Source organism: Trachurus trachurus (genome assembly GCF_905171665.1).
Source record: "Trachurus trachurus genome assembly, chromosome: 11".
Lineage (NCBI taxonomy): Eukaryota > Metazoa > Chordata > Actinopteri > Carangiformes > Carangidae > Trachurus > Trachurus trachurus.
The window spans coordinates 11,693,857-11,838,035 of NC_139904.1; the positions used below are offsets into that span (position 1 = coordinate 11,693,857).

General features: G+C 43.0%; 1 protein-coding gene across 1 annotated transcript; it reads right to left on the bottom strand.

Moving 5' to 3' along the window:
• Nucleotides 1-1,508: 1,508 nt before the first annotated feature.
• Nucleotides 1,509-76,438, bottom strand: gabbr1b (gamma-aminobutyric acid (GABA) B receptor, 1b; the record flags this gene model as incomplete). Its single annotated transcript, XM_083982672.1, has 18 exons — nucleotides 76,277-76,438; nucleotides 67,723-67,857; nucleotides 64,425-64,595; nucleotides 63,221-63,322; nucleotides 60,887-60,952; nucleotides 59,997-60,188; nucleotides 46,121-46,366; nucleotides 45,968-46,031; nucleotides 37,056-37,133; nucleotides 24,520-24,670; nucleotides 22,475-22,607; nucleotides 20,043-20,159; nucleotides 17,526-17,633; nucleotides 15,755-15,848; nucleotides 13,924-14,051; nucleotides 4,241-4,369; nucleotides 3,613-3,756; nucleotides 1,509-1,796 (listed from the first exon to the last, which is right to left on the bottom strand). The coding sequence occupies exons 1-18, from the start codon at nucleotides 76,400-76,402 to the stop codon at nucleotides 1,509-1,511; spliced, it is 2,472 nt and encodes an 823-aa protein (XP_083838798.1). The 5' UTR covers nucleotides 76,403-76,438.
• Between the last annotated feature and the right edge of the window lie 67,741 nt (nucleotides 76,439-144,179).

Below are 144,179 nucleotides of genomic sequence, written 5' to 3' on the forward strand. Positions count from 1 at the left end.
GCATGAAGGTTAAATTTAAAGTTTTGTACAGATGGAAATTTAACAAACAGGAATGACATTAACATGTGAAGGTGGTTTTTTTTTTTTTTGGTTTCTAACCAAATATAATTCACAGTCTCACAATGACAGCAGCAGCTTCACTTCCCTCTTTAACCCCTGAATCCCTCTCATGAACACACTCAGTCTCTTTGAACAGAGACCTGTGATTATGTAACAAACAACCACCGGCAAACACTTAACAAGAGGAACTGCAGGTGAAAAAAAAGCAAATGTGGCTTAACTAATTTATCTGTTTTTGCAAGTTTGTTCAGACCAACTGATCAAACGTTACTTAAAGGGCAAATGAAACAGGCACGTGCCAATCGACCACAATTAAGTTTATATTTGCCACATTATTATTATTATTATCATTTTTTTTAACTCAACCACGTTAACTTTAACGCATCAAGTCAACAGCATTTTTCATTCTATGGCACCAGTTAACATTAAATCACCTCCTATTACCACAACATACAGTACAGTATAGATGAGAGGCGACACTTGACCAGCTCACCTGGAGCACATACTCTGTCACACACCTTTGTCCATGCTTATTATTATTATTATTTTTTAATCTTACTTAGGTTTCTGTAATGATTCGATAGGATATACATTGAAATGATTGTGGAGCTCCTCTCTCTCATCGTGTAAATGCTCGACACCAAGAGACGCTGGCTCACACGTACAATGAAAGACTTCCTGTTGCTTTGATGATGCTCCCAGATGCAGCAATATATAGGTTCAGTCTGATGTTTGTGCAGCTTTTTTGTGCAGGTTTGTATGTTTTCATTCTCAAGGCCTTTTAATAAACCATTGTGTTTGGAATGAACTATAAATTAAACCTGTTAGAAAGAAAAAATCATATTTTCAGTGTGATACTGCACAATAATCCTCAGGCTACTTATCTATACCCCACAGGTGATCAACAACACTGCTCCTATGGATCATCAATAGGTCACGTTTTGACACTTAGCCTCAGTGCACATCCTTACACTTATCTTCATCTTCAGCCACTGGCATGGACGTAAAATTAATGTTCACTTGATTTGAAAATAAATCGAATAAACGTTGCCAGCATTACGTTTAATATCAGAGAGGCTGCTGAGGCTGCAGCCCACTGAGCCAGGGGTCAAACTCTGAGACGTTTTCTTCTTCCTCTCGAACTGAACTCTGGATGGCACGTGATGAACCACTGGCAGATGACATCATAATAAACGAGATGTATGTACAGTACAGCAGTAAAAACAAGGTTGATCACATCTAACGGAGGAACAGAGGTGGAGGCGTAAATCGTCACTGGTCGTCTTCCGGCCTCTGCTGATCAGTGGAATGAGTTTTGATTTATTTATCGTTCAAAAAGGGGGTTTGAACACGTTTCATTTCCTCGACTTGCGTGGCAATAATCCTCATTACTGCCTCCCCTCCTTTCCCCCCCACAACTGTTCACCACCACCACCACCACCACCACTTCACTTGTAGAGCAGCTGTAGCCGGCTGGTGTGGCAGTTATTTCGGCTCAGCTTGCTGTCCGGCTGGTAGAGGCTGGACGAGTTGGCGAAGGACGCCGGGACGGGGAGGGGGTCGGAGGTGGGGGCGGGGTATCCCGGGGGAGGGGCCAGGGACCTGGGGTCGCTGTGGGTGATGGTGAGGGGCGGCGGGCTGTGGTTCTGGTTGGTGACGGTGGAGGCTCTCCTCCTCGACCGCAGCGCCTGGCGCTCCGACAGCTGGTTCCTCAGCTCCGACACCCGCTCCTCTTTCTGTGGAGGCAGACGAGTGTTTCTTACATGTGCTGTCACTTTACATCAATGTTTTCTCACAGTTATCAAGTGAAGCAGCAGTTCCCAACATTCGACCGAGGCTAAATAACACCTGAGCGCTTTTTATTCTAATTTTTGTATTTGTATTTGTATTTTAAATTAAAAAGTGGAACAACAACAACAAAAAACATACAAAGTATATAGTAGATAAAGCAAATGTGCAGGAGAAACAAAAAAAAAACCCTAAGGGCTTGTCAAGTGGTCCTCCTAAAGATAAACTTTCAATATACATTTAATTTACAGTAATGTGAAGAAAAACATAAAACAATTAGAAAAGAGAGAGAGAGAGAGAGAGAAAAGCTATATTGTGTGGTGATGTAAAGAAAATATGTGGATTATGTGTTGCTCAACTGGGCCAATAGAAAGTGAATTATTTGTTTCTTAAATGAATTTATGCTTGTGCAGTTTCTAAGGTGGATTGGTAATGAATTCCAAAAGTGCGGACCTCTAAATCTAATTGAGAACTGAGAGAAAGTAGACTTGAAAAAAGTGGGATGAAGATTATTTGCTGTCCTAGTGTTGAAATTATGAATCTGGGAATTGAACTGAAATACAGTTTGGAAACAGATTGGAAGTAACTTGTGAATATATTGATAAACAAAAATGGTACTGATCATTTGGGATATTTAGCTTTTTTTATTTGACAGGGGGAGATCATTTCACCTCCACGCTCTGACTGTCTTTTCTTTTAAATCTTCCTGCGTCTACCGAGCATCCACCTTGATTCTCTCTGGTTTTTAGTCATAGATGTGACCTAGATAATGAGGACATGATGAAAAAACATCCGTCTTTCACTGATCACAATGACAGGCCTTAATGTTAGAAAGAAAATGACATTTTTCATTGTTTTCAAAGATAATTTCATTTTTTTTGTTTTGGTTCATTTTGGTCTGATTGGTTCCACTTCTCCAGTGAAACTGATTTAGTTTCATTTATTCAGACTCAGAGATATTTGTCTCTCTGATCACAAAATAAATCCAGTCCACAGTGGGGCCACATGCTTGTTTTCTTCAGGCCCAATTAGTGGCCAAAATCTGGCCCATGTCCAGCTTGACTGTCAGATGTGAAAGAAAATATGTCCGTCAGAATTACAGTCGGATTTAGTGTTTGGACCAGACTCAGACCGAGTATCATTTTGCTACCTGTGGATTTCCTCCTTCACACAAAATGAAAAATGAAAATAAGTAAAGAGAGTCCAATGTGCATGACTCAGTGTCAAATATTTTTCTTGACTATGAAAATAAAAAAAGGAAACAAAAATCTTCAAATCAGAGCTTCTTTCGCCTGACTAGAAACTGTTTGCTGCCCATGCTGTCATGGAGATGCCTCAGCTGTTGTTAAGGAATGAATATGTATCTGTATTTCTGCTGAGCAAGAGTGTGAGATTAGATGAAAGCTGTTTTGTCAAATTTGTAAAAAAGCAGAGAAAAGAAAAAAAAAGATTAGACCAGTGGTTCCCAACCTTTTTTGGCTCGTGTCCCCATTTTTACATCACAAATTTCTGGTGACCCCGCGATCACGGCCGTCAATCAAGATGCGCCAGCTCAGATATTTTTATATGCTTCATTTTATTTGAACTCGATTTATATTTGAGAAAGTGAAAGTATAGAATACAATTGTTTAAGATTGTGTAAGTAATTTTTTCTTTCAATTACTAGACATTTCAGGCGACCCCATTTGAATTCCCGGCGACCACACATGGGGTCCCGACCCCAACGTTGAGAAACACTGGATTAGACATTAAGACGTGTCTGACCTCCTGGATGATCTTCTGCAGCTCCTTGTTCTCTCTCTCCAGCTGTCTGGACTTCTCCTCATCGTTGTTGTTGGTGGAGGAGCCCGTCTTCATGGTCTCCTGGGCGTCCGACTGCCACTCGCCCCGTGTGATCAGCCGCCGCATCTATAGACCACACACAGTGACACACACACACACGTTGTCTTAAGCACATTAAATACCCAACCTGACTCAATAAAGTTAATACATTGTTGCAATCATGTGATGCAGCAGAAGGTAAAAAAGATGGATGATGGAGAAAGAAGAGAAGAAGCACAGTAACTAATGAGATGTGAGGCTGAACAGTATAGCTACAGTTTTGTGGAGCGCTTTCCTGTTTGCACAAAACACTGACCAATCAAACCGGTCTCCAGAGCCGTGGATCAATACACGCAGACAGAGGCCGGTGCCGACAGAGACCTGAGCAGGTACCGATGCTGACACAGCACAGCGGGACCAATTTACAGGTCATTATTTGATATATATCAGACCAGCCCACCGATGAAAGGCAATTCATTACGTCTGACACTTAAAGTGCTGCTGTAATCTGCAGGGAGGGTTGAGATGATGAGAGCCGGACAGCCATCTCTTCTAGGTTTTTTTTTTTTACCTTGGGGACGAACAGAACCACCAGCGTGATGTAGACGGAGAAGACGATGGCCAGGGAGGCGAAGGCGAAGGAGGCGTCCTGCTGGGAGGACAGGATCATGGTGACGGGGGCTGTGATCATACACAGCACCTGAGGAGGACAGGTGACACAAACAGTCATGGTTAGTACAGAGGAAGATCTGGTTCATTTTAGTTTGTTTCACACGTTTCAGTCATGTACTGTACTATGTTTATACTTCCTCTAGTCTATAAGTTCATCCATCCATCCATTGTCACCCTGAATAGGTCGCCTGTCAATCACAGGGTCGTCATGTAGAGACAAACAACCTAACACACTCACATTCACACCTTTGGATGATGTAAGTCTCCGATCACACAGCCACACCCACACAGGCGCATTAAAATCCTAAACCCAGGAATCGAAGAGAGGCAACACGTCCACGTCTATCTATGTTGTTGAGAATTAATCAGATACCATATAATGAGACATTACAGTTACAAGTTACTCCATAAAGTTTAAGATTTTCCTTAAAGGGATAGTTCAACATTTTGGCAAATTGGCCCATTGCCATAATCCCTATAGTTTTAGGAGTAGGTTTGTTACCTTTAATTGACGGTGCAAGCTATTTTCAGAACGGCGGAGCAGAGCCGCGAGCTGCTCAGAGCTACGCTACGGAGGCTAATGGGATTTCTTGGTTTCCCTCATCAAACTCATCAAATACACAATCCAACAACTCCAAAACGCTCTGGTGGACAAGTTGTGACCTGCACATTCACCACGCTATGAGATAATAACAGAACGTTACGAGACGGAGTTGTTTTCGAGGTAAATGCAGAGACTGCTTGCCGAAAAATTCTGCTGTTTTGCATGATCTGAGTTCATGGTGATGAATGAATGAGAGCTGGAGAAGCCACAGGTCGTCTCTAACGGAAGGAACTGAATGAGCTCTACGGTTTTACGCCACATGATCTTTCAGGTCAGTGGGTTACACACAGTCTGGTCAGTGACGTGCAGGGTCTCTGGTGATGGTGGTGGTGGTGAGTGGGGTTCCCGTCAGAACAACAGGAGGATGAGATAATAGATACCGGTACTTTTAATTATATCTGCTTCCTGCAAACATCTGAGTAAGTATTGCACCTATGTAGACAACTTGAGTTAGTCATCATCATCATCATCATCATCATCATTATCGGTTGGCAACTGTCTCAGTAATCAAAGTGACTGTTCCTTCTTGACCACAATTTGACTTTGGTGACTGTTACCATGGAGACAATGACAGAAAAACGATGACAGAATATCCTGTAGAGACGGTCTAGGGACACAATAATCAATCAGACCGTATGTGCCAATAACCTTGAGCTGGACCATGCTGCCCTCTAGTGGCTCTGTCTATGCATGTGTCTATATCATTCTGTATCACAAGCGTATGATATTATAAAAAAAGAAGTTACATTTTTTATGCTTTCAATAGCATTTCCTTTTTCTTTTTCTTTGTTTTCTAGTTCATTATTATGATTTTTTGTAGTAGTTAAGGAGATTTGACTTTAAGTCAATGAACCACTAGCAAAATCAAATCATCAACATCTGAACTGTGCAGCTGCAGCACTGTGGCTCATCACTGCACTTAATTACTGTTTAAAATATGTATACTGTACAATATCATAAGAAATGTTTGTGTTTATTTTCTGCTGTTAACTGTATAAGAAGCAGCAGCTGTTTGACTGAAGTATCTTCATATCGCTACAGACAGTAACGTCTGTGGACTCCTGCTGAGGTTTCTAATCTTTTGTTCTATTGATAGACGAACAACAGACACAGCTCTCTGTTGAATGTGATATAGATCCACACGCTTCATATACACACTGCTCAACAATCAACACATCGCAACCATTAGCTAATAAACTGCCAACTGAGTGTGTATTGTATCTATCAGGCTGGATTTACCTGGTTGCTTTCAATGCAGCTGCTGTACCAACACACACCTGTAGCTTCAAGATATTCTTTGATTTAATATCTATCCTACATTATTATTGTTACCTCTGATCTTCCTGCTTTTAAAAATAACATTTACTTTCTTCTTGTATCTGACAATGTCCCTTCACTTAACTGTCACTGCAGTGAGCATTTCTTTTCAGTCCGACTTGGATTCCTATACAGTAGTTGAATTTTAATATTCCACTTCCTCTTCCTCCCTGTTTATTCTCGTCTTTATTGGAATTGGAGGTTGAGCACAGTTGAGAGAGAGAGAGAGAGAAGTGTCGGTCAGACATGACAAAGAAGAAGAGAGTGAGATGATACAGGGAGGAGATGAGTCAGACGGAGAGAGAGCGAGGGTGGAGGAGCGAGAGACGCAGCAACTGAGCCCGACATCAGATGAAATGAGAGAGAGAGAGAGAGAGAGAGAGAGAGAGAGAGAGAGAGAGAGAGAGAGAGAGAGAGGTGGAGGTGAAGCTGGAAATCGATGGATATTGCTCAACAGTCAGTCATCGCTGTGCAGAAGCTGAAAAATCCCATCCATCCCTCCCTTCGGCCGGCTTTTCTCCGCTGTGTCATTACTTACACACGGCGACGCACAAACACTAGTCCTGCCCTGCGCTCACACACAACTCGTCTGATTCATTTCAGCCACCTCACTGGAACAAATTGCATTTTTGTGCAGCGGGGTCTCATGGGGGGCTGGGCCGCTGTCATTCACCTGCAGACAGACCGTGTCCACGCCAGTGTTAAAATAAAGACAAAAAAACAAAATACTGTAAGATGGAACTTTTGGAAAATCAAGATGATTAACATTTTTAAAGGGATAGTTCACCCAAAATTGAAATTGCACTCATTATCTACTCACCCTCATGTCGACTAAGGGCTGGGAGAAGTTTCAGAGTCCTCCGTGGCTTCTCTGAGTTACAGGGGGTCTCGGCGTAGCAGTGCATGTCCATATGACGGTTGCAAATGGATACCAACTGTCTTCGTAACAAAAAGACACACCAAAAAACATCCAAAAAGAGGAGCTTCCGCTACAAACAAGCTTGAAATATAGACTTATTTAATTTTTTTCGGAACAATTTCGCATTTCGGGGCTTCAATACAAGACGGACATTACATACGAGCAGCATGGAGGTATTTGGATGTTTTTTGGTGTGTCTTTTTGTTACGAAGACAGTTGGTATCCATTTGCAACCGTTATATGGACATGCACTGCTACGCCGAGACTCTGAAACATCTCCCAGCCCTTAGTCGACATGAGGGTGAGTAGATAATGAGTGCAATTTCAATTTTGGGTGAACTGTCCCTTTAATCAATGAATTAAAAAAAGAGAGGATGAATTAGTCGCTTTTGCCCCGCTGCGCTGGGAAGAGTCCTGTTCCAGGAGGAGACGGATTAATGGACTGAATTCATCTACGACCCAATGAGCAGCGACCAAACAGCTGAGACCGTCTATGGAAAAAACGTGGTGGAGGACATAAAGCACAGCTAATGTAGCCATCAGGTGGAGGTAACATTAACGTCACCCTCCAGTCGGCTGCTGTCAGGAGCCAACACGCTCCAGGATTAATGTGGGTCCATCTGAAACCGTCCTCTAGAGTCCTCCACGCCGGGACCGATGCTATCTGATGACTGTCTCCTCCCAAACTAAAGCCCAGACACTCAACAGTCAACAAGTGAGCGACTGCGGCTGCATGACTTATTGTGCTTCCCCCCCCCCCGCAGGAAATAAATAAATATTAAACAACCAACAGAGAAGAAAACTGTGATTTACCCTTTTAGCTTTCTCCAGACTACAGTGACAGAGACAATACTGAACCACACAGGTTTGTAGCTAAGCTAAGAACAATAGGGAACACTGTATTATACAGTGGCATGCAGAGGTTTGGGCACCCCTGTCAAAAAGAACTCCAAAAAGGCATGAAGTTACACATGAAACACTATTTTGCAATATTTTCAGCAATATCCTTTTTTGTTTTCTACAATTTTAGAGTTGAAAATGGAAACAAAGCTGCACCCTGCCAAAGGATTGGAAACCCCGGAGACTGGAGCTCTCAGATTTTGACCAAGGTATCAGATAAAGATATTTACTATTTAGCTACTAGGTACTAACTATGCAGGGGGGGCAGACCTTTGCTGCTGGCCCTTTTCCTTTTCTGTCATTTTGAAAATGTAAAAGATGAAAATGAAAAAAATATAAATATATTGTTTAAAATGTAAAGGGGATATGTCATCTGTTACTTTATGTCTTTTGGAGATCATTTCATCTTCCACTTGCTTAACTGTGCACAAACCTTTGCATGCCACTGTATTCCAAAGCACAAATAAATCCAGTGTAACTTAGTGTTTTTAAATCTTTGTGACTATGTGTCTATATAGACTACTAGAGAGCTACTTTATTCAGTGTTTCTACTGGTTTTAATCCCCTAATCTGTTATGGTTAGGAGGATGCCTCTGTGGAGAATTTAGCTGTAGAAAAAAAAAAAAAAACTGCCGAACGTCTGCTTCATAAGTTATCAGAGAAACAATCAGAACAAAGATCAACAGCAATCTCAGCTCCCAGCTCTACGCTGACTTCTCTGTCCTCCGTCTGAATCCAAACCAGGAGAAGCTGACGGGAAATGGTGATGAAGACAACAACTCCCATGATCCCACATTATTGCATGACTTCACCCAGGGCCGTCGTTTGTTATTGTTTTGATGGATAGCCCCTTAAAGGAAGTAGAAGAGTCAGAGTAATCATTGAAAATAAAACTGCTCTGAGAAAATATGGTTTAGCCTCTCTGTTGTTACAAGGTTGGATGTAAGTGCTGCCAAGAGTTTTCTAAGATTTTCTATAAGGAGTTGGAAAAGGTTAAGAACCACTGGATTAAAGAGACTTTGCTTTTATCTCTATGACCCATCATGTGGTTCCACTCCATCAAACACCAAGTCAAGCTTCATGTGAATCGGCCATAACTTAGATCAGGTCAGTAAAGCCTAAAGACCTGATGATAACTGCACTGAAACGTGTGACAAGGTGGAAATTTAAGTCCTGAATGTTTCTGTTGCTTCATAGCTGCAGGTTTTGACGACGTCCAAGCACAGAGATACATGTCTTTTACCTCTGATTATATACCACCATGCTGATATTTAGGGTTTTTTATTAATCCAGCATGTGAATTCAGTTTCCTTATGTCCACTTTTGGACAGTGCATAGTGTTTTTATTGGTACTACATTCTCCTCTTGTTCCTGAAATTATTATGGACCATTTCCTGTTCCAAAATGTGCACAAACAGCTGTTTTTTTTTTAATCTATAAAATGTAGATCCCAGAAATAGATTGTGGAGCTAAGCAACATTTTGCAGACAGCAGCTCTGGGATCAAACTAATTTGTTTTAAAGACAGAGGGTAATCTGACAGACCAAAACAGAAAGAAGAGAGGAAACGCAGCAACAGACACATACATACACCCCCCCCCCCCTCCCCTCCTTCCCCCTTGTACCAATTTGCATTTCACCCACTCAGTTTAGGCTTAAATTGGGTTCAGCGCATAAAGGATAATCCTCTGAGATGAATTAAAATACGACAACAAGAACAAAAAATCACAAAATCAGCCGTACTGGAGATGGTGTTGATTAAAATGCCACTTTGAGTGTGTGTGTGACTGGCATTTGAAACCAGCAGCAGATGCCTCACTCGTCTTTTAAATTATCATGCAGAGCAGAATACAATTTGTCGAGTGAAATTTGGTTGCAGTGAAAGAACTTCTTGTTCTTGAATGCGCATTAAAAAGCTGACTTCTTCTTCATGTGGCTGTGTGACAGAGCCACCGGGCCCAGCCAATTATAGACAGACAGAGCAGCGGCGTCTTTAAAGAACACTTGAAGGGAGGATGTCAGAGTTATTCACACCAGGCAGAAGAAAATCCTGCAGAAACCATGCTCACAGTCACACCTCATAATATCACCTCAACAGCTGATGTTATGGATTCAATGTGATGCTATGTGACTCTATATGATACCATGCAATGCTACAGTATGTGACTCTACTGTATGTGATGCTATGTGACTCTATGTAATACCATGCAATGCTACAGTATGTGATGCTACAGTATGTGACTCTACGTGATGCTATGTGACTCTATGTAATACCATGCAATGCTACAGTATGTGACTCTACTGTATGTATGTGATGCTACTGTATGTGACTCTATGTGATACCATGCGATGATACAGTATGTGACTCTACTGTATGTGATGCTATGTGACTCAATATATGATGCTATGTATGTGATCCTATGTGATAGGGATGTCACGATTACTTGTTTTCACAATCAATCGCGGTATTAAACGCCACAATTAATTAATCGTAAAGATTCCTAAATACCGTCACTTCCCCAAAAAAAATTATGTCTGAACCATATCGGCAGATGTGCGCCAAAATAAAGGTAAATGCTCAGATACTGGTCCACTTAACTAACGTAACATTGAATTGGTAGGAATTTAAATGTTAACGTGTCATTTGTATTTAAAAAAACAAAAAAAAATGATTAAAATAAATGTAAACATTTGGTATAGATGACAATTTATGACCTGAATATTTCAAATGCTTCCCCTAGGGGGTTAATAATTGGTCATATATTATTAGATACTTGAAATATTTTGTGTAAAAGTAATGTAATTATATTTTGACTATATTTGATTTTACACATTCATAGTGTTGTGAAATTAATTAATGCATAACAATCGTGATAATCGTAACACCGTGATTATTTCTCTGACAATAATTGTACCAAGAAAATTTATAATCGTGACATCCCTACTATGTGATACTACGTGATTGCATGCGAGTCTATATCATATAGAGTATTATTGTCATATTATGACATTCTGTATAATGCTATGGGACTCTATGTACAGTAACTCTATGATATGGATGTGATGCTGTGTGGCTCTATGTGATGCTACTGTATGTGACTCTGTGATGTTACGTGACTCTATTAGACTCTATGTGATGCTACGTGATTGCATGTGACTCTATATCATATAGTCATAATTAATGCAATTGCATTAATGTCATATTATGACATTCTGTGTGATGCTATGGGACTCTATTGGACTCTATGTGACTATGTAATGTTATGTGACTCTATGTGATGCTGCATGATACTATGTGATGCTATGGGACTCTACAGTATGTGATGCTATGCGATTCTATACTGAGCTTTGTAATGCGGTTGGTGCTGTATGTGCACTAAAACAATGCAGTGTTAGTGTCAGCTATATGACGGTGCAGCAGCATAAGAAGAAGAACAGCGTGTGTGTGTGTGTGTTAACATGGCACACAGATGTGGAACATGCGTCTCTGAGGAGCTCTGACATGTGACTTCATTGCTGCTGATGATGAGGACACATCACAGCCCTGTCACTTCAGGTCTCTGTGGCTCCTGCAGAGCCTCATGCAGAATGTGAGAAAGTGTCGGCGTCGTCATTAAGGCCACACACAAACGCAGACACACACACACACACACACACGCTGGGCTGCAGAGCCCACCGGCTGGCTCCGCCCTCATTTAAGACCAGGGATTGGGCTGGAGGTGAGTCTCGCTGCCGAGGACGGCGGCTCTTCCCCAGCGGAGCGTGAAACAAAGGAGGAGAGGTCAAAGAAGAAGTCGACACGCCTGCTGAGAGAGGCTGTGCTGCTGAAGGATTGGAAGTGAAAGACCAAGTCTGCAGACTAACACAGAGCCTGCAGAGAGGCACGGTACTGACAAACACATTAGTCTGGCTGCCAACAGCTACAGCCACAAACACACACACTAATCAGCCTTTTCATATGGAGCCTATATATAGACAAGCTCACCAGTCACAGAGTCACAGCCACAGGGACATTTTGCTTTTCAGATTTATTCCTCAGATTACCCTACAACGGTGCATTCAATGTCCTGTGGCACTGGTGAATGAACGCTGTTGTACCAGTCACCTTGCAGGAAGCTGAGGTGTAAAAACATGTTTAAAGCTCCCTGCCTCTACAACGATCCCCACAGCAGAGGAAACTCAAACCCACATCCCCAGAACGATGTCAAATTTATATGAAATGTTTTATCAGCAAACGCAGCCCTGCTCACACGTCAGAATAATCACGAGTGAAACGCTGTGGTTTCTTAAAGGACAAGTCCACTAATTTACACAATAAAGCGTGATCAGACAGCATGGGTCTGATGAGAGGATGATTTTGGACAGACTTCTGTTCTGGCTGAAAATAACACATTGAAAAATGGTTTGAAAGGTCCCAAAGATCAACACTTTAAATAAAACACAGGTGTACGAAAGTGTAAAAATTGGAGCACTGCTGCTTTTCTTTTTTTTTTAAATAGCTATACATGCACAGACAGAGAAAAGACCTGTTGATGTCATAGTGACATCATACCAGCAACATTACAGTACATAAACCACCAAGGTTATTACCATTAACGAAAATGAATGAAATAACCAAAACTAAAACTGAAAAGTGAAATAAAAAAAAGATAATTAAAAGAAAAAACGATAACTAACTGAAACTGTATTGTGTGTGTTAACAAAGGTATCTAGAACGTACTGAAGTTTAAGATAAAATTCCCCTTGTTTTCATCTTTGTCAATTTTTTTATGAGCCTTTTGGATGGTTGGTTATTTAACAGTAACTGAATACATTTTTTAAAATGGTATCTTTTGTTGAGCTTTTTATTACACAATACTAACTCTGGGTTATTTGTCAGGTGCAGGATTCAAAAAGATCAAAGTAAGAAAAAACTAAAACTGATAAAAACTAATCTAAAAGTAAGCGTTTAGAAAAAAGTAAAACTAACCAAAACCAGCAAACCTGCTCTAAAAACTAATTAAAACTAACTGAATTAGAGGGGAAAAAGTCAAAACACAATAAAATTCAACTATAATGAAAAATCCAAAACTATTATAACCTTGCCTTACACCACATTTAGTTTTAGTGTTTTGTTTAAATTTGAATAGGACTCTGACATGAAACTAAAATCACTGTCTCGTGGTTGTTTCCGCCACCAACCAGTCAAGTTACATTAAATAGTCGCAGTCTGCAGAGCATTGTGAGGTCACATCGAATTTGACCTTTTGGATATAAGTTGTCAGCCATTTCATTCAATCCTTTTAGATGTTTGTTTAAAATTGTGTCATATTTGCGAGTTGCCAAAAACGTGTATTGTGAGGTAACCGTGACCTCTGACCCTTGAATCCAGATGGAAATTTGTGCCTGATTGGACTGAGGTCCTTTAAGGTGTTACGGTCCTTTACGGTGTTGTGGTTATGAGAAAGAAATGGATGGACAACTGTAAAAATGTAACGCCTCTGGCTCTGCTGCTGGCATGGAGGCATGAAAGTATGGATATGAATATGAATATACAGTATTCTCACTACTGTAGTAGCATGGTCTTGTGGAGATAGAGGCATTTTAGTGACATTTTCTGTCAGATATAAATCAGAAATCAATATATAATGAAAAAGAAATAGCCTGCAGGTTTCCCTCTCTCTCCCTCTTTACCAGTGCACTTACTGCTTTTACAGTATTATTGGCACAGTGTGTGTACAAAGGTTAGGCACCCTGTGACCTCTCCTTCAGCTTTCAGTGGGATGTTATGATGGTTCATAGGTACGGAGAAGTGTGCACACACACACAAACACACTCACACACAAGGTATTAAGTGGACTTACAGCCACGTTGTAGATGGCCATGCCCACAGCCCGGTGGTCGTTGATCTTCTCCGTGGAGATGGACTTGGTCTCGTAGGCCAGGAAGATGCCGAGCAGCAGCAGTAAGCCTTTATAACCGTACACCACGCCTGCAGATGTGGACAAGATGGAAGCTGTGAGGAAGATGGAAGAAGCGCTGCTCCACCGACTCGGTGCACTCACAGTTCACACTGCTTTCACAAACACTCTTGTGTGGAGCTATGTGACTCCTGCACTGTTACTCTTCCTATAGACAACAGGAAATTCACACAGTAAATCAATCAGGGCTGTTGTTGTTATGCAACAGGTGGAGGACGAGGGATAAAGGTATGCAAAAAGGTTCAGTTTATTTTCAGTACAGTGAACTAAACATTGCATTTCTTTTAACATGATGAATTTATCTTGTAAACATGAAGCTGTAATTGTATCATTACAAAAACTAAGTCATCAAGACTTATCAAGTAAATGAAAAATAAATAATTTCATTATAAAATAGCATGTAAATGCAGCACAGTGCATGGTTAAAGATAGATTACATTTACATAGATCACAGCATCAATGTATCCATTCATACAAACTCAGTTTCTATTTTTGGTGGTCAAAGTGATTTAATCCTTGTAGAAATGAATGCTAACATTTTCTAACTTTATAGTTTATTGTCTCTTTAGATCAGAAATAAATGAAATCCTGTAGTGGAAAGTAATTAGTTTGATTTTGTTGTTGGTTTGGTTTTAACTGTCTTCTACTGCATTTATTATATACAGTAGGTGCGGTGGATATGTGAGGATATCTGTCTTTTCATCTGTATTTCATTTATTACAGGAAGAAAATGTGATTATTACTTGCTGATTGCAGGGAGAGAGAGAGAGAGAAAGAGAGAGAGAGAGCTGGGTGAGTCAGATTGACTTACAACGAGAGAGAGAGAGCGACTCTGTATCTCAACATAAACGTCTTTACCTCCTCTCTCTTATCTCGATTCTCCCGGTCTCAGAAGAAAAAGAAAAACATTTGCAGAGATGAAATTAGACACTGACTCTATGTGTGTGTGTGTGTGTGTGTGTGTGTGTGTGTGTGTGTGTGTGTGTGTGTGTGTGTGTGTGTGTGTGTGTGTGTGTGGTATAGACTAACTGATACACACGTTTTACACAAACGTGTTACTATAGCAACACAGAAAGCTGGGGGAAAATCAAGCCCTGGAGAAAAGCAGTTAAAACCAAATCCCTTATTTGTTGGTTGTGTGTTTATTCACATTTCACGCACGCACAAACACACACACACACACACACACACACACACACACACACACACACACACACACACACACACACACACACACACACACACACACACACACACACACACACACACACACACACACACACACACACAGCAATTGTAGAGACTTTAAAATAAAACAATAGACCAAGAAACACGCTGGGAGGAATTCAAAAGGGTAAAATAATATTCCTCCTGTGTCATACTCAACAAGTTTTTGGTCTACGTGCCTCATCTCTCATCCGTCTGTGCGGCCCACCCACAACACTGCACCTCACCATCACATCCCATAATGACAGGGAACAATCTGTCTCCCTTATATTTTCACTGTGGTTGTTTCCATCATTTGGTTATGAGGCTGCATCGCCGGGGGCTCAACCATTAGGCTATTAGTTACAATATTAGCTCATAATATTACATATTAGTTATGTCCTGTACACAGGTGGGAGGAAAGATGCAGACAGAGAGACAGAGACAGAGGATGGAGAGAAACACTACTGCTGCTGCTGCTGCTGCTGCTGCTGCTGCACTCACTCACCCAGCCAGGTGTTCATCTTCTCTGAGCTGCAGTGCTCCAGTAAAGGCTGAATCAGAACGTCCAGGTCTCCTTTAGGGGCTTCTCTGGTGAATTTCTGCACACAAGTGAAAAACAGCAATGAAGAACATAATCAGATCAAATTTAAAGGTCCATACTTTAAGTTTTAGTTTTATTTTTTATTTTCACGGTGTCATACACCAAAGAGGTGCCCAGCCCAGCCAGAGATCTGATTAAAAAAGAGTGGATTTCAGGTAAAAAACACTAAGAAAAACCAAATTCTGCAACATAGGGTGGTGGGCTCAGGTGGGCGGGGTTTGGGTCATGGTCAAGAGAGGTGACATCACAAAGTTACAAATTCCTGAACGCTGGTTTTAACGCAGGATGTGTGCGTTTCTCTGTGAGAACACTGAATCTAAACCTGCGTCAAATCTTACTTCATAAAATATGACCATTTAAAGAAAATATATTATTCATAAAAGTCTAATTTATTACACATCTGTAGAATGAGATTTTAAATTTTGAATATTCACGTATGATTTAAAAAAATTACAACAACAAAAAACTGTAAACTACTCAGTTTTTAATTTTGGTGTTTGAATGAAAACCATTCATTTAAACAAATTAACTGCTAAATTAGACTAATCAGTTAACTGACAGAAAATGTATTCCTTCAACTCTCTCATGAGTTGTTTATTAAGCAAAAATGCAAAGTACTTACTGACTCCCATACATGACTTCTACTTCTTAAAATACATTTTCGGAGCGGTGTTGAGCTCAGTTGGTAGAGCCGCCGCCCTATGTGTTGAGGCTACAGTCCTCACTGCAGGCGGCCCCAGTTAGAATCCCATATTGAGTGGCCCTTTTCTGTATATCATTCCCCCCTTTCTGCCTCCCCATTTCCTGTCTCTCTCTCTCGACTGTGCTATCCAATTAAAGCAGAAGTGAGTGGTCCGGTCATTTTCGCTAATGCTGCGTTCCAGGCAGGCTTTTGAAATTGTAAATTACAGCTTCAAGTCACGACTTACGACTTTGTAGCGTTCCAGGCAACCCACTCGTATTTTTCCGACCTGTTTTACCGGTGAAAGTCACTATAACGGCCACTCGTAACTTCCGACCGGTGAACTCGTACCAGATCGAACTGGTACCACTTCACGGTCGGAAAAATACGAGTTTCCTTGAACGCACCATAACAGTCCTCGTCCCTACGTCACCACATTCACGGCGTCCCTTGGCTGCACACACAGCCCTGCATGCCGTTCTCTCTCCTCATTGGATAAAAACTGTAGGATACGATAAATGTTTTCTCCTCGGCTCAGAGCAGAGCAGAGTGACTGACAGACCCGTGTTTCAGACCAAACACTCTATGTAAGTGATTGCTGTCGGAAGATATAACTATTTAAGACTTATATTAACACAAATATATCACTCACTTCTGCTTTAAAGGCGAAAAAGCCCCAAAAAATATACTTAAAAAAAAAAAGTATTTGACATTTGATTCAAATTAAATTACCCAATGGATCTTTCCAGTACAGAGGTAAAGATAAAACTCCAAAGTAATTCACCACTGGTTAAAGTGGCACATTCTCCACCAATTTCACTGCCACTGAAAAAATGTAAATCCAAATTTCATCCATTCACTTGATCAGCAGCCCTGAGCTTTCATACTTGTCTTGACTTCTGCTTGTTCAGTTTCTTCACAGCTCACCTGAAGTCGTTCAGACCCCACAACAAAGTAGTAAGGTGCATCCGTATAAATGGAGGATCATCATACCTCCACTGTGATGTGCAGTGGATCCACAATCTGCCAGATCATGAGTGACAGGACGTCGATGCCGAGCAGAACGCCGACAGTCGCGTAAAGTTTCCATGGTTCCAGGTGCTGCTGGGAAACAAGGGGGCGGGGGGTTAGAGAGGAGGCGGTGGTCACTAACAGCAACACGGAGAGAGAGGGGAGATCAGGAAAAGGCACAAATCCTCTCCTCTTTCTGATTTTTGTGTGAGGGAGGGATTTATGAAGCCATAAATAGACTTGCCTAAGCTGGACGAGAAAACAATGATCCATCACTAACTGAGGCCAATCCAATCTGCCCTCAGAGCACCGGGCCATGACAAGAGGAGAGACAAAGAGACCATACTGATGAGAGCGCACAGTAAATAACGCTCTTCCTTTATGTATTCAGCCTCAGAGACAGACACATTTTGCAGGAACGGCTCCAACACTATAAAGTGCTTATTGATTTTGTTGCATTATTCCACTAGATCAAAGCTTCGGGGCTTTTCAGCTGGAGCGAGTGCGAAAAACGGATATACAGAAACAGCGGCTGGGATCTGATCCGTCTCCACCACCAAACAATGATGTGCGATGTTCATCCACACAATCACAGCTGCAGCTATAGCACTTATCCTTATCCATCGGCTCAAATACTAATCATCGCACTCTTTTGACAGCGAACTTGGCAGCAGTTAACCAGCGCGCATCGGGAAATATCATCTGCGCGCGTCGACTTTCTATTGACTTTAAATAGGTTCTTTCTGTCCTACTTACTTCTACAGACTCCTCTCTATTCTCCAGGCGTGCTTGCCCTTATTATGAAGCGCTGCATCGGCCGGGGGCTTCACGGTGGAAATAACAACTGAGCATCTCCAAGAAATCCAATGCTAATGCTTAGTTACAGTCCAAGAAGCAGCATGTCCTCGATCTAACAGCGGTTAGACTGAAAAGTTTAGATGAGCAGCTGTGCATTGCTCTTCAAACCTCTCAGTTCTCATCTCTGATGCCATTTTCTCGTAGAACCTGTGCTTACGTGGTCTCAACCCTCAGCCTGACCTCACTGCCACATCTATTTTAAGATGGGGTTATATTTACCAGCAGGAGTCTGACTGCAGCAGTCCCTCTGTGGATGTATTGTGCTTTAATTGGGGCCTGAGCACCGATCCACATTGTTTTTGTGCCTGAAGATGCTAAAAAAAAAATCTCGGAATGAAATTTTACACATGCATCAGGCCTGTCATGACACACGGGTGTGGCACAGAGGCTCGATGGTGCGAACCAGAAAATGTCAAAACCCTCTTGTGGCCCTAAACCAAACAGGAAGTCGGCCACTTAAACGATCTCCAACCGGACAATCAATCACATCGACATCATATTTACTCGATCTCACAGAGGACAGTTCATTTCAACATCTTTTTTGTCATGAAAAATAAACTCCCTCTCACTCCATTGGGAGTGTGCATCGTCCAAACTGCTCCTTACATCATGTTTGATAAGATCCTGGCCTGAACTCATTTATCTACTTGTATCATGCTGTATGCTCTTCAGGCACATTCCTGGAACAAGTTACTGTACCATCACACATCAGAAACTGTGACAACTACTTACTCTTTAAAAAAAAAATCTCAAGCATTGGTTAAAAACAAATCAGGCATATACTCATATACTATACGCCTAAATACTGTTTCTTAATCTGATGCCAGTTCCCGTACCGAGGCTTTTGGTCCATTGATCTTTTTCATTTTTAACTGTGGGTTAAAATGTTTTATTATAGTATTGTTTGTTTTGATATTGTCTGACTATGTCTTGTTTTTGCAATTGTCTATTGTATGATTTGTCTTACTGCGTCTACGGATGAAATTTAGCTTTTGTGCTAAGTCCGGTGCATTTACATTGATATTTAATGCAGCAACTTAGATTAATGTGCATTGTCCCAATTCAATAAATAAATGAAACAAATGAAAAAATGTCAAGGCCATAGCGCCAGCCACTGAAAACAGCATCATCTTCATTTGATTTACATCACATACAGTAGCTGGTTTCCTCTTGATATACAGGAACATAATGCATGTTGGCTGGGTAATCTATACATGTATACACATGTATGCTGTTTTACCTACTGTCACCGGCTGTAATAGAGATGTCACTGATAGATGTTACGATCATAAATACTCAGGAGCAGGCCGCACAAGACGTGGACTGAGGCTCTTCTACCACTGGGACCAAATTGGAGGAGTTCATTGGCCAGGCAGCAGGACAAATCGTTGCTGCACCGAGCTCGAAGCTAAAAGGTGGGCCAACCATCCCACTGAGGGGAGCAGGGTGGAGAATATATATGTACAGAGATAACACTCGACTGGGGGCTACATCATCTCCCGCAGTGGAGGCTGCCCTTGAAGGGAACGATGATTGTAAGGCCTAACCACCATCCGCTCTTCCCCCCTGTGGCTCGGCAGTGAACTTAATCGTCCACCCCCCCCCCAGTGCAGTACGTAAATCTACTGTTTCGGGTCGTACCTTCCTCTTATCCTTCTTCTCGTCCTTCTTGGTGAAGACGGTGTGGACCCACCAGATCTTGGTGAACATGCTGCCGTACGCGAGGCTGAAACCGAGACCCAGCAGCCACAGGCGAAACTATAGCGGAGAGGGAAAAAAAGAAATGAAAGATTTGGTAATTAAACGGAGTAATATATCAAAGAGATTAATCAGAGCAGCTCCTCAGTCATTAAGCATCAGCCTCGTATAATAGCCTTTTAAACATGACCTTCAAATTCCTCCTCTGAGGCGTCTGTCTGTCTCTCACCCTGTCCCAGCGCAGTTACACGACTGTCCTCCACCGAACTGAGCAGGACAGGTAAGAGCCACAACTACTGAATACACCTGAGGGTTAAATCAAATATCTTCTTTATGCACAACTAAACTACTCATATATAACATAAATATAGTTGAATTTGAAACATTTTAATGTGGGAAAGTTATAGATTCTGACTTATAGAGACACCAAAACAGTGATTTGTTTAAGGTGGAACTCCTGCTCTGTCTGTCTGGATGTGACAGTCGCCATTATCCAACATCTGTGAGCTTCACTCTCTTCTCTATCAAAGTTATCGAAGTTGCTTAATCGATAAGAAGTCATATTTGGGATTTTAAAGGGATAGTTCAACATTTTTGCAAATTTGCCCATTGCCATAATCCCTACAGTCATAGCAGTGGGTTTGTTACCTTTATTTTTCGGTGCAAGCTATTTTTAGAACGGCGGAGCAGAGCCGCGAGCTGCTCAGAGCTACGCTACGGAGGCTAATTGGATTTCTTGGTTTCCCTCATCAAACTCATCAAATACACAATCCAACAACTCCAAAACACTCTGGTGGACAAGTTGTGACCTGCACATTCACCACGCTATGAGATAATAACAGAACGTTATGACGTTTGCATGAATTTACCTCGTAAACAACTCTGTCTCGTTCTGTTATTATTTCATAGCGTGGTGAATGTGCAGGTCACAACTTCTGGTGGACACCAGAGCGTTTTGGAGTTGTTGGATTGTGTATTTGATGAGTTTGATGAGGGAAACCAAGAAATCCCATTAGCCTCCGTAGCGTAGCTCTGAGCAGGTCACGGCTCTGCTCCGCCGTTCTAAAAACAGCTTGCACCAACAAATAAAGGTAACTAACCTTCTCCTAAAACTATAGGGATTATGGCAATGGGCCAATTTGCCAAAATGTTGAACTATCCCTTTAAGAACTAAAAACCATCTCAGTGTATTTTTAACTCAATGAGCCAATCAGAACCCTCCTCCGTCTTACAGTTTGTATCAGTTGTGACATGTGAGTTAGCTGACAGGCTGTCAACACCTCTAAACACTATAGCCCCCCCACCCCACCCCACCAATGGTATGTGGCATGATCGTCAGCATGTCTATGGATCACTGAGAAGCGTCTTCGTCGCCACGGTATCAACATCACCTACTGAGCTCACACGTCCGCGGATCCATCTCCATGACAACTGAGAGAACTCCATCTGCTAATCAAGACTGTGTGCGATATGATCAAAAGCTGCAGTGGGTCTTGAATTGAGATTGTTTCATAAGACTGTTGCTAATCTCTGATGTGCAGCTGTCATCGTTTGAACCGTCAGTCAAACTGACAGCGAGGAGCATCAGTATGCGCGGCGTGCTTCACCGCTGCCAGGGAACGGCACTGAAATCCAGTATTAAACGGGCCCCGGGGCGCTACATTTTTAAAGACCGTAAGTGTCGATAAGATCCAAAGTTATCGGTTCTGCTCTCTCTTCTGGAGAAATTATGAAAATACATTTATAATTTATTATTATCTATCTCAACATCTCAATTTCTGATGAAGCTGTTCGTCTATCTCGTCATTTTCACCCAGTTTAAATGACAGACCTCTCTCTTCCTCCCTGTCTCACTCTTATTGTGTGTTTGAGGGACAATAGCAGCTACGCAGGACAACAATAACAACTGTTTTCGGCCGCCACGCCACATAATATCTGATAAGGTGTTTAAATTTACTATGATTTTTTTAAAACTCATAAAATACGGAGAGATAAGAAAACTGTCAAAGTACAGGATCTGTAAGAGCACCAATTCAAGCACTGGAAAGTACCGGTGAAATCTTATACTGTACACCTGTCCATATGACTACAGGGACCAGAGATTCAGTTTTGCAGTGTGAGAATAATGCAGTGTTTTTCAACCTTTTTTTTTTTTAGTAATTATTATTCTTTTTAAAATGATGATTAAAAACACCACACACAATCTTAAACAACTGTATTCTAAACTTTCACTTTCTCGAATTTAAATTGAGTTCAAATAAAATGCAGCATATAAAAATATCGGAGCTGGCACATCTTGATTGACGGGCTCGCCAGAGATTTGTGATGTCAAAATGGGGTCCCGAGCCTAAAGGATGCGTCGGGACTGGACCTACCTGACAGACCACGGGGAACTGTCTCCTGTGGACATGGAGGCCGTCGATGCCCAGAGGGAAGACGGCAGCCAGCGCCATCATGCAGCCCACTGCCGTCATGTTGTTCAGGTAGGGCTGAGAGTTCTGGATGTACCTGGAGCAAAAAGCACAAACACACACAGACACACACAGACAGCGGCTGTTACAGTATATCTCATTGGAGGCGGTTTGTCACGTGCTTTCACTGCAACTGAAGACAACTGACACTTGAACTGAGGTCACCTGAACAATCACGAACCCTACATCTGCTCTCTGTGGTTAGACATCCACTGACACTGTTGTAAACTGTTGAACTGAACCAAACAAAAAAAATAAAACAAAATCTAAACCTCAGGGTCACAATGGACAAGTGTGTGACAACAAATGCACCCGCTCACACTATCTCTGCACAGTATTTGTGTCTGTCACAGCCTCTATCTCCCAGTGCACACACAAAGCCCCTCGCTGTCATCTCCCTGCTGTCATATGCAGTCGTCGCCCGGACCGGAGTATGAGCTGCCTGTCAGGAATCCAGACTACGGTCAGTCTGGATCTGGATCAGGCTGTCTGCCTCACACGCCTGTCAGGAGTCACCATCAGCATCCACACAGAGCTCCGTACGAACCCCACAGAGTAGATTAAAAACATCTCCACAGAGTAGATCCTGATGGATGACGGATCATACTGGTCCTTCATAACTTTTTACTTTCTCCCGGGGTCTGTGCGGGACCGACTCACTGCTGGAGCCACACTCTAGTGGTCATTAAAGGAACTACAGTTTTTAGCATTGGAGTGTTGGCTTCATTTTTTTGAGAGATGTCTGTCTGTAGACTCCAGGAAAGGCACTCGGGTCTTTGCTCTGTTCAGCAGCGTCGATACGGAGCCAGAAGCTCCTGCTGGGTTTAGAGCAGGGGGGTCAACTCATTTTAGTTCAGGGGCCAGAAACAGCGCAATTTGATCTCAAGTGGGACAGACCAGTACAATACATTATTAAAGTCCCCCTAAAGAGGCATTTTAAAATTTGTAAAAATTACTATTTTTTGATTAAAATTGTTTTCCCACAGAAAAGTTGTTTTAAAAAAAAACTCCCAAATAGGCTAAAAACATGTGTACTATTTCTCCCTCATTGAAAAATCCAGGTTATATGAATATTCATGAGTATGCAAATGCATCATGACTTGTGCCCGCCCACTGCCACCGGGTTGCTCGGTAACGGCGGTGCGCGTCAGCTGGGGTAGGGGAGAAGGAGGGGCGATGTCAACACATGAAACTCATGCTGAGATTCAAACCCTGGTCTCCCGCAGTCGGGGCAGCAATGATGCCTCTCGGCCACGTCAACCATTGATACTGTTATTGAACATCTAGCTGTATAAGTAAATGTGAAGTGTCACCATCACAGTGAACAACAGATGAGATGCAAATTGGATTGGTTGCCAGGGATTCTGATGTATTAAACCTGACTGGGTGCTGAAAAACTGAATCCAACTTTTTCAGACGTTGGCTTTGAAACAGCATTTTCAAATCTAAAATGCTCAGTTATGGCTGCACTAGCAACTTCGCTGCTGAAATGTCTTGTAGCAGAACCCAGACACTACATTGACATGTTAATAAAATCCATTTTTGGTTCAGGGCAAGATGTTTACAGGCAATGAGCTATCCTTTTATAAAATAAATTATGAACAACCTGAAATTTCTTGATAAAACATGTGCAATTTCAACAATGTTGTGCCTCTTCTGTCTTCTATGTAATTTTCACACTTGGCAGATTCATCCTGAGGGCCGGCCGCACGTTTGACACCCCACGGAGTCTAAAGATCCCTCTAGTGCTAAGAAACAAATGCTAGCACTTACTCGAATAAGCAAAAAGGAAGCTGTGGGTGACCTCAGGCTTTATGGTCTAGTGCTGAATAATTAACAGTGTTTTGTGCAGCTGTAAGAAAGCACTACCCTGCAGGGAACTGATTCAGATTAGAGGTTGAATCATTGTTCATATCAGAATATCAATTGGTTCAGTTTAGCTCCTGTACCTGACGTTGCTGTTGTAGATGTTGAATGTGAGGCAGATGATTCCCAGCAGGATTCCCAACCCGGCGAAGACAGACACAGACACAAAGATCTTCTGGGACAGGTATCGAAACTCTTCGATAACCACCGTCTGGTCTGCAGGGGGCCCCGAACCTGGAAAACAAGAAGATGAGGATGGAAAGGATAAGAGGCTGAGGCCCACATTAAGGCTTTTAAATTTAGGTGCAACATGGATTTATTACAACTTATACTCATTCGCTTCTGAATCAGACGGTCGTGACAGCATCCACTGGAGCCAGTGACAGTGACGTAGCTCTGGAGTCTCACAATGAAAGATGGCGGATAAGAGTCAAGAAATGCTGATTCAAACTGTCCTTTCTGACACTCCTAAAGGGATAGTTCATCAGTTCATCATTTTTAGAGGCAAATACAGAGACTGCTTGCCAAAGAACTGCCCCGGACGGGAACGCGCATCAGCGGTTTTGCATGAATTTACCTCGAAAACAACTCTGTCTCCTAACATTGCGTTCTAATCTCATAGCGTGGTGAATGTGCAGGTCACAACTTGTCCGCAAGAGCGTTTTGGAGTTGTTGGATTGTGTATTTGATGAGTTTGATGAGGGAAACCAAGAAATCCCATTAGCCTCCGTAGCGTAGCTCTGAGCAGCTCACGGCTCTGCTTCACCATTCTAAAAACAGCTTGCACCGACAATTAAAGGTAACAAACCTACTGCTAAAACTATAGGGATTATGGCAATGGGCCAATTTGCCAAAATTATGAACTATCCCTTTAAGACAACATATTACTAGGAGCAGAAAAGCTATCACCACTGTTTGCTCAGACTTGAGGGTTAAGTCTCAGAGCATCGTCCACCAACACCAACTCACGTTCACGGGGAATCCCACACAGCGCACGTTGCCATTAACGTTGGCACGCAGCTCAACGCTGAGGGGGGAAACAACTGACACGCTTCAGCTCTTGGTTCACTTCATCCACTGACCTCTACTTTGTATTATCCATGATGAGTAATTTTGCCATTTGACAAAGCAACACTGATGTGATCAAGCACAGGTCTGATCAGAGTGATGCACAGGGCTCCTGGAAATGAGGCTGCAGCAACCAACCTGTGAAATATTAATATGCTCATCAGTGTGACACAAATTTATCAGCTGTGGTTTTAATCTATTTGATAGTCGCTGAGATCAAAGTGTGAGGCTCAGAGCTACTGTTTTTTACAAGCAAAGAGGAGGATGAAGATGAGCGGAGCTATGCTACGGATATAAACTCCACTACTACCTGTCTTGTAGTGATAAATAAATGGATGAGCAATAAATTATTAACGTTAAATGAGGACAAAACTGAAATCTAACGAGTCAGTCGCAAAACAAAACAGAGCAGTGTTTTTAAGTGACCTGGAGAAATTGACCCCCTGAGGTTAAAAGTCTTGGCGTCGTCGTGGATTCAGATCTAATACAGGATTTTTCCTCCTTCCAAAGGAGCTAAATACTGGCCATTTATACAGTGCAGTTTTATATTGGACTCCTGCACATGAATGTTTTTAACATTTTCATGACTTTTCATGTGATGTACTTGGTGCAGGTCATTTCTCTGTTGTAAAGCAGTTGAAAGGTTTATTATGATTATCATTATCATTCATCTGTAACAGCCAGAGACAAAGCCAAACTGTGTTTTTAGGTTATCTATTTGTTTGTCGGTCCCATTCACATCTGGCGTGATTTTAAATGTAATTTCTTACCATTTTGCACAACCATTTATTTGGACTGACGGTTTCATGTTAGCAGTTGATGACCTGACTAGATTTGATGATCAAAAGTCAAAGGTCAAGGTCATACTAACCTCACAAAACATGTTCTTTAGCTTTGTGGGTGCTCTACCGTATCTCTGTATGTAATGCCTTGGGGGAATCCCTGTGAAGTAATTAAAACCCAGCCACCATGAGGGAGTACTCTAACTTTTAATTAAACCCAGTCCTAACGCTAATCACCATAGTTAACGAACAGCTAAAATAAGTTAGAAATGGGCGAAGTTAGTTGGAAAGTTTCTGTGATAAAGCCCGTGGAGCCCAACATCTACAGGTTCAGAGAGGCAAAAGGGAGCGACTCGATATGAATTAAGATTCATCACATTCATTTCCATTAGCCTGGACAAGTAGTCTGCTACATATCTAAGCCCAACCATACAACCCTAACCAGAACAAGATAAGTATATTGTACATGTTGCAGTTAGAAGTGAACTATAAGAAAAGAAAACCAAGCAAAATATTGTGGGGCCCCTCATATTGACACATTTTGCACTGACTTCTAAAAGCCCCTTAAACCTCCCATACAGCCACTCTACAGATGATGTGTACAGATGACATGAGCTACCATGTCTAAAAAGTAACTGCCTGAATGTGAGGCGTGTAAATTGGACCAGGGTCGAGGATGGCCTCTGGTTGCAGTGAGGAGAGTATACGCTGTGAGAGAGAGTAGCTGTGAACTTAAACAGTCTAACTCTCGGGCTTCTCTTCTCATCTCTAATGAAAACAATCTTCTCTGACACCGAGCATATATAAGCTACATATATTACATATATAATAAACACAAGCCGCCCTTCAGCATGCAGCGATCAATTAATCAATTAGTCCCCACGCCACAGTTTCATGAATATACAACCTGGCCAGGGCAATTAACGGAAATAACAGCCGGTATATTACAGGAGTAAATTACAGAGTGTTGGCGCTTGAAGCACAAACAGACCTGTCAGTTCTACACGGCTGCTAAAGAGACGTATACACATGGTTTCAGTAAACTGGGGTCGAAGACGACAGCGCCCGGGTCAGCTGAACAGATGCAGGACCCAATCATACAGCGGCGCCCTCTGACATCTCTGACAGTTATGATGGTTTGAGGGGAAAACCAAGAAATATGAATCAGAGGATACTGGGAGGGAGCCGACTAGGTCACACATGAAGCTCCGCTCCGATGACAGGAAGCTAATGGCGCTCTGCACAACCAGCTGAGCTTTGGACAGATGTTAGTTGAAGCTCCGGCGCTCTCTTGGCAGGTTGTGCCCAGGGAACGAACTCGGGGGACGTTCCCTGAGTGGACAGGTCTCATCAGCAGCGAAGACAAGAAGCTGTGGTCCATGTTGGTTTGCCCCTGGTGGTCAGTGTCATGTCAGATCCAGATATGAAAGTTGGCTCAAGTCGCCCAGAAATAGAAAAAAGTTGGCCTCCACAACTTATCTTGTGGTTGTTTAATCGGGAATCGTCGACCTATCGGTGCTGGAGAATGGCAGCACCCACTGTGATTCTGCTGTACTGTAAATAAAGAACATGTTGCGGCTTGTTTGTTTGTGGCTTTCAAATTAAATTACCTCCGCATTGCACCTGATAAATAAACAGCAGCGTTGTTGAAGGAAACGGCACTCCACAATCTGGAAACAGACGACAACATTGTGTGTAAAGAGTTGCCGTCAGCGGACAAAAGAAGTATCAAAGCGGCAGAAAGATACAATACACACCTACAGTAGGCTACTTCTGATCAGGAATCTCAAAATAAAATCAGAGCAGAACCCGGATTCAGATTGCAATCCGGATTGTGTTTTGCAAAAAGATTATCATATGATCTTTTGGCCAGTCTGTCCACAGCCTAGCCTCTCGACAAGGTTTTCTATATTAAATGGTCATAAACTGTGATCTGGTCTTACTCACAAGTGTAAGACAAACATAGTTTCTTGGAGCTAGTAGCACATTAACAGTTAAAATATGTGTGTCTTTGTTGAACACAGTGCTGGTGGAAACAGTCAGGAAACGTCGGATTTAACAACTGGTGACGCATCCTTTGGCTCCAATAAGCTGAAACCAGCTCTTCCAGTAGCTGCTGAACATAACTGCGCCACAGAAGTTGATACACACACATATTCACACATAGACATACACACACATGCTTTGTCACTCATTCCCTGTCAGAGTGTCAAAGCTTAGTCAGACGCCAGGACTCAAGACTCAGCTGCACCAGTGCACACAAACACTGGCATACACACACACAGACACACATACACAATTAATTTCCACTGGTGTGTAAGTGAAATGCTGCACTGCAGTGCTCGGCTGTTGTACAGTACAGGAGAACGGTGCTGTAGCGCTGACGGGCTGAGGTGAACAACACAGAACAGATTCCAGTCATAAAACAACTGGTATTACTTCAGCTGGTGGTAAATGTACTAGTACATGTGTCACTAGGGCGCAGGAAACAAAGTAGGAGGCATCGATACGGGAATCGTTCAACAAAAGGAAAATTACTCTGGATTCCCATCCCTACCTGACACTCACATACGACACACGGCAGAGACAACCAGCTTCCTGGTGGCAACAAGGTCCAGTCACCGGAGGAAACTGTTTACCATGTTAATGTGATCCGGCCTTTGGAGGTTTTCCAGGCACTTCTTCCTGCTGCTGGGAGGCTTTGGGGTTGATCCAGAACACGCTCCAGCGATATATATCTCATCTGAGTCTGTAAACACCTCAAGATCCCAGAGGAGCAGCTGGAAAGATGTTGCCGGGGAGGAGAGAGAGGGGGGGGGGGGACGACGACTGGACGAAGGACGCTGCCATTGTGACCCGACCGGCGTCAGATAGGCGAGAGATGATCAGATGGACGGATCTGCGCTGATTTGCTCGTAAAGTCTTTTTTTCAAATGCTCATGTTCATACGAGCTGGCGTTGGCAGCACCAGGAGCTGCGATGTTTGATGAATTAGAAACGACACATGGAGTCGAAGCATCCAACCAAGTCTCTTTAAGTAACTGTGCGTGAATGATGATCACAAGAAATCATTAAGAGAGAGCCATGAGCCGCCCATGAGCCAACAGCTGCAGAGCTCCCCAGATACATCAGATTTTCTTTTCAAAGTAATCTCTGTCACTCTGCCGTAGTAAACAGAGGTCATGTAGTCTGAGAAGAGGCAGAGAAAGGAATAGGAGGCTGAAGGTGAACTAAACAGAGTCAGAGCATGAACAAACTAGTTCATTTTAATCGGTGTGAACTGAAGTTCGAGCGAGGTCTCGTAATAAGTGAACCATTGGCAATGCATGTGAAGACGCCTCCAGTTTGTGGGCTAATAGAAAACAATGAGTGCCTCTTAATCCCCCAAAAAAGGAAAGATTTTTTCTTTCTTTCTTTGTTTAGGTTTGTTTTATGTTTTTTTTCCCCTTTGTGAGTGTATATGTGTATATGTATATGTCCTGTATATAAATATATATTAATGTATATATCTTTTTTTATTAATCCCCTTCATCTGTCTATTTATTTTTTATTTTGAGATACATAAGTTAATATAACTAATGATCTTTATATGTAAACGTTTATGTGTAAATGTGTATGATGTCTGTATTACAGTCTATTGTGTATTCAAAATGAGAAAAATCAATAAAGAGAGTTGGAAAAAAAAGAAAACAATGGGTGCAGGTCAAACTCTGCTAATTGAACTGATTAAATTCTCATCTAGGCTTGAGGCTACAGCCTCTGGGATGCATTAGCTAGCTGCTACTGGAATAACACTTCTAGATCTCTGAGCAAACTGACACCAGCTGGGTTGCATTGTGGGTAAACGGAGGCACCGGGTTTTGACAAGACGGAGGGATGCGTGGAATATAAAAGAGGATATCTCGCTCTGGTCCTGCTGGATCCGATCTGAATCCGACTGCGTAACAGGTTAAACTGGAGGAGCTGCATTACTCCATGCCCTTGTGTCAGTGACATCACTTATATTGTGTGATAAGCTATGCTGACACACACACACACACACACACACACACACACACACACACACACACACACACACACACACACACACACACACACACACACACACACACACACACACACACACACACACACACACACACACACACACACACACACACAAAACAGAGGTGTGAAGACCAAAATGCTATCACCATCATCGTACACACAGCCTCACACTCACTCTTGCTGCTCACAGGCCCCTCAGGAGAGGATGTCTGTGAGCCACCCACCCACACACACACACACACAGCGCACATGTGCACCGACACCTCTCTGTAACTGGAGCACTAGGTATGATGTTTGAGAAAATCGGCGCCGTTACAGACTCTCATCCTGTTATATTCACATGTATCTGCACGTAGCAGGCGGCTGCCGGTTGGATCTCTCCACCACAGATGCTGCGCTACTCTCCGAAAAACTGGAGCAGGAATATAAGGAGGATTTGGCTTCCATTAAATTTACATTTCATTTACAACGTGGGCTCCGCGTGTGTTAAGAATAGCAGTGTGTGTGTTGCTTTCACTGTTGTGCCTACTTAGTTGTGTTTTTCCAGAGCATCTGAAGCTCAAGCAGTGACAGGAGCCCTCGGGCGATGCAGCGAGGGATCTGTGAGCCTTGGTGTCTTTGAATGAGATGCTAATAACAACTCATGTTGCTATGGAGTCTTAAGGTCAGAATAGTAACGGGAGCTGCTCCCGCCTCACAGATATGTTGCCATGGAGGCTGCTGGTTCATGCGCACCCGAGGATCGTAGCAGGCTATGTGTCACACTTCAGAGTCGGAGGCAGAAGGACGACTTTGAGAGTCTCACATCAAAAAGCTCATGTTTGTTATTCACACGGAAGCTATTTTTGATTCATGTCAGACTCGGAGATCACAACTGTGAGACAGGAAGAGGAGTCTTTTAAAGGAGAGGTGGATGTTACATTTGAGGACGCGCACTTACATGAATCCATTCATTCCTGAGCACCATCTGCCCCGGTGCTGCAGAGCGACACCTTCACATTAAGTTCCTCTCCAGATTGAACTTTGCTATGATTTATTTCAATTAAAAAAAATATATATATATATAGAAAGATAAATAAAACTGAGATTGAGGCTAATCTACTGTATATCACTACGTCACTGAGCAGTCTTCAGCCCGACAGGCGAGATAACAGAGAACATCAAGATCTTCAAAGAGATTCATTCAACCAGAACCAGAGACTAGTTAGCATATTTTACCTCTATCTATCCCCCTCTTTCTTTATTTCTACCCCTCTCTCTCTGTCCTTTTCTTTCTTTCTAGCCCTGTCTTTTTCTTTCTTTCTATCCCTCTCTCTCTGTCATTTTCTTTCTTTCTTTCTTCCCCTCTCTCTGTCTTTTTCTTTCTTTCTTTCTTTCGACCCCTCTCTCTCTGTCCTTTTCTTTCTTTCTACCCCTCTCTCTCTGTCTTTTTCTTTCGTTCTTTCTTTTTCCCATTTTTCTATTTTCCCATAGAAAGACATTCATCTCTCAGCTTTTATGTTTCAACATTGTTTCAACATGTTCTTCAGCTCATTCAGCATTTCTTCAGCAATGGCATTCAGCTGCTTTCAGCATTCACACACATTTCCTGCTGGAAATGCTGTCTTTTTCTAGTTGTTTATGTTGTTTGTTAGCTTGTAGCTAGCCACATCTGACACTGTGTTAAAACAAAAGTCAGGTCCCCGTGGACGTGAAAACAGGTCATACTGGCCTAAAACTTGTTTGACCACTTAACTGGGATCAAGAAGCTACGGTGGCATAAAAACGTTTGGGCACCTCTGGTCAAAATTTCTGTTAATGTGAATAGTTCAGCACGTGGAAGATTAAATTATCTCCAAAAGGCATAAAGTTAAAGCAGAAGTAAGTGATATATTTGTGTTAATATAAGTCTTAAATAGTTATATCTTCCGACAGCAATCACTTACATAGAGTGTTTGGTCTGAAACACGGGTCTCTCAGTCCCTCTGCTCTGCTCTGAGCCGAAGAGAAAACATTTCTCGTATCCTACAGTTTTTATCCAATGAGGAGAGAGAACGGCATGCAGGGCTGTGTGTGCAGCCAAGGGACGCCGTGAATGTGGTGACGTAGGGACGAGGACTGTTATGGTGCGTTTAAGGAAACTCGTGTTTTTCCGACCTGTGAAGTCGTACCAGTTCGATCTGGTACGAGTTCACGGGTCGGATGTTACGAGTGGCCGTTATAGTGACTTTCACAGGTAAAACAGGTCGGAAAAACACGAGTGGGTTGCCTGAAACGCTACAAAGTCGTAAGTTGTGACTTGAAGCTGTAATTTACGGTTTCAAAAGCCTACCTGGAACGCAGCATTAGCCAAAACGACTGGATCGCTTACTTCTGCTTTAAACATGAAACACTCTTTTGCAATATTTTAAGCAATATGAGTGTATTTTTTATTTTTTTTATCTTTCTACAATTTTAGAGTGAAAAAGGGAAACAAAGCAGCAGCCTGCAAAAGAATGCGAAACCCAGGAGACGTGAGCTCTCAGATAACAGGCCCTTTTCCTTTTCTGTCATTTTGAAAATGTAAAAGATGAAAAAAAAAAGTATAATTTAAAATGCATATGGTATGTGTCATCTGTAACTTTATGCCTTTTGGAGATCATTTTATCTCCCATTTGCTTATAACATTATCAGAAATTTTGACCAGCGGTGCCCAAACTTTTGCATGACACTGTCTTCGCCAACTTTATTTTTGATAGTCTAGAAAGTTAGCATTAGCAGCTGTATATTATTTACCAATCTAGAAATGTCAGTTCAACATAAAACTACATTCCTTTACGCAGCTGTCTCCAGATGTGGAAGACCCTTTGTCTCATCTTTTACTGTATTTCACATCTGAAGTTAATATGATAACCAGCGAGCCGTGGCCCGTCCCGTCACTGTAGCCTCCAATCTGCTGAAGGACGTAACTCTGCTGCTCAGAGGACGTATCATAACCTTAAAGATTATAAACTCTTGTTAGGAGACAATCACCACCACCTGCTATTGACAGGAAACCATATGGCATATGGAAAAATGGCCCATTTATGTCAATAGAAACATTATATCATAAATCAAACTCTTTAGCTACAATTTCTTATGACAATCTATTTTATGGGTGAATAAACATACAGGGCTGTCAGCACCATAATAAGTCAGTGACTCTTTTCCTGCAAGTCATATTTTAGTCAGTTATTTCTTTTCTTTTTTTTCTTTTTTATTTCATCACACTGAGAAAACAAGATATTTTCCAGGAGAAAACTGTGTCTTCTTGTCCCAAGACACTGGGATAATTATCTCATTACCTTGTTACAACCAGCTATGCTATCTTGAGATAATGGGAAAGAAAAAAAATATATGCGCGAGTACGGTCCTTCTCAGTTTACGTAATGAACTGTAATCACTTAAGTGACGCTGACTTTTCATCATCATCATCATCATCCAGTTTTAAATTTACATTTTTTCCGATTCTTCTTCATCGTTTACAACTGTAACGTCCGTGGAAAAGTGTGAAGCCAGAACCACGGGATTGGACACTGAGCCTGTGAGTGGGTGTAAATGTTTGCTGAAAGCATATACAGGCTGCATGTGTGTGTGTGTGTGTGTTTGTATACGTATATGTGTGTGTGTGTGTGTGTGTGTGTGTGTGTGTGTGTGTGTGTGTGTGTGTGTGTGTGTGTGTGTGTCTGTCTGTATGCGAGTGTCCTTTGGGAGAATGTGTTCTCCAACACTAATACCTCTCCCTGCCCTTGATGGTGGAATCGGGACAGTATGTTACCATGGCGACTGGCCCCCCATAATGGTTACCACGGCAATACGAGGGGGAGAGAGAAAGAGAGAGAGAGAGAGAGAGAGAGAGAGAGAGAGGCAGCGATGCAGCAGTGGTTGTCAAGGAGACGAAAAGAATGAGGGAGCAGCAGGGATGAGATTGTGAATAAATAGTGGGAAATAAAAAGTGAGAGAGAAAAGAGAGAAGGAGGAGGAGGAGGAGAGGTGGAAAAGAAACAGACGAGAAGTTAAAGAGGAGAGACGGGAGGAGGAAGAGGAGATGGTGGAGGAAGATGGAGGAAGTGAAATGTGTTGAATTGAACCCAGAGCTGTGACACATCAGCGTGTAGTGTAGTAACCAGTCCAAACTCAAGTCCTGTTCAGGTCGTTTTTTTTCTTCCTGTCATGTCACTGTCTTGGCTATTTTTTGCCGCCGCTCACTTGCCAGGAAGGACGTCGCCGCTGCTGACCGACCACACCAGCAGAACGGAGGGATGGAGGGATGGAGGGAGGGAGGGAGGGAGCGTTGACGACTGTTGCCTCTGGCTGTCGTGCACATTAAACTACAGTACAGCTCAGCTTGTCCTACGTCTGAAAGCATCTGCTGACTTCCACACACACACACACACACACACTCACACAGCCCAGATGGCGCCCGCAGGCAGCAGGGCCAGAGGGTCAAACACCTAGAAAAACCGCGGGCGGCGGCGGCAGACACATCCTCCTCCGGCCGTCCCTCAGGTCTTGTCACGCCGGCTGCAACCAGAGGCCACTCGTGTGACCTTCCTGTCTGTTTGCTCGGTTACGCAAACTCTCTCTTTCTGGCACGGAGCCAGTGTGTCGTAGCGGCGCTGCCATCTTTACATTACAGTGCCAGCAGACAAAGAAGGACATCAAACACATTTTTTTTTTTTAGCTTAGCTCGGCGTCTTCTCGTCTGAGACCGGCGAGTGCGTGGTGAGGACACGTCGGGTGTGATCATGGGATTATGGAAAGAAACACCTACGGTACCTATGTGGAGTTGAATGAATAGAAAGTTACGGTTGCGCAGATCACAGGAGAATCTAACTCTGCGTGCAAGTGGAAAATAATCATTAAAATAAGTTTTGAGAGATTTGTTGAGAGGTCTGAAGGGAAGAAGAGAAAAAAAACCTACTGTAGTGTCCCTCCTCTGAAATATTCTGAGATTTTTATTGAGCCAGAAGGTCCATCTGTCTTGAGTGGCATCTCCCAACCTTCAGCTACTACACAATTATAGTATTATTATATGATTTATCAAAATGGTGAATATTATGAGGCTGAGCCTGGTATCTGAAAATATCAGGGAGTGCATTAGTTTATGCATCAATTCAATACCGAGGGGTTTATTAATAAACTTTCACACCTGAATAGAACTGTAATTTTCCCTGCAAATCAGCTCCTCTTCTCTGCTCCAGCCCAGACAGGAAGTCGTGCTGTGCTGTGCTGTGCTGTGCTGTGCAGCCACAGGTAACTAAAAGGAAATGCATTCATTACATAGAGTTTTAATTTGGAGGGTGTTTTTTTTTCTTTTTTTTCCCAAGTGTTATTTATTCATTTATTTAAGACTGACAGTCACATTATTAGAGAGTGAGAGATAGATTGTGTCAGTCACGGAGCTGCTGGTGCTTCACAGAGGGTTCAACCTGAGCAACGTGACAATGACAGTTGTCACATCGCAGCAGTTCAATGTTTTCCTAATAGCGGTGTGAGATTTATTATATTTATGTATTTATTTGTTTATTTGAATGGGACAGTGCACATTAATGGACATTTTTTGTGTTTATTTATTTATTTTATTCTATGTTTTTAAATTAATATTAATTTATTAATTAAGATTAATAAAGTATCTATCTATCTATCTATCTATCTATCTATCTATCTATCTATCTATCTATCTATCTATCTATCTATCTATCTATCTATCTATCTATCTATCTATCTATCTATCTATCTATCTATCTATCTATCTATCTATCTATCTATCCATAAGAACATGTAAATATGGCAGATTATAGCAGGATGAACCTTTAAAATACCTGCTGGTTTCAAAATAAAAGCCCCGGAATCCGCCGCCCAGTCTCGTTATGTGGCTTCATCCTGTCGCACTCATTGCTCTATACAGGAAGCACGTTCTCCGTCTAATTGACTGACAGTTGAGCAAACAAGCAAACACAATAAACAAGTGAAGGTCAGCGGCAGCGGCGGTGGCGGCGGCGGCGGCGGCGCGCGCTCACCACCGCCTCCCTTCTCCCTCCGCCACCGCCATCGCTCTCCGTTTCACAGACCTGCAACATCCCCGACAGTTTTCGGAGCATTAGCCGCCGTTAGATCTGCATCTCCACCCGGTGCTCAGGGAGGCAGAACTGACGTGGACACACACACACACACACACACAAACACACACACACACACACACATATAGCTCCCTTGTGTACTGATTAGGGAACACAATTTTCATTTCTCAAAGTCAAGGTCACGAGGCCCCCCGGCCCCATTACGCCGCCACCCTGATTACTTTTCTCCTGTTTTGTTTTAGACTGTCAACCGGGCATCTTCTGTTTGTTGCATCGTCGCCACGGCGGCTTTGAACTGGTTTCTCGTGTTCAATTAGCAAATGGAGCGAAACCGTCGCTGCGTTTGGTACGCGTGGGTCGACCCGTTAACAGAGCTGAACCGCTGAATCACTGGGTGTGCGTCTGGTGAGCTGCGAGAAGTTAAAATAAAAGCCGACTGATTGATGAGCATTGAATTGATTGAATTGATGAGCGGCGTGGAGAGAGAGGGAAGGGAAGGGAGGGAGAGTAAATGACGGAGGAGGGAAGGAGGAATAAGAAGAAGGAGATCGAGGGGATCAGAGAAAACAGGAGATTAGGAGGTAGAGGGAGACAGTGATGAAGAGAAAAATAAAGAGGATGAGGAAGATAAATGTCCCTCACCTATCCACTTGTCATTCCCATACCAGGACAGATTGCCTTTAGTGCTGTCGTAGTATCCAATCTTCTTATAGCTCCCTCCTGTGAGAAAGAGAGAGAGAGAGAAGGAAGGAAAGAAAGAAAGGAAAAGGGTCACCGGACTCTGATTAATGTTGGACCAACTGAAATGTGAGCATAGCTGGAAATATCAACAGTGTCATGTCGCTAAAGTTGGTATTGACTATCTGCCCTGATGGATAATCAGGGTTCCCACTCCTTTCTTTAAATCATTTTCCAGGACTTTTCCAGGACATTTTCAGCGGCTACAGTCTGACAGACATGTTGTTATCCTCTGTCCCGTTCATGTGTTCTTTTCGACAGTTGTACCTCATTTTGTACATTTTTGTTTCTATGTTTCTTCCTCTCCCAGTCCCAGAAGTCTCATTTAAAGATGTGCAGTCTATGGCTTTAAGTTATGCAATAATCTCTTACAGTACATGCTTAGAAATTCCTATGAATTTATCAAAGAACAACACAAACATGGGGTCCAATACTGGAAACACTCATCAACTCAAAGTCTGTAGTTTTTTTTTAGAAAATAAATCCTTAGTGAGGTCTGAAAACAGCAAATAGAGCTCTGGTAGCTAACGTGGTAAATCATTTTCCAAGACAACTGAGGCTTTTCCAGGACATTTGACTTTTATTTCTCATTTTCCATGTGTTTTCCATGACTGGAAAATTGATCAACCATTTTCCAGGTTTTTCAGGACAAGTGGGAACCCTGAATCTGCATCCTTCTCTGTGTGTTTGTGTGTGTGTTTGCAGAAAGTGTTTGAAACCCACACATCCTCATACATTCTGTCGTTGCGTTACCTCAGGATGGGATTACAGTGAAATAAATGATTTTGACACAAGGTAGCTGCTGGGCGAAACTTCAGGCGCAGCCACACACACACACAGAGCCGAGGATGTAATTAAGACGGCTTTATTATATTAGGGGGCAGATCAAAGTAAACACACACAACGACCACCACGGGGTCCTCCTCAGACGGTGGGGGCGGAAAGTGGATTGAACCAGCGTGGAGCGTGTTGTGCAATTACTTTTATAGACAGATCTCACCGGCATCACAAGTGTAGGCATGTGTATAGAGATGAATAAGTTAAATTACTCTTGTTGCAATATTGAATTAAAAAAAAGTTAGCAATGAAGTGATACTGTGTAAAAAGAGAGAGGGTTTCAGGAGGAGTCTGAAAATGTCTTTGCATTTAAATTTGAAAATTCTTTAAGTCACCGCAGTAATTTGTTTAGAGGATCACCTCCCTCCACTGTCACCAGGCTGCTGTTGCTGCTCTGACAAATTTGGAGGTGGGTAATCAACATAATTACGTTTTTTTTTTTTACTGCGTTCACTGCAAACACAGCCGCACAGAAAGGTCGAGGACTAAAAACAAGATATATGTGGAATTGTTATTGATGAAGTGTTTATTTTTGTGTTTGTCTCTCTCTGGTATTTAATTCTTTAAATTCCCTTTGTTGCACGATGGTGTTGAATAACGATTACAAGTTGTTTGCGTGCGCTTGAAAATACCAGTCGGCCTCTTTAAGTTGTGCCACACACATTTGAAGGTAGCTGTGTGTGTGACTCTATCCGTACTGGAGGGAGGGAGGGAGGTGTTAATAGCTTAAGGTGGGAGGAAGTTGGAAAATTTAGGAGTTACACTTGAGAAGATCCAAATTGGAGAGAATAATCGACCTGATTTATTGAGTCTATTTGCTGAAACATGCAAGAAAATGAAGTCTTTTTGATCATCGTGGGAGGTTCAGTTCAGTTCAGTAGAAGCTGCTTTTGTCTGCGCTGTGGAGATAACAGTCTTCTGATATGATCTAACAATGTCATGTGAGTCAGGTGTGTTATGATGGATGGAGATTATTTAAAGGGATAGTTCAACATTTTGGCAAATTGGCCCATTTTGCCATAATCCCTATAGTTTTAGCAGTAGGTTTGTTACCTTTAATTGTTGGTGCAAGCTATTTTTAGAACGGCGGAGCAGAGCCGCGAGCTGCTCAGAGCTACGCTACCGAGGCAAATGGGATTTCTTGGTTTCCCTCATCAAACTCATCAAATACACAATCCAACAACTCCAAAATGCTCTGGTGGACAAGTTGTGACCTGCACATTCGCCACACTATGAGATAATAACAGAATGTTACGAGACAGAGTTGTTTTCAAGGTAAATGCAGAGACTGTTTGCCGAAAAACTGCCCTCGACGGGAACGCGCATCAGTGGTTTTACATGAATTGACCACGAAAACAACTCCATGGACCAATTTGCCAAAATGCTGAACTATCCCTTTAAAGCATGGGGCTAAAACAACCGTCTGCGTAGAGAGTGTTCTATGTTATTGATGCTTCCTGCTCTGATTAATTATCTCCGTTTGATTCTTTTCGATAATCTCTACCTCTTGGGAGAAGATCTGCAGAAATAAATCACCTCAGTGTACGGTTTATATATCCCACTAGAAAATTATCCCTCTATACTTCTCCAAGTCCATCATACAACACGCTACTGATAACTTCAGCCGTGCACCAGCCTCTCTGGCACAGACACACAGATTCCAGTTGAAACTTCAAATAGAAATGTCACCTTGTTTTATTTCTGTCTGGGAAATCGTGACAGACAGATGCCCTGGGTTCTTGCCCTTCCACTCCTAGAGCCAGCATGCTTTCTGAGCTTTTTCATTAATGAAACCAAGGACAGACAGAGAGACTGACAGATGCAGACAGATGCTCACAGGCCTCTTCCAAAAAACAAAAAAAACCCAAAAACAAACAACCTTCCTTGAAACCAGTGTGGATTCAAACCTAGAACACACAAAGGAGTTTATTTACTATAATAAAGACTAACAACTAGAACAACAATAAGAAGAATAATTTGCTTCCCTTTGTCACTTGTGAGCTACAAAAAATAAAAAATAAAAGACTGAATTTGACATTAACCTGATTCACAGTCTCGCTCCTGGTGGTTCAGACAGTTTCCTGTTATTTCATCCCTGTTTCTATATTTAGAGACTTTATAAATATATCACACTGTTGTTTCTGGAGATTTTCATGATTCCACATATTATGAAATGAGCGTGTGCATGTTCCTGCAGAGGAAAGATAATTTTAGTGGATTTACAAAATGGCAGATGTGCGATCAGTCTGTGGCTGCGGTTCAAACGGAGCGAGATGAGCTTGGAGCATCTGGACGCCGCCGAGATCAGAGGCGGTCCAACTCTGCTGCTCAACAAATCAAAGACGTCAATGTCAGGAAACTCTGCAGACTTATATCTGAATATTAACGAGCCTGGCATCTTGTTCAGTTACTTATTTACAATGCGTTATCATTTTAATGGATCCTTAATTCTGTTTGTTTTGTCTCCTTCTGAAAAGTTCCTTCACATCTGTCCGTCTCGTCCTGATGTTTTCCAATCAAGGTCGAGGAGAAGTCGTTAGAAAAGGAGTTTGTTTTGACTTTTGGACTGCAGCCTAGATCTGTGCCGTTTCTTCTGCGATCAGTCGTATGATCGCTCATGTGATCTCTTGAGAGTTTATCTCTTTACTTCTCCTCGCCCGCGAAGGAAAACATCATGAGATCAAAGAAAGATGTGAGGGAGGATTCATAAGGACTTAATGACAGACAATCGCTGTGCGGCGGGAAGCAGACGCTAATTGACTCTATTCATAACGGTTGATAAATCCTCCTTTGGTGACCACAACAAGACAGCAAACAGAGCTGAAGTGCTGAAGTGAGATAACAAATGCAAAGGAGAAAGTTGAGCCATTAAAATAATAATGAAAGGAGAAGAAACTCTACTCGGACATAAGTTTATAGTGTCCTTAGTGACCCTTCTATACAGTTCTTCAATGGAGATAATTCATAGTATAGTTTATAATAATCTACAGTGATGATATTGTTGACTAGAAATTGGATCTGCCTCTTCATGACAGCTCAAGAAATCTGCATCTGTGGATCAGAGCTCCATCATGGTTGCTGCGTAGACCAGGCTGTTGTTGGTGGAAGACACGACGTCACTGATGGATAAGTCTCATTACTCACACAACAAAAACAACAACTGTTCTGTACAGTCGGTCTCAATGCAGTTTGATGAGTCCAGGTTTGATCTTGACTGTTTCAGACTTCAGGACCCTTCAGGGGAACTCAATTCAAAGGAAATGCTGCTGCCCTGTGCATTGTTTAAGAGCAAACCTGCATATAATATATGTATGTTTTATGTAAGGGTTGCAGGGTTGCAAATACTCCAGAGCTCATAGACAATGCCAGATGTCCATTGAAATGGCTGCAGCCTGCACACACATCCTAAGCCGCAGTCTCTTCAATAATACAGGAAGTGGAATCACAACTTCCAGGAAAACAGTGCGTCTTCAGCGGTGGGCTGTGGGCTGCGCTGGTGAACCAAACCTACTGTAGGAGTCCAACTTCTAAAGTCATCATGTTTTTTTCAACAGTTCTTCCACTGCGAATCACAACGGCGCTCCTCTCTCTCTATCTGAGCCCTCAGGTTTACTCTCCAGATTGATTTGACACCGGCCCTACACACAGCTGTGCCGCCACCTGGAGTTGTAATTTCTGTGGAAATCTACCCCATCTCAACCCAGGATACTGCTACTCATGTCAGGAAATATATGTCTATATAACGCTTGTTGCTAGTCTTCTCTTCACAGCCCTGCTCTAGTCAGTTTCTACCTCCACCGTCTCATCCAGTCTTATGTGTATAAATGTTCTTGCTTTGCATACAGACGACAGACGACACAGCCAGGCCAAATTATTCATGGCACGTGTGCACCAGCCGATCTGGATGGCAACACTGTGCGTGTGTTAGTGACGCAGAATAAGTAGAAACTGACACCAATGATCCCGTTGATCATTAATTTCAATTATAGTAATATTGGTTTGATGAGGTTGCATATAATTGGCTCCAGAGTCACCTCATGGACAGACGGCAGCGTGTGGCAACACGAGCTGTTGAATCTGAATTAGCCTGAATTGCAAAAGGTATCCCTCAAGGCTCAGTCCTTGGACCTGTTCTTTTTAATGCCTTTTGAAATGATATTTCTTTCCTCTGCAGCCAATAATATAATATAATATAATATAATATAATATAATATAAATATATAATATAATATAATATAATATAATATAATATAATATAATATAATATAATATAATATAATATAAATATATAATATAATATAATATAATATAATATAATATAATTATACATCTTTACGCTGATGGTGCTGTTTATTTTCAAATGTGGACAAAACTTGATTAGTGCTTTTCTCCAGGGACCAAAAAATATTGATTTGCATAATCTCATCACCACCAAAAGTGGCATCAATATTGAAATAGGCATCCTGTACAAATATCTCAACATTAAGATTGACAAGATTGATGATATTTTAAGAATCATCATGCATCAAATCCAGTGATAACTGCAAAGATCATCTGATGCTCATCACTGCATCCTGGGTAATCTCATCATTCACAAGGCTACATACCTGCAGGCATGTTAATAAAATGATTATTGGACATCCTAGCTGATAAATGAACGCACATTTTTTAAAGTGTTGTGTGCTTTGTTTGTTTAAAAAGGATCAGCTGGATCTGACCCGTCACTATACTTCCTGTGTTGTACCCACATGCCGACTCCAGCTGTCTCTCCACAGACACGAACAGTGGCGGCAGAGAGAGAAACACAGAGTTCCTCAACTTCCTGCCCTTTCAAAGCACGAGTAACAAGTATCTGCTGCTACAACTGCGGCGCTGCAGACTTTACCAGCGCCAATCAATGTTTATGTCGAGAGGCTGACAAGAGGCTTGAATGAGCATTTTATTTCCATGTCTATCTTTCTACTTAGCCCAGACTCGACCAAAGAGCTGCCCAGGGGCCAACACAGCTCCAATTACCATCAAACAAACCGCAGCTCCACTGACCCTCCCCTTGTGGGTCGACAGAGGCCGACACCAACAAAGACAATTGGCAAAACAAGCTAAATTTTTAATCAGTCCCAAGAACACAGGGAGCTTCGCAACAGTGACAGATCTCTGCGCTGTCAGAGGAACACAGAGCACAGACAGAGTGAATGGGAGAACACAGGCTCACTGATCAAAAGACATCCAGGCAGGCACAGCTCCACGGATAAGACCTGGTGATGCAATCGTCCAAAGTGTGAGCTCATTCGGTGAAATAATGTGATTACTGTTGGAGCAGGGGCGGCTGTTTTCCTGTGGCTGTGTGGACTGAACGACACAGACGCCGCTGTTATCCTCTGTTTCTGGTGACACTAAAGTCTCTTCTCTCAGCTCATTCTGAGTCTGGCGGTGTCGGGTTATAAAGGTCTGTAAGAGGGGGCGACCCCTTTGTTAACAAAAAAGACCAATATGGACAAACCTGCCGTGCCGTCCTCCCTCTGCAGACCGCAGCCTCACTGTGCTGTGATTTGATGAAACCACAACGCTGTGGTGCTGAAGTACAAACACAAACTCCTCATTTGATGTGAAATCGTTTTCAACAGCAAATATCATAGGTTCTCAGGAGGGCTGACCGATTACTCTCATTTTCATCATCAATGCAATGCCAAAATGCACCATGAACACATCGCAAGGGTTGCCTGAAAAGCGGTTAGTACGTTATATTTACAGGCACATCTCATACCGGTTGTATTTGTGTAGATATGCTTCTCAGTTAGTAGTAGGGTTAGTTAGTTCAGTTCTGTAGAAGCTGCTTTTGTCTGCGCTGTGGAGATAACAGTCTTCTGATATGATCTTACATATGTGAATGGTGATGTGAGTCAGGTGTGTTAGGATGGATGGAGATTATTCCGTTATTATCTCATAGCGTGGTGAATGTGCAGGTCTTGTGTTTTGAGTGTTGTTGGATTGTGTATTTGATGAGTTTGATGAGGGAAACCAAGAAATCCCATTAGCCTCCGTAGCGTAGCTCAGAGCAGCTTGCGGCTCTGCTCTGCCGTTCTAAAAATAGCTTGCACCGACAATTAAATAATTTCATTTGATATTAAATTGTTCTCAACAGCAAATATCAAAAGTTCTCAGGAGGGTTGACCGATTACTCTCATTTTCATCAAAAGCAATGAGTATGTTTTATTTACAGGCACACCTCATACCGTACCGTTGTATTTGTGTTTAAGTTAGATATGCTTCTCAGTTAGTAGTTGGGTTAGTTAGTTCATTTGGTTATAGTATGGACCCTGTAGTTTTTAATTCGACTTTTGGCACTAAGAGGCTGCCGTAGCACCGGGTTGTTGTGTGCTCGAGAAAAACAAAAGTAAACACAGCCATGTTCGCGTAACGGTAACGGTCCTCTCTTTTCTCAACATAACAACACCTAAGCTGTAACCTGAGCTACACCACTAGACAAAACGTTACGTAACAAGAACAATGGCGGACTTCCGTTGGGCATCGGTCGGCATTTTTGCTCTGGCACGACTTCTAGTTGTTTGGTCGACTTATAATGTTTAGAGTTTGTTTACAGCACGCAAGCTTTCCATCCTACTTCTTCTTTTTGTTTTTGGTGTATTTGTGTGGCGGTGTTACCATACAGTGCCACTACAGGCCTGGCGTATGTACTATTGAGTCATTTTCAGAAAGACACAGGAACTGTATGGTGTGTATGATGTGCACACCTGAATATTTGCTTATTTATCGCAAGTCATATCGTCATCGCGATATTGAACAGTATCAACGCACATCGGACATTTTTGCTGATATCGTTCAGGGTCATTTTAAGAGACTTATTCTTTGCGGATCTTGGTTAGTAGCAGTGAATAAAGATCTCTCAATGTTCTTTTATTTCCACCACTATGGCAACTATGGCAATAATTACCTAAAAATTATTACTTTTATAATTATTGTTATTATGGGTACCATGCAGCTTTTCATATTATTTGGAAGTTAAGTTTCATTTCATGTGTTTGATTATTTTATGTGGCTTTTTAATGGACCCCACGAGAAGTAGCTGCTACCAGGCATAGCAGCTAATGGGGATCTTAATAAAAATCAAATCAAATCAACATTTTGAAGGTGTTGTTACATCACTTCAACCTCCAGTCCTTATTCATAATGTATTTTGTGAGTCATTAACCTTGATGTAAAAAAAAAAACTAAAACGTCCATCCACCATCCATCAGACCAATGCAGCAAATTGTAATAGGTCAGACTCAAACCCGCGGCCATGAAACACTAATTTTATATGATTTGAACCACTACCCTGAACTCTATAACCATTTTAACAACCACCTAATGCCTTTTATATCTATCAGCTGTTTGTATCAAGGCTGGCACACGTCCATGGTTGATCATCAAGCAACAGAGGTGGAGTTGGAGGCTTAAAGAGTTTAAACCACCACCATTTGTGAATCTTGGATTTCTTATATTCATGGTGTGTGGTGTTTTTTTTTAGAGGAGAAGTGACTCTCCTGGATTTCTCACTCCAGGCTCGGTCACTTTCTGCGACGACGAGGATCAGGTGACTCCACTGAAACAGCAGATTGTGCTCTGTGTCATAGAAACTAAGTTGGCTGCGACATGACAGTGGCTTTGCAAAAAAAAAAAATTCACCCGACTATCAATGAAATATTGATGGAGCTGTTAAGTTTTTATACAGAGGCTCAGTTTTTCTACACTTTTTATGTCACATGCAAAAAATAGAGTGTGGCCGCATAAAATATAAAACAGTGTGTTACTTCTCCCCAAACACACACACACATTCACACAGAGTCCAAGCTTAGGTTTGATAACCGTTCATGGTGAATGCTTCACACTTCGACAGCACATTGGACCAGATCAATACACATTATAGCGGATCAGTTGATTATCATTCACAATGAGTCACGTGTGCTGCGGTGGCCTACCTTGAAGCTGCTCGATGAGAGTCCAGGCCATTCGAGAGCCCTGAGCGTCGAATACAACGTGACCCTGAAAAAGAAACACACAGTCTTAATGTTTTAACCGCTCCCTCACATGGGGGCCTCCCTTTTTCTGAATCCTGTGGCTTCTCCACTCACCGAGACGCCTTCGAAGGAGCTGGTGTTCATCGCCCGGTAGATCTCCGTGGTGATATCCCGGTTGTTGTAGTTGAAGTCCTCCAGCCGGTGACCCTTGGCCTTGAGGGGTCCCACGGTCTTGTTGAGGGCCAGGGCCAGAGCCCACACGGCGTCGTAGGCCAGCGGGGCCTCCTGGAAGCCGCCCGTCTCCTCTGGGTTTTTACCCCCGAGCTTTGACATCAGCTGGGCCAGAAACTCCTGAGAGGTCTGAGGGAGGAGAAGCATCAAGACATTTACAGAATAGTTGTTCTACAGTGCTTCCTGTGACTGAATAGGAACCCTAAAGAATATCTCAAATGCTACTGAGGCAGGTTTGTTTAATTATTTACTTTACCTTTTTTGTTATTTTTGTGGCTTGAGCCAGTGGTTCAATCAATTCTGATAATATAATATTCACTCATGCAGCAGTATCACTAAAAAAAACAATACTGCAGGTCCAAGATGAGAAAACAGGTTGTAAAAAAAAAATCTGCTAGTAGTTATGTAATTCAGAAATACAATGCACACACAAAGCTGCTCATGGTGTTTGTGCAGAAAGCCGCTGCTGCAGCTCGAAAGAAGAGTTCAAATCCCACTTCCACACAGCAGACCAATCACTACAAACAGCAGAAGAGACCATGATATTGTTCTTGGACACAGCTCAGGAAGGTGTGTGTGTGTGTGTGGTTGGTGGGGGACATCAGACAAGCTCTCAATTTGAAGACAGGTTAAAAACACATGCTTTGTTAAAGGGATAGTTCAACATTTTGACAAATTGGCCCATTGCCATAATCCCTATAGTCATAGCAGTAGGTTCGTTACCTTTAATTGTCGCTGAAAGCTATTTTTAGAACGGCGGAGCAGAGCCGCGAGCTGCTCAGAGCTACGCTACGGAGGCTAATGGGATATTTTGGTTTCCCTCATCAAACTCATCAAATACACAATCCAACAACTCCAGAACGCTCTGGTGGACAAGTTGTGACCTGCACATTCACCACGCTATGAGATAATAACAGAACGTTACGAGACAGAGTTGTTTTAGAGGTAAATTCATGCAAAACCACTGATGCGCGTTCCCGTCAGGAGCAGTTTTTCAGCAACCAGTCTCTGCATTTCCCTCTAAATCAACTCAGTCTCGTAACGTTCCATTATTATCTCATAGCGTGGTGAATGTGCAGGTCACAACTTGTCCACCAGAGCGTTTTGGAGTTGTTGGATTGTGTATTTGATGAGTTTGATGAGGGAAACCAAGAGATCCCATTAAATTCAAATTCAAATTTTATTTATTTATAATGGCACCTTTCATGCTAAAAGCAACACAAAGATCCTCACAGAGGCTAAAAACAACAAAGAAAGCCTCCGTAGCGTAGCTCTGAGCAGCTCTGTTCTAAAAATAGCTTGCACTGACAATTAAAGGTAACGAACCTACTCCTAAAACTACAGGGATTATGGCAATGGGCCAATTTGCCAAAATGTTGAACTATCCCTTTAAGACACTGTCTGACCATCAGACAAGCTTTTAATATGAAGACAGGTTTTTAAAAAAAAAAAAACACCTGCTTTGTTAAGGCTGTGGATGTAGCAATCTGTGTCAACAACATTTTGACACAGATTTGAATCTTCTTTCAACAACACGGAGCATCGTCATCAGAGCCGCCCTCCTACTGGACAGTCATTAAACTCTGTGCTCCACCATAAAACAGATTATTTATCTCTTCATTTCCCCCTTTTATCTAAAAGCTGTCTGGAGCTCCCATGATGCATTTGCCTATTTGCACTGAACCTTCATTAAGGGTTCATAGGTTCTGCCACACAATTGCCTTAATTATCACAAATTAGAGGTGTTAAACAATTAGGCTGACCTTCACAGAGTCATGAAAGGGTGTGCAGTCACGCTGTGTAATGAAGCATGATGACAGGGTTTTTTTGAAGGGGGGGAAGGAGGAGGAGGGGGGGCACAGGACGGACGTTTTTTTAGTTATTAGTTGAATCCATTAAGCTGTTATCACGGGTTTGAAAAATGAGAGAGCGTGGAGCAGCACCACTCCCCCCAGAGCAGCAGTTTGTCTCTGGGTGACAACCTTCACATCACACTTTCACTGTTTATTGATTTTCGATTGTATTTTTATGAGGGTTGTTTCACTAGGAGCCCCTCACCCCACCACCACGTACCGTATAGCACATACTGCTGCTGGGACATACTAACATTTTACATTCTGCCATGATCGATCCTATAGACAAAACAGGTTTCATCTATATCTCAACAAATGCACAGGTGAAATGGTTTTAACCATACCAACCAAAAACCATCTCCATCTAGCTTCTGATCTCATCTCTCCGGCTTTTCTCAGAAATAGCAACGCCAAGTTGGTGAGCTATTCACGATAGCAGCTCTGCTATTGGTCTATTATCATTCTAAGTAGAAGACAGACAACTAAAAGGTTCCTGCATCTCATTGTTGCACAGCCTTACTTTATATTATGCAGGCTGTTGACATATAGGAAAGCAATGGCGGTAAATGGAGCTGACTTTGTTGTGTTGCTTTGTTGCATTGCAAATGGTTTCACATTAAATCAAAATTGGACAGGAGAAAAATAGTCTGTATCTGATTTTATCCATCGTAAACAGTCCATCTCACCTAAATTTATTTAATTGCACTATACTTCCTGTTTTGTTTGCCGTTTTGTTTTTTGTTTTTTATAGGAGTGTCATGTTAATTGTCTCCTTTTGTAGTTTTTTTGTCTGTTGGTTTCTGTTTGGATACGTTCCAATTTGTGTGCTGATTTTTGTATTACTTGTGTTTTCCTGCTTTTATGAATTATGTTCCCTATGTCCTTGTTGTTCATTTTAATGGCTTTTAACACCTTGCCACTTTTACATTTATTAATGTTCATTAATGTGCACTGTCTTCCTTAAACAAATAAATAAAAGAAAAAAAGAAAAAAGAAAGAAAAAAAACAGTCAGTTTGCAGCTATGTAATATTAATGTTCAGCACTGCAAACCACACCCCCGAAATGTCCCTGAGCCTGAAACTACTACCTCCTGACCGGGGACATTTTAGGGGAAGATCACTTATCACAGAACTAAAAGTAGACTCTGGTTCTTGCAGAGCAGAGACACAGACACAGACCGGTAGTTCCTCAAAAGGTTTCTGGTTCCTGGGGAAATGGGGGGGTCCTTTGAGACAGAGGAGGATCGGCTCTGTTCTGAATGTTGTTTGGACATAAAAGTACTTCAGTAGGTTTTCTATTGGTTCACCTTGAAGCATATCTCTCCACAGTTCGCTCATGATTTCGAGTTCAATGCATGAGAGGATGCTTAGCACTGGAGTGTGTATGCAATTACATGCATTATTCTCATTATCTTCATTATATATTTTATCATTATATCATGCTCTTTTCTATATTGTATACAGGACCTCCAGGAAATAAGACTCACTCCCTCAGGAACTGCTCTCAGCAAACTTTTCCTGAAGCCAGACGACTGTAAATCCCGTAGATGTCCCGCTCGTGGCCCGTCGGCTCCTCTGACACCTGAGTCTGAAGTGAGGACAATTATCACCTTCATTTCAGCCTGTCTCATGGGACTCAGCCATTGAAAAACCTCTTCAATTTAATTATTAAGAGCTATTAAAAACGCTCATCTGTCATCATTTATTACAGAGGGCTGATGAAGGAACACGCCTCGCTGCTGAACCGCACCGCGCTGCCTTTACTTTGAAGGACGCAACAGTTCACAACACTCACTGCAGTGGCTGAGCCGTGGCCGTCTTGGAGACTGGGGGCTCAAATCCTCACTCAGGGTCTGATGCTTGTTGATGCAGATACATTTAACCCTCCTGTTGTCCTTCTGGGTCAAATTGACCCAATCTGTTCCCTTCCTCCATCCATCCTTCTTTCTTTCCCTTTTCCCTTCCTTCTTTCCACAATCCTTTATCACTTCCTTCATTCCTTCCTTCCTTTCCTTCGTCCTTCCTTCTTTTTCCTTCCTCCTTTTGATTCAGTTGACCTGGTCTGTTCTCTCCCTCCATCTTTCTTTCTTTCCTTCCTTCCTTTTCCCTTCCTTCTTTCCCTTCTTCCTTCCTTCTTCTTCCTTCCTGGAACTAATCTGTTCTCTCCCTCTATCTTTCTTTCCTTTCCTTCCCTTTTCCCTTCCTTCTTTCCACAATCCTTTTTGCCTCCCTCCCTTCCCTTTTCCCTTCCTTCCATTCCCTTTGTCCTTCCTTCCTTCTTTCCCTTCGTACTTCCTGCCTTCCTTCCTTCCTTCTTTCTTTCCCTTCATCCTTCATGCCTTCCTTCCTTACTTACTTCTATCCCTTTATCCTTCCTTCCTTCCTTCCTTCCTTTCATCTATCCCTTCATCCTTCCTAACTTCCTTCCTTCCTTCCTTGACCCAGGAGGAGGGTTAGGGTGTGTCCATGTTACTTTTGCTATTTTGCTCCAGACATACAGCTCAAAAGGTTTGGATTTTATCTCTTAATTATCCACGGGAGCGTTTTGAATGTAACATCCAATAAAAACCAACGACAGTACCGTCTCCCATTTCCTTTAAAGGCCAGCTGAGCTGCACCTCAGCAGATTGCCGCTGTGATGTGTCACACACTGTTAAATCAGAAATAAGACCGGCACAGTGGTAGAGTGGATAGCACTGTTGCCTCCCATCCAGAAGATAGAAAAGACTGAGCCTTTTCTGCATGTTCTCAAAGACATACAACGTTACGAACATGTGACTAAATCTTCGGTCAACTGTGGTGACAAATGTAGGTCATGAATGAAACACTGGCAGGTGGTACTGTAAGAATGAATTCATGCTTCTCTGCAGAGTCTTTGTGTATAACTCGTGGCAGCGTTGTACAACACGCAACACGCTCCAGTGACGCTCTGACCTTCTGTAATGTTCCACTTGACTTATCCAAACATGGGAAGCAGCTCAGTCTGCTTATGCACGACAGGCACGTTGAGCACCTGGCTGTGTTCGGCACCTCACTCTCCGGAGAATGTGCCTTTAAAATAACAGCAAAGTACTCACAGTCGCTGTTTGTCAGTCACTCTCACAATGCACCTCCTGACCACACCCAGTTTTAATTATTATATTTAATTATTCTCATACTCGCAGCAGCAGGTTAACCGCTGCATTTTGAACACTGTTACTTTCCTATCTTGAGCAGAGGAGTGACATGAGTCGTTTTGTGGTGATCAAAGAGCAGACAGGCTGCTGTGCTGCATGCAGGCGTCACTGTGACCTGGTTTCCTGATGTCTGTTGTATAGATGGAAGCAGAGCGACCAGGAGCCAGATACAAAACGGTCCAAGGAGGATAGTTGGTCGTCGGATATGACGCCTAGTGTAAGGTTGACATGATCAGTGTTGAATAGTCCAGCAGGTTTAACAGGTTTGTGGAAAAGGGGAACTATTAATGCGAGTCTGACTGATCACCTTTTTCCTCTCGTAGCGCCCAAGTGCATATTTTCACTGTCATAAAAACTCACCGCTAAAACCTCCTCCCTCCTCATTTGGCCATGTGCATTTGAAGATGACAAGAAGGTAATCCGTGGAGGGATGTCTACCGAGGTGGGTAATGTCAACAAGAGATGACAGCTTACCAGGAGTGTTTGTGTCGTGGTGCCGTAAAACAGTCTATGTTTCTCGTGATCTTGCAACTCAAGGTTTGTTTTCGGCCAAGAGACGCTAGGTGGAAGGCAGAGAGCCTCAACTCTCTCCATAACAAGTGTTTTAACCAATACAAATACTCTGAAGCTGTTTAATTAAAAAAAACAAGTTTCAACGAGTTTACGCTCCTCTTACGCTTACGCTCCATACACCGGCCACCATCATCCCACCAATAAAAAAAAAAAAAAAGATTAGCCTATTTTGGTCATTTGAGAGAGAGACAGTCAGACAGACACAGAGACAGAGAGAATCATCGGTCATGCCGTCAAAAAATAAAAATAAATAAAAGGTTCAAAAGACAGTTCTGCTTGAAACTGTCTCCTTCACTTTAAACCAAATTTTCTCAGAATTATCTTCCCAGAACGCTAGATTTGGAGAAAAATGCTGTATTCAAATGAGGATAACTAAAAAGTGGAACATGCTACGAACTCACTTTTTCAGTCATAGCACAACATATTCTGTGGCTGTTTGAAAAATGTGCTGGCACTGGCTGTACAGTACGCTGAGGGGAAGAACTCTGGCAGTGAATAAGTTAAGGTGCAAATCTTGCATAGCTCCTCTTTAATTCAATTCCCAATGTCGAGGAGGCACAGGAAGGAGCCATATTAAATAAGAAACTGTCCTATCTGTTGTTGAAAAGATTGAGATCTCTCAGGTAACACATTTTGGGGTTACGAACACACACGTTGTCCTGTTTTGTTTTGTGTCAACTTTAAATACTTATTTAAAGCAGAAGTAAGTGATATATTTGTGTTAATATAAGTCTTAAATAGTTATATCTTCCGATAGCAATCACTTACATAGAGTGTTTGGTCTGAAACACGGGTCTGTCAGTCACTCTGCTCTGCTCTGAGTCGAGGAGAAAACATTTATCGTATCCTACAGTTTTTATCCAATGAGGAGAGAGAACGGCATGCAGGGCTGTGTGTGCAGCCAAGGGACGCCGTGAATGTGGCGACGTAGGGACGAGGACTGTTATGGTGCGTTCAAGGAAACTCGTATTTTTCCGACCGTGAAGTCGTACCAGTTCGATCTGGTACGACTTCACGGGTCGGAAGTTACGAGTGGCCGTTATAGTGACTTTCACCGGTAAAACAGGTCGGAAAAACACGAGTGGGTTGCCTGGAACGCTACAAAGTCGTAAGTTGTGACTTGAAGCTGTAATTTACGATTTCAAAAGCCTGCCTGGAACGCAGCATTAGCGAAAACGACCGGACCACTTACTTCTGCTTTAATATTCTTTCACCGTTGAACACACTCTGTTAAAGCCCCTGTACAGACTTTTCATTTAGTGTTGATTTTGGCGGCCCCTGTGGACGAAAGCGGCGGAACGAAGACTGCATTTTCCCACCGTCATGAAGCCGTCTGGCCGGCGCGTGTAGATTTGTTTTAGAAACATCGGAAAGAAGACGAGACTCATGCTTTTTTTTTTTTGCAGCGTAATGTGTCTATTCGTATCGTTTCGTCAGTTGTCCGACCCGACCATGGCTTCCAGAGGTATAGAATTACTACTTCTTATTACTACTTAGAAATAGCGTATCGTCACACTGATGGGCTCATTTGCTGTTGTAGGTAACAGAGACACATCAGCAGAAACCAGAGACTTTTGCGTATCCAGTTAAAAGCTCCGTACAGGGGCTTTAAGACAAGAAAATAAATAAGACTTTACTGCCAGAGAACTATAAAAGCACCAGTTACTGTTACTGCTGTTTATTCCATCCCATGCTTCTTCTTTTTTTTTTCTACCTGCCACCTGGCGTGTCGGGGACATCAGGGGTATGGAGCAGGTTTCAGGACCAGCACCAGGAGCTCTGCAGTGAGGCGAGGTGAGGCTCGGAGGAAAACAGGAGCCGTTTGATCACACATCTATGTTGGCCCTGACAGAAAACATCTGGAGAACGTCCAGGACATCAGCCCGCAGCTCCCAGCTGTGCATCCAGCTGCAACATTACATGAGCAGCGGTGAACTTGCACTGATCATATGACATCAGGTTACCATCAATCACAGCACGAGTCAACTTTTCTTTGTGCCAACGACGTGCCCTGCTTCACTTCCTCTACAGTTGAGCTGAACCTCTGCATCCTTTACCTCTTCACTCCACGCTTTAGTCAGCGGTGACGGCTTTTATTTCTGACTGTTCCTGTTCCTGAGGGGGAGGGGGGTGCGTAACCTTCACTGATTCCCTGTCAAACACAGAGCTGTAGGTTTCTGCTCCCGCTGGTTCCCTCACCCCGTCACTGACAGCTGTAGGAGCTTTATCACCTGTTACCTGGGGCCTCTCATAACATCGGCTTTGAGCAGCTTTTGTGTTCTCTCATGTTCAACTATGTGTCTTACAAAATCAGAGCGGCTCCTGACCAAGCCCGTCTCCTAAAAATGATGTCTCTAGATCTTGACACAGAGTATATTGATAGATAGATGACTGGCAGGAGGCCATTCAAGTATTTAAATCCACCTTTACATGTAACAGACTGAGAGAGACACAGTATAAAATACTACACCGTCTACACCTAACTCCATGCATACTATATAAGATGGACCGTCAGATTTCACCTTTGTGTAATAAGTGTCATAGAGAGGTTGGAACATATTACCATTATTTCTGGCAATGTAAATTGATAAAAAAGATTTTGGGGTACAATCTTGCCGGAACTGAGTGGTATCTTTCAAGTAAAGGTGAGGAAGGACCCTGGCCTTTTCATCCTTGGCCTCCCCTCAAGGGAGGTGACTCTAACTCATTTGAAGTTCAAATTATGCGACAAATTGCTATTATTGGCCAGAAAATGCATTTTAATTAACTGGATCACTGATAAACCACCTACTGTCACCCTGTGGTAGGGAAATATTCCGGTTCCTCCCCCATGAAAGATTTAGTGCAGTTGTGAAGGGTAATGAAACCCTTTAATGAAATGTGGGCTCTTCTGCTTAACTATCTACCTGACGAATTGACCTTTCGCAAAAGCCCCGCCCCCCTTAGTTACCGTTGCTAGCCCGACAAGCTTCTCAATGCTGCCCGAGTGTAAACAGTGTTTTTATATTGAGCGTCTTGAAGCATCAGAGTCTCAGAGGCATATGAGCGCTATATTTATGAATATTAATAATCACTAAACATTCTGACACCACTACAAAATTGCGTGGTCACAATGTAAACATAATGATGATCAAAATACGGCTTTTATCAATTCATAAATTGCATCATGTGGCGCAAGAGAATACGGGTAACAGGACGTGGTGTTTGTGTCGCGGACCGAGACCAGAGCTTCTTCTTTTCTTTTTTTCTCCCCACCGAGAGGATTCAATCTGTGGAAGTACACTATAGTAGGCTACAGTATTTCCTCATACGTACAGCTCCTTCTATTTTTTAAAATGGTCGCAAATACACCGCTGCATGTCTTCCGTTCATTCATCTCCTCATAGCGCTGTTTGTTATTGACATTTACACACACAGAGCGAGAGAGAGAGAGAAGCGTGCATGCTGCAGCAGTGCTTGGTGAAAGTGAAAGTTGTAAGGTCCGATCGCCCCCCCCCCCCCCCCCAAAAAAAAAAAAAAAAATCCTAGAGGAAACACTGTGGTAGTGATTGATTTGGGATACAGTCCTAGTCCTGCTAGCTTACCTTGGAGCAGATGTAACGTTAGGCTATGTATGCTTGTTTATTTTCATGACATTTAGCTGGGAGGGGGAGAAGGGTCCGGCTGCGGGGTGGGGGGTACCTTGTAGGCACCTCTCCTGTTGTGTTTTCAGCTTTGGGAAGGGAAAAAACACGACTCCCCCAGCCAAACTCTTCGGGTAACTACTGTCCGACAATACACTTTGCTTGTCGGAGGTCCGAAGCTTGACGGACCTAGTTTACATAGTAACGGTTGCTATGATGTCTGATTGGACAATGACCGTTCGGGGGCGGGGTTTTGCGAAAGGTCAATTGATAGCTTTCATGTGACGTCACGGCCCGTATGGAACGCCCCCCTGGCGGTCAAAACAATCCACTTCCCCGCTGTCCGCGGATTAGGACAAGGCAGAAAAACACACACTGCTCCCTGCTGCTTCAAAAATACCGGTGTTATGGCCCAACTGGTGTCTGATTTAACTGGTTACCGAACCGAACAACAGCTGTGCTGCACTTCCGTCCGCAGATTTGTCACAAATTCACAAATCAAGCCGCAGTTCACATGTTAGTGCAGCCAATATGCTTCTGTGAGTGAACCTGTTCCGCCAATCTACAGACATCAGCGCCACACTTCTCTCACTCTGCACAACACTGCACACTATGACAAAGCCTGTCATGTTTAAGTTACGAACTAATGGAAAACACTCTGAAAATACGCTAAACAACACCGGTCATCGTCCTCGCCGCGCCGCGGTCGGTCCCGACCCCCGTTACCGTGTCGCTGCCGCCGCGGGCGGTGCTGTTGCCGGTGTCCGGTGGCGGGCGGTCCCGCCGGGTTACCATCGCCGCCGCCGCCGCCGGTCCCGCTGCTATCGGACCGCCGTCATCGTTGCCGTCCTCCCCCCCGGTGCAAAGCTCCGGGCGGAAGGGGGGGGGGGGGGGGGGGGGAGCTGGTCACCGTGCAGCCCAGCTAAGGGCTCTGGTTTGTGGGTGAGAGGAGCAGGGAGCCTGGGCTCAGTGGGCTGGAGCTCAGACTGTGGAGCTCAGCGGAGCTGCGGTACCAGGACGGTGTTCCCGTACAGGAAAGTTACAGGTACATTTCTACCACTTCAATGAGTCCAGAAACATTATTTTAAGATCAAAAAACTACAAAATGGGGCTTTTAATCAGACACCAGTTGAACCATAACACCGGAAATATTGGTTGCAAGCGGTGGAGGATGATGATTCTCCACCAGGTAAATGTAAACATCGCCCAACTCGAGCTTCGGCAGGGAACTGGTCATCTTAAACAGCTCGTATACAGCAGCTGGTGTTGAATATGGGCCACAAGTGCCCAAAACTTCCAAGTTGTTTTTATATCTTTCTTTCTCGGCTGCTGGCAGATGATTTAAGTCATTACTCGGTTGTTTGTCCATAGAAAGTCCATTGCGGGGCCACTTTGGAATGTTGCTTTTGACCGCCAGGGCCCTGGGACGTGACGTCAGTGAAAGCTATCAATTGACTCAGTTAGTGATGAGGGGCCAGTCTTCCTTACAATGGTCACGCCCACCTGAAATAAACCCATAAGTGTCCTCGTTTGCAGTGTGGCATTTACACACTACCGTATTTTTTTGTTTTTAGTCTGCTTGATGTATCACTGCTGTGACTACATTAATGGGTGAAATGTGTGTACGCAGAGCAATATGGGGAGGGGCTCCTATATGTGCGGGAAGATTTGCCTGTTAAGGATAGATGGATGGCAATATTTTATTTTATTTTATTTTATTTTATCTATTTCTGTAACAGACATTATGCCCTTATTGTATGTTCTGTGTCTCTGTTGAAAAACAATAAAAATTTTGTTAAAAAAAAAAAAAAAAAATTCTATTAGGGGTGCACAATTCAGAAAATGTCTGATTTTAAGGATTATTTAGTATATTATAACGACAACAATGATCATATTTTGCGTAGTGCACGCATAGTACACAGTTGTGGCTTTTCTAAAAGGTCACATAACCAATGTTCACTTCAATCAGTCGACTCTGAGCACATGATCAGACATCGGATTGACTTTGTCTGATCCTGCGTCATATCCTCAACATGATTCACAAACATCCAGCTCTGTAATTACAGATCACATCATGTAGCAGGTTGTAATTAGCGAAGCATTAAGCAGCAGGAGAACGAACCCAAGTCATTTGTGTTTCAAATGATTTCGTTCACTGACGTGTGTCGGTGGAGATGAAGCCACATCGGAAACATCCAATGAGAGGAGAGGCTACAGTTCAGGCAGCGGTCGTGCTAAGATATTAAAATGTAGGAGAGCTAAGTTTCACTTTCTCAACTGTCTTTTCATCTTTACTATTTTAATTAACCATTTAATTCAGTGAGCAGTTTGGAGGCTAAACACAGCCAGTGGACACTTTTAAGGCTGAATGTTTACTTCCATGTTACTCACTGCACGATTGACATTTGGGAATCAATCCATACACCTTAAATCTCAGAAATGACAGCTTTGACCATGTGTCTTATTGAGCTTTGCCATGTGGTTGGAGTTCCTAATGTTAGTTGTGTTGCTGCTTCACCTCGACTGCAATTGAAACGCACGTACATAATTTCATTCTTGATTCATTCAAGCATGAGAGGTGCTGTATGCAACATCGTGTACAAAAGGATGTAACTTTTGTACACGAGGCTCCAGGTCTGTGATAGTAAACCTCCATCATCCTCTGCGGCTGATGAAATCCAATTATGGAGTGTGGAGGTTTCTACATTTCTACATCTTTTCTCATGTTCTCTTCATCCGGACTACAACGCAGCCCCAGATTATTTATTTCTTCTTTGTTGGTTTATTTATGAATGTGAAACGTGCTCTCTGGCTGGCTGGATTTTCCGTTTGGGCTGTCGTACAAACATGGCGGCGCAAGATGGCAACAAAGCAAGACCCTTGCTACTGTATATGTATATATATAAAATAATAATTCTAAGGCTACGAAAACCAAACAAATTTTCTGTTATAGCGATTATACACTTATACAGATATATTCATGGGTAGTATATTCAGATTTTGCCAATAAACCTTGCCAATTATTACACACTGGACCTTTAAGTCTCTGATTTAGTAGCTGGAAAAGGAGCAATGTGAATGCAGCTTCATTTAGCATATTCTCTTTGCCCAAAGCAATTTTCTTTTTCCATACCACAAATCACCAACTCTACAATGAGAGGTCGTCTCACTCCAATGACTGAGCTCCACTTCATGTCAGAACGAAGACTAACATGTATAAAATGGATCATTTCAGTGGTCATCTCACTGTGTTCAGGCCAGCCTGATTCAGGCCGAGCCGACACGGAGAGGAGGATGAAAAGAAGAGGCAGCGACGACCTGTTTTTCCTCAGATGATGCCTGTGCCGCTGTCACTTCAACAAACTTTGATCAATAGAGTGCTCCCCTGTTCACTGGCACACAACCTTCAGACAGCAGGTCTGAATGCTAATAAAAGTCTGTCCTCTGTGTGTCACGCGATGTTAGTGTCTGCACCGGTGTAGCAGTGTCCTGGAAGCACAGAAAGCAGCTGTGCAGGAAACCACCGAGCTGCTCCACCGTGTACGAAACAACAGCTACTGCAGCAAAAACTAGTTAAAATGAGTGTTTATACACACTAGCTTGTCATTAATGACCTTCAAATATACAGTATATATATAAAAATATATATATATATATAAAATATAACAATAATTGTGAGATGTGCACAAGTTAATGTCAGAACTTCCTTTAAATCACTTAATTTTAATTGAAAAATATAATAATAATAATAATAATAATAATAATAATAATAATAATAATAATAATAATAAGTAATAATTTTTACTTGCTCTTCTTTTTAATGTCACCTCATTTTTGTCTTATTTTGTTACATTATTATTTTATTGTTACATTCTTATGTACTCTTTGTTTTATGTTTTTATGTGTATGTTGTGGAGTGTCTTGATCTGTTTTTTGTGCTTGTTGTCTTGGAGAGGCCGAAGACAAATTTCCACTATGGTGGACAATAAAGTCCTTCTAATCTATGTTTTTTATATGGTTGTTATGTTGTTACTAAATTGCTGGTATGTTGTTGTTATATTATTATTATGTTGTCTCCTTAGCCTCGTGCCTGTTTTAGTTTTTTCATTGTTGTCCTTTGTAAACATTGCTTCATAATAAATAAAAAGAAGATTAAAAAAACTATAAATGAAGTATCAAATAATACACTTCCAATATCTTAGAACAAGACAGAATACTGCAGCACAGTAAAACTTCTTTCAATGTAATGTTTGAAACAAAGTGGATCCAGGGATAATATGTTATAACTGTTCTTAGAAACACAGAGACACTTACTTGACATGATATATGCTATATGATTTTAAGTGTAGATCTGTAACCACGGAGGAGCCACGCCGCAATACAGATAATCCTGATGCAGCAGTGCTTTTTTGAAATGAGCACAAAGCTGTTTTGCTGCTTCAGCGAGTATAAAAACTTCAGTACTGCATTCATCATAAATTCCCAGCAGCCTCTGCAGGCGGAGGAGCACCCTTTAAAGTAACATCTGTCTTACCAGGTTGGAGGCTCCTCGCACCGTCTCCGGGTTGAGCATGACGATCTCGGTGGTCACGTGACCCTCCACAGCCTCCGTCATCTGCTCCACGGTGCAGTTAATGGACGGGTCCTTGATCTTAAACCAGTTGTCCGCGTACCAACCGATGAGGAACCACACGTACTTTTTGCCGTACAGCTTCTCCTTGTAGACCTGCGAAGGGATGAAGAGGATGTTTCCTTCAGACAATCTTCAGACAACCCAGATGAAGCACAGTGCAAATCGTGCAAGATTTCCACTCGCGACTGTCATATGGCAATGCAGTGCTGCGCGGAGCCCCCCTGTAACTCTAAAAAGGCACGAATGAGTCTGAAACTTCTCCCAACCCTTAGTCGACATGAGGGTGAGTAGAAAATGAGTGAAATTTGAATTTTGGGTGAACTATTGCTGAATAAAGCTCTGTCGGAGATCAGAGCTTCAGCAGCCAGGACCTGCTCAAATGTACAATATCACGGTCCTATGACACCTTAAATGTGGTTTTCTACAGTAAAGCAGCGAGCTTTTCAGCCTGAACATACATGGCAAACCGTCAAACACGGACGTTAACAAGAATTTTGCTTTTCAAAAGTTTGAAAAAGATGAAAAATGACTTCAATTTTTCTTTTGTCTTTGTAGTTTCTGAACTGGTTTGGGAACAGTATCATGCACAACACATGTTTGGTAATATAATTACAGAGAAATGATTTACTGTAACTTTGTTGTCTGTGATGGAAAAATCACGGCAAAAACAGGCCAACAAACAAATAATTGGATGATAAAAAAAAAAGAAAGTGTCTTTATCTATGAAAAACAGCCATGCCTTTGATACTTTAAATCCATGCCAAATCCATCATAAATGACATATACATTACCTCACAGAAGACCTTCCTGGCCTCCGTCTCGTAGAAAAGGCCAACAATAATTCGGGCATCTTGGCGCTTGGAGGTGGAAAAGAAAAGGAAAGAGTCACACAGGGGGGGTGGTGATGTAAAAGGCCCTGCAGCGTGGATAAAGGAGCAGCGGAGCCAACTCTCCTCCCAGCTCTGTACCACACAGTGGTAGACTTCCTCTCCACTCAGTTACATTCACGCTGTTACCATGGTTTCTTCTGCAATGGCCAATTAATCTTGCACACCAAAACTAGGCCGACAAGCTGGGCAAGGTCATTGCAAAGTGCGTACGAGTGTGTGCCAGGAAGGAAGCACATCAGGCTGACACAGGTGGAGGAAGGGAAGTAGGTGCAGGGCTGAGACTGAGATCCCTGTGCATTCATCAAACACTATGCACAGACGTTTGCAGCTGAACTCAGGGCACAAGCATAGAATAAAAGCCAAAAAACTACAACAACAACAACAAAAGGGCACCTTAGCATAGAGCTTTGCCCAGAGCAGTTCACTTGTGTGTCTTATCTTTCCCACTCACTGCGTGTTGTTGTGATGCCGTTGGAGGCTGTTCAGAAACTAAACACTGCTGTGGTGGTTTCACGCTTCAACTTTTCTTTAAAGCAATGGGATATTGGAAAAGCCTAGTTTAGCAAAACATCTACAGCATTGCTCTGTCCAGAGTCCAACTCTCAAACTCATTGATTATTATCCCTTTATAAAATCTAAACAGGTGAATTAAAAATCACTCCCTGTACAGTTGTCATGAAGGAGGAGCTGTTAAGATGTTTATCTCTGCTGTAGTTGGACATTTTAACCTTTTATGGTGCCTTTTATTGGAGGTATTGTCCAGATTTGAATGAGACTGTCCAACAAAATATGTTCAATTATATTTTTGTCATCATTTTTGTAACTACATGTTATTAGAGGATGAAGTGCAGGCTACATGCTCATTGATTATCACCTCAGGTCTTGTTGTCACACTGAGCCTGAGGTATCTTGCTGAGATCAAAATTAAACCCTGTGCATACATACTGATCATGGCGCTGGACAGATGGACACACTGCTGCTCATTAAGTGCAACCTTCCCCTAGTAAAAACAAGGTTTAAAAAAAAAAAAGTTCTCTATTTCTTCCAGAGCCAGTTTAAGCTGCTTTGGCTCTGCTTTTATGCTAAGCTATTAGGCTAACCACATTTAGACTGAAACAAAGGGAATAACATTTCCTGAAATGTTATAGCTACCAAACGGACACCCTCAACCAGTGATGTTGTGTCGGCTAACTCTCTGACAGCAACCAGAAACAGCCTGCACTGTAAATGAAGATGGACATCCACAGGCCTCTGAGGAGCGGCGCCGAAGCTCAGAGTGAGCTGTCAGCCGTCACCATGCAGGTGCCTGCATCCACTCCTGTTAGCAGCACAACCGAACATCTGGTGGCTCTAGCTTCAAGGCTTTACCAAGGCTAAATCATATGCTGGCTAATTAGCTAGTTGACGAACTAAGCTAACGAGCCATGGTGATTGCAGACACAGATACCTGCTAATTAGTGCTAACAAAAAACAACACTAGGGTTTCACACACCTCAAAAAGCAAAATACTCTGTCAGGTAAACAACCAAAAACAAGTAAACAATTGATGTTTAATAAAAAATTATCCAATTTGTTTTAAAAAAAATTTAAAAAAAAAAATCTAATTATCCAGTTTTCTAAATATAAAAAATGTGTGCCTGTCCAACAAATTTAAAAATATGTTCAATGATATATACACATATATATGTTACCATTTTAGGAACTGCATGTTATTAAAGTGTGGGTTATGTTAGCGCTGTAGCCTATAGTCCTTCAGGAGTGGAAAGGTGAAAGGTAAAAGTAAGTTTGTGTCAATAAAGCTAACAGAGTTAAAAAGAAATATATGTCTTTGTTGCAGGGAGTACTGCAGTGCCAAAATAGCTATCACCAGAGCTGCCAATGCCGGGAGAGAACATGCTAATTCAAGTGCTCCTTTGCTGTTTTTCTAACAGAGCCACACGGTGTGTTTCAGCACTGTGTGCTCTGACAACTGGGTTTGCACATTTATCCAACTTTGAGTGGGCAGATGTGACAAAGAAGCTCAAAATCAAACAAACTCTCTCCCCCACACCCTGCAGGTTTGTGCTTTCACCAGTGCGAACCTCACACATGCAGTACATACACACTGGTGGTGAGCTACAGAGACGCATTGTCTTGCTGAATGACTCCACATGGAGTCTGACAACAGTCCGCTGGCCAGACAAAGCCCCGACTGGCTGCTCCACGTGAGGAGAGGATGCTGGGATATGACGGTACCTTGAGGTTTTTGACGGCCACAGCGGGGTCAGTGAGGAAGCTCTGACGAACGCTGATTTCAATCCCGGCCTCTTTCACCCTCTCCTCCAGATCATCCAGAGTCTGTATAAAACACACAAACACACACACACACACACACACAAACAAACACACACACACAGTCAAAATGAGCAATGGGCACAGAAGATGAGAAAACAAGAGAGACAGCAAGCAAAACAGGGGTGAGCAGAGATAATGGAATGGTGGGTCACGAAAAGAAATTCGAAGAACAGTAAACAACAATTGAAGCAGGAGCATGGAAGTGAGGGGGAATATGAGTTGGTGGTTTAGACAGATGATAGTGGGTGTGTGGGTGATGATAACAACAAACAGATAAAACAGCAGGTGACAAGAGAGAGGGAGAGAGAAACCAAGTGAGGGGAAGTGGATGTAACAGAAGATGGGGGAGATAAGTGAGAGAGACGTAGGAAATGAGGAGAGACACATTTCTTCACCGTCTTTGTCTCTAAATGAAACAACAGCCTTCTCAGTTTCTACCTAAAGAAAACAAATGTTCAATTCTATGTTGTTTTCAGTGACATTAATTTGAGCTGAGGTGATGGAAATCAGTCACAACAAGATACTTAGGAACATTATACTGCTGCCTGAGAACCAAACACACCACATCCATCAGTGTTTCCATTGCTAATTCATCGCATACACTAAACGTGACAAATAGCTGTTAGCTAACTAGCGACATAGTTACAACCTGAGACTGCAACAATTTCTCTAAATATCCTCCAGGTAAGATGGACACAATCTCTGTGAGGTCAACAACAGTTTTCTTTGAGCTGCTCCATCGTTGCCATCTTGGCATTGCTTGATTCCGCCCAAAACTCCCAACTGTTGGCTACTTTGCCCAAAAAAATGGGCAAAGTAGCCAAGACTTCAGCACATGGCCAGCCAGCCACCTGTTACTCAAAGAGGCAACTACCTCAATTACCTAAACCCTGAATTATACATTTAAGACATAATTAAGAAGTTTACTGTCTTCAAGACAAACTGTATGATTATGATTGATTTTTGTGGTTTTGAATTAATTTTCCCACTTCTGAAACACAAAATTCAAAAAGTAAAATAATCTTGACAACATCTGGTTGGTTGGTTGGTTGGTTGGACATCGCTGCATTGTGAATTTCAAGACTTGACTTGACACATGACTCACCGACGTAAAGACTTCTGTTGTTTGCTGAATGGTGGCAATCTTGGTCCATTTCCACTTCTGGAAGAGCTGCACCCGGGTGGGGTTGTGCAGAGTGGCAGACGGGTGGGTGCGGAAGAAAGTGGGGAAACGCTGGCGGTTGGACAGAGCCGGAGAACTGGAGCCATACGACAACTAAACACAGGAGACAGAGACACACACATTAAAGATAGCTCCATCCTGAACTGACGAAATCAAGAACACATTGACAAATGGACACAGAGGTGCACTTTATTAGGAACACCTGTACCTGTAAACCTGCTTGTTCATGCAGTTATCCAATCACAGGGACCCCACTCCCTTGTCCCCAGACCTAGATCCAGTGTAACATGTTGATGAGTATGAATGTGCAGATGACAAATATTGTATGTATTCTGTAAACTGTGTGCTATGTCTTCTGTTGATTGTTTGTTCAGTTGGTTGGTTGGTTGATTGGTTAGTTGATTGGTCCATTGTTCAATTGGTTGATTGGTTGTTCAGTTAGTTGATTGGTTGATTGTCCAGTTGGTTGGTTGATTGGTTGGTTGTTCAGTTAGTTTATTAGTTGATTTGTTCAGTTTTTTGGTTGGTTGGTTGGTTGGTTGGTTGGTTGGTTGGTTGGTTGGTTGGTTGGTTGGTTGGTTGGTTGTTCAGTTAGTTTATTGGTTGATTGTTCAGTTTGTTTGTTGGTAGGTTGGTTGGTTGTCCAGTTCATTGCTTGGTTGGTTAACTGTTCAGTTGGTTGGTTGGTTGGTTGTCCAGTTCATTGGTTTGTTGGTTCCAAAAAAATCGTCTGAACTTGGATGTCTGATCTCTGAAGAAATGCTACTGTTGGTCCATTGACGCCTTATCTGAGCTTATCTGAATCAGCTGAGCTCAACATAACTCCTGTCTTACAGTCTGCGATCCAGTCAACACCTGCTCCTGATCTCCAGGCATTAGCCATCTCTATCTCCATCCTGCCCCTGGGCTTTCTTGCCTGAGGTCTTCGGCTTCAGTTGCCGCTGCCGCCCAGCCTGAGGTCTCACCATCCTCTGAGCCTTTCTTCCTCTTTGTGTTACTAAGTCTGTGAACTGCAGAGGCTCTGCCTTCTGTCAGTATCTGGTATGTCACGTAGGTTGGCATATGGATGGTAGGGGCATGTGTCTCTACCAAGACTTGAGTGAACTTGTTAGCACTGTTTGGAGTGAAGTCATTAGATCATTCTCATGTGCCCTGCCAGAGGTTACGTCTCTAAACATCACATCATTTGCTTATCGCCAGACACAGAGGGAGTGACAGTGGATCTGTTTAAAAGAGCCTTTCTATCTTCCCCTTGCATTATCATGTTTCTGTTGGATATAATCACAGCTGCCAGTCAGTTACCATGTTTGACAAATCACATTATGTACATCAAGGAGTTAGTCCACTGCCAGAGCAGAGAAACCAGAGAAGAGACTGAAGACATGCTAGAAAAGTATGGTGCATTCAAACTACCTAACCACCTAAAATTTGCACTTTAGAAATCACTACTGGTATGTGAGAAGACATGCTGTATGTGGCGGAGAAGATTGGCCATAAAGGTCTGAAGTTCAACTTCATCTCTTGTGTCTTATTGGACATCCGGCAGTGTGTTTGAAGTCTGTAATCAGCTACAGCTTATAACTGCTGAGGGCTACATCAGCCAAACGTTCAGCCGGGTGAGAGCTGGCTGAGGCTAAACCACAATTTTCAGGATCAGTGTAATGTCAGTTTTCAGTGTGCAGACGTCAAACAAAGGTGAAAATGCTGTATTTCAGATGACTCAGTCCTCTGTTGCCTGAACTGCAGCACACATAGCTTCACATGTTGGCATAGCAACAGGTTTGGTAATTTGTGGATATCATGCCATCAGGAGCCTCTCCAACACCACAGAGTCAGTAATTGGTGGTAAACTAACCAGCCAGCCAACCTTTCTACCATGTGTTGCTGTTATGTAAAAACATGAACAGGTTGTTTTTAATAAAATGTGTCACATCTCCACATGGAAAAAAACACATTGATTCAGTTCAGGGGCCACCGCTCTTTGGGGTCCCAGTCTCTCAGACCATGAAGGCTGGACCACAATGAGACAGTCTGACAGTTACCTTCATAGCAACCATGACAACATTTTTTTCACAATAACTTTTAAGGTTTTAAGGTTTTAAGGTTTCTGTTACTGAGTTGAAATCCAGTGCTAACATGTCACGGGACAGTACAATCCTCTAGCTCTCTGTCCATGTTATTTGCTACTAGGGGTGTAACGGTACACATGTCACGGTTCGATACGTACCTCGGTTCGGGGGTCACGGTTCGGTACGGGTTCGGTAAATCAGACACTTAACAAAAACCATCTTCTGTTGTAAAAGTAAAAAATAAATAGAATAAAAAAGTGCATTAGGAGTGTTATAATACCATTCATTAATTCTAGATGAAAAAAACTTGCACTTGGCAACTGGCAACTATTATTAAAAAAAACAAGAAACTAACATCAATGTTGGTTTCAATTTAGGCTAGATGCCACTTGCTGGCAGCTTTTAGGCTCATTGCCGCCACCTAGATTGGAGTGAGGACTCAACTTTTTTTTTTTTATATATATTCACTTAGACGTATTCGTCATGTGACTGTGTGCACCGAACCGTGACCCGCGTACCGTGACGGCACGGGAAGAACACAAACATCGTTACACCTCTATTTGCTACCATATTGTTTTCAGCACAGGCCTGCAGTGAATCATAGGATAGTTTGGGTGGAGCCTTGGTGGCCCAGGAAAAGAACACGTTTGAAATGTCTCAGCAGAGGCACACCGATGTGGCACCTGAACTAGGACGCAGCTACTGAATGTAAATATGTTTGTATCTTCAGTAAATGAAAACCTCAACCAGCACATTTAATAAAAAAGCAGAACATTTAAATTATGATTTTGAATAGTGGACCTTGTTGCTGTGGGACGGGGCTGCCTCTCAGAGCAGCAGTAATCCTGCAGTATCTTTGTCTTTAACGTTTCATTCTACTTCACCGTCTTCCAGTGCAGATTGTCGACTGTCTATACCTCTGGTGTGAGGCGTAACTTCTTTTCTGTTTTCACACAACTGCACCCACAGATGGGCAACAGAAGCCTTTCAGTATCTGGAGCATTTCATTGTCTTGTTGTGGTTCATACGTCCCACTGCTTCTGCTGCTTTGTTCTCTCATCTAAATACACCACTTAAAGTTGCTGTCATTACAGGTTAGTTGAAATGCAGCAGCTGTGAGAGAGAGAGAGAGAGTAGACGGCGGCTCTTACCACGATGAGGTTCCACATCCGAGCAGCCTCGGCCACCAGCGTGGACACAGAGCTGCAGCCCGGCATCAGCACGATTTTAATGGGCTCCGTGTACAGGAGGTCGTACAGCAGCTTGGTGGCCTCACCGGGATCACACTGTGGACGCAGAGAACAGGAGTGTCAGAAACACAACGGGCCTGACAGAGCATGACTTGAAACATGGGCTTAATGACAAGGACCCAGTGTCCACGGGGACGCGGCGCATTCAGGGTCTCCACAATGAAAATACATTTCAAATGACACATTGAGTCGGTTTAAATGCAGTCAAATCAATGACAATGGAGAACGTGTCCAGCATATAAACAAACAAATATATATGTGTGTATACAAATATGCATGTTTACGCTTTTATTGAAGACATAAATACAAAAGCTTGTTAAATATGTATATATATACATTATTCAGTTATCTACCGGTATATAAATGTAAAAATCAAATATATATGATTTTTAGACATATATTTTGTATAAATAATTCATATATGATACCTTATTATCAATTTATAGAATTGTTAAGGCGTTGTTTATGGCAACCTCATTGATATTTGTTGATATTAAACCATGAATACTGATCTGAAAGATTATACTGTATGTACAAGCATAAAGGTCATAAATGACATATTGATAATAAATAGTACATGAAAACATCATGTAAATATTTTGATATATGCATGTACATGTGCAAATTATACATAACCAGAGGATGTATGTGTGCTAATAATACAGTATATCCTCATAAGTGAATATAGTAACATCAGGATATATAGGCTTACGTCATTTTTCACCTCTGCATCTTTTGAATTACCATGAAAAATGACACAACACAGGTGGAAACTGGTGCGGCTTCTGCATTACACCTTAAACCGTGTGTATTGTTGCGTGTCTTTGTGGTGCAAACACTTAGGACAGGTGTCTAAAGCGCCGCCTGGCTGGTACACAAGACACAGTATGTCCCCTGTACACTGAAGTACACGTGCTCCATATGAACACACAGAGAGAACCGAGACAGAGCTGGCAGCCGGTGGGTGGGGGTGGGTGGGTGGGTGGAGGGGAGGGGGGGGGCAAGGTGAGGCACGTTCCAAGGTCACCTCCGCCTCGGTCCTGATAGGCTCGTACGGGGAGGCAGACACAGCGTTCATCTGTGTCATGCTGGGGAAACATTTACCCACCAGTCAGGCCCCATTATCCCTGATGTGTCCCGAGCTTTCCATTCAGAGGCAATAGTCAATGACAAATCAATAAGCCATTTAAATGATAATGGAGGAGGCGTGGTGACCATTAATCATCAGAGGAGGTGGATGATTGTTTTGTTTGTCATCATGTGATTAACATGTGTCATTCCTACGCACGGAGCTGTCGCTGTCTCACACACACACACACACACACACACACACACACACACACACACACACACACACACACACACACACACACACACACACACACAATCTGAGCTGAGGGTATTGAGGTTTGTTCCTCGAAGGCAACATGCCGCACATTTTCCCACCTCTTTCCATGATTTCAGCTCAGAGCTTCAGCTGTCAGTCACCTGACGGCTTTGAACAGCTCCCCCCACTCCACACATGCTAATTGGCCCCCAAAATCGACCAATCAGAGCTTAGAGGGTAGATATAAGAAAGAGGTCACCCTCATCCTTTGCAGCGAACCAAACGGCCACATGCGGTATAAATCCACATATACACACATGTAATGCTCTGCGTGAGTATTTGAGCCCTGCACAACATGAATCGGGGGCAGCAGCAGCTGAGCAGCTGAGTGTCACAAAGATCAGCACATACATGAACACGCAGCTGAGCCCAAAGCTTAAAGGGATAGTTCAACATTTTGGCAAATCGCCCATTGCCATAATCGCTATAGTCATAGCAGTAGGTTTGTTACCTTTATTTGTCGGTGCAAGCTATTTTTTAGAACGGTGGAGCAGAGCGGTGAGCTGCTCAGAGCTATGCTACGGAGGCTAATGGGATTTCTTGGTTTCCCTCATCAAAGTTATCAAATACACAATCCAACAACTCCAAAACGCTCTCGTGGACAAGTTGTGACCTGCACATTCACCACGCTATGAGATAATAACAGAACGTTACCAGACAGAGTTGTTTTTGAGATAAATTCATGCAAAACCGCTGATGTACGTTCCCGTCAGGGCCAGTTTTTCGGCAAGCAGTCTCTGCATTTACCTCTAAAACAACTCTGACTCATAACGTTCTGTTATTATCTCATAGTGTGGTGAATGTGCAGGTCACAACTTGTCCACGAGACCTTTTTGGAGTTGTTGGATTGTGTATTTGATGAGTTTGATTAGGGAAACCAAGAAATCCCATTAGCCTCCGTAGCCTCCACTTGCGTCTCTGCTCCGCCGTTCTAAAAATAGCTTGCACCGACAATTAAAGGAAACGAACCTACTGCTATGACTATAGAGATTATGGAAATGGACCAATTTGCCAAAATGTTGAACTATCCCTTTAAATTAAACTGAATATTTGCCAAAATATCAGTGTATATTCCTGTAGCATGCATCTACTCTCATCCTCTCGTCCATCCGTCACTGAAGTTATTTTACCGCAATAAAAATGGTGAATCACTGTCACTGATCATGTCGTCACATTTCTGTTCACCTGCTCCTCAGTTTGTCCAACAGTAAGTGAAGGCATCATGATTCCTCTGAAACAACTCTGTTCATTATTTATTTATGCTGTTTGTTAGCTTGTAACTGTCAGCGGCTGACGCAGTGTTAGCAGTCATGTTAATCCTAAATCACACTGACAGGTTACAGGTTTATTTAGCCCCGCCCACCCAGTCCACACAAAGTGTCAGGACTGGTTCTTTAGGTTTATGATGTAAGAAAAACTGGCCGTCTGAATCTGTGTTCATGAGATGATCACTGGGGGTTACTGCAGGTCAAGGTGGAAACACTGATTATTTCACTCATCATATGTCTTGTCATCGTAAAACATCATATAAACACTTGAGAAACATGGTCGGTACACGGGAGATGCTTGATGTTTGTGTGTTTCTGTTTGATTCAATGTCGCTGGTCACTAAAATCACAATTTATTGTTTAGTGTCAACAGCCCAGCTCTTGGAAAATGTGTCATGTGCATCAACATTTGATTGAAGCAGAGTAACTTTGTGACGCACTACAGAGGCTTACACATATCTACACAAAAAGTTGTTTTATTGTAGCTTTCTTCTTTAGTTTACACAAAAATGAAGAGAATTCATTGGATCCACTTTTTTTTCTTAGGTGCAGCAGGTATCATGGCTTTTTACGCTGCACAGGAAAAGAGAAGGCACCAAAGTTTCACTCATAATTCACAGGGGAATGAGGGGAAGTGCTGCTCACAGCCTGGAATATTAAAAAAAAATCATTTTCAGTGCTGGGATTAATTACGGAGAGAATTTCACATCAAATTATGAACCTCTCAGTTTGAATGGTCTTTTTAAAGGGGCTGGCTGAGTCTGGGCCGGCTCTGAAGGCCAGAAACCACTTAGGTTAAAACCAGAAAATGTTTAAAATGGGCAGGACTTAATTTCTTGCTGCAGTGTTTGCCAACAGCAGCAGCTGGCAGGATGTAAACCCCTGAAGCTGTTCCCTAGCAACCGGCTCCTAAAAGTGGTCCACATCCTGTCTGCGGGGATGAACTCCTGTCCTGTGGATTAGATAGAGACCCCCCACCCCACCCACCTCCTTTCCTACAGTGCTCCCACCTGCCCCTCTCCGGTCCTGCATCAGGAGGACTTGTTTTGTAAAGTGGAGGCACAGTAATCCAGAGCTGCATTCCTCACAGCTGACTCATTGATTAACCCCGGCACTCTGGGGAAATCACCAACATATTCAAATGAGATGCTGCAGCAGGTCTGTCTGCACCCCCTCCCCACCCCTCCCCACCCACCACCACCCTCAGCCCGCCATGAACCTTTTGGGACCTAAAGGACCCGGACAGGACAGACATCTAATCTTCATCTTGAGAGTCCGTTCTGCTCCGCTCACCACCCCGGATGGATGACGCAGGTTCGTCGCAGCGGGGCAGGTGTAACAGAGTTAAAAGATCATTTGATTCCACTTGCCATAAAAACTCACCACACAACACAAAAACTTGTTTTTCCTATGGTAATTAAATGCATCACCCCTGTGGATTAGGGTCGTGCACCCCGGGGGGTAGCAGCAGTCAGACTTTGCTATTTCCCTGGTAGGTGCACAAGCTACGAGCTCCGCTATTGTTTCATATTAATTACTTTAATTTCAATACTAAGAGGTGGTTTAAGTTGTATTTCTTAAGCATATAGCTCCCGAACGGTCGAGCACGTCCTTTTTCATAAAAAGTTGACGGTGTTTTTCTCTTATTTCTGTTTACAAAATGGCTAGGGTTACACGTGTTAGCTAACCTGCACTTTCTTTTCATTTTACATTTTTCAGCCGTGTATGTGTGTGTGTGTGTGAGAGAAGAAGAACTGGACTGACTGTAAATGTTGATTCCTCTACCAGGTCAGTCTCTGTGTGCATAATAAACGGCGAGATTGCCAACGGTGAAGGTCTGCCTCGTATGTTAAAACTACACAACGCAAGGATGAGTACCAAAACCGCTACACAGGCAGGCAGCCGGCGCTCGGCTCGGCTCGGCTGTGATCAGCAGGAGAGCCATCAGAGGATGTTGGGTGTGATGTGCAGCTGGGCCTGGCAGAGCGGCAGAGCGGCAGAGCGGCGGCGTGGAGCGGAGTGGCGGCCTGTGATCGATGAGACTTCTTACATTTGGCCGACCGTGCAGCTCTCTTCACTCGAAATCACCGAGCCGTCCATCTGCTCCCGTTTGTTGCAGTGATACGGGGCCGCGTGATCTCGCCTTCTTCTCGGAGCCAAAATCTGTGTTTGTTTGAACTGCAGTTGTCTTGGTTACTGTTGTCATGCCAACCTCTACAACCCACCACCCCCACCCCTCACCCCCCCCCACCTCTTCTTATCTCCACCCTCTCCAGGCTTTTTGAAGTGAGGATCCAATGCAGAGCGGCACGAGCCAATGAGAGTGATGCTTTTCAAAAACACCAGCCTGTCACCGCGCTTTTAACTGTCTGTGCATGTGTGTCTGTGCGTGTGTGTGTGTGTGTGTGTGTGTGCATGTGTGTGTGTGGAGGCAGAGTGAGAGAGTAATGCAGCTCAAACCGACCGGCACGTCTTTACTAAAGCAGTTTAACGTGACTGATGATGACACCTGAGATGCTTCAACATATCTCCGTCTCACAGATGTGTACGAACAGAAACTGGGGCTTATATGTTTGGTGTTTTGTGTTTTCTTTTCTCTCCAATGAGCGGTTCAAAGCTATTAATAAAGCTTAAACATCTATTTGACTAATTGCAGGTGAGGAGCAACATACACAAGCACTGAGCAAAAAAACGCTGTAATCCCCGATGTGTATTATTATTTCTAATCATGCGGCGCAACATGTAATCAAGCCCCAAACCCTGAATCACGTCAAACACTCGGAGGTAAAGCAGCTTTGTGTGAGGATGTGTGTCAGCAGCAGCAGCTCGTAGCCATGTACAGGTGTTTACCATGCTCAGCCTCGGCCTGTTAACGGCTCCTCCTCTTTGTCATGACTCAACGTCTGCCGCTGCCTCCAAAGCAGCTCACATTATCAAAGAACTGATTTCCAGACTTGTGTAATAGCTACACAACATAATTGGCTGTTGAGTGATTCCTATAGGCATCCAGACTAGAGTCGGTGTCGGTGTCACTGATACAGGCAGCGAGATAACGGCTGCTGTAACAGTTAACTGTTCCCTTTAGCCTCACTGATGGATGCATTTATCATCATCGAGTCATGTTTTAAGATTTACTTTTTACACCTTGGTGGTTTTTTTTGGCAAATTGGCCCATTGCCATAATCCCTATAGTCATAGCAGTAGGTTCGTTACCTTTAATTGTCGGTGCAAGCTATTTTTAGAACGGCGGAGCAGAGCCGTGAGCTGCTCAGAGTTACGCTACTGAGGCTAATGGGATTTCTTGGTTTCCCTCATCAAACTCATCAAATACACAATCCAACAACTCCAAAACGCTCTCGTGGACAAGTTGTGACCTGCACATTCACCACATTCTGAGATATGTTAGGGGCTCACTGAGTTGGTCGAGTCTTTAACAGATTCTTGAAGACAAAGAGGGGACATCCTGCTATGAGTGACAGCTGTTTTGAAGCCTCAAATTGTCATTGCCATCCTGTTTTTTGGGGGGATTTTTTGACGCATGTCCTCAAGGTCGGACCTACGCCTGCAAACGGATCACATCAGGTTCCTGGTGGTACCGTGTGAAGATGCTGCTAAAACTGTTCGCTTTTACAGCTCAACGTAACTGTTAAAGTAAAGCTGATTACACACATGTGAGTAGCTTGTGATGTTTCTGTAGCTGAAGTTAGCATTTTTAAGCTAAGGTGTAAAAAGTATCTTTAAATTGGTTCTGCAGAACCTGAACAGACTTCAAAACAACTCCTGCTTCAATGGTTACGGAGTATTAGAGCCATGCTTCAGGAACAAGAGTCAACATATATGATGACAATAAAGAGTTAATTTAAGGTTCTGGAAATATCAGAAGCTTTATAAGTAAGAGTGTGAAACATCCTGTGGAGATCAACTGTAGCTCAGGTTGCACAAATAAGTAGATCTTCATCAGGATATTGAAAAGATTGTTCAAGACATTAAGTCTGGAGCAGCTGCCAGAAGCAGCTTTATTACATTTCCTCTCTACATTTTAAATTTCTAAATCCTCTTTATATTATTATCATCAACATTATCATTCATTCTTGTAACTTCAGGTTGAGTTTCATTTTTTCTTCAGTTTGGCCCTAATTCTCTTAATATACTTCTGAGTAATGTAAAAATCCATCTTTGAGTCGTGTTCACATTTGTAGTTAGATCATTATGGTCTGTATCGGGCACAGAAAACCAGTGATAGTCACTTTAAGAAGATCAGAAACAAGTTGCAGAGAAACAAGTCAGCCTCTGCTGCGTGGAGAGTTTCACTCCTCCTGACCACCGCAGACCCCCGGGGAGCCCGATCTTACACACCGTCTCTGGAAGCCGTCCAGTTTTTACTGAACAACAAAGTTACAGTTCGTACCGAAACTCATGGCCAACGCGGTCTGGATTTGAATTCATCTTCACTTCCTGTACAAGTCAAAAGGTTTCAGAGCACCTCCACTTCTCCTCGCGTTCACAGCAAAATAACAACTGGAGATCTTAATCTTCTTTTTGGATTAAATAGAATTTCAGGTCTGAAGCCTGTGCTGGTTCTAGTGCTCTGATGTTGTGGCTTATTATTTTTTGCCATAAGATAAAGCCGTGAGCAACCAGCCTGTCTCTGTTCCCGGATTGTCTCTGTCCATCTCGACAGCAGGATTCAGCCCTGCTACGTCGTCGTTTTACTTCCACTGCTGCAGGAAAGATTAACTTCACCTGTTTCCTATCACATCTACAGGAGGATTAAGTTTCTGGGGAGATGAATTGTTTTCTGGACCGGAACAGCTGAATTGTAAGAAGAAAAGAAAAAGTGGAAACTTGAGGGAAAACTTTAGATTGGTGGAGTTTTGTGAAGGTTTTGGGGGATTTTGTCCGATAGCGAGCAGCAAATTAAACACAAACCTTCAACAGACGAGACACATGACAGAAAGCCTGCACCCCCTGTGGTTTGGGTGGGAGGTGACACCTCCTTCAGTTCAGGGCAGCAGCATGTATCATGGTTTCGAAAAACACAACAACAGTCATGCTTTTTGTTTCTGACTAAACACGCAGCAGATGTTTCTGTGCATGAAGCCTTTACACTGCAGCGCAGACTGTGGGACTGTGTTCATTGTGTTGCCATCTGAGCATGTACAGGCTGCGTAGCTGCTGCTCGTATGCAAACACACACACATGCACACATGCAGGTAAACAATTTTCCCCAGGGTTGCACAGAGAGGACCAACAACTATGTGTGCTTTCATTACACAAATCAAAGTGTCGTGATTAGTTTCTCTGTTCCTGTTGTTGTTTAATCACTTACTAGTTGATCATGAATTGATCGTTCTTGACAGATGCTGAATGTTTATGTCTTTTTTGGGACAATAATGTGTAGATACAGGAGTCTTGCACTTTGTAATCAGCTTCAGGTTGGTGGTGATACCGTGTTAATGAAGGCTTTTAATCATTCAGAGTCATGAGCTGGTGAGCAGCCGCTCCTTTCTAAATAATGAATAAGTACATTAAATGTATTATCATGCAATCCATGCTTTCACCTCACCTGCACATGCATTTGTCGGAGAGCACAAACATGACGCTAATGAATGCCTGAATGCTGCCACAGTCTCCAGGGAAACTGTGTCGACCTCTGTGGTGTTGTTGGTGAAGAGTTGAACTGTTGTGACAAATGAAACCAGCTCTGGGGTCTCAACAACACATGGGGGACGAGGTAAAAAATAATAAAAACAACAAGGACGTGAGTCTCAGTTTAGTTTAGTTCAGTTCAGTTACTCACCATACTGTCGTAGTGGATCAGCTCCAGCTCGTAGTCCGGCAGGATGTCGGTCCTTTTGTTCACCAGGTCCAGGGCCATCTGAGCGGAGGGGAGGCAGGCTTGTCCGCCGGGCCAGCCGCCACTCATGGGGAAGAGGGCTCCGATGTAGAGCTTCTTCTTGCCTAGAGCGGAGGAGCAGCAGCAGGAGAGGAGCACAGAGAGGGTCAGGGTCAGAGAGTGGCGCAGGAGGAGCGACCTGCGGAGCCGGGCCATGGCGCTGCTGCTGCTGCTGCTGGTGGCCGCCGGAGGCTGCGCGGAGCGGGGGTGAGGTCAGTCTGTTCCTCCGGGGGGGTGGAGGTGGAGGTGGAGGTGGTGGTCGGGGGGGCGGAGGAGGTTTCAGCTCTGAGACTCCACGAGCGTCTCCTCAGTCATTGGGAGCGCAATCACATTAGTGACGAAACACTTTTAAATTTCACTGCTTTCTGTTGCGGGAGAAACATCGGACTCAAATAAATAAACCTGAGCTTCAAAGTGTCTCAGTCAGAAAATCTCAGACTTGTGCGTAAAGAGCATCGGATCGGAGTGGCCGGAGTTGCTGCTTCAAATGAACTTGGACGTTCAATCGCAAAAAAATTGAGGATTAAGTCAGACTTTAACTCTTGGCGCTGTCCAAGGTGCTGAAACTAAACTCGCCCGGGCTGCGTGGTGTGGTCTCCCTCTCTCTCTGTCTCTCTCTCAGACACTAACACCGCCTGCCTACCTTTCCCTCCTCGAACAAAAACATCCACACCGAGCTCACACGCCGGGATCCTCTCGTCGTCTGTTGTATCTGCCCTTCCTCATCTACCTCGGTCGTTAAAAAAAAAAGAAAGAAAGAAAAGACTCGATTTTAAACGCGCACAACGTGTCGTCGCATCGGAGCCGCGTTTTTTCCACCCGGGAAAAGGAGCGAGGGGAGGTCGGACTGACTCCGGGTGGAAGGAGTTTCTGCAGGAATGCGGTTCAGCTCCCAGTCAGGAGCGGAGAGAAGGAGGAGGAGGAAGAAGAAGAAGAAGAAGAGGAGGAGAGGAGGAGACGAGGAGGAGGACGCGGTGCGGAGCGGTGTGTTGTGGTGTGGAGCTCGCAGGTCTGAGGCTGACTACTGCAGCAGCGAGGAGAGGAGGAGGAGGAGGAGGAGGAAGAGAAGGAGGAAGGGGGAGGAGGAGGAGGAGGAGGGATGTTCACTCTCTCCGTTTCACAAACCTCTTTGAATTTGCAATCCCTCAACACCATCCCGCTCATTTATCTCTCCTCCTCCCGCTCATCCGACAGCACCCCCACCACACCATCACCACCACCTCCATCTCCATCCACATACACACGCGCACACTTCTCCACTCGGACAAACACTAATTGCCCGTCAGTGGCTTCACCTTGTGGCCTTTGGTTTTGCTCCCTAAACCATAGAGGAAGCGGCAGCAGCTGCGTTTTTGCCTCATTAGGACCATGATGGAGGCTCAACTCGTCCCCTCCAACTCAGTCATCCATTTAAATTCAATCACACATCCACGCACACACACACACACACAAATGGAGCAGTGCCGTATATCAATATACTACAAGGACCAAGTGCTAAGAATGAGCAGCGGGGGCCCCACTGACCACCCGCACCCCCATGCAGCCTATACCTGTTCCTATGTGTTTACTGAATAAACGCAGTATAGATGGTAGGAAATTAAAGCAGAAGTAAGTGATATATTTGTGTTAATATAAGTCTTAAATAGTTATATCTTCGACAGCAATCACTTACATAGAGTGTTTGGACCGAAACACGGGTCTCTCAGTCACTCTGCTCTGCTCTGAGCCGAGGAGAAAACATTTCTCGTATCCTACAGTTTTTATCCAATGAGGAGAGAGAACGGCATGCAGGGCTGTGTGTGCAGCCAAGGGACGCCGTGAATGTGGTGACGTAGCGACGAGGACTGTTATGGTGCGTTCAAGGCAGCCCGTAACTCGTGTTTTTCCGACCTGTGAAGTCATACCAGTTCGATCTGGTACGAGTTCACGGGTCGGAAGTTACGAGTGGCCGTTATAGTGACTTTCACCGGTAAAACAGGTCGGAAAAACACGAGTGGGTTGCCTGGAACGCTACAAAGTCGTAAGTTGTGACTTGAAGCTGTAATTTACGGTTTCAAAAGCCTGCCTGGAACGCAGCATTAGGCAAAACGACCGGATCGCTTACTTCTGCTTTAAGTTTAAAAAAAAAAACTATTCCAACATGTTCAACCGTCCCGCACATGCAGCACCAAACACCACTGTGGCTCCATAGCTGCAACTTCACCTTTCCGTTTTCATGATGAAAAGTGTGCACCGTCTTCCCCCTGCCTCAGTTTTTGCATCAACAATCTCACTCAGTCTTGTGGCTATAATTAGTCATTGTTCAGTTCGCACAGATGAAAATGAATCGGTTCATGTTCAGAGTTATATTTCTTCTTTAAAAAAAAATAAATTCAACAATGTTCACACATTAGTTTATTTTTGTTGGATTAACAGGCTGCTATGCTTTTTCAACCATACGCTCCATCACCAGCCCAAATTCGCTGCCTCTCCCAAACTAAATTCGTTCTCATACCAGTGAAGAATCAGACATGAGTTATATTTAACACTCAAAAACAACTCAAACAATGTGTCATTCTGCTAAAAGTGAAAAAAACAAGGTGCAGTTACTTTATATTGACACAATATGTATAAAAACATGTTTTTTTCCCATCTGTGTTCACTTGTTGGTTCATAAAACTGCTTCAAACACCCAGATAAACGGTGTCAGCAGTACAGATCTGTAGCCTATACTGCAGCAACATACTATTGATGCCGGGCCGTGTCTATGGAGACAGTGCAGCATTCACAAAACTGTTCATTGAATTCACTCATGCACAACACTGCTAATAGCTAACACTTGTATGAGAGCCACTGAAGTAATAAAGGTATTAAAAACAGATTTGTCCAGTTCCCCATAACACATATATAAATGTTTTTATTTACTGAAATGTGTTTTCATTGTTTTGAAGTGCTATCACGTCGGCTTAATGTTCAGGTTTTTTTATTTCCATTCCTCTGTAAAGCGCTGTGAGTCGTGTCTGAACGCTGCTGTATAAACTTGTTTTGCCGGTGTTAATCCATTTGTAAAATATGTATGTCATTGTGATTTTGTAGGATGTTTCCATGCATGTGTACGTAATGGCACAAACATCTGCTTGTTTTAAATATTCATCCACCCATCCATCCATCCATCCATTCATTCACTGCGCCTCCTCCTTCATCGCCGTCTTCCTCATGAGTCAACACACTGTTTTAATGTAGCAAAGCACATTTCAGGGATGCTATTGAGCCATAATGAATCATGCTCTGGCTCCACACACACACACACACACACACACACACACACACACACACACACACACACACACACACACACACACACACACACACACACACACACACACACACACACACACACACACACACACACACACACACGTTTCTTCATTACTGTGTCTTCCTGTGAGCGGCCATACCTTCCATTTTGTCCCAGTGTGTGTGTATGTGTGTTCGAGTGTGTGTGTTGGGTGTACCTTTAATAATGTATCTGCACAGTGATGGGCTGACACAGATCCCACTCTCTTCCTTCTCATTATTTGCCTCTTTCATTCCTCTCATCTCCAGCAGAGCTTGGTGCCTTTTTCTCTTCTTTCTCTTTCCCTTTCCCTCTCTCTTTCTCTCTCCTCCACCTCCTGCCACTGAAGCCTGATGTCTATCACTTGTGTTTTCCCGCCTCAGCCTCTCTCTACCTGACCGGCTCTCACTTTCCTCGGGTGGGTTGATGTGTATCTCTCTGTGTCTCCTCCCATCTGTTTTGCCATCTCTCCGGGATTATCCGTGCTGCCGAATAGAATAGAGGCGCGTATCGTCCCGTGTCCCCCGAGCTCCGAGCTCATTTCTGTCACCGGCGTCCGCCGCTGTGCTGCTGTCATTTACCGACAGCTCCGTGCACACAACCTGTTAAACCAGCTTCCAGGGTTGTGAAATCGGAGAGGATGACAAGGTGCCGTTTCTGCCCCCCGCTGGGTTCGGGAGTCGGTAAATCTGAAAAGCACTTTCAAGCAGAGCTGATAAGTGATTCCCCAGCTTTTTTAAATAATGGGCTAATTTTGTAAAATGGAGCACTCGTGATGAAGTGGGTAAAAGCAGAGCTGCTGGTGTTCGGTGAATACAATTAGAGCTGGGGATGTTTCACTCTGCTAATCCTGCTCCTTCTTCTTATTCGTCTGTGCTGCAAGAGTCAAGGTCATGTCTGTACTGTAAACTGCACACAGCATGGTGAGAGGAGGGGGCTTGTTCATCTACAGGCGCGGATTAACCCAGTAGGGGGGTCGCTGTGGGCCCAAAACTACGGTGGCCCCAAGAGCTCTGCATACTGAGTTTTAAGGGGAAAAAAACCATGCTGGGGCGTCGTATAGCTCACTGGGTTGAGCAGGCGCCCCATATGCAGAGGCTTCAGCCCTCGGTTCCCCCTGTGGCGGCCCTTTGCTGCATGTCATCCCCCCCTCTCTCTGCCTCCACGTTTCCTGTCTCCCTCAACAACAAGAAAAAAAACATGCAAACAGAAAAAAGACAAACAAACTTGGAAACACAGCAGCTGTGGGCGACCAGGAGGCAGAGCAGGTTGTCCACTAACCAGAAGGTAGGTGGTTTGAAGTGTCCTTGGGAAAACATACTACCCAAAGTGGCGCCCAGTGTATCAGCATTTAGATACAAAGTGCATACCTGTCAACATTCCCAATTCATGCAGGGCTCTCTCTATTTTTAGCCCTTTCTCCTGCCCTGCTCCCAATTTGTAATTTCTCCCGCTATTCTCCCGATTTCATAGTGATACGAGTCAAATGGGTGCTTTGTGTGGCATAGTACCTGGCAACCCAACTCAACCCCAGAAAATCGCCCTATTTTTCACAGCCCAATGTTGGCAGATGTGTAAGTTCAATATACAAGCTAGATATGAATGTGTATGTGAACGGGTGAATGTGATTAACAGTGTAAAGCGCTCAGACTGCTCCTCGAGACTAGAAAAGCACTGTATAAATGTAAGTCTATTTACCTTTTGCCAAACTCCTTCATCAATTTGACAACACGTGTGCTGCAAATACAATGAAAGCGTTTCCAGAAATATACTTAAAAGTGATGAAACCAGCTGAGATGCACTTGTTGTTGCCTTTAACTTAAAAAGTCATTAATTATATACAGTAACTACACGAGCCTCCCAGTGAGGTTTCATCTCTTGTTTATGAAGTTGTTGTTGTTTTTTTGCCTTAAATCTGATTACAAGAGATACAGAGAGTGAGCGATCATTGTTTTGTTATCACACTGAACGCATGCACCACTATGATATATTCTTCTCCTTCTCCTTCTCAGCAGACTAGACGTCGCCGACCCCCTGCTTCAGACTGCAGGAGCCAACTAAAGTGCAGGTGTCAACACATTTTGGTGTAGTTACATATCGTACTAACTAGTGTACTATGATGCCACAGAAGAAACTGCGGGTTTGGGGGTTGTACTTGTGCACACTACATCCCAGTTAACATGTTACACAGGTTTGCATGTGGTTTAGTCTCCTACACTCTATCATACTTAATTATTCATTTGCCATATTCAGGATCACAACATGTGACACGTGTCGGTGCTGTAAAACCAAAACGCAGCTCTTCTTCTTCTTACGATATTCATTTAGTTATTGACACACAGCTTTTTTTTTGTTTCCCTACTGCCCCCTGCTGACTGACGCTCCTTTGTCACAAACAGATACGTTCAGTCAAGTGCATCATTCACCAAAAACTGAGAGCATCTGAGGCCACGGAGCCGTTGCTGTACTCAGCCTTGTTTAGATGTTTTGCATGTGGCTGTATCTGATGGTACATCCTCTCTCTATCTCTCTTTTTTTCTTTTTTACTTCCTGCCAAACAGTGATCACAACCATGTTGATGTTAGAGAACAGACACAGTCAACCCAGTGTTGTTCAGCAGAACATTGGATCAAAGCTACTGTGACAGTTGTTTTTCCTATTGTTATTCTTTTCCCTGTTTGGCCTTTTCCTATCTCTCTCTCTCTCTCTCCCTCTCTCTCTAACCAAGTTTTACATTTCTATATTTGCCCATGCTCTAAAGCCCTGCGGGATAGCTTCCAAACAATATCACATGTGACACGTTACCATTACTTACGCTGCTGCTGTGCTCCACATTCTTCCCATGGAGCTGTGTAACGCTAACTTCTAATCTGTGAACTGTAAGATGCACAGTATGTTCGCACAGCAGCAGCAGTAGCTCAGATCCAGGCCAAACCAGCTGGATGTGAGTTAAGACCAGGTCCAGAGAAACAACTTTAATAATAGAAAGTTTCAACTTAACTTTATCTGCTCATCAAGACATAGATATTAAGCCAAGATGATTTTAATGGCCGGTATTTATGTTTTATTTTGAAAGGACTCTTGTATTCATTGGAGCAGCCATAAAGCAAAGGAAAAGCTATCAGACTCCTTTCCTGTGTTTTATCTGCAGAGTTGATCCATAAGACGATATAGCTGTGGTTTTATGGACCAAAAACCATCTCAGTATGGTTTTACATCTCTCTCAGGCTTCTCTCTCTGGAGCTCTATAGTAACAACAGGTCAGTTATCAGCCAATCAGAAGAGAGGAGGCTCTGAGTTTCCTTTTTCTATTAAAAAAAAGGCAGATTTCAGGTAAGAAAGCAAAACCTGCAAAGTTGGATGTTGGATCCAAGTGGGCGGGGTGGCTGAGACTTGTTGTCTGTTTTTAAAGCTCTATTTTCATCATGACAAACAATATAATTAAAGGTTATAGCTACAACTTTTTCATCAAAATGATTCATTTTTCAAAAATAATACATCCACAGAACGTCTAGAGGGGTGCAGAATAAAAGTATTAATTTTACAGAATTTTTTTTTATACTATAGCCTACAGTATAAATAATTGTTTTATACATTTTGACGGGTCCAAAATATATAGATATTTACATCTGGTAACATTGGCAATGTCGGTATGAAATGATCTCTATGCCAACAGCATTAGTACGTTGATGTCACGTGAGGCGGAGCTCAGGGCCCAGATCGTGATAGCTCTGTGGAGAAATGGCATCGTGCTAATGCTAATAGTAACTAACACTGCTGCTGCTTGTTAAATACAGTTAGCTTGTTAAATACAGTTAGCGTTAGCTTAGCTTTAGCTACAAGCCGCTCCCTATAGGCGTACCTGGCAACCAGTACAATTGAAGGTTGGAGCAAGAGCGGGCCACTGTCACTTGTAGCTAACACCTTTAACTATATCAATTTAATAGGCTATACTTAATAACCTACGTTGAACACAAACTTTGCATGGGAATCTCATCTCAGTGATCAGAAATGCACAGAAGAACCCACTCCCCCACCACCACCACATCCCTCTCTCAGCTGCCGTCTATCAAGACTGAATCCGGTCAGGGTTGGCTGCCTGAAACCACATTGGCATGCAGGTTTTGGCTGAGCTCCAGAGACAAACATCACAAAACTCCCAAAATGAAAGCTGCTGGGAAGACGAGTGCTGACAGCTGGAGCACGCTGCTGCATGCTCACAGGTCAGTGGCTGGACCTCCGCTGGTCAGGATGCAGTTTTACAGGGGTTATAAAGCTTTGGTGTACAGTTGCACTGTCATAACATGTATAATGGAAAACAAAAAAGTGCAGGATCCTCATTCCACATGGTTTGAGGTGATGATGAGATACAGGTAAGTGCCACTGAGCTCACTGCTGAGGCGCCCTCTTAAAAGTAGGACATGTTGCATGAAACCAGCGCCATTAAACTAAATTACTCTTGTTACTGGGGGGAGGTGGGTTAAGGCGAAACCTTAATTACAGGATTGTGTCGGCTTCACACGGCAATGTCCTGAAGACAGAGCGAGCCTTTTTTATCCTCCCTGCGGACCCTGACGCCTTGCGTACGCCGCGGCTGACATCTGTTAATGACGGTAATGAAAGCGGGCTGAGCTTGTTCCGGCTCTGGGTTTTTAAAAAAAGAAAAACAGAGGCAGTCAGGGAGCGAGGTGCGCGGGTGAATCGACGAGGAGGGATCTTTAAGTGGCTGCCTGTGCGATGGTCCTGATAGGACTCCAGGAGCTGCAGGCTACATCTGATATTCATGGGCTTCTCTGTCCCTGGCTCAGCAGTAAAGCCTCGAGGGCTGTTCTAAAATAAAGCAGGGCTCAAAGTGACAATGAGATGAGAGAGAAACATCCAAAGCCTGGAGTTTCAATCCCACTCAGATAACACATCTTACTTTATTACCCATTTCAGCTAATGTACTGCACTCAGCAGGAGAGGCCACCTGTGGTGCACCAAGAGCTGCAGATTCTTATTATACAAAAAGATGCTGGACAGCTAAAAATATAATGCAATGCAAAGTGGATCCTGATTAATATGAATAGAACAAAAATGGCTTGCAGGCTTAAACCGGTGACCAGTGGCCAGTTGTGTCTCACTCTGAGGTCAGCGCTAAAACCCAGCGAGCCTCATTGACATTCCCACCATCTGCATCATATTAGAGGCCGATCTGGTCCTCAGACCTCTTTCCCTTCTGGCACTCTGCTGCTGAATGGCACCGCAGGCGTCTTCTGTAGGCGGGACTTCCCCTTCGGGCTGCGAGGGGGCCCCTTGATCGATTCTCCGGCGCTCTGCGATTGGCCGCGCGCGTTGTCAGGTCACGCAAAAAGCCCAGCATGCTTGGCTGCGGCAGTGTTGCTTGATCACTGGAGGGCAGCACAAATGGCTCAACAGGCTGCCAAGATCACTGCAGGCAGGAGGAGAGCGGGAGCTAAAAATGACCACTCTCAGTCTCCGGCTACAGATCTTTGTCCACAACAAAAAGGACGGCAGCTTTTACAAGACAATCCTTTAAGAGAGAAACTGAATTTGCCCACAATTTATGGATGTAAAATGTTTTCATTTAATTAGGTAAAGATATGAAGGATATGAGTAATTCTGCCACAACCGAGAGTCACCCATTAACACAAACAAACCGACCAGTCCTGCTCTCTGCTGCCTTAAAATGACTGTTTTTGTCAATGGAGTGTGGTGGCTTTAAAGGGATAGTTACGTTTTTTTGAAGTGGGGTTGTATGAGCTACAAATGGCCCCTAAATATCTGCAGTGGACAGCTCTCTGCCCCCCCAACCCCCCACGTCCACTTAGCCATATGTTATATGTTATGTAGTCTCTGTCGAAGTGTCCAATTGGGCAAGACACCTTACGCACCTTGCCTGGTGTGAAAGCGTATGAATGATCATGGTGGTGGTCGGAGGGGCCGTTTGGCAGCACATTGGCAGCCACGCTTCCGTCAGTCTGCCCCACGGCAGCTGTGGCTACATAGCTTACCACCACCGGTGTGAATGTGTATGAATGAATAATGGTTTCTGTACGCGCTTTGGGTATCGAGTGTCAATAGAAAAGTTCTATATAAATGTAAACCATTGTTATTATATACACATTTTTTGCAGTCCTTCAACTGGTCAGAAAATAGCCATTTATCTGGAACTAACCGACTCACTAAGTATTCCTCTGCACGAGCTATGAGTGATACAGCACAGTTAGTTCCAGATAAACGGCTTTTTCCCGACCAGTCGATGGACTGCAAACAATTTGCATAATAACTGTATTGGGAAAATACACTCTTGGAGGTTTTTTCCTTATATGGTCTCACTACAATAACGTACACTTAAACGGGCGTATTATTTTGAGACGAGACTTCTTGGAGGCGGCAAAAAATGCTGTTAGTTTGCGTCTGTTTACCGACATTAACTGCCTGTGTCTCTATCAAGCTGGTACGTGCTCTGATGCGCTGGTATGGCGAACTGAGGGGGGGCAGAGAGCTGTCCACTGCAGATATTACAGTTAGGGGCCATCTGAAGAATTAACTGTCCCTTTAACAAAGGCTGTTTCTGCTTAAACAAACAGGATCTTGTTCACAATCCTCCTCTCTATAATCTTGTCACTTCTAATAACAACAACAATCTGAGCCTCAGTGGCACAGACAAGTCGTCGTACGTACTTAACGTAACGTATGTTGCTCTGTTGTTGACACTTGGGCAGCTGCTCTGCGGCTGGTACATTGTTGTTGACTGATAGGTGTTTTTCAAAAGCCTCACATTAACTTTTGAACTTCTCTGAATCCTCCCATCTGTTCATATGTTGCTGCGGCTCTGGTGTTTGGATTTTCAAATTAAAAGCCTCAGCTGTGCCACTGGCATTGTGATGTCGTCATTCATGTGACGGGGAAGGCCGGCACAGATCAGAGCTGCAGATCGATCAACACAACACCACTGGAGAAAGAGTCTGTGATGGAGTTATGGGCTGCACGCCACCAATCTGCTCCGCTGAAGTGAAGTGTAAAATATGAGCGGCCGCTGCTTTCTAACACACCTGCTGTTTAAACCGTCTGTCCCTCCAAACCCTGAGCGCCTCTTCTGCCACCTCTCTCTCTCTTTCTCTCTGTGTCCTGTTGTCACTGCCCTCTCATCTTCTTCATGCACATTTTCTTATCTCCTCCGCCTCGACCGACGCCTCCTCCTGCTCTCTCCTTCTCTCTTATCAGCTCTCACAGTCGACTTTCAGATGTTCCAAGACTTTTCCCCCCGGAGGATTTCATTCAAGTCAGATTTAATAGTTTAAAAAAAAAAAAAAACAAGAGCAGCCTTTTTAATCCAAGATTTGAAAATACTCAATAATTACAGCATGAAACAAATTTGAAGGAGTTCCCTCCGGGTGCTACAGAGATATTGGATTCACGAGAACAGGACTCAAATTGGGTGTTATAGAAGGGTTAGAGTTGTTTTGAAGGTGATCTACGGTAGCTGTGACAGCCCAGTGCACTGCAACCTGAGAAAACTCATGCAAAAAACTTTTTTTTGTTGTTGTTGCCTTAAAGGGATAGTTCAACATTTTGACATTTTGGCAAACTCCAAAACTCTCTGGTGGACAAGTTGTGACCTGCACATTCACCACGCTATGAGATAATAACAGAACGTTATGAGACGGAGGTAAATTTATGCAAAACCACTGATGCGCGTTGCGTTCAGGGGCAGTTTTTCAGCAAGCAGTCTCTGTATTTACCTCGAAAACGGGGCAGGTCACAACTTGTCCACGATAGCGTTTTGGAGTTTTAGGATTGTGTATTTGATGAGTTTGATGAGGGAAACCAAGAAATTCCCTTAGCCTCCGTAGCGTAGCTCTGAGCAGCTCGCGGCTCTGCTCCGCCGTTCTAAAAATAGCTTGCACTGACAATTAAAGGTAACGAACCTACTGCTATGACTATAGCGATTATGGCAATGGGCCAATTTGCCAAAATGTTGAACTAATTGAGCGTAGCGTTAGTTCTGGCAGGCCACGACGTCAAGCTCTAACTGCATAGCTGTCATCGCCGGCGCAGATCAGCTGATGGCTCAGCTGACTCTGCGTGTCCACTCCCTATTGGGAAATTGCATTCAGAGCGGGGTATTTAAACTGCTCTCGCCCGAGCCTCCTTCCTGCTTCCTCTGCTGGCACTTGTATTCATGTTGGTTGCTCTGCTCTGTCTGGGTTTTCTTTGCTGCTGCGCTCCCTGCTTATGCCGTTCATGATGGCTCGTGAAGGGCAGGAAGGTGCCTCAGGCTTTCCACGCAAGCGCGTGGTAGAGCAGGGGGTTCCAGAACAGTATCATACCGCCAAATAAAACTGTGCAAGTAAAACAGTGGGACAGAGACAAATGAGCAAAGGCCACAGGTTTGACTTGAACCTGAGCTTATAGGATTAGGTTATAGGATCACACCTCCATGCTACATGGTTTCCAGTGTGTTGGCATTATGTTGAGATCTCAGGACCACTGCATCAATCTGCTCACCCTCTATGAACTTCCACTGTCCCGGCACTGTGACTGTGTGACGACATCCCGAGGGTTCGTTCATCCATTCGGCTCCTCCTTCAGACCACCACCGTCTGAAAACCACCTTCTGCAGTTGGTCTCCAGTAATTGGGAGCAGCCCAGATAAAGAATACAATTGACCCTCCTCTTCTCCCCACTTTTCTCAACATCTCTGATTCTCACTTGCACAACTTCTACCTTTCACCTCCATCTCGCTGAGCTTCCCTTTATTTCTTTCGCACTCACTCGTTCCTCATTCTGCTCCATTTCACTCTCACAGTTTCCCTATCCATTTGCTGTCTTGTTTGCCCTCTCACCCATTTCCATCTCCATCTCCTCCCTTCCAGCTCCTCTCTCTCCTCTATCGTTCTCGCCACTCGTTCCCAGTGAATGTAATAATGTTAATGTGATCTGCAGTGCATCCATAAAACACACTCTAATCTCCCTGGCTGTCTGTGGGCATGTGGCTGAACCTGTTCAGCTATTTCTGGCTCCCTCTATTTCTCACTGTTATAGTGACTGTGTTATCCCTATAGAGCTCACTTCTCTGCTGCAGCGTGCATCACTTCCAGTGCCACTGTTGCTCGGCAGAACAGCAAGACTGAGGGGGTCAGCGATGTGTTTTGCTTACGCCGACTAACTTTTAAGACAGAAGAATCTATTTTCTAATGTTTCAGCCAAGAACGGGTGTTGTGCTCAGAGTGTGGAGAAACATTTAGAAAGGATTTAGAAACAGGACGTTGTCAGGAAAATGGTCATGAAAAGGACAGCGAGTGCAGACGAGCTGGACGCTTCAGCTTCCAACAACTATAGCGAGACTGTATCTGCTTAGAAAACATTTTCTTTTGTTTGGTTAGTGTTACACACCAACAGCTGACTGAGTGAATGACGGGAGAAAGGTTTCTGAATAGCAAAGTGAGCTGCTCCACCATCCGACTCCGCCCCCTTAACTACCTGCTAATCCAAAAAGAGGAGGGGCCTATGTGGAGCAAAGACTTCAGTACATGCCGGTCTCTGAAATACACTCCAGTTCCAGTCCAGAGAGCGGATCCGGAATTCACCAAATTCACCAAAGTAAAAGTGTTCACCAAAATAAAACGTATAAAATAGACAATAACTAAGTAATACAGTTAAAAACAATAAAAGAAAATGGTTAACTTAATGCCTCGGAAATTTTATATTCTTTAAATTAAAAAGTTTCACAGCATTTTTATTAGCTTGGTGCTTTTATTATGACAGAAAGGCCTGTCTCTCTCGCCCTGGTTCTGATTGCTTACTTGCAGCCACTAAACGGCCCCAGACTACGCACTGACTAACCCGTCACTCAAATGGCCACATCCACAACTGGATATAATTTTAGGTTTTAATAAAAAGTAAAAAGGTGAGTAGTGTAAAAATCAACCATTATACGGTCGTCATGAAGGAAATTTTAAAATGGGAGTCTATGAAGACTGACCCACTGTTGGAGACTCACTCTAGTGGTCATTAGAGGAAGTGCAGTCTCTAAATGTGATGCTTGGTTGAAAATACTGCTATACACTGACTATTTGGAGATTTGTGTGTGTGTGTTTTTGAGTTATATTAACCTAAATGTACATTATGCAGGATTAGTCGGTTACTGCTTATAAATACAACATTCAAAGTTGGCCCCATCTCCACGGCTCAATGAGCAGGACAGAGCAGCAGCGAGCAGAGAGCTAGAGAGTGAATGAAGATTAGTGAGTATAAAGCAGTGAGTCAGAGAAATATTTTTTGGTTATATTCTAAAACACAAATAAACACACCCACAGCTCAGCACGAAGCTCGCTTCAAACAGACACCATGCATCCATGCATGCATCCATGATAACCTGGTCAAAACAGCCTTGCAGCGATACAGTATGACCTCACTGCCCCGGACATTGATCACAGACATCGACTGGCCTGGTCAGGTGACCCATTGATCAACTCGGTTTCAACTACATTCAGAAACACTGGTGCAGGAATGGTTGTGTGGTTGTGTGCATTGGGAGCACGCTACAACTGTACAGCGCCGGTGTAGCTTGTCTATAAAATATGCATGAGCGCTACTAGTGAATGCTCCTTCAGGTGGACCCGCTGCCCCCCCAGAGCTCAGTCTTGATCCGATTTAACACCAGCGCTGTTGCTTTGCTTCCTCCTCGGGGCAAAGTAAACCTGCGGTCTGTGCATCCTGACTGGGAGCGAGGCCGACCCTGGGTATTTGAATGCAACTCACACGCGAGCGCTGCTGCCCTCAGGCGAGGCACTTAACCTGCAGTGACCCTCTAAAGCCTCAGCGAGATGAGGAGACAGCATGTGACAGGCCAATAAATCACAGCATTAATAACAGCGTCAGAATGTGGGACAGACATGCATTTGACAAGTTGCTCGGGCTATTTCTCCAACTCTCGCACTGCAACTCTGCAACTCACCCCCATGAGACTGAGACTCTGGGACCATCACAGCGTTTTAAAAGGGAGGACGGAAAAAATCAATGCTCTTGTCATTTTTGTATTTGACATTAATAGTTGATGCACAACTTCAGGAAGGAAAAAATACCAACCAGATGATAAAGAAAAGACACGTCCTCCAATTAAACAGCCATGTAGGTCATTTGTCCCTCCTGTGGTTAACCAGCTCTTTTATAACCTCACCTTTATGAAAAGGCCTTTAAAACCCTTTGGTTATTGCATCTATTTTACATGTTTTCTACAGTGTTGGGCTTCTAAATACCATATTTTCACATATTTTTTTCTATTTCTATGGTTTTGTTGTTTGTTTGCCGTTTTCTCTTATGTAATTTGTAATTTATGTAACTTACTTTGTTTTACTTTTTATCTGTAAAAGCACTTTGCAACTTTGTTAGGTTAACAGTGATATAAATAATGAATTAAAATAAAGTTTATAATTCATTATTTCATAGTGAACACTGCAACTCACCCCCATGAGACAGAGACTCTGGGACCATCACAGCGTTTTGAAAGAGAGGACGGAAAAAATCAATGCTCTTGTCATTTTTATATTCCCCAAATGTGTTTGACATTAATAGTTGATGCACAACTTCAGGAAGAAAAAAAATACAAAAAGACACGTCCTCCAATTAAACAGCCATGTAGGTCATTTGTCCTGCCTGTGGTTAACCAGCTCTTTTATAACCTCACTTTTATGAAAAGGCCTTTAAAACCCTTTGGTTATTGCATCTATTTTACATGTTTGCACAGTGTTGGGCTTTTAAATACCAAGGGTCACATCATTTTTCTATTTCTAATATGGTTTTGTTGTTTGTTTGCCGTTTTCGCTTATGTCATTTGTAATTTATGTAACTTACCTTGTTTTATTTTCTATCTTGCAACTTTGTTAGGTTAAAAGTGATATAAATAATGAATTATAATAAAGGTTATTATTATCATGAGGTTTTCTTGGGAGTTTTTCATCAGTCGATATGAGGAACTAAGGGCAGAGGATGTTATAATGATGCTACAGTATGATGATGCTCTTGGATGCAGCCTGTGGTGAGGAACCAGCAGACTACCCAGATGTTCATCACCATGGTGACATTGAAACAAACACACGGTTAGTTGTCCTTCTTCTTGTCCCTAATCATCTCCCTCTTCATCATCATCTTCTTCTTCCTTTCTGTCAAGGTTACAGCGTTGCTAGAACAGTTCGTAATACCAGCGTTTTTGGCTCTATGTGCCAGATGGATGGTGAGGTCATCACTATGAGACGTGACTGGTTAACTGTGCGTAGTAACAGCTGTGCTGAAGGACGCCATCCCGAGACCGACGTCTCTTCAGTCAATTGATCTGATCTCCATGTTTTTCTGGGAAGCAGTGGGATCTGAAGGAACTGGGACCAGTGTGCTGCTGCCGAATGCTGCCGTGCCCTCTGACCTCTCCTGTCATTAGCACCCTGTCACAATCACGTGAATAATTCATACGGCGTCTTAAATCAGCAGAGCCGTGGCGTGTTAATTATTCTGCCATGCTTAGCACACTGATCACTTCCCCCTTCCCCTGTTATCTTGTTCTCTCACACACTCGTCTATTTAATAGTCTTCACTGCTGAGGGTGACACAACATATGGTGTTTTAATCTTGGAAAGGTCTTCCTCCATTCACTCTCCCACAACAACACACCTACTGTGGTCAGAGAGTCTGCACACACACACACACACACACACACACACACTGGAGCTCATGAATGTCAGGGAACAGATGAAGCCGAGGAGCATATGTGTGCCATTAACTGAATGATGTAATCACAGACACATGCATCATGTGTGCGCGCAGCCGTGCACGCAGCTCCGCTCACAAACGACTATGGGGATTGGAAGCACACACACTAGACTACATCAACACTTAGCTCGTCCACAGCTGATCTATATTTAAGCACTGCCTGGAATGGGACTCATCACTGATCTAACAACAAAATTAAATAAGACCAACTTGTTCTAAATCACACCTCCAGGCTATAAATAAGCCATTTATGGGAGGAGGAGGAGGAGGAGGAGGAGGAGAAGCAAAGAAGCAGCTGTTAACGTCTTTCAGCTCGCTCTCTCTGACTGTCCAAAAGTTTTATTTACAACCTTAAAGAGCAGCAGGCAAAAAAAATTGAGAGCAGCACCACAAAACAAACAACGGTCCATTACTATCAGCTATAGTCAGAGTGTGTGTCAGTGTTGCAAGATAAATTATATGCATGAAACTATGCCAGAGCAAGTCAAAAGTTAATAATACATAAATAAATACTATAAGTGAGACATCAATTAGAAACCAGGCTGGTATTTATGAACATTTTTAGCAAATTAAGGCATGAACCATCACGGATCGCTCCAATGACTGACGATCACCAATAACCAATATCATTGACCGTATGCACAACCATGTCTTCAATCCAGTCCAACATCAGGACAGTTAGAACTGCATCAACATAAACCGATATAGACCTCCTGTCTCTGTCTCAGTGATGAGCAATCGACTCCCTGAAAAATAACTGTCAACTTGATGAATGTTATTTCCCGTTCACTCTGTTTTAGCTCCGTGTTTGGTCTCCTCCAGCTCCTGGGGGAAACATCTGGCTCTGAAGTTGCTAAATGCTCCACATCTCTGAATGTATTCATGTTCTGAGGAACATCAAAATGACCAGAAGTTGTTCATTTTCTGTGAGCCAGCATCTCTCCTGCTGATGCTGTATTTGTAAACATTATGTATATATATTTGTTGCTTTCATCATTTCAGTCTGAATACACAGTAAGTGCTCTAGCTGCTCTGAATAGGGATCACAGATGCTTCATGATGTGAGGTTTTATTTAATACGTAATGTTCACCATTAAGATCACTCTGATGCTATAGTTCTAGGGTATTCTCAGACTTGTGTATTGACTCTTACTTTTATAAGCTGAATTACATTAATGTCTCTCAGGAAACCTGAAGAGAGAGCTCCTCTGTTCTCTGCTACCTACGCACACACACAGCTGACCTTTTCCTCGCCAGGTTTGTCTTCGGTAGGAGGTGGAGGTGTAATGCTGGAGAGATACCGGGGGTTGAGTCTTAATTAAAAGATGCTAATGCATGCCGCTACCTGCTGGCTTCAGCCACCCGCTCCAGGCCTTCCGCATCAAATCACTGTTAAATCCTGGATTATTGCTGCCTCCAATTTAACAGCCCGAGAAACACAATACAGCATAGCAGACATCCAAACACCCATGGGACCCAGTGACTGCTCTCGCCCCTGCGTGGCACAAACCTCACACTGATAAACAGCACAGTTAAAAAAGGGAGCATTAGTGAGCCACAAATGGAAGCAGTGGTTCCGGGAGCTCTGACAAACTGCAATTACGCCGTTGTCAAAGCCTGATTTCCTGCCCAGCCACACAGCAGGGAGCCGTAACAATAACAAGGCAGCGGCTCCGTCGGTAGCGTGTTTTTATCTGTTGTTTACCGTTTACAGCCGACGGCTCGGTACTGACTGACACACTGACCTCTGTGACCCGGTGGAGAGAAAACTGAATGTGTTCACTGAGGTGTTACTTCATTATCAGGCCCCTCTGCAGCCGGAGAGACCTGAGGATAATTATTGTCCATTGAACTAAAAACTAAAAAGAAGATCCTGGGAGTTCATTAACTATGTGTGCATAAGTGAAAAAAAAGTCTATTTTCTCAGAGAAATTAAATCCTGTAAGGTTGGAGGAGAGGGGGCAGGTATAGATGGGGCTGAGAATGATGACTGCTTTTTTGTGACATCACAAAGTTACTAAAGTCCTCCTGATGGCTGGTTTTAAAGGGATAGTTCAACATTTTGGCAAATTGGCCAATTGCCATAATCCCTATAGTCATAGCAGTAGGCTCGTTACCTTTAATCGTCGGTGCAAGCTATTTTTAGAACGGCGGAGCAGAGCCGCGAGCTGCTCAGAGCTACGTTACGGAGGCTAATGGGATTTCCTGGTTTCCCTCATCAAACTCATCAAATATACAATCCAACAACTCCAAAACGCTCTCGTGGACAAGTTGTGACCTGCACATTCACCACACTATGAGATAATAATAGAACGATACGAGACAGAGTTGTTTTAGAGGTAAATACAGAGACTGCTTATAGAAACACTGCCCCCGACGGAAACGCGCATCACCGGTTTTGCATTAATTTACCTCGAAAACAACTCCGTCTCGTAACGTTCTGTTATCTCATAGCGTGGTGAATGTGCAGGTCACAACTTGTCCACCAGAGCGTTCTGGAGTTGTTGGATTGTGTATTTGATGAGTTTGGTGAGGGAAACCAAGAAATCCCATTAGCCTCTGTAGCGTAGCTCTGAGCAGCTTGCGGCTCTGCTCCGCCGTTCTAAAAATAGCTTGCACCGACAATAAAAGGTAACAAACCTACTGCTAAAACTATAGGGATTATGTCAATGGGCCAATTTGCCAGAATATTGAACTATCCCTTTAAGGCTTAGTTTCTGAATACAGGATGTGTGCATTTCTCTCTCGCTTTGATACTTTCACCGTATTACTACAGAACCAAGACCTGCTTTATAATCACACTGCACATGGACATCTACCTTCAGACTATATGGACCTTTATAATGAAATGAATCACACTCACTGACAGACAGATGGATAGATGGATGCGAATAATGACAGTAAATAACAAGTGGACAGTTGTGGTGGTGACATTTTTTTCATTTACATTACATTAGCAACTCAAAGTCACTGACATTGCAGTTCCCATGATGTGCATGTAGCACAGTCACTGTTGTGTTATCCAAGGATGGAAAGGCTGCCGGCTGTTCATCAGGATTAGGAGACAGGAGGACAGTGTGTCCCCAGAGCCTGGGAGCAGAGAGGACTCAGCTGGAGTCAGTGGGAGTGTAATGGAAGTGCAGAGAGCTTTCTCGCCTCATTCAAAACCTCCACACAGAACCATTTACTAAATAGATAAGAGACATAAATCTCCTGCAGCCCCAATCTCACTCAGCTTGCCCTCCTCTGGTACAACAAACATCCCTCCTTTTTTTCCCTCCACCTCTGTGTGTCCTCTGTCTCTCCCTGTCCTCTTTGTCCCCCGTGCCCTCACCCTCTACCTACCTCCCCACACACACATACACTCCACAGAAACATTATCTACATGCATACCTGAGAGTGTTTAACAGATTGTAGCACAGACACAGCCATTTATTACCGCACACGACACTGTGGGATAATCTGTGGCAGAGCAGCAGCAGCAGCAGCAGCACGGTGGCATTCAGCAGATCTGACACCAAATTCACACTCTGGCTGCTGCTGCCGTCATGAGTCTTAATCTTCTAGTGTTATATTTGTTACTGAGGGGAAGTGTCGTGCTGCCACCTAGTGGTAAAAGCACAGTATTCTTGGCAAATCTCGAAATGTCTGTATAACACGCATGCATGGTTCAAAGGAAGACCAATGTCACTCTCTGGTCCAAGTTTGCACAGGCCGTAAATGGGAACCCAATCTCTGTAGTTTAATTTTGGATAGCCTACAATTTTTTCTTTTTCTTTTTTCTTTCTTTTGGGGAGGTGACCTGTGTATTTGGATGTTGAATTTATATTTGTTTTGCTGCCCTTCTTATAATTGTAGTTCCAGTGTGTTGTTGTTGTTGTTGCTGTATATGTTTTGCTTTTTGTTTTGTCTGTTAGTTTGATTTTCTTGGTTTTATGTCCTGTCGTGTGTACTTTTGTTATATCTCTGTTTTGTTTTTGTTTGTTTTTTTCTTTTTCTAAAAAATGAAATTGAAAAATTCAATAAAACATTTATCACAAAAAAAGCACAGTTTTCTTGATGCTGATATTTTAATTCCCTCTGGATGTTTAGTATTTAATTGTAAGTCTTTTTTGGATTTGGAAATATTTCAAAGAATAATTCACAAGATGTTTTCTTTATGAACATTCATTTTGTGATTTTGTTTTTTTTGTTGTAGTTGTGTGTACAGGAGTAACACACATGTTTTTATAGTCTATTGAGTCATGACAGTAACATTATACATCGGGCAGCCTGAAATCAGGAATCGTTCACTGTAAAGCTTCTATCCCAAAAGATTGATGCAGCTATAATGCTGTGCAGGTTATACATCATTAACCACAGGGTGCCTTGAAAGCAGTGACCAGAAAAAGACAGAGAGTCTATCTGTCCAACCGTCCATCCATTTGTCTGTCTTTCGTCTCTGTTTCTGCTGGTTTTTGTAAATGACGTTGTTATGAACAGATTTTTAAAATGACCTCACTCTGTCAGATTGGAGGCAAATGAACAAAAGTGGTCAAATGGTAAAAACTCAGTCGCATTACGATGTTGTAAACTGCACAGACTGAATCATTTATTATTAAACACTGGTTGAGGGTCCAACACTGTGGCTGTTCTGCCTGGAAACGGAGGTCACTGAGGTCATGTTGCAGCTCTGCACTGGCTGCAGTCAGAGCCAGAGCCATATTGTTATCAGGTTGTCACACACATGTAGGACATCCGTCTCATTCTCATTTATCTCAGTTACACCCTCTGGATAAACCTTAACTTGAACTCGAGGATGAACTGATTTGATTCGCAATCTAAAGGTCAAGGTCAGTGTGACCTCACAAAACACTAAGCACACACAGCAATTATGACAATTTTAGATGACGTAGCCTCGGCCTCATCCCTATGTGTTTGGTTTGCTGCACCATCCAACTTGCATCACACCATCTTTTCTCTCATTCACACTCTAGAACTCTAACACCACTGAGTTCTCTCCTTCTTTTCCTCCACACCTCTTACTGAGTCTGTGAGTTAATATCTGTGAGGCCTCTCTCTTACTGTCACCAGCCCTGAGCCAGGTGGTGACAGAAGTCTGTATATCCACCTCAAACGGGAGCAGATGAAAAAACTAAAGCTAAAATGTAAAGATGAAAGAAGAGGTTTTACAGTCATCCTGATCATAAAAGTCTGTTTGTGTTTCCATAGCCAGTCTTATTGCTATCACGACTCATTTTAGAACAAGCCTGCCAAACAAACATCTAATCAACAGCTGGTTATTGACATGATATCACTCAGAGCACAGATTAATGACTCTTCATTCTTCTGTGATCGCTGAGAACGGCTCTGTCGTGTTGTCGGTGGCACAACATCGCCACCATGAGATCAGACAGGAGAACTGTCACTGGAGGACGACTCGACGATGCACCGGCAGTGATGATAGCATCTATAAAGAGAGGCAGCTGAGGCTGAACACGGATCGAACACTCCAAAATACCTGGAAATTTCCCATGACTCAACTGAATTCACAAGATAAACGCAGTCGATACTTCTGCTGGTGCAACATGTCAGATATCTGAGTTGGACATCTCCCAGACTGCTGGTTTATTCATGTTGTACATGATGCAAGGGAGTCAGTACACTGTAGGTTTCACATATACTCCATATTTTCTTCTCCTCCTGTGCTTTATCTGAAGTGGTGATCCATAAAAAGATAAGATTTGTGGTTTTAAGAACCAAAAACCATATCAGTGTAGTTTTATATCTCAGGCCTCTCTCTGGAGCTCTAATATCAGCAGGTAGATAAATAGAAGGAGAGTAGGTAAATGTTGGCTGTTATTTTTAAAAGCAGGAAGAGGAGAAGTGGAAATATGGTGATAACAGTAACATATAATAAAACGATTATAAATGAAAGAACATCTTAAAGCTACAGGTGTGTGTTGGTGTGGCACCTGCACTGAAAGCAACCCCTTACAGAAAAAAACACATGAACTTCACATGTCATTCTTCATATGTGAAAAAATCTGCACATGGGAATCATGTGGTTTTCACGTGTTACCATGTAGAGCACATTTGTAAAACTTTGTTACCACATGTGGAAAATGGGTTCAAATGGGATCTCACATGTGATTCACATAAAATTAGGCCAAAATCACATCTTTCCCATGTGCAACATTTTTCACATGTGAAGAATCACATGTGAAGTTCATGTGGTTTTTTGTAAGGGACCAGTTAATTCCAGTTTGATAATGACAAAATATACACAAAGTTTGCAGTTTATTAGGGACACCTGGCTAAAACTAATGAACTCTAATACAACAGTGCTGCAGCTGTCATCTCATTGATGAACAGTGTGATCATTGTGGAGGGTGTAGTGTGTGAAGCTGTGTCACATTTAACACAGCAACCAACTATCTCTCTCTTTTGCTCCATTCTGAATTAGTTTCCTTTTTTTTACTTATGTATAATAATCTAATTTTTAGGTCAAGCAGCATTCACTTCACTACTAAACTTGATAGGTAAAGAATAGAAATGTTCTTACCTTTGTAGTGACGATCATCTGTGGGAACAGAGAAGAGGAGGTAACTAACTAACCAACTTGTCTCAAAGTGTTGTGTAAATCAACATATTCAGTCTGTCTGGTCTTGTGTTGATCTGCTTTAACAAACTGTGTGGAGGGACTCACAGTGACACACAGGTTTGGGCGTGTCCCACTTGCCCATCTTATTGCACAGTGACGAGTTTCGCCCCATGAGGATGAAGCCAGGCAGACAGGTGTAATGCAGCACGGTGCCCTCCACTGGCGGCCCGAGGGGCCAGGAAGACACCCGGCCATTTTCCAGCGATGTCCCCACCCGAGGACACAACAGCACTGGAACAGAGAGACAGACAAGACTTTGTTTTACACCTGATACTATGATAGAGGTGCAGTTGGTTGGGTAGCAAATATTAAATTCTATATGCAACGTCTTTAAAAGTCTCCTATTTTTCTCTCTTTCTCGAACAGAAGATTTCTGATAAACCAACGAAATCCTGCAAAATTAAATAATGAGTCCTGGTTGATGAGGATTTGCACATGACTGTTTTGTTGTGAGTTTGATACTTTCATAACCTAGACCTGATTTATTATTAATGTGGTACCTTTAAAGAAAAAATAAAAAGGCTGCAGAGCACACAGTGAGGTACATTTTTCAACCAGGTAGGCTAGACATTGGTGACAGTTAAAAAGAAGATGGAGTGAACAAAAGTGCGCAAGACAGGAGGCAGGTTGACATTAGTGGGGATGAACTGAGGATGAACTGAGGAGTGATCAATACTAGTACATGATAAAAACAGACTGATTAGAGTGAGAAGTGTGTATGACAAGGCAGGATTCATGAGACATTCACCAGACACAGTAGGAAACATAGAAAAGACTAAAGGAGCTCTCCATGAATCGAAGCGGTGTGACGTGGATTCTGCTGACAGATGTGAACACCAGCCTTCAATCAACAACACAAATTCAGTGGAGGAATCTAATAGAAGAACCACTTAACATGCAGAGTCAGACGACTGGAAGGTGCTACAATTTCCAGGTGTCCCCTAAACGTCTCACGTGAAGGAGTATAGCCAGAGAATTTCTAATGTTGAGACGGTGCACAGGTAATGACTTCCCCATCATCGTACCTCTCAAATCCGCGAACACGTAAAAATCCCAATCACATCTGAACTGCGATTATTAGTATCGACGGCAGCAGCCCGGGTTGCGCGGTGCCAGAGGCTGTAGGCGGATAAAGGGACTGCACCTACGATGCCACCGGTGACGGTGAGCGTTTGTTTGTTTTTTTTTTTTTTTTTTAAAGCTCCCGCCATTTACCGTATAGGCGTGCCGACGCACGCGCGCCGTTAAAGAGCCAGTAGGCGTGTTAAGGGGCGTTTCTGCAAAATGTGCAGATAAGATAAGATAGGCCTAAAATAATATAAAGTTTCTTTTATTGATCCGACTCATTGGAAATACATTTGTTACAGCACCAAAGTGAACAACAAGCAAAAGTAAAGGATCAAATATAAAAAGATAGTGTGTAGCCTACATAATGTGTTACTGTTTTATTTCTTGATTGCTGTATCTTAATTTTGCTATTTTTATTCATAGGATGCCCTTTAACAACCGGCAAAGCGACTAATGAAAATTAGTCTTTAGCTAACTAGGGTACATTTACATTTTAATGTTCTATTAATGTAGGACATTGTTGCTTTTTCAAATAAACAAATAAACAAAACTTAACTAAACTATAGCCTACTGCTTTGTGCTATAATTTTTTGAAGAAGAAAATTATGTTGCTTGTTCAGAAAAGGAATACTGCAACTGTAGGGGCATGGAAATAAGAACATGTATATGGGGGCACACTGAAGGCCCCTTTCCCCTCAGGGCCATAAAATATAGGATATTATGCAACAAAGGCTCCTGTAACCTGTGCCATACAGTTAGGACTATAACATCTTTATCTGCTGGCTGGAAATACTGTAACTTGCTGTGGGAATCCAGATTGTTGTTGTTGATCTTATGAGAGACGAGCTGTAAATTAAGCTACTGTTATTAAACTTTTGTGTCTAATAAAATCCATGAAGTCTGGACTCTTTGTGCAACATGACATAAAAAGAAAATACAGAAGTGTCTTGAGGGTTTTTGTGCTGAGCCTGAAGTGACCAGTCCACTGTGACAGACAGTGAGACCCACAGTAAGTGCTGCATTATCCACAGGTGACAAACATCTTACCTGCTTCTCACAGGCAGCATAGACCTGCATTATTTACCCTGTTGCAAGACAAAGGTGTACAGGTGTAAATGCACTTCTATAAATATGAAATAACATGTTACAAAAAGCATCATTTACCAACTCAGCAGTATTTATTCTGATCTGTGTGAGCTGCAGGTTTCACATCGACATAAAAACGTACATCACAACATGTGTCCAACATTTTTTATTTACAGTCTGGAAACGTACTAGGGTACCACTTCACCTAGAGTGCTATACCTCTATACTTTGTTGCCATGGCTACCATAATAACAGTCATGCCTCAGAAACTCTTTTTTTCAATTGATCCAAGGGTGTTTTTAGCACACGAAGGAGCGAGTTGCTTTTTGCTGTGACTGAAATTGTTGCAAGCTGAAGAACACACAAACAGCAGCAGTTCAATAGTCCCGGGCTAAAGTGTTTTGTTGTTGGCTGACGTTCGCAATGTGGAGATGCTAATGGACAAAATTGACATCGTCATATGTTCCTACCTCGTTAATATCAAGTCTTTTTCTTTCGTCTATTAAACTCATGGATTTGGACAAATGTTTTTCTCTGACTCCTTATCTATAATAACCCAGCAACAGAGGATAAAAGTGTCGCCCGATGTGCACTATAACACTGTCCACACAATGAACCATTATATAACACAGTCAAGTGAGGCCCAGGAAAACAAGACGAGCACTGGAAAAATTTAAAAATCTCCTTCACTTGTTGTTGTTACTCCATCCTTTTACTGTGATGCAAACTGGGGACGATTCAGTGGACACACTGTGAAAACGAGGGACTTCTGGGGGGCCACACAAATCAAAACTGCCCCGTTGCAAATGCTCAAGTCTGAGTCCAAAACCACAAAGGCTCACAACAAGGGGGAACTCTAAACAACTCTCCTCCACAGGAAACATTGTTTTCCTTCACCAAGCAGACAACGGACGGAGGACTGGGATCATGGGGAGATGAATGGATGATTGACAGACGCACGGTGGATGACACAGTGAACACTCACAGCATCTACTGTGCTGGCTCAGGTCGGTCCAAGTGCCGTTGGGCAAACACTTCCTGACCTTGGGTCCCACGATCACCCTGTTGCCCCTGCAGATGTACTCTATCTCATAGTCTACTGGGAGCACCTGCACACTGCGGATCTACACACACACACACACACACACACAAACACACATATACACACACAGTTGAGCTATAGTGTTTGCAAAGGTCTCATTGTGTTTCACCATCCAATTAAAGGGATAGTTCACCCAAGATTCAAATTTCACTCATTATCTACTCACCCTCATGTCGACTAAGGGCTGGGAGAAGTTTCAGAGTCCTCCGTGCCTTCTCGGAGTTACGGGGGGGGGTCCGCGAAGCAGTATTTGTCCATATAATGGTTGTGAATGGTGCTCACTTTTCTTTGTCCAAAAAGACACACCAAAAAACATCCAAATACCTCCATACTGCTCGTCTGTAATGTCCCTCTTGTATTGAAGCCCCGACATGAGAAATTGTTCCGCCGGTCAGTGCAAATCTCACAGGAAGAGCAGTGAACTGAGACACTGGGAGCTTCCGCTACAAACAAGCTTAAAATATAGACTTATTTAAATTTTTTTTGAACAATTTCTCATGTTGGGGCTTCAATACAAGAGGGACATTACAGACGAGCACTATGGAGGTATTTGGATGTTTTTTGGTGTGTCTTTCTGAGAAGGACTCTGAAAATTCTCCCAGCCCTTAGTCGACATGAGGGTGAGTAGATAATGAGTGAAATTTGAATTTTGGGTGAACTATCCCTTTAAACATCCAAAAACATTTCTATTTCCTCATCTTCTCTTGTCTCTATAGTTTGCTGCAAATGCTGTAATACCAGACATATACTGTAAAATATATATGTAGCTGTCATCTGTCTCACCTGCTCTTGTGTCAGACCTCTGTACCTGATCCCTCCATCCCGGGGAGGACGGATGATAGCACAACCTGAAAGAGAGACACAATGTCAGGTGGAGCAGAAGAGAAGTATATCCAGCCATCCCTCAGCTCCTGTCTCTCTCTGTCAGTCTGCTGCTTGTTAGTCAGCTGCTGACTGATGTATCCGATTCCTCTGAGCCACACAGCTCCATTGTTCCTTACAAATATTGAAACACATCAGCCTGTTGCGCAGCAGAGAGGGAGACAGAATCCATCATTACACACCAACACAACACAACACAACACACACTCAAGCTTATTTTGACTTGGTCCTGCTGCACAGTGTAAAACCAAATGTGGGCTCATCCATTTCCTCCAGTTGGGGTTAATAACATCTGTTGAGGAGTACAGTGACAATCTTTGAGTTATGACAGGTCTATAATGAGTCTATCATAGGTCTATGATAGATCTATGACAGGTTTTTGATAGGTCTATGATAGATCTAACAGGTCTATAATGAGTCTATCATAGATCTATGGATCTAGATGACAGGTCTATAACAGAAAAGCTTTCTGCAGCACCTTTGACTGAGCAGTAGTAAGAGTAGTATGACAACTTCATTTCAAGCATAAACCTGCCTATCGACTGAATTCACAAAGAAAGCAAAAAGCAAACCCTGATGTTTTTGCAGTACGAATCTTTTGGTTGAGATCAGAAAAAGCTACAAACTAGACTTTTTAAAATAAACTTTTCTTTTCACTTGTTTTATATCATCCAGGTTAGGGTTATTCTTTAAAACAGAAGTCAAAGACAATGAAACGTTTTTCAGGATTCAGGAAAAAATCGGTCACATTAACATGGGGAAGAAACCTTGAGAGCTGTTGGTTTTTATTCAGTTTTATTGAGTTTTATCTGGTCTTATTTGATTCATTTAAATCTCTTACCCCCCGAGCACTGTTGACACTTTATATACGTCCTGTTGCATGTACTGTGCTGTTTGTCTATTAATGTCGTAAATGTGATTCACTGCAAACAAAATTGACCTGAGGGTATAAATAAAGTTACTTTTGAACCTTTGAAAAAACATAAACTTTGATAAAAAGTGATGTTAGGAAACGTTTTTCCCCAACCGACCACTAGATGGAGACCTCTGTCATGTTTTTAGCTGCTGACCAGCAGCCTGGCCTCCAGCAGCAGGCTCACTCATTAGCCTCGACAGTGAATTTTCTCCCATAACACAGCATCCGTATGAGGTTCGTCTTTGTTGCTGCCAGCAGAGCTTATTTGTTGACTGAGCGATGGTTTTACATGAAGAAATTGTGCTTTCAGTGGGATGGAAACACGGTTAATGGGGCCAGCTGGGGCCTGACTCGCGGGGAGAAGACAGATTTGCATGTTGAGGCTGTCTGAGACTGATTTACTTTCAGGTTTTTAGGCTACAGGAAAGAAAGAAAAAATCTGAGATTTGGAAGGTGACAAAGAAGGAGAATTTTAATTCTGCCATCCCAATTATTTCTGCCTCAGAGGTTTCTGTATTTTTACACGCTTTGTATTTTTCAGAGCAGATCTATCAGAGGGTATTTGGTGATTAGTGATGGCCACCAGTACGAGCTCTGCATACTTCTTTACAGCATTCCTCAGAGATCCCATTTGTCTGCAACGTCTCATGATGGATTTTCTTTGGCTCTAATGATTTTAGTGACTCGCTGACCTTTGGTTCAATCCAGGTCAGGTTTTTAAATTGAGACCCAAGATGTTGACAACAAACATTTCCTCATTATTCTAGAGCTGCCTAGTGCTACTGCTACCAGATCGAGCTTCAGATGTTTTATCCGACTCAACATGAAACAATCAACATCTGTGCTGTGACATTATGACTTGAGTTTATCTTTTACCTTGCAATTTCTACATTTTTGGCTTTTGATTATCCTCCTGAAGGAATTTAAGTAAAGATGATTCATGTTTGCTTCACTGGGGATCAACGATATGATCCAGTCTTGAGGTGCGATTACCTCGTCATGTTGTTGTCATGATTGTTTTTACATGAACCACCAACCCAGGGATCAGCAGCAGTGGCGTGCACGAGGGGGGGGGGGCTAAAGTAACCCCTGGGAGCCAAAACGCATGTTAAAGTGCCCTCTAGGAGCCAAAACGTGTGCTAAAGTGTCTTCTAGGAGCCAAAACGTGTGCTTATGTGCCCTCTAGGAGCCAAAACATGTGCTAAAGTGCCCTCTAGGAGCCAAAACATGTGCTAAAGTGCCCTCTAGGAGCCAAAATGTGGGCTTATGTGCCCTCTAGGAGCCAAAACGTGTGCTAAAGTGCCCTCTTCAGTGGCGAGGACGCGCTATATGTGCCCTTTTTTTTCCTTTTCGCCAAGTAATAGTTTTATTATGTACGTCTATTAAGAGTTAATAGAGGAGTAGCAGCAGTTTGGAGTTTCACATTTTCATCATGTAGATATTTCTATTTCAGTTTTGCTCTTGGTTTTCAGAATCATTCCACCACATTTGGGAAACACACACATTAGTTTCACTTTTTATGTAGTTTTCTCTCCCACATCAGTTCACACTTCACTAATTAGTTGCGAGCTGTAATTAGTGATTTCCCTCTATCCGGTCAGTTCGAGATTATCAATTCGTTCTTTGTGTTGTGGCCAAGATATTTAGGAAGTGGAACATTTCATTTCATTTTCAAGCGATAGCACAACGCAAATGTTTACCCATTTTATTTGTATAGTGCCAAGTCATAACACACATTATCTCAAGACACTTTGCAGGGTAAAAGGTCAGGCTCTACTGAAGTTATTGGAAAAATGTGTTGGAGGAATGAAATGATTGTTGTGTTCTTGTCAAACTTTGTACGAATTAATCAAAAGTTTTCATTGCACTGCTGTTTTGTTGACTTTCATATGACAGGACATGCTCAACATATACCCAGGATAACTTTGGTTGATACCCATTAATGGTGTGTCATATTACATCTTTAAAAGGCTAATTAGTAGACTGGTGTTACTTTAAGGACATAAAAGATTGGTTGGTCTGGAACAAATAATCTCTGAGTAACTGGGAGAAAAAGCAGAAAGTATTTCATCTGTCCCCAGTTTCCATTAGTGGCAAAGTCAGAAAGAGACTTCTTAATAAATCATAGCTGAAAATAACCAGAGCTCAATCTGATCTTAGACTCAAGTTTTATAACAGAAAAACAACCCCAGAACAACCTGACCTTATATCAGCACACACATCAAATTTAAGAAGGAAACCAACACAATATATTTTAATTGCAATTTCCGTCTGATAAAAAGTTCAAAACCCAAAGATAATCAACTCGGCTCCAGACTGTGTGATGTTTGTCATTAAAGCTTGGAGGAAAAAAAGCAGTTATAACTTAAGAGTTGACTTGATTAATCTGATTATTATATTCAATAGATATGAATAGAAATTAACAAATGAGACACTGCCAAGTTACACCAGTGGAAGGTATGAGCCCCTGAGAGCGGTGAACCTGACCAGCCTGTTAATAAAAACAGTTTCATGTTGGAGGAACGAACAGGCGTTAAAAAAAATAAAAAAATAAAAAATAGTCCAGTAGAACGGTAACAGACTCTTTGATGAAGATGTCAGCCGAGCTTTGATGTAGATTGGGAGTGACCTTGATACACACCACCCACTACCTTACTTCACACTATGGCCATCAGTAATCCATTAAAGCACGTGAAATCAATCAGTCCTGGGAGGAGGGCAGCTCCAGTGAGCCCGCTGCTCTGCGTGTGTGTGTGTGTGTGCTGGCATTTCTTATTTCCTGCCAGTTCAGTGGAAACCTCCTCCTTTACACCAGAGCTACATCACAGGTACTTTCTGTGTATCTGATTATCTCCAGTCTCTCCATCTCCGACTGCCTTACCTTCCCAGGGGACAATACATCAGGAGCCCGCCACTCCGCACAGGTTCACCTGCAGTGTAAAACCCTAATTACCAAACATTCAACCGCATTTCTCACCAGAGGCCAGGAAAGACCACGAGACGTGACTTCCATAGCAAACATCCACCACCCCCCACCACCACCGTCTCTGACGCTCACCACAAAGAGGAAATGACAGCTCACTAATCTGACGGCAGGTTTATGTCTGTATTACAGAGATCTGACATCTGCCTCTGAGCATTACTGTCAAAGCATGAGCTCGGATATAAAAGCACCATAAGCACCGGGAGTTTACAGCAAATATTCATTAGTGCTTTCAGCTCCCTTTGGTTGCAGATCGGTTTTTGAATGTGGGGCTTGGCCTGCCTGCCAAGCCGGGCTGTTAGAGGTGGGAAATGGTGCTTGTCCAGTATGAGTCTCAAGAGCTGTGGCAGCAATTTCATGCTCGGAGACTGACTGATATAAACGGACGGAAACGGACCAGAGACACAACTGTAGAATACTGAACACATACAGTATCTAACAGGACGAGTTCACGTCTATCACTTCACAGGATTTCTACGCCTTTGGAGTTGAAGTGTACAGTATTGTGCACTGATATATGACTAAAAACAAATACATCACATAGAGTACAATGAAAACACAGCCCCCAGAGTAAAACCTCACTGCTACAGAAGCAATAACACCAATGGATCCCAGTTGAGTCTAACTGGAAAAGCTTCTCAAAGAACCAGTGGACACCACAGCTTAATGGCTCCACATGTTGAGGAGAGACACACACAGAGGCATCAGCAGATACTGAACATGGGCTGAAACACAGCTGGATGAACAGGAAGAGCAAGACAGCTCACGGTTCACATAATACACAACGTGGTCCTGAAGAACAGACCTGAGTGTAAATAAAAATGGTGCACAAATCCAATTTTTTTTGGTAGATCTGATCAGGATCCAATCTCACTGACTGACAGTCCACATTACATGTTGTGATCAGATCCGATCTGCATGTGTCCATATTGCGTGTCTCATCCACATTGGTTTTTACGGTAACAAGCTAGGCCCACAAACAAACAATCAAACAAAAGGATGACAGGGAACTGTGTGTGTGCATGTCGTCGTTAAGTGGAGCCGTGGCGTTAATAATTGCTATCTGCTAATTGCACAAAGGCGACAGAAACGGAGGCGACTGCTGAGCTATGCCGGTGACGGTGAAACGGGCCGTTTGGTGCAGGCAGACCAGCGATGCCTACCGTCTCTCCGGAATGACATTGTCCATCTTGTGTCGCGCTACAAATCATATTTGAGCAACGACACTGTTCGCATTGAATCGGATCTCTACAAATCCAATCAGAATCGCATTTGAAAGCACCTCTGTATACGGTTTGACTTGAAAAATCTTTATTTTGGCTGTTCAGGCTGTCAAAAAATCTAACTAGATACAATCTGGATATGACAAAAATCGGATTTGAAGTGGCAGTGTGAACAAGGCCAAAGTAAGCTGCTGCACTGTCACTATCTTGGCAGTGTTTGACTCCACCCACTAGCTCCCAGGTAGTAAAAAAACTGATGCATAGACAGAGTTGTGTGGAGCTAAGACAACAAACCATTAAATGCTGGTTTGTGTCAAGCTCAAGCATAGACTACACTCCTGTTAGCATCGTTATCACAGATGGGCATCCTGCTCAAAGGTTAATTCATTTGCTGGCTCCTTGGTGCTAATTAGTGCTAAGATACCATGACTAAGACCAGACTTAATGATGTTCTGAAGGTTAAAATAACCCAGAAGTCAAATTATCCATCTGATATTTCGGGCTTTCATCCGCTTATTTTTGCTTTGTGCATGCAGGACTGTAAAAATAAAACTTCCTATTGAACACTATTTGAAGCATCTAGAAGAATGATGCACCAAGAAGTGTCACAGAGCCTCCGCCGATGCATCCACACAGTCAATTTAAAACGACAACTGGAGAGACATCGTGTTGAAGACAGACAGTTGTGTTTGAGACAGTAGAGTCATTACCGGCAGAAGTGTTGTGCGCAGACACGCTGAGTCGGGGCAACACAGCAGAGAAGAGAAGAAAAGAGAGTGCCATCCCTCGACCTGGAAAAGAAAAAAGACAGGACAGGACAGGACAGGACAGGACAGGAGGGCACGTTAAAAAAGAGGAAGCTAAAAAAAGCAGGTGATACACTGGTGATGATGTATCATGTTTGTGTTTTCACTCACGAACAGGTGATATAACACTGCACCTCCAGCTACTACTCAAATAATACACCACAGAGTCCCCCAAGAACATATTTCAGGTCAGAACAATAATCTAATGCATGTTATTATCTACAGTCGGTGAACATCCATCACTTACATGACAGTGAAGGACAATATGCAATATTCAGCAGGGGTGGACTATTATTTTAGAAAAGCTCATAACAAGTTTTTGCAGGTGTTGTTCTTGCTGTGATGTCACATCAATTACGATCACCACCAATCACAAGGATCCCTACAACTGCCTACATCTAATACCACCTCTTCATCACTTCCCATACTTACTTCCACTTGACTTTAAACCAGCTGGAGGGCAAAAACAACCTGTGACAGTTTCCCTGCAGCAATATAACAAAACTTTTGACTAGTGCTACAGATCATTAACTCTTGAATATAAAAACCACTCACTGAAAATCCTTTGACAAGTTTTACATTTTATAGAGTCTTTTATTCAGAAAAAAACTGCAGCTCCTCTATTGATAGCTGTTTTTAAGGAACAGTGTGGCATCATCTTACAAGCTAAGCCCTGGCTTTTAACTTGCAGGTTTAAAGAGGAAGGAACTATGCAAGATTTTTACCTTAATTAAACAGCTTCGGAGTAATAATGATGGTTAAATTAATTACTTTTAACTTGTAACAGGGAGAGTGGAGGCTCTCTGGCTGCCTTCCACATAACGTCTCTTGGCCGAAAACCAACATTGCAAGATCAGCACTTCCGACCCACGGTGTCCCAGCTCTCGTCTTGGAGGCACCACGACAAAAACGTGCCCCATAACCCATAATCTCTTGTTTATAACAAATAAGACACAAATATACACATCGTAACACACATATATATATATAATAATTGACATAAACCCCTGCTCCATGGATTGATTTCTCCCCCAGCTTCGTTGAAAACAAATGCACATGGCTGGGAGGAGGGTTAGCAAAACAGCGCAGAAGCACCTGACTAGCACAGTTCCCCTTTAAACATGTGCACCTCAAGTTTTGGAGCTTCAATCACATCTCTTTAAAATATCATTGATAGCGAGACACATTATAATGTTCAGTGAAGGACTGAAGGTCAATACTGCATCATATGTTTTCAGTTTCATGTTGTGATGTAAAACTGTCAGCGTCCTCCTCAGGTATAAAGTACATATACACTTCCAAGGTACCATTATTTCTGTGGCACAGTTATATGAGTGTCATGTTAAACAATGTGTGACACACAGACAATATGACCAGCTGATTTAAATGCCTGGTAGCTTGACAGCTTGAAAATTATGTGACGTTAAGCTATAGTTATCCACGTAAATAGTTTGACAGGTTGTGATTTTTTTTTGCATAGTTTACCGCAGCAAATGGTGCTAGTGTACGTCAATGTCAGATTGGCAAGTCTGCTTTCTTATTGTTCTCTGATTATTTGTGCTGCATAAAAGCACATGAAACACTTTGGGAAAAACATTTTTCGACAGGTGAAATCCATAAAAATGTCAGAGCTACAAGTCAAAAGTGGTGGAAAGACGTTAGGCTCTGGTTTGATGCTGGACAAAGAACAGGATAAAGGTCTTGAAAGTAGGTTTTGCGAGGCAGTGGTCTTTATTCCTAAACAAGTATTCAATTAAATCTGAGGGTGCTGCTGTGCCCAGTTGGTATTCCGGCCTTGCCACCTGCTTTAATGGGACCCATTTATAAACATTGCTCCCCTGCACTACAGATGTGAAAGAAATCCATAGGGTACCTTTAATCAGTGAGTTACCCCTACCAAGCATTTAATAATACAGGTTACAATGGGTGTAAGAGTAAGAGCCCAAAATGACACTGTGAGGCTGTGAATGGGTTCACGTGTCATTATATCAGTGGCCAGATCACAGCAGTGCGCAAACACGCACACACACGGGGACTTGTAGGTCCCACTTCTTCCTGGCTATTTGTGGAGATGTTATTGCAGCAAAATTGAAGGATCTCATAATTTATTTTGACCCAACTGTTGAGGCTTGATAAAGAGCAAGGCTGGGAGGAGAATAAAAGGAGAACGCAGGGGCATTTCTTTTTCAATTCCCTCCATCTGGTTCTTTAAAAGAAAAAAAAAAGTCACAAATGGTGGCAAGGCACAGAGCAGAGACACAGCAGCAGTAGCAGCAGCAGTGACTGACTAATCTGATATCAGGCTCCAGAAAGTGCATATAAATGATCCCAACACTCACACACTGCTTCTCTGACAGTAGAAATCCTGGCAAAGAGCAGCCCCGGCTTCATACGTGTACTATTTTTTTTTTTTTTTTTGCTTCTCTGAATTAGATTTTTAGAAAAAAATATGTTTGATTAAAAAAGCCTTTTGTTGCCTTCATCATTTGTCAATCAACCATGACACAATGCAAAAAGCATTTCCTGTTTATTCTCATTTGAAACAATAGACATGGTTTGTTTCTGGTGATGCCTGAGTGCAGCAGCACAATAACACAACAAGCAGCCCCCTTTCTCTGTATGACCACATGACTAAATGACTATGAGCTGAGTGTGTAACAGCCTTCATAGCTGCCTGCCCGGAGGGGAAATGTGAAATGGCTGTCAGAGGGTAAGGCTTCCTGTAGCAGGACTGTTTCTGCGCTCTGCTGCAGTGCACAGGTAAAAAAAAAAAAAAAAAAAAAAACGTGCACAGTGGCGGCTGAGGGAACGGGAGAGGATCAAGCTCATTTAAATGCTACTGAAGAATCCTGACAGTGCCTTGGCATTTGTTAAAACAGGTGTTTTCTCTGTCATGCTACAAAGATCTAAGACTAAATTCCTAAAGCCTCAAACACACCAACTGGAGGCTGTAATGTTCAGCACACATGCAGGCGTCGACATCTCACTGGTTTGCAGATTAGAGACGGTCCTCATGTAAAAACAAGACCATGGGTCGTCTGTTCAGCAGGTTATTATGACTCATTGTCGTTTGGTTGCGAGGCGACACCTAGTGGTCATAGTAATGTTTAAGTTAATTCATGGGTCATCTTATTGAGTCATTATAAATCATTTCTAGTGGTTCTTTTTTTTATCAAGTCATGTGATGATGTTGAATTTCATTTTGTATGATGACATTATAACTAAATTCACCTGCTAACAGTGTTTCTTTTCACGTCATATGAATACTTTATTTATGGTTCAACTTCTGACAATGTCCTTTATAATTAATATCAGGACACAGTGTGAGCTTCAGTTATCCAGAGTTTGATGAAACTTGCTCTGTAACACAGCGCCTCTAGTTTCCTGAAGGACCAGTGTGTAGGATGTAATTGACACCTTTTCAAGCCTGTAGGAGAACCTAAGGTGGCCTCTGAGGGAATGACTTGCTCCCTATGTAGATATGAAGGACTCAGCTAATGAAAACACTTCATTTCAGTAGATCATACACCAGTGAGATCATAAGTATGAATTGTATTCCAATACAACCTCTGCACAGGTCTTGCAATCGATATGTTTGAGATTTTGGCTTCCTCAAACTCCAGAGGAGAGAAATTTCTAAAAGATTGATATCTCCTGTAGGAACCAGCTTGAGCTTGAGATCCACACACATGGTAGAAAGGTCCGTAAGTAGAGAGAGAGAGAGGGCTGACATGTTGCTGGTCAGTGCACGAGATTTGTTGACAATTAGAGAAATAAATGAATAGAATAAGTCTCGTCTTCATCAAACAAGAGGATCAGCACTGAACCTTTCCTGTCCGACCATAAACAGAACTGATCTAATGGAAATCCAGTGTCCAATGAACCTTGAAATCTATTGTTGAGATATGCTATTTGACGGACAGTCCTACCAACGACATGGACATCTCGAGGCCACACAGGGGGTGTGGCAACTCAAACAAACTCATTATCCATTCTCATTGACTTAAGATGAAAGTGATCATTTTTCTAATCAGAGTTTTTGAACCAGAAATATATTCCTCCCATTTGGTCCAAAAGTTTCCCTCTAACAAGTTGAACACAAGTTGTGTCCTTGGAGCCACATCCTTCTGAACCTGCATTTGAAGACTTTTTTTTTTTTGTCACAGCTACGTGACTGAACTGTCCCATTTTAAAAGGCTCCTTCAAATGCGGCTGAGAAATTTGTCCTTCATTTCCTGGTAGATTCTTTGTGGCTCAGCCTATCCCAAGATTTATTGCACGCTAATGAAAGAAAACAAGAGAGGAGAGCCTATTAAATGTTCGTATTGGGTTTCAACTCAGTTAAATGGCTAATACTGCAACTGCTCAGCTACAAAAGGGGCCTGAACTGGGACAACATGACTCCAATCTGAGCCTGATCCGAGCCCAACCCGAGCCAACCTCAGACCCAACAGGACTCAACAGGTTCAGACAGAACCTTTGAAATGTGATTGCGTTCACATCAGGTTCGGTCAAGTTGGCAGAAAAATAAGAAGCTTACGATGACATAATGTCCCCCATGTCTCTGGATGGTGGATCTGCCACCATGGTAACAACGATTACATGATACAGCAACACAGTCCTTCGGCTCACGCTAAACGTACACCAGGTTCAGGTCGGGGCTCGGCTGTAGTGTAGCGGCTTCTCTTGGACAGAGACACTGAGGCCGAGCTGCACACTAATGCAGTGGAGGGCTGTTTCCTCCTCTGACTGGAAAAGGAGGATAGAAGCTGGCTAATTCTGTTGCCTGGCAACTATTCACACACTCTCTCTCGTGTGTGGATGCTTCTCCACATTTAACCACTGATGATGGTTCGTCTCCTCTGGTTACCATCACACCATCGTCGCCCTGCACTGACAGGCTGAAAAAAAAAAAAAAAAAAACACCACCAGACACCACTTCCTCGCCGTGTATTTGATAACAAAAGCTGAATATCAGAGCACACACACACACACACATTTACACAAATAGTGTAGGTTTTCAGTTTTTCATCTTTCCACCTTTCCAGGGAAACATAAATGTGATTTATGCTGAGCTCCATTGATGTCCCAAGTTCCCTCTTATCTGGACATGTGGCTAAATGTCATGGCTAGAGGGAAGGGATGATACAGATTTTTTTTTTTTTTCCTTCAGGAAGATCTGAAATTCACTGCTGGTGTTACATTCATTGAGGTTTGTCTGGCTCTTTAGATGCATTTTGTGTCCCACAAATAAAACTCAGCATGCTGCTTTTTATATGATGTAATTAAATTAACCAAATGTCCAGTTGGGGCTCCTTGGTGGCTCAGCTGGTAGAGCACAGACCATGTGGACTTTGTCCTAAATGCAGCTGCCATGGGTTCAAATCTGACCTTTGCTTTCACTGTATATTTACCAAAGCAACTCAAAGCGTCCGTCTTTCGTCAAACCAAAACACAGCATTTGAAAAAACTTGAAACAAAGCATCATGGCTTCTTGTTCAACTTTTTTTCCACTTTTTTTCTTGCCCTGACTGGTGCACACACAGCAGATGAGAAAGTCCTGCCTCACACAACAGACTGGGTGAAGGCAGCCACGTCAAAGGTGAGAGTGAATGTTGTTTTAAAATGTGCTCTATAAATAAGCTGTTTTAATATTTCCTCATCAGAATCATGATTATTTGTTCTTGGATAGAGGATTTTATCTTTAGCTATTGCCCACTCCTACATGGCTGCTCCCATAGTTGAACAATAGAAAAATGAAACAGAGTGTTTTTGATGATCACATTAAACAACCGATGAAGGAGTTTAAAAATACTGCACAGAGGTAACTCTAAACACATTTCCAACTTTATTTATGTGCATGACTCACAAAGCTATACCAGAGTGTGTACTGCCAGTGCTGTTGTGTGTGTTGTTAGTGCCAGGTGGAGCAGCCAAGTCGATTTCCGCTGACGTGTTCTTCTGACATCACACTGTGGCTCAGACAAGTCTCACTCTCTCCCCGCCACCTCCCAGGGAGCCTTGCTGCAGCTCCTTCAATGGAGAACAATTCAGACAACTTCCTGGTAAAAACTGGTATGTGAAAGATTTGTGCAAATTCTGCACTTTGTTGCTTTATGAAATGGAAAATAAATAATCACAACTCAAGGCAATCTGACTTTAAAAACAAGAACAACCGTCTTCCGCCTCCTCCAAGACATCATGTCAGGTTCAAGGGCCAGTTGTACAAAACACCTCATGTGAAAGGGTTCAACATTTTGGCAAAGTTGCAAGTAGCAAGTTGTGACCCTGCTGATCTCAAAACAACATGCACCCGTTCGAGTTAAGGTTTGCTAAAAAATTAAAAGCAGTCCAACAAAAGGAGTAGATAATCTAGGAGTAAACTAATTCCATCCAACCTAGTGCTAGTGCTCAAAACAGCAAAGCTATAGCTGTATGTTAAATTTTGCAATGGACATACAGTTGGATGTAATAACTTATAGCTGGCTAGCTTCTTCCCACCTGCGCTGAGGTTGTGTATTATTAACAAAGCTAGTGACGTCAGCAAAGATAGAGACTACTAAACTAGCTCATCTACCAACTGGACAGACTGGTCTCCATAGAGACGTTTAGGACACAGGATGCATTGTTCAAGGTTTTCTTAGCCTTTCTATATTGATGTTTATTTTTTATCCATTTTATATGAATTATCTAAACAATTTTGTTTGACATCGTCATCTTGTCACTGTAACAGGCTGTCCTTGAAGATGAGAGGTTGCTCTCAAGGGCCCTCCATGTCTAAATAAAAGTTAATAAATAAATGTGTTTGGATTGCATAATGCATATCACAGCAGAGCTAGAGTGGACTAATGGTTGTTGATGGTCATATCTTTTTGTGTTGCCTCTCCTATTCACAGAGTAACTTCATTCAATTGAGAAACTCCACAGGAGAAGACAGCATCATCAAGAATAGCACCAGACCAGTCTGTATTTTTATGAATGGGACCGATGCATTCACTTGAGAGCAAAATGTTTTTCTGGTTAACAGACAGACTGTTGAATTAAAGGCTTTAAAGTTGTGGATCCAAATGTAGAGGCTCAGTTCATTACAATATTGCCGATCCAAGTCAGATGGCGGAGCGGGGCAGACGAGGTAGCTACAGTCTGCGGAGCCAGGGCGGATAGTGGCATGGTACAGGCAGAGGTGTAAATTGAGTCAGCACAGGAGACAGAAGAGGGATGAGCGTGGGAGGAAAAACCAGGAAGTGATGACGATGTGATGTACCAGGCGGAGGATTCACCAGGTAGACAGAGAGAAAGAGAACAAAAAGGGGAGGGGAAGACAGAGGGAAGCAGTAGGAATAAGGGAGAGATGAATTACCTCCATCAAAACAGGACCATTATAGTTTTCTCAGGTGAATGCATTACACTTCTCTATAAAAGTGATTCATCTTCAATCAAATCTGAATTAATGCTCAGCTCCTTCCTCTCAGTAAATTGACAATTGATGTGAACAAAGATTAAAACTCCCCCACCCATTTTGTGTTTTCTACATGGATGCACAGCATTATACAAGCTTATTATACCGCTGAAACGTATGATTTAAAATCGACACATATTGGGTTCAGATGATCGTGCAGTTTCATGGCTTTGGTTTTAGGGTTGTAGTATTCATCATAAACCTCCACCGGCTCCACCACGGTCACTCCAATCACACTCAGTCACTCTGGATCTGCTCCGTCTACTAGACCTCCATCATTCATCACTCATTCCCCAATGGTGGAACAAGCTGCCAAAGTCTATGACCCTGCTCAACACCTGGTCTCAACATCCGTCTCAGCTGATCCGATCACCAGATGTCAGTGAGAAGTTCAGGTGTGATCCGTCAAGACCACATTCGAAATAAGACCACAACCTGAATGTGTTCTGACTGACCACACACTGACGGACCGACTACTGACATCCTGACTCCGTTTCAGTAAGGACTGTAATAGGGATGTCAACTATTGTCAGAGAAATAATCACAGTATTACGATTATTATGCATTAATTAAAGCAGAAGTAAGCGGAATGTTTGTGTTAATATAAGTCTTAAATAGTTATATCTTCCGACAGCAATCACTTACATAGAGTGTTTGGTCTGAAACACGGGTCTGTCAGTCACTCTGCTCTGCTGTAAGCCGAGGAGAAAACTTTCCTTGTATCCTACAACCTTTATCCAATGAGGAGAGAGAACGGCATAAAGGGGCGGTCCTCTCTGTGTGTGCAGCCAAGGGATGCGCGTGAATGCGGTGACGTAGGGACGAGGGCGGGGGCTGCTAACTCCATCGGCTGACAAGAAGTTAGCCAAAGCGACCAGATCGCTTACTTCTGCTTTAAATTCCTACCGATTCAATGCTACGTTAGGTAATATTTATGAATCTTTACAATTAATTAATCGTGGCGTTTAATACCACGATTCATTGTGAAAACAAGTAACGATTAATTGTGAAAACAAGTAATCGTGACATCCCTATTCACCATTTCAAATGGATAAAACTTTATTTCATTGTAAGAGCTGTGCACACTGCATTAACTTACTCAAACCCCTCCCACACACTCTCTTTCTCTCATTCATTTTCTCACTCACACACACAGCAACATAGATAATTTGTCAATATGCTAAAACCAACAAGAGCACATCTGTTTATTTGCATATAAAGCAGGAAGTGGGATCCGATCCACGATCGTCAATCAAGACTGATGAGGAAACGCTTTTTTTTTAAAGCAGGTGTGGATAGAGGAACAGAGGTTAATACCAGGTTTAAACAAGGCTAAATTTAATGTTTACTACTCAATCTGCTAATGGGCAACTTCATTCATGGATAATTACACAAAATGTAGTTTAGACAAATGAGTGTTGATACAGACTGCAGCAGCACAGAGACTGTTAACTACAGTTAACAATCGTTGTCTGTCTTGGATTGTAACAAACTTTGCAAAGATACACTTGCAGGATGCACAATGAGCTGAGTGGACAAACAGACCACAGATCAGTGTGAACGGTGGGACAACGTGTGCTGTTCACCAAGTAGAAGAAGGTCACTAATTATCCTTAGGTCCTAAGGAAGAGTCCAAGCAGCAACAAGCAGCAGCATCTCCACTTAACATCTGCTGTGCACAACGATATAACCAACGGAAACCGAGGGACTTGTAAACGGGCCTCTGTGTTGATTCCCCGCACTCAATAAGCAGCCGCATGGAAAGACGCTGTGCATACAGAGTCCTGGACAGCAGCTTTAAATATTCAGAGCCAGGCAACACCACTTCTTCCTTATCAGCGCAGCTTTTTATCTAGAGCCTTGTTGAAACAGCTTTTGTCCTTATTCTCACTGAAGATAAATCTCTGGATTCTGAGGGGAAAAAAATCCAAAATGCCAATTCTAATTCTGCCAAAATCGCCGGGGATGTCTGAGTTTGGAGCGAAGGAGCAGCTCCGGGACGTGACTAGACATGAGGCAACTGAGGGAAAGGGCCTCAACGTGAATCCAATAAGACTCCGCACATTAGCCAGACAATAATGTGTTCACACAGATTCAGCTCTCACTAGTGTCCACCCACACCCGGCTGAACCACACGCACAGGCATTTTCTAATAGGACGGACCACAATCCATGCTCCCACTCATACAAATTTGTATTACACCTTACAAATGTGACTAAATGGGTCATCTTGACCCTTGGCCTCTCTACACTTCACTTCCTCTCCTTTGAATGGTTTCCAAATCCCCCTGACTCTCCTGCTCGAGGGGCCCCGACGCTCCCGATCTGCTGAACTCTGAGACGCAGCGCTTTGTACTTGACAGCAAAGGTAATGTAATTTTCCCTCCTTCCAATCTGATACTGAAAAGATGAAAGACATCTTCTGCAACAATGTTATGCAAATGAGAGTGAGAGAAAGGGAAAAGAGAGGGAGAGGGAGAGGGAGAGGGAGAGGGAGAAGGAGGGCAACTGGAGATGGAGAGTGGCGGAGATAGGAAGCAATGTAAATACAGTAGTAAGATCGAGTGGTGTGAGAATAAGTGAGTGTCTCCTACTCTTACTGCATAGAAGAGAGGAGGAAGCGGAGCGCAGGTTGCAGTTTTAGTGAAAGATAGTTTAATATGAGCGGTGGCAGGAGATCTCACGCTGAGGCTGCTGCCTTTAAAATGGAAAAAAAAGGAGAGGATGATGAGAAATGGCGAGAAAAAATAAGAGGAAGATGGAGGAAAGAGCATTTTACAGCCTATTCTGATGATGCCTATTAATTATTACCGATATTTGCCAGTTGGTTGGTGGATGGTTATCTCCCTTCAGCTACTGTTGCGAGGCTCTTCTGAAGGATCCTCCCTTTATCCACAGTGAAACCCTTACAGATGGCCCAGAATGCAGCAGCCATCTGGACTTCAATCAGTCTAAAAGGTCACAAGTCACTCCTCCACTCATCGACCTCCACAGTCTACCCAACGGTCCGCCTGAATCAAACTCTAATGCCGCTGATGCTGCCCCTCGGAGTGAAATCTGCTCCATCCGCTGGAAGTTGACGGTCATTCAAGTCTTATGTTCCCGATCAGACGCCGGTTCAGTCCACACTGCTCTGGCCCTGTGCTTCTCCAACAATGGAACAAGATGCCTAAGTCAATCCATCTATCTTCAAGTGAATCTCTTAAAGCTTGAGAACCTCATGTCTAACTATAGTGAGCTTTCTATCCACCTACAGTATTCTTATTCGCATTTTCAAAATTTGCGGAACATTTTTTGGATGGAAACGCCAGAAGTTCAAAAAAAGGCAGAAAATTCACAAAAAGGTTTTTACAGGTAGATTTGTCAGCATATCGATAAAAGGAAAATGCGACTTTTTGCTATTATATGGAAACAGGTTTTGCGAATAAACGACGGCCGATGCCGTTCACACCGCAGTATACAGTATGTAAGTTTCCCAGAACGGGCATAAATTTGTATTTTCTTTTTGCGCATTTTTGCAAAATTCACTCAAAAATGTTGATACATTTGGATGGAAACCTGACTTATCTCTAACCACATCAGGCACGTGCACACATAGGGCCCAAAGGGTGCTTGAGCCCCTGCCCTTTTTGCCTCGTATTAAAAAGTGCCCCTTCCTGTTGTGCATGAGGATGTAAACAACCGCGCTGTAAAAAATGCCACGGTTATCTACCGTACGCATTTCCTTGTAATACACACGGTATTGTGTATGTACGTTGGTGCGTGTGTTGTCTGCTGCTGCTCCGCTCTGTCCCTCACTGAGGGGCGGGGGGGGGGGGGGGGGGGGGGGGGCGCCCCGCGGTGCGCGCTCCCTCACATGCACGTCCAGAGAGAGAGAGAGAGAGAGAAGTAGAAGCTGCTGCCTCATCGATAACCCGCACATAGATGAGACGTGACAGTGGAGAGACTTGTGTTGAATCTTGTGAGTTATAAATCCACCAACATAACTTCCTTGTCGGTTCTGACAAGTCACCTTCCACTTATTCAACGAGCTTAATATGAGTCATATTTCAGAAAAGCGCCCATTTGTGTTTGTTTAGCTAACTGCTTGTTAAGAGTTAAGCCCCACCCCGTCCTCTGTCTAACATCACCTGAATTTAGTGAACAACAGCAGCAACAGGAGGAATCACTCACTCAGCTTGATTTCACTGACTATTTGAATTTTCCAGATATTGAGTTACTGGTAATTGTGACTTTGCTGTGGTAAATATTGCTGCTGTTCTGAAATATGCACAGTAGCAGTCACAGTAGTCATTTCTTGGTTTTGTGTGTGTAGCCTGTAGGCTTAGCCTACTTCTATTTTGCACTTGCACTCACATGATTTTTTTTTTCTGCAAGCCATGTTAATGTGCACCCAATACCATATTAGCCTCAGCCTACCAGTTCAGAAGTCATGACTCTGCAGACCTGAAGGCGTGCAGGCTTTGTCTACCGACTAAATAGTAACTGTAATTTATTTTAATGTATTTATTTTGATATTAAGGCCTGAAAAAAATTGTACATACTGCCCTTTTCTGATGTTGAGCCCCTGCCCCTCTATAGTCATGTGCACGTCCCTGAACCACATGTCCAAGTATGAAGCTCTTACTGTGAACTTCATTGCACTTTCTTGACCTGATCTCTTTCACTAAATAGCTGTTGTATTTAGTACTAGAGTCCCTTTGGGTAATGGTTTGTATACAAAGTTGTGGGGGGGTCTCCTGTGTGGACGTTCTGCAGATCAGATCGTTGCCATTCAACCACCTCGGGCTCTTGACAACATGGACTTTTCACATCACCGCACTTTTCCCTTTGCTCCTGTTATAATTAGGGCCACTAACCCTAACTACGGGTCATTAAAAAGCTGCTGAACAAACGACTTAGAGACTCACTTTTAACTGGAGCACGCTCTCAATAAACAATCTGATGGATAAAGAAACACCACCTTCAAAAAACCCCTCTGAGACTAAACTTCTGGTCATCCAAGCTAAATCGCCTTTCATCACCCTGAACGTGAGGCCATCTCTGTTCTGCTCTGTGTTTCTCTGATGGTGGAGCAAACTACTGAATCCTTTCGGAGCAGGAACATCCTTCTATATCGCCAACAAACTCCACTCTTCTGAGAGAACTTCCTCTCCTAAAACTTGAACATATTTAACCAGCACTTTTGGTGATGTCCTTAATATAATCTCAGAGTCCTTACACTTATTAAATAGATCTACCACTTAATATTTACACTACGGCTCCTCCTGCACTGAAGCTCACTGAAATCACACTGGATAAAAGCCAGATGATTAAATCTAAAAGTGAATGTCGCTATACATTATAGGGTTGTATCGAGTGCAGCCACCTCTTGAGTACAGTCACCCCGACAGACTGTTTTCATTTTGAGAGAGCAGTTCCTTTAAAGGAGGCTCTGCTGGCTGCTGAGCGCCGGCCCCGAGGCAGGGCTGAAGACTTTAAAGCCATCGCGGTCTCCACAGGTCCCCGAGCCCGGGCAGGCTGGGTCACAGCAAAGCTGGCTCTCTTCCTACACACAGAACAAGAGCGAGCAATAAGCACCCTCCGAGAGCAGAAACACCACTCCGAGTGTGTGTGTGTGAGAGAGAGTGTGTGTCACTTCATGCCGCAGCCTTGATCCTCCCTGGGTGGATGCAGCAGTTTTTCAGCAGGAGGAAGACACGGCTCATTGTGCACTATCTGAGGAGAGAGGCGCTGCTTCAGAGGGCTTGGAAGGTTTAGACGGTGTTTACACTCGTGGCTCTCTGACGGTGTGGGTTGGGATTCAAAGCAGCGTTGGATATGGGAATTAAAAAAAACTCAAACTGCTCCTGCGAAAGAGAGAGTTTGGATTTTGATTTGAACCCTCCTGTTGTCCTTCTGGGTCAAATTGACCCAATCTGTTCCCTTCCTCCATCCTTCCGTCTTTCCTTCCTTTCTCTCTTCCTTCTTTCCACAATCCTTCCTTCCCTACGTCCTTACTTCTTCTTCCCTCCTCTTTTGATCCAATTGACCCTCTATCTTTCTTTGCTTCCTTTTTCCCCTTCCTTCTTCCTTCCTAGAACGAATCTGTTCCCTCCCTCTTTCTTTCCTTCCTTTTTCCCTTCCGTCTTTCCACAATCCTTCTTCCCTCCCTTCCTCCCTTCCTTCATTTTTCCCTTCCTTCTTTCCTCCCTTCTTCCTTCCTAGAACGAATCTGTTCCCTCCCTCTTTTTTTCCTTCCTTTTTCCCTTCCGTCTTTCCACAATCCTTCTTCCCTCCCTTCCTCCCTTCCTTCATTTTTCCCTTCCTTCTTTCCTCCCATCTTTCCCTTTGTCCTTCCTTCCTTCTTTCCCTTTGTCCTCTCTGCCTTCCTTCCTTCTTTCCCTTCATCCTTCCTTCTTTCCCTTCATCCTTCCTGCCTTCCTTCCTTCTTTCCCTTCATCCTTCCTTCCTTCCTTCCTTCCTTCCTTCCTTCCTTCCTTCCTTCCTTCCTTCCTTCTTTCCCTTCGTCCTTGCTGCCTTCCTTCCTTCCTTGACCCAGGTGGACAACAGGAGGGTTAAAGCCAATTAATTCATTTAAGTCATTCATTAAAAATCTGCATTTACTGTAAACAATGTGATTACAAGGACTACAATGCTCTGCTCCCCACTGAAGCTCTGACCACTTTTCCTCGGTTCAAGCTGGTTTTGTGTGTGTGGCGTTAGAAAGATTTCCCTCTCCAACCTGTGACATGTTGAAGCAGGAGCAGAGCTGGAGCACTGGGAGTGGAGGGGAGGAGGAGAGCATGTGTTTGGCCTGTTGGAGAGCTCCAGCCCTGGCTGCCTGTCAACAGCAGCATCCTGTACATGAAGGACCATTTACACAGCTCGGTGCCTCTGATCCAAGCTCAACATGCTCTCCAGCGTCATTAGAGCCGGGATAGAGACGTAAAACTACAAGTATTCTGAGTCAAAAAAAGAAAAAAAAAAAAGCAAAGCGTTTGCAAAAATTATTTTTTGTGGGAGAGCCTTGAAAGAGGAAAGGAAATGGAAATGAGACACACACACACCCACTGACACAATTGGCATCTGGAGAGAAAGGGTGTTACTGGGCCGACTGGAAAGCAGCCTGCTCCTCCAGACTTCTGCACTAAATTACTAAACTATAACAAGTGTTAATCTTCTTCCCCACCATGCTTCTCTGATCTCTGATCAGATCACCAGCTGAAGCGACAAAGTATATGCACATACAAACACATGCAGTAACACAAACTCAACACAAAACTTCCCGTAAACCTGTTTAAATGAAACACTGAAAAACAAAATACTCAAAGTTTAGATTTTGAAAAACAAAGAGCAGCACTTCTTATGAACTGAACTCAGATTAAACAGCTCGACGAAACATCGAAGCAGGTCATTAAAGGGCATTCATAAAGGGCAGTCATAATCAATGTTTACGGAATAATGCGGAAGCCGCGGTAGGTCCGAATTTTGATTTAATTTAATTGTAAAGCAAATTTTAAAATTTAAATGATGGTCAAAAGGACGTTAGTTGCGACCACAGACCATTTTAAAATTAGTCTGGAGCCCATTGAGGAACATTGAAAAAACGATAGATTCTTGAACAAAAACTATTGTAAACGACGTCCACATGCTGCAGTTGGGAGTCTGGATGGTATGAAATGAACTGACGATACAGTAGGTGACCTGATATCTGAGGTAAACATTGATTAGGACCGGAAATGCCCTTCAATGATCCGTTATTTGAAAATCATGTATCAGCCGATCAGTAGGTTCAGGAGGTGAGTAAAGAAAAATGTCTCTGAACTCTTCAATGAAACAGCCTCAGTGTCTGACTTAAAAAGTAAAGGGGAAAAAGGTTCATGCTCTCACACTAGAGCCGAGTTACATCTCTGTTCCTCCAAAAATATGAACCATTTCTGTAAAATCAAATTCTAATGGCTTGAGTGACGGCTAAAAAGTGTTTTGACCTTTGATCTTTCGCCAATAAGATCTAATGAGTTCACTCCGGTGAGCCAGTCCCAGTGAGCGATTGTACAAAACGTGTACAGAAGGTTTCCCCCGAGGAGTCATCAAGGCATCGTTCACAAGGCCAAGACGGTGTTTTGCGAAGTCAGCACGACTTGGACCTTTGATCCTCGACCGCCCGCGCTGGATGGACGACCTGAAAACACTCGTTGATGGCGCAGCAGAGGCAGAAAAATCACAGCTTCTTCCCAAATGTTTAGGACCTCACAGAGTATACAGACTGATTTTCTCTGATGTTGTCTCAGGAGCGCCGGACAATAAACTGAGCAACAGAGTTCTGCAATAAACCGGCGCCGTTCTCCTCCTCTTGTTGGACGATAAGTCAGAGGGAACGACCGTAACCGCTGCCAGGAGAGCTGTAACCCTGCACTCTTTTCCACGGGGCAGCACAGCAAATCTTAAAGCTGACCCGACGCCGTGAGAAGAAACAGGAGCACTGTCATAAAAACTCTGATCCTGGCGCTTTTCGCACTCTAAAGGCCGAGGGAGGGAGGGAGGGAGGGAGGGAGGGCACTGCTGCTGGCGTGGGAGAGGGACGGAGGTTGGAGCCAAGGTCAAGGTTTATATCTCCTGAAATACCTGCGAAGCATCCGAGGCTTATAGGGCCAAGAAGGAAAGCAGAAACCAACCACAGCCTCCTCGTCTCCTTCTGAGAGAGACCGCTCCGAGATAAAGTCTGGATTTTGGTCTAATCTGCCCTGCCAGGAATAGTCCTTTCACGTACAATTAAACCTGTCAGAGAAAAAAATCCAATCAATTCTGACACAAAGAGCTGTTTTGTTCCTTGTCAGTGCTGCTAGGTTTTATTTTTGTCCCTTCCTCTTTGGTATTTACCTCCTGAGACCTTCAGCCTGGACCATTAAGCTCCAGCTCTGGAAATGGGAAGTTAAGGCAGCTGCATTCATGTCACAAAATGAAGCGTTTCCATTATGAATTAGGCACAGCCAGACTAGCTGCTCCGATAGGTAGCTTTCTATGAGCAGTAAAAATAGATCAAAGATAAAGAGAATTTTGCTTTTCTGCTCTGCGACAAGCACTGACACCATTTCAGCGCAGGAATGAGAGGGGAACACAGAAATAAGAAAGGATGGGGATGCTGTGTGTGTGTGTGTGTGTGTAGGGAGGTTTGCATGTGTGTGTGTAAGTAAAAGAGAATCAATAGAGAGGAGAGTGAAAAAAGGCAGAGAAGCAAAATAAAAGAGAGAAAAGGGAAAGTCAGGAGTGTGTGTGGGACCAGTGTCACAGCTACTGTGAGCAGTGGGACTGCAGCTCTTGTTGATCAAGGACTCGTTGTGTTGTGGTGAAGAGCTACTTAAAAAGAGAAGAGGTTGTAATTAGAGCCAAAGCTATACGTCCACTCAGCCAACGCTATTGGCTTAGGGTTTTTGTTTATCACAGATCATACGCCACAGCGCGGCCTCTGTTCTAGTGTCTTCGGTATTACTGGATGCCAGAAATCGAGTTCCCAGAATCCCCCCGGGGCTCAATCTGCTCCTGTTTTCTGACCAGAGCACCTGTACCGAAACACTGACGCCTTCTCCGGATCTCATTAGCACACAACTGTCACAGCTAAAGATAGTGTCGTGGAGATGTTACTGTAGATGTTGTGCAGGGGTCGTGATCTCGAGCGTCATGACACATACGACTGGGGCCGTGTCCACCGAAATGCGTTTTTGGCGCTCACAGACTCGCCTTTTCGCTTTGATGGCGTCATGCCCGCTGCCATGTCTCACTGTATCCACAAGTTTCCGAACGTGATCTATGGTTTTGATGGTTTTGGTGGAATTGTATGTTACGTTTCCATGGTTTTCAGTCGTTGTCATAGTTGCAGTAAACGCATGGATCTATTAACGCTGGCTTTTAACACGGATGTCAATTTGTGTGATATCCATTGTTAAAGCAGAAGTAAGTGATCCGATCGTTTTGGCTAACTTCTTGTCAGCCGATGGAGTTAGCAGTCCCCTCCCTCGTCCCTACGTCACCACATTCACGCGCATCCCTTGGCTGCACACACAGAGAGGACCGCCCCTTTATGCCGTTCTCTCTCCTCATTGGGTAAAGGTTGTAGGATACAAGGAAAGTTTTCTCTTTGGCTTACAGCAGAGCAGAGTGACTGACAGACCCGTGTTTCAGACCAAACACTTTATGTAAGATTGCCGTCGGAAGATATAACTATTTAAGACTTATATTAACACAAACATTCAGCTTACTTCTGCTTTAAAAGCTGGTGTGATGATCCATGCGTTTTACAGATTTTCATTGAAAATTTTTTTTTAAATCCATGCATTTACCGCGACTACTGAAACCATGGAAATGTAAACATAAAATTCCACCGGAAGAGCAAAACCGGCTTACGTTTTTGACGTTCGGAAAAAGGTGTATACACCAGTACCACCGGGATTACATCAGCGTCGTTGAGCGACAAGCGATCGACGACCAGAGAAATTACGTCGACTTGGAATTTCTCATCTCAAGCGTTTTTTCGCTCGGAGCCCCAGCGATTTTTCGCCTGAGGGAATAATCGCTCACTCACCCATTTGCATTGACTTAATATGTGAACTCGTTGCCAGCGACAAAAATAAAAGATCCGGCTTGAACACACCTTAACCGCCATGTTGCATGTAAACAAACGCTGCTCTTTTATAAACCTGTTTGTGATTGGTTCCCCAGTTTTCAGTGAATCAAAAGTCAACCTCAACGGCTTCTTCTCCTGACGAATCTGCAAAGAAAAATTAAATTGCTGGCGGGTTCGTCTGGGTTCACCCGGGATGGCGGTTGGCAGAACTATATAAGTTTTCATCCTTCAATCCATAAATCCTTCGTAAATTTGTCAGTGAATGAGAGTAGAAATAAATACAGAAATGAATAATTAAAACACATGAATATAACATTTAGCCTTTTGCATTTATTCATGTATTTATCGTCCTTCATGCTGCGTCAGGTTCTTTACCAACTCAGGAGATAAATGAGCAGCGGACCAGAGTCAGCTCTCCTCTGTCAGACGGGGTTACAGTTGGCTTTAGTATAGCGTCCATCAGGATGTGTGTGTGTGTGTGTGTCTGGAGTGGACGCTGACTGCTAATGGTTTATATTAGCACATCCTTCAGATGCAGACAGCTCAGATTATCATGGATCAGCCAACAGTCTGACTGCATTCACTGCTCAGCTCTTCATTAGTCCACAGACAAACAGACCACAGACACAAGGCCACTCAGGAGAACAGACAGGAACCAGTATATGTACCTGCGACTGCGAATGTCACAAATAAGGCAGGAAACGAAGCAAAGAGGAACAGAGGGTGCATGAAAAACTCTTCTGACCACATCTGGTTCATTGATAAGATCTTTAAAAAGTACAAGCCTGTGGACATAACTTCTCACTTTCCTTTTGGAGTTTGGAAATCCTATTACATGCACCGCTGAGATTATGGTGTTGACGACCAGACAACACAATCCGCAGCATAAAACAATTCAACTTGGTACAGTATACTGCATGGGATACCTGGTGGTGCAAACCTGCATTGAGCAGATTAAACCTGTGGTCAGCATAAACCTATAGGATCAGGACGAAGGCTGAATATCTGTGTGTGTATCAGTATTTTTTGCACTTCCTGAAGACTCTGGGGTTTTTTTTTCTGATAGGTTTCTGGTTTGATGACTGAAATCTGTCTGTGGTTAACACAAGCTCAAGGCATTTTCACGATTTATTCAACAACATAAAATCCATCACTAAATACACCATAATCAATCTTTAACGTCTGGTATAAAATGCCGGCTGTGAACAAGTGTCTAAAATGGGACTACAGAGATTGTCTGGGATGTTAAACATCATCACGTTGAAACATTAAAAAAACAGCCTTGTTGTGTTTATACTCACTTTCTTACAAGATATCACTTTGTAAGAGAAAAAGCTCGACTGATTTAGGTTTTAAACAGATTTTAAACGCCTTCAAGTGCTTCATTAGTGAAGATGATCCTGCTGTTTGTTTTTATATCCGAAAGACAATGGTAAAATCCCATTGGCTTATAGTGGAGGGAACCAGGGTGTATTGATGGTATCATCTGTATCAGCTGTTATGAAGACAGATTCATTAATCATTAAAGGGATAGTTCAACATTTTGGCAAATTGGCCCATAATCCCTATAGTCATAGCAGTAGGTTCATTACCTTAATTGTCGGTGCAAGCTGTTTTTAGAACGGTGGAGCAGAGCCGCGAGCTGCTCAGAACTACGCTACGGAGAGGCTAATGGGATTTATTGGTTTCCCCCATCAAACTAATCAAATACTGTACACAATCCAGCAACACCAAAACGCTGTCATGGACAGGTTGTGACAAGCTCGCGGCTCTGCTCCGCCGCTCTAAAAATAGCTTGCACCGACAAATAAAGGTAACGAACCTACTGCTATGACTATAGCAATTATGGCAATGGGCCAATATGCCAAAATGTTGAACTATCCCTTTTAATCATTTCATAATTTCAAAGTCAGGTATTGTATAAAAGGTAAATGTCCATGTGTAATTTGAATTTAAAGCAGATCTAGGTTGTATATTAATACGTTAAAAGTACTGAAGCCTGTACAGAAATACACTCAGTCTGTATTCAGACACTTGAAATCAGCCGTCAGGGATTCTTTAACTTTCTGATGTCACAACAAAGACCCATTTGGTCTGTTGTACAGGTTCACACAGAAAACAGTAAGGCCAATCAGAGGAGAGAAAGAAAAGGCAGCTACACCCTTGCGTGTTGCGATCTCAACCGACACTGTGCAGATACTTATCGCCTGTGAGTCGGCACATCAGTCAGTCTGCCTTTAAATCTAAATTGAATCTTCCAGCAGTCAGCAGTAATACCTGCTCGCACAGTTCTCACATCGCCATTACAGAGCAACTCAAGGACTATTTGCTGTTGTCACTTGCCCTCTTCTATTGATAAGCTACACCACGGCGCTGCACATCTGACAGTGTTACCAGAAAGAAAAAAAAAACCTGATGAAGCACTTCACTGCACTTCCACTCATGTATTTCCACTCCTGAATACTCTCCCTCTGGACTGATGTGCACATTGTTATGATAACAGGTTGTTTTTCGTGATAAGCTCCTGCATCCTGCTACACGCCTGACTTCTCCTTTCTGTTTAGTCCTCCAGCATGTTTCCTCTGCATTCATCCAACACAGCCGCCTCATCAAGGTGCTGCACCGACTTCCATTATGTTGACGTCTAAACAGTCATATATTCATCCCTTTTTAAAGTCATTTGTTTCGACGTGGTACGTGTGGCTCTCTAAGCGAACATCCATTTCCTGCCATATCACAGTTATCATATTTACAAGTTCCTGGGGCTGCTTACACAAAACACCTTAGGTTAGGTTTTCCTATGAATACAAACAGTTGCACAAAACAGCCTTAAGCCTTCTCCTTGTTTCCTTAAAATATTCACTGAAATATTTATGGGTTTCTCCTCATCTTAATCTAATACGTATGATACCACCCAACCTGTTGCACAAAAGACCTCAGTAACCAAAGTCAGGAACAAACTAAAGTACCTTTGACTCTGTCCGGACTGCAACATGTCTGAGTTTAAGGAGATAAATGAAAGAAAACAAACACATCCCAAGAGGGAGACCCCAGTGGACACCCCCTTAACGATGAGGGATTGATCCTGCATTGCAGGTTTGACCGACCATCCATAGTTGGAGCCCTCTGCTTCCCTTGGCTGTGCCCGTCCAGCTCCTCCGTTATTAATGGTCGACAGGAAAAAAAAAGCTGGAGACGTGTGTCCACAGAGGAGGGTCAACCAATTACTGTGAAACTGTTTTATGGCCGTTTCTGTTGTTTTTAAGTCATCTGGTTTGTTTGTTATGGAGAGAAGGACACAATACAGCTGCTGACAGAGAGAAAAAAATAAAGATTCGCCGTCGAGCATCAGCAGAACATTGATTTTAAAGAGACTTGAGGAAACATACTTATTTTAAGGATAGATTTTGTTATATTTTGCCGACAGAAGTGTATGTCACAGATTGTTAGTTCGCAGACTGTTGCAAAGTTGGACGGTTCTTTGTGATTTGTAAAAGAGTGGTTAAATGTGACACTGTGTGACTCCTGGACCACTGACGCTGTAGGAATACAAACTGGGGGAAAAAAAACACAAAAAAAAAAAAACCCTCACAGCAATAAAGTGAAGACAACTCGTATGATCCCACGCTACTTTTGATCTACGCTGCCTTTTGTTGACCCCTAGAGGCAGAAGTCACAGTCTGTTTAATTAGGAGCTCTGAATGTTTTGGTCGGTTTTGAGTGCAGAGCTTCCAGTATTTATGCTAAGGTAGGCTAACCGCATACTGACTCCAGTTCTGTTGTATTTCCCAACTATTCCTTTTGCTTTAGTGAATTCAGCTCCGTTGTTGCATATCAGAGGAAAATAATCAAGCGTGGAACACATGCTAATGACATGATGCCCTGCACAAACATTAATAAATAAAATGTGCATAACTCAAAGAAAAGATTTTTGCTTTAATCAAGTTTTTTTCAACGGTGCTTTAAAACCACTTTTTAAAACAACTGCGCTGCCATTGGTGTCATGGTCATGCAAGTGTCTGATGGCAGTGAAACGCCGCACAATCGCTGATGATGTCGGTCACATAATTGCAGATTGCTTCAGCCTGTTGGGGATAATAGGCCTACTTGATACAGATGAGCCGTAATCAACAGCAGGATGAGCAGAATGAAGACAGACAAGTGGCTAACATGGGAAAAAATCATTTGTTAAGCAACAATACTACATGATGAGCCAGCTCTATTCAGGACTGGAGCCCTCTCTCCCAGCATGCACCCTGTTATCCGTGGTGGTGGTGGTCACCTCGCCCATCAGAGACAAACACTCGCATCCGTGCACGGACCCCACACCGCTGTCTGTTGAACCAGTTAAATTCAAATTGATTGGAGGATTTTTGTGCACGGTCCTGTGTGCAGCTGCTCTCTCTATCTCTCTATCTCTCTCCTGGGTCATTGACAATTTCCATCTTTTGTAGTGATTATAACAAACATCCAAACCACAGGTGCTCTCCATAAACGTGAACTCTGCCCTATTGGATAACTGAGAAAATGTCAACCACAAGGTAACACCATCATTCACCAAAACTCCACCTAACTGACCGCTGCCTGTCATACATCTAATGCCAGTCCATCCATCCATCCATCCATCCATCCATCCATCCATCCATCCATCCATCTATCCATCCAAGGCCGTACTAATTACCATATACATTGGGGGGCCACATCCCCCCCAATATTCAGATATGCTCAAAATGTCCCCCCCAATATATAGCTAGCTGATTAAAAAATTAAAATTAAAAAAGTATCCCAGGTGTTAGCAAATTCACCATACTTTCCGGACTATAAAGCGCACCTGAATATAAGCCACACCAGATACATTTATAGGCCACACTTGAATATAAGCAGCAGGTTTTCATGTTGTAACATGAGATATTTACACAGAAAGACAATAGAGAACTGTGCACGTCCGCTCGCTTTTCCGCTGTTTTGGTTACACTCCTCTCCTCCATGTGCATTTGTTTACAACGAAGTCGGCGAAAAATCAATAAATGGAGCGGTGGATAGCGTTACATAACATATACGACGTTACGACGTGTGCGTTTGTGTAGTCTTAACCGTCATAAACAAAAGATTACGGGTTACGGAACGCGTTTGTGTTGTGGTGTGCAGAGACGAGAGCTAGGACACCGGGGCGGGCAAAAAAAAGTAGCGGCTTATAGTCCAGAAAGTAGGGTATATATACAGTATATATAGAAAGAGACAGATTTGGTCCCCCCCCCAATGTTGACTCCATGGTTACGGCCTTGTATCCATCCATCCATCCTTCCCATCTCCTTCTGCACTGCTTGTTTCAGGTATGAGTCAACGCTGCTGCTCATGTGACTTCTGCAATTTGGTGCTGCTGAGTATTTAACATTAAAACGTCAATAAGCCTCGAACGGAAGACGTCACACCGGGAACATTATTAGTGCTCGTTCCAGCAGACCTCCGGCTAAAGAGCAATAATGGTCGTTTCTGAGAAGAAGCAGTTTAAAACAAAAAGGTTCAAAATGTGAAAACTCACATTTACAAGACCGGTCCTGATGTGAGGCCACTTCACCTGGAGGTGAAACTGACATCAGTAATAAATGAACAGGGACACTCACTGTGTGTATAATGGATTTCATCAGAGGAAACAATATTATCATGATATTTATCAAACACACTTGAATTACTGAATTACAGTCACATCCCTGTTTGCTTTGCTCCAACGCAACTCAGCAAAAGAACTGAGAACAAAACTACATGAATAAAAAGTCTTTGGATGTGAAAAAAACATCTTTACAGAGAAGAATGTTTGTAAAAGCCAAACTGTGTAATTTGCCTCCTACACGTGTCATGTGTCGTTTAATGCTGTTGCAAGTAAAACAAGAATCACTTCACACGCACAGCAGCAGCAGAAGCAGAATCGGCTCTTCAGTGAAAGCTGCTTGCTGATCTGGATGAGTGCTATACTGTATATACTATATGGTGGTTGGCAGGGTACGAAATTAAGAAAATATTTTGGGGGCAATTTTGGCCCCCACAGTCCAAAAAGTGGGGGCATTTTCAAAATATTTGGGGGCCATTTCATATATATATATATATATATATATATATATATATATATATATATATATATATATATATACACACACACAAAAACATAAACTAAGCTATATAAACACCTATCATAGTCTATATAAACATTATAAATAATGGGTTATATAAAGTTATGGTTGGTCAATATTAGATATTAGATATTACCAGTAATATGAGAATATCACTGGTAGGTAGGGCTGGGCGATGTGGGGGGGCTGTTGTGAACTCAACAGTCGTTCTGGGGTGAGCAGCCAGGGCCGTTGTATAGGGGAGAAAGGTGATGATAATTCTAGGGGCCCATGCAGCGCCCAGAAGGCCCACAAAAATCCCCAGTAGTCTAATCTTTGTATAACTGAATTATTCTGCATAAGACCCTGACTAATACTCATAGTAGGGGTGTGCATTGGCACTGCCCTCACGATTCAATTCGATTACGATTCAGCAGGTAACGATTCGATTCGATTCTCCGATGCATTGCAATGCATCAAAATTCTACTGCACTCAACACAGCAAATTTTTCATCAGTCATGAGATATTGAACAAGAGATTTTATTGGCTTCTATGTGTGTATTATCACTCTCCTGTATCTTTGACATAAATGTCATGAAATAAAATTGAATGGTATGTATTGGATATGGCATTTAAATCACTTCTAGGGCTGCCCCCAAAAATTAGCCTTGGTCGATTGGTCGCAGGAAAAAACAAACAAACCTTTGGAGCCGTGTCTCAAAATCAATATGAAAGACTATGGGGCTTTTATTTTGAAGGGCCAGATACAGGAAGTCGTGACACTTGTTGTTGTTTTTTTACACGGCACGGCAGGTCTCTCTCTCTCGCTGCATCAGAGACCCCCTGACAGCCTGAGCTCACTCACTCACCCTCCTCTACTGTGTTTATCGGTGATAAACGGGCATACTGCCTGTAGTGACGGTAAAACCAGACCGGCTCGTTGAATCTCGGACCCAACACGGCCGGACTCATGAGCGTTAATTAATTCTCAACCCGACCGCGGGTGAAAAAAAAAAAAGAGGAAAAAGAAAGCCAGCGGCAACACTGCTACTGCTGGTGCTGCCGCTTAGCAGCTACAGGCTGCGCATGTCGTTGCTCCGGAAATGCCCCCGGAGGTAATTTGGGGGCAATTTTGGCCCCAGGATCATGATTTTTGGGGGCATTCTTGGTCAAATTTGGGGCCAAATGGCCCGTGGCCCCCGCTTATTTCCGACGCTGGTGGTTGGTTTCTATAGTAGAGGCAGCTCCAGAGCTCCTCCCTCCCATAACTCCACCATGGTGCCAGGTTTGATCACAGCGAGAGCCGCGTGTCCTTAGGCAAGACACCGACACCCCCTACCTGCTCTCTCATAAGTCACTGTCTGTGACAGCGGCAGCCAAATGTCTTCACAGGTAATGGAAAATGACAGCGAGACGTATACGCAAACTGAAACAGCTCCACCACTTCCACACACACACACAACACACAAACACACACACACACATCAGAGGTTGTTAGTCGGTAACAAACTGTGTGAGAAACGCAGAGCTAGAAAACTGCCCCTTCAGCTTCAACCCCTGCAGGTTCAATCAGCTGCTGCTTGTCACTTTGTAGAGTATCGTAACGACAACAACAACAGTTCAGCTTCAACAAACTCCGACATACATTTAACAAGACCAAGTCAAAACCTACTGTGTCGGGACCACCGGCGTCTGGTCAAATCCAGATTTTATTTCAACCACTGTATCTTCTGACTGAGCTGTGATATGGACTAAACTTCGACTCCAGAACGTAACAAAGTTTTATCAGAGGTCTTTATGTCCCAACTCCCCCTGATATGAGTTGGTAAAGTCGTTAGTACGAGGCCTTGTTTGATGACTTATCTATCTCCTGCTCTCTCTGCTCAGTGTGTCTTATCTTTAGTTCTTCCATTGCTTCCTTTAGTAATAAAGATGCATGTAATGAAAGCAGTTTATTTGCCGTAATGGAGGCAAGGCTCAGTGTATTGGAAGTGCTCCTCCTCTTCCCTGCGGAAACTTTCACAAAATAGGGTTGTGGTTTGGGCAAAAATGAATTCTAACAAAAATATATTTAAACACTGACACCGTTAAAGCAGAAGTAAGCGGAATTTTTGTGTTAATATAAGTCTTAAATAGTTATATCTTCCGACAGCAATCACTTAGTGTTTGGTCTGAAACACGGGTCTGTCAGTCACTCTGCTCTGCTGTAAGCCGAGGAGAAAACTTTCCTTGTATCCTACAACCTTTATCCAATGAGGAGAGAGAACGGCATAAAGGGGCGGTCCTCTATGTGTGTGCAGCCAAGGGATGCGCGGGAATGTGGTGACGTAGGGACGAGGGAGGGGACTGCTAACTCCATTGGCTGACAAGAAGTTATCCAAAACGACCGGATCGCTTACTTCTGCTTTAAATACTAGTCCTGGTCTTTCTGCAGCCACTTTCACACAGAGATGCTGCTATACTGCCACAAAGAAGATCTCTTGGTACGTTATCTCCCTTATTCCAACCGTGGGACCACCTCCACTGCAAATATCTCAATGGGCTCCATGCCAGAAGAATTTATACAAACAGATTAATCACTTACTCATTATATATACACATATGCATTTTATTTAGTTTACAAAGTTAAATCTTTTGTGATTAATTACTCTGAATTATGGCTCCATCGGTGCATCTGTTCCCGCACAGTTTTGATTAATGTTTTTAGTCGATTCGGTACATTTACTGTAGTCGTGCAGCAGAACATTTAAAAACTGTTGCCTGCTCCTCTCCGACTGAGGAGCTGTTTTGCTGTTTTCAGTTCACCTGCTGCTTCTTGGTCTGAGCTGCCCCTCATCATTCATGTGGGACCGTGGCGGCCCAGGAGCGTCTGAACAAGATTTTCCTTTTAAAAACTGAATTAAATGTGAGTGAGAGCAACAACACAGGTGGACGACATCCCTCACATCCCTTCTAAAGCGTCAAGAAGTCAGAGTAAGGTTGTGCCGGTTGTTGCCGATAACCAATTGTTTATGCTTTTGTAAATGTCAAGGCGATGTGACTGTCAGATGACGAGCTCGAGAAAACCTGTTCAGATTTTTGTTTTTACAAAGATCAGCTCTGACCGTGATGAAGACAGAGAGGAGAGTGTAATCACTTGTTGACAAGTGGACACGAATGCACTTCTGGCGTCGCGTAGGAGCTGTCATGGTGCGGTCAGGAGGAGCAGAAACAACTCAACAACTTGTGACACTGAGTGCCAATAAAAAATAAATAAGTGTCAGAAATCCCTCTGAAAACAAACGACAAATGTCAAACCCTAACAAGTATGAGGAGAAAGTTCGACAACAGCATCATGTTCTCTGTCTCCTCTCTATATTAACACTCAGTCACACAGATATATTTACAATACCAAATATTAAAGGGATAGTTCACTCAAAATTGAAATTTCACTCATTCCCTCATGTCGACTAAGGGTTGGGAGAAGTTTCAGAGTCCTCCGTGCCTTCTCTGAGTTACAGCGGGGCTCCGTGCAGCACTGCATGTCCATATGACGGTAGCGAACGGGGCTCACTTTTCTTCATCCAAAAAGACACACCAAAAAACATCCAAATACCTCCATAGTGCTCGTCTGTAATCTCCCAGTGTCTCAGTTCACTGCTCTTCCTGTGTCTGTGCAAATTGACTTTATTTTACAGGATAGCCCCTTGAGATGTGCCATCTCATTTTCGAGGGGGTCCTCGGGTGATTTGCATTGACACCCAGTTCACGGCTCCGCAAATCGCGCAAGATTCCGGCAGAGCAACACTGGGAGCTTCCGCTACAAACAAGCTTAAAACATATACTTATTAAATTTTTTTCTGAAAAATTTCTCATGTTGGGGCTTCAATACAAGAGGGACATTACAGACGAGCAGTATGGAGGTATTTGGATGTTTTTTGGTGTGTCTTTTTGGACGAAGAAAAGTGAGCTCCGTTCGCAACCGTCATATGGACATGCAGTGCTGCACGGAGCCCCGCTGTAACTCAGAGAAGGCACGGAGGACTCTGAAACTTCTCCCAGCCCTTAGTCGACATGAGGGTGACTAGATAATTTCAATTTTGAGTGAACTATCCCTTTACGTCTGACAGGAAAAGATCATCACTGACAGAGGAATCCTCCAAAATGCAGCATTTTACAGCTATGACGCATCCTGCTAAGTTTTTAAAACCACACAAAGCAAAACAATAGAAATCCACAATGAAATACTTCAGCTGATTCATACAATAAGTTGCAGCTAATGCAGAAGCAGAAGGAAGTGAAATCAGGTGAAGTCGGCCCCCGAGAGCGACGCTCACAGTCCTGTCTGCACCAGAACAAAAACAGAGTGGAAGTGAGTGACAAGCGAGCTGTTACGCAGCATGTGTAGACGACGGCAGCGCTGATTAAAATAGGAGTGTATCTGTTCCATCACCACGGCTGTGAGCTGCAGGACTGGGATGTGTGAATGGACGTGAGGGAGACATGCAGAAACTGAAAACCCTCAGAGAACTCCCGACCGAGTGTTTGACGGATGTTTATTTCTGCCTTTTGTCTCCATCCACACTCCTCTTGTTTCTCACTGGTGGTGTCCGTCCATTTTCACACTTTTCAGAGAAGAACTCAGAGGGCTGGAAACTTAAAGGGATACTTCAAACAAAATCGATAATTCACCAATTTTCTACTCACCGTCATGCCAAGGAAGGGTTTGGAGAACTTTCAGAGTCATCAAAACGCTTTTGGAGTTCCAGGGGGGGTCCGACTGACAACGGATTTTCATATAATGGCGGCGGATAGAGTTAACTTTTGAATCATCCAAAACACACACTATGAAACATCCAGACACCTCCATACTGCTCGTCTGTACTGACCCAAGTGTCCTGAAGCTGCCACATGAAAAAAAGTTGTTCGGAAAAAATTAATTTGATCTCTGTTTTTAGTCTTGTTGTAGTAGTAGCTCCCAGTGGCTGCATGAGATTTAATGCGAGATGTTCTTCCGTGTTTACATCATACATCCAATGGTTTACAACGACGAACGAACATCTCGCAGCAAATCTAGCGCATGCGCACAAACATCAACAGAGCTACTGCTACATCAAGGCTAAAAACAGAGATCACATTAATTTTTTCCTAACAACTTTTTCATGTCATGGCTTCAGGACACTTGGGTCAGTACAGACGAGCAGTATGGAGGTATTTGGATGTTTCATAGTGTGTGTTTTGGACGATTCAAAAGTGAACTCTATCCGCCGCCATTATATGAAAATCCATCGCCTCCCCTGAAACTCCAAACGCGCTTTGATGACTCTGAAAGTTCTCCGAACCCTTCCTTGGCACAACTGTGAGCAGAAAATTGGTAAATTGTTGATTTTGGGTGAAGTATCCCTTTAACTTTGTTTTGTTTTGTTTTTTTACAGCTGATAATCTCGACAAAGAAAGATGTGCACAACTGTGTGGACAAAAAGATATGAACCTAAAACCTGCAGCCAGCTTGAGGTTGGTGCTCGATCAATAAGAGAGATTAAGTATTGTAATCTCCCTCCAGCAGCTCCTGAGTCATACACGCTGACACACTCTCCAACCCAAAATGAGCAGCTTTTGTAAAGATAAGAAAAAAAACCTGCTACTAAAAGCAGACTGACACATTTTCCAACTTTCTGTTCAGACACACACGAACACGAGGAGCGACATCATCACATGGAGACAGAGTGAGCTGTGTGTTGACGTCAGAGCCGAGTACAACCTGCAGGTGTGAACTTCGATCGTTCCCTTTTCTATTGTTGACAAAAGCTTGATGCCACAGCAGGTTTCTTGACCAGTGGAAACTGCAGGAGAGCACCGTTTACACACTCTCTGGAGGCCAGTAACTGTTAAGGCAAGAATCTAATACAATACGCACGCTACATATCCCCAAAAAAAGGGGGTGGCATGTATTGGGATACTATAATCAAGGCCACATACTGTGTTGTGATGTGTTTGAGGCTCAATTACAACACAAAACCAACCACTATTAATAAAGTGCATCTCAAAGAATCAATACAGTATCATGTCATCAAATATCACAATATTTTAACATAGCAATATTTTCTTACACCACCACTAACTGAACCCGGTTTCACAAAGACGTCTCAGACCAGTCTGAGTTTGGAGCAGAAAAGAGATTAATCGTCCGATACTCAATTTTGTAAAGCGGTGACACGTTCATGTCAAGAACTGTTTAAGTATACATGATCTCAGGTACACAACGACATTGAAATATAATAAGACGATACAATCTCACAACTGGTGGAGGTTGCTCAGGTATCAGTCGCTATTTGAGCAGAGACCTCAGCCAGTAACAAGAGTTCATAAAATCTCCCATGGGCGCCAATTTATCATTCTGCAGCTAATATTAAAAAAACTTCTCAGTTTCAACTTCTTCAGTTTCTTTTCTGTATATTTCTAAGTACAATATCCATGTGTCTTTATCTTGATTGTGTTTTTTTTTTAGCGTTTCCACAGATAAGAAGCAGCTCCTCCAAATGTCATTGTACATTTTTTTACAGTGATAAAGGCGGCCTGTTCTATAATACTCTAGATGAATATCAAACTTTGAATGTTTTGGTTTATAGCCAAAGCCTTTTGTCTTTGTGGAAGCAGCTCCTCCAAGTGTAATATGATGTGATAAGCATCAGTGTGTAAGTGCTTATCTCTAACAGTGAATCATTAGGCTCCTCTCTGGAGGTCACACTCTGGCTGTCTGGTTTGATTGTCACTGCCAAGTTCTGCTCTGCCACGGTGACCAAGAGATGGCTCAGCTCAGCTCAGCTCGGCTCGGCTCAGAACGGCTTGGCTCGACTTGGCAGTCATTGCAGCACACCTCCAGCTCCGGTGTGTGCTGATGACAGGAGGGGGAGGAGGAGGGTAAATGGACCACACTGCATCACCGCGAAGAGAGCAACACCACTTTGAAGTCTCAGTATCACACACAGATTACACAGCACACACACACACACTGGTGTAGCTAGAGGCTGCAGCGCGTGCGTAACGGCGCATCGGTGATGAGAGCGCACGTGCAAGCGCAAAAAAAAAAGATGCCCAAGAGCGCGTGCCAGGTGCCAGGAGGAGGAGAGGAGAGGGGTCTCCCTCGCGATGAGAGCATGAACACAACACCGCCTCAACAGCGCTGTGTTACTATGAGAAGATGGTCGCTGCCCCGCGATGAGCAGCAGCAGCAGCAGCAGCAGCATCAAACCAAACTCAGCGGCTGCTCTCCACATGTGTGCAGATGTTTGTGCTTATTATTAAAGCCCCCCCAACCCTGCCCCCCTCCTCTCGCCGCCGCCGCTGTCATTTCAAACTACTGCGTCCACGCCAAAGTTCAACATGTCACATACGAGCACATCGTGTGTCAGACAGAGAGTCGCAGCTACTCACACATGCTAGACGCCGGCTGCGTCAGCGGGTTCCGGTTCCCACGGGCGGTGACAGGACGAGCGAGCGAGGCGCCGGTGTCCGCAGCACGAGCTCATCACACGGCTGCTCCGCGGGCCACGGCGCGAGGGGTTACAGTCCTGTGTCGGCTCGCTCTCTGGCTCTCTGGCTCTCTCGCGGTTGTAGAGCTCCTCTCTCTGCTGGAGCACGGCGCTGGTGTGTGTTCACTCACACACATGCACACCTGACACACACTCTCTCACACAGCGTTTCACGTTGTAGCTCCCTCCTCTCTCTCTCTCTCTCTCTCTCTCTCTCTCTCTCTCTCTCTCACCCACTCCCCAGCTCTCTGGTGACGTCACTGAGAGTTGCAGCTTGAGATGCTGCATTCACGTCCTGTGGGAGAAGACTGCAGATCGGACCTCAGGTAGGCTACACACACATGGGGTGGAGCTAAAATCGGGCATTGAAAAGAAAAAAAAAATCCGACTGAACCCGACCTGAGCCCGACAGTCACCTGGAGGACTGTAATTATGGGCTGGAGGCCGATTTAAACCCCAAAAATTCTGCTATTATTCAAGTTTTAAACCACATTTAGCTACCCATTTTTTGAATGACAGAAATCTGTACAGTTAAAATCTTAATGATCGCAACAGGAAGCTTGTATTATGTAACAAAACTGTGGACTAGGATCCCAAAAAACATGATTAAAATTCCCTATGCCAAATTTTATGACCTCAACACCAGCACAACATTAGGCCTACGCCTACTGTATTTTGGGAGATAATTACCATGCTTCTGTTCATATGCTGTAGTATAGATAGGCCTATGGTATTCAGTCATATACATTTCCAGACCATTTCTCTCTTAGAAGCATTTATTGTCTCATTCTGATATAGGCCTATATGGACTGGTGTGGGGGTATAGTTGTGTTTTGTTTAGCGTAGTTAAAGAGGAACTATTCAGGATTGTTAGCTTAATTATGTTATATTTTTTACATTAATTAAATAGCTTTTGAGTAATTGTGATGGTTTAATAAATGACATATAAGTTGTTATGTACGAGGGAGAGGGTGAACCAACCTTTCAAGATCAGCACCTCCGACTCGGTGTCCCAGCTCTCGTCTCTAAGCACCGTGACACAAACGTGCCCTGTAACCCATAATCTCTTGTTTATGACAGATAAGACGACACAATTATACACATCATAAAGCATATATGATAGCCTATACAACGTTATGTGCCACTCTATTGATTGCTTTCTTGCCGGATGCGTTGGTAACAAATGCAAATGGCCAGGAGGAGGGTTAGCAAAACGGCAGAGGAGCGACCTGACTAGCATAGTTCCCCTTTAAACATGTGCACCTCAAGTTTTGGAGATTCAATCATATCTCTTTAAAATATAATTGATAGCAAGATACATTATAATGTTCAGTGAAGGTCAATGCTGCATCATATGATGTGTTCATTGTTCAACCAATCAAAAGGCCTGCATCATCGGATACATAAAACCTAATGGTCTGATTTGGAGTGGACCTCATGGGAACATCACTGCAGTTCTGCAAACATGGAGTGCCACATACTGGGTTACAACATTGACAGTAACATGGTTTCTCAGATTTGTTCAGATTTGTTGACACTGCTCACAAAATATCACAGACACTCAGACTTTTGCCTGCCACATCCCACTGTCCCACTATAATTCATCCTTTCACTTCACACACCAACAGCGTCAGTATGCCAGTGGCAGTAGAGAAGAAACAAGAAGTCATTAGGATTTATTTATTGGCACCAGTTCCATGAATCGCACGTGAATACATTTAAACATGTTGAGACATGTCACTGAAAAAACTAAAATCATCCTATGGAGAACAGAGATGTCACTGTTTTCGTGGCAGTGTATCCAATCTTTGTTGAGATATCTGGATCTGGACTGAAGTAATGGAACAATAATCTGTAGCTAAAGTTTGGAACAGGATAAAGGCCTTAGATACACAGGTGGGTGCAGACGAGAACCATGGAGGGAACTCCAGCCTCATAACAAACACCTGGAGGCCCAGTGCATCATGATTATCTAGATGCTGGTATTTAATCACATGCATTTTGCATTTAATTCTGCAGTTAATCAGCGTTTTCATTATCTTGATCCTGCTTGAACTGTGCTTGGGTTTCATTATGCAAATGAGGGAGGCGGGGCTGTCACACAGATGTGTTGCATTGCAGGTGATGTGGGGCAGTGACGCAGCGACACAGTAGCGAAGGCGTGTGGCTAGAATATATAAGACACATTTTTAACCAAATATTTGCTTTACATTAATGGAGTGAGGTATATTGTTTATTCAGGCCAAATAACAGCAAGACGACATCCCGATACAGACAGCGGTTGGAAATTAGCCAGAAACATGTGCTCAGAGGAGCACAAAGAACATGCAGAACCTTTTATTTTAGATTTAAGATTGAAGAACAGCAAAATATATAACAAAATAATTTAAATATTGTGACATTGTAATCATCAGAGTTCATCAACACATTTGAGCAGATTTCTTTAGATTTCTCAACTTTTAGCTCCTTCTAAAGTTAGACATAACTACAATCTTTGGACAGACTTGATCTCCTACTATTATTATTGTTATTACTCAGTGAATGAGCTCTGTTGTGGAGTTGGACTGACAGTGTTGAGTCGACCAATCAGCAGCCAAACACAGACATGAATGGGGGTCCCCGATGACTAGTTGTTTTTATTCTAATGACCTTACTTTACTGTAGTGGTTTGATTTTGTTGAGTTAACAACTGTTGATTCCCCCCCCCAATGTTCTGTTCACCATACTTCAGTTAACAAAGTCATATTTTTTGAGGATTTACTTTTTACACCTCAGTCGTTAGTTTTAAGTCATCAGACATCAGAGAAAAAAAAGCCTCAGTTCCCAGCTGCTCCCAGTCCACTTTAAAGTGAAACTGCTTTCTACTGCTTTCTAATCCCCAGGTGTGTTTTTTTTATGGAGATGAGGACACCTCTGTCGACAATTCAGCTGCTGGTTAAAAAAAAAAAAAAAAAAAAAACCTACTGAACATCTGCTTCATAAGTTATCAAAGAAATCAGAACAAAGGTTAGAAACACTCTCAGCTCCCAGATCTTCCCTGATGTCTCTGTCCTCTGTAAAGCATCAGTGGAATGACTTTAAATCTGTTTAATTCAGTGTTTTGTGCTGGTTTTAACTCCCTAATTTGTTTGTTTGTTGAGGAAGATGATCCTATATTATTGAATATATCATCCAATATTGTCATGTCTGTGGGCCTTTAACACCCACCATCGCATATTTCAGTTGCAGGTTGTGGTGCTTTGAGCTCTCAGGGCCACTATAGCACAAATTTATCTTAATGATTGCAACTTGATATGATCTTACACATTTTTAGACGGTGCCAAAACTGCAC